This window comes from Cimex lectularius, unplaced genomic scaffold, assembly GCF_000648675.2.
Source record: "Cimex lectularius strain Harlan isolate CLEC.00 unplaced genomic scaffold, Clec_2.1 scaffold7, whole genome shotgun sequence".
In the NCBI taxonomy this organism is placed as follows: domain Eukaryota; kingdom Metazoa; phylum Arthropoda; class Insecta; order Hemiptera; family Cimicidae; genus Cimex; species Cimex lectularius.
The window spans coordinates 3,760,341-3,904,519 of record NW_019392731.1 but is presented as its reverse complement, the minus strand read 5'-3'; the positions used below and the strand labels follow the sequence as shown (position 1 = coordinate 3,904,519).

General features: G+C 33.3%; 1 protein-coding gene across 4 annotated transcripts; it reads right to left on the bottom strand.

Moving 5' to 3' along the window:
- Positions 1-22,690: 22,690 nt before the first annotated feature.
- LOC106668645 (lachesin-like) lies at positions 22,691-97,937 on the bottom strand. Of its 4 annotated transcripts, XM_024226797.1 has the most exons (9): positions 97,767-97,937; positions 65,612-65,718; positions 60,805-61,012; positions 51,456-51,617; positions 51,265-51,393; positions 40,227-40,511; positions 34,883-34,945; positions 28,827-28,940; positions 22,691-23,354 (listed from the first exon to the last, which is right to left on the bottom strand). In XM_024226797.1, the coding sequence occupies exons 1-9, from the start codon at positions 97,840-97,842 to the stop codon at positions 23,269-23,271; spliced, it is 1,230 nt and encodes a 409-aa protein (XP_024082565.1). In that variant the 5' UTR covers positions 97,843-97,937; the 3' UTR covers positions 22,691-23,268. The 4 variants fall into 4 exon arrangements, with proteins under 4 accessions (XP_024082565.1, XP_014253070.1, XP_014253069.1 ...); XM_014397583.2 differs by lacking the exon at positions 28,827-28,940 and having other exon boundaries at positions 22,693-23,354; positions 97,767-97,935; XM_024226798.1 differs by lacking the exon at positions 28,827-28,940 and having other exon boundaries at positions 23,269-23,354; positions 34,810-34,945; positions 97,767-97,936.
- Between the last annotated feature and the right edge of the window lie 46,242 nt (positions 97,938-144,179).

Below are 144,179 nucleotides of genomic sequence, written 5' to 3'. Positions count from 1 at the left end.
ACCGGGTCGAGTAAAGGTAGGATTGAGACGGCTGCCTGGAACGGCCCCTCTTAATACTGTATTACATTATGAAAACATAACCTTTCTAGTCTTCCCCACCTGTCTGTTTTCTTAGCGCTTCCCATTTAATTAATGCACTTGGAAAACTCAAACCATCCACCAAATGTCGCTTTCCATGGAAGCACATTAATTATTTACGATCGAGATCCGTTCTGACCCCTTATTAAGAAAAAAATGGGATGGAGAAGTTTTCAAGGCTGATATTTTTGAATGAAGAAGTGAATAAAATGATTTTCGGGTATATGACTAATAACAATTTCAAAGGTGCAGAATAAGAAGAGAAAAATGTAAGTTTCTTGAACTTCACAGTATTTGTACGGTAAATAATTCAATAATAGTTTTCCAAGTTTCCCTGCTCTACGACTACATAAGGAATTTAAGATATGTTAATAATTGCATAACGTAAGATTTATAAAAAAGAGAACTGTGAAGAGTGTTCCAAAATTGTATAAAATATTCTCGTCGATGTTATATAATTATTGAAATTAAAGACTAAATGTAAGTATAATAATTGTAATATATTATTATAACAATAATATAATGTTATATAATAAGTAATCTTAATTGTTTATATATGTTTCATTATAACTATAATTTATAGGAGTGTCGGTGGCCTTAACGGTTTAGACGTTGACAAGGCGCTTATCACTGTAAGGTAAAGGTAACGTCATAATTGAAATAATCTCGTAAATAAAATAAAATAAATAGCGGAAAAACTACTAAAAAGAAAAGCTTTACAGATAAACTGTTATATACAGAAAAAATGTTGAGGCATAGACTGTGATCATTAGCGAACACAATCCTTTAGAATGATAATGTTAAAAAGTTCTGTTAATGGTTGTTTATTTTTATTTTCTGCATAGAAATCCATCGTTTGCAACCATTAACGGCGCTGGAGGTTTTCTAAACCCGCAACACTTTACTGCTTACGCCGGGGTGGTATAACCACGCCTTTTTGACGATGAAAGATATTTAATGAACTTAATTTAATAATAAATAAATTATAATGTAATACTATATGAACTTCAACGCCAATATTTGTTTTTCTCATTTAATATCGGACAATTCAAAGCTTAGTGGCTAAACAGTTGCAGTAAATGACCTGTTAACCCCAAATTATAAATTTACATTATAAACTTAACTTTGGGTATATATGTACTGCATTGGCCTGATCATTGAAAATCACGTTCTTTTTGTTCAGTACAGAACTGAAGTTACGACTAATCAACCTCTTCGGTGTTTCGGTAATCCGCGGTCAGTCCTCGGTCTTATCTCCCCCCAGAGGCTCGAAGAGCTGTCAATAGCAGATTATAAACTTCGACATACTCTCACTCATTCTTTACATACAATCTTTATTATTTACATATCTTTCACTCAAGTGTGGTCCTTCCTACTAGATTTCTACATGGCGCCAAGGAATAACACTTTTCAATTAAGTGAGACCCACCGACATACTAACAAATGGGCTTCTTTCGGCACACTGAGGGTTATATGACCTCTGCTGTTGCGAACTCTCGTTAAAAAAATTATAATCTATATATTTTAAGTACTGTAAAGGCGGTGAGGAATTATCGAAAAACTCATAATAGTAATTTTGTCTGTTCCACAAATTGTTTTACAAATATACATTTCTTTATCCTTTTAAACCATAAAGTTTACAATGATCAAAAGCTATTGAATCATTGTGGAATTTTTCCGGTTTTACTCCGTGGGGATGAACGGGAAATTTGGTCTTTACCAATAATTTTCGTCTACCTATTTTTCCTGGGCTACTCTGTCAGACGGGTTTCGGCATCTTCAGTGTATCTCTTTTATTCGATCAGGAAATGTGTAGTGCGCACGTCGCTGTTATCATTGCTGGTCGTCTAGTAATTAAATGCTCTTTGGTATTGTGATCGGAATCATGTCTAATTTATTCAACAAAAATCTAATTTATTTATTTTTCATTCTAACTGATAGTAAATTAGTTGTTCATAGGCCAATGGACCTGAAGTTTACGCGAGACTAAGTTCACTTTAAAGTTATATATCCAGAGCGTTCTGTTAGTCCATGTTATATGAGAAAATCGTTGTGAAATTTTTCTTTAGCTGCTGTAACTACTCTCAATTGAAATGATAAGTAAATGTATTGATGAAATATTGAAAAAGTTAGTTATTCAGATATCGTGAGATGCGGTCGGGAGTGATGTAGGTTTCAGAAAAACATTTTCTTTATCGTGCCAACGTTTCGATCTTTTATTGAGATCATCTTCAGGGCTCAAAGTGTTTGTCTTCTTTGTAATTGTGCCATCCTTGTGTGTCGTGTTGAGAGTGCCCTCTCAACACGATATTGAAAAAGATTGAAATTACGTTTTTGCGAAAAACATTGTTACGATTTTTTTCTTAACTAACACAACAACAGTTGATTCAAATATGAAAAATCGTTTACAACGTTGAATTTAGCGTAAAAACAGCACTTCACTTTATATCTATTGATAAGTATCTCGCCATTTAAAATACAATAGTTCAGTTCGCATGCGAAACCTGCTATTCTGGTGAATAAGATAAAAAATTTTTGGTTGATGGGATACTAGACAAAAGGTTAATTTTTTTTCTAGTGGGTTTTTCAAAAACGACTCCCCCCCAAAAAAAGGGGCAGAAGTCAAAATCACCCTGTATAAACAATACATACATTATTTAATCTAATTGAGGATCGATTGCCAATGGTCTGTTAGCAAAGTTAATAATAATAATAATAGGTCATGGAACTTGGATCTGGCTGACAGAGGTCGATTAAACAATCAAAAGAAAAAAAACACAGAATAAAGTAAGATAATAAATATTGCCTCGGCAATAAATTGGAAAAAAAGAGAAATAACTAAAATGAGAAAGAACGAAAAGAAAAACAGGTTATTCAATGCAAATCAAAAATTAAACTTCTTAATTAACTCATATCTGTAATTCCATGCATGCCTAGCGTAACGAATTAAGGGCCGCGAATTTGAACCACTCAAAATCGTAACAGGTTAACATTTGGGAGAGTGAAACATAATTGAATCTCACCCAGGGAGAGAATTATGAACTCACAAAGAAGAGATTCCTAATTCTGCTTTAATCCAAACAGCCGAGTTTAGGTGCAAAACCTCACATTTTAGCTTAAATAGCCGTCGCAACTCATTGAGACAAAGGCCGTCAAAACTGTCTTCATGTAGGTCGGACAATACAGGAGAAATTTGAACTTCTTGGTAAAGGGAGAGATGCCTAGATGCTTGGATATGTGACCGGCATTTGTCGTGATGTTGTTTTTTCGTTAGATTAATAATGACATAATTATGCCAGTCACAGAAGTTGACCTAGGGTATGGAGAAGTCCAAGGAAAGGCAAGTTGTACTTTTCAAACAAATTCACTATTTTTCGTGGTCCGCTTGACATATAACATATAACATATAACATATAACATTCAAAATTCAAAATTCAACATTCAACATACAACATTCAACATTTAACATTCAACATTTAACATTTAACATTCAACATTCAACATTCAACATACAACATACAACGTACAACATACAACATACAGCATATAACATACAACATACAACATATAACATATATAATATATAACATAACATATAACATAACATATAACATAANATATTACATATAATATATAATATATAGTTGCAAGTTTTTAACAAACCTGACCACTGATTATTTGAACAACTTTATAGGGGGGAAATCGAAAAATTCGGTACCATTCTACTAAGTTACCGTGATTTATTTTAAGGTGTGAAACAAATGAGTTCCTTTTGCAAGATAGTCATCAGTTTTTACAGTCTTATGCGATTTTGGTTCCTTGAAAAAATTCTTATTGTGTAAGTGAGAAATTAGTTTTTATGTTCGTCTAATAATTATGGATACCAGCCTGTTAGAATTCTTGTTTTACATGTTAAAAAGGCTTAAGGGAATTCATGACATAATCACTCACCTCGAATCACTTATGGGTATTTTTCAGAGAAAGTTTTCTTTCGAATTTCTATTTACCCAATGGTAAAAGGTTTTCTTAATAAGAATTATCTTCTTTTCACAGGCGACTGTTAATGTTTTTATTATCTAACATTGTGGTATTGTTAGAAACTCAACCTGGAAATTTTTTGTATTGTTTAACCATTCAAAATTATAATTTACTAATTTTGATTTAATTGGCTCGTGTTCAATTTGTACCTTCAAGTATTACTGTTTTGACACTTAGTTACTTTACTTGGTATTTCTAAACGAAATGTTTATTTTATGCCAATTGATTAATATCATCGAAAATAAAAATAAAAAGTGGCGATTGTAAAATAGATACCTGTATCTCAAATATAAATTTAAAAAATTACTCGAACCTGTTTTTAAATACTCTAGCTTTTAAATTTTATAAATTAACAACGATATGTTCGTGAGAACGACATACACATTACACAGGTGTCCCGTGAACAAACGTCAACAACAGATTTTGTAGCGAAGAGTCTAATTCAGTTGATTTTCCATTATATTTATTATTTTTTATTAGAAATTTTAAAAACTAAATGGAAAATACGATTTTTAGCAAATAAACAATAATTTTACGTTGGTAATCACAATCTTTTGAGGTATTAAATAGATTTGTTTATAGTTCATTGTTAGGAGAAACATTTCTGAAAAAACCATAATTGTCAGTACTTACAGAACTAAAATTTTACTTACAAAGACGAACTTAAAAACTTACGAGAGTTTTACAAATTCGTAAAAGGTTATCTTGTACGGTATTTTTTTATTTGCTAACATACCTAAGAACACTATTTTACAGAAAGAGTGAAATTTTGGAATTTGATGAAATATAATTTTGAGTGATGGAAGTAATCTAAAAAGTAAAATATCTCGAATACCATAGATAATCAGTCTATGGAAGATAGGGGCTTTTTAGTGGCATTTAACAATTAGGACAATCCTTAAAAACATTGACCAAATACTATACTTCTTCTACTCCTAGAGGGAGATTAAATATTCTCAAAAAATTAGAATCTCTTTGATGAGATTGGTCTGCTGTTTAAATAGATAGAAAAACCTATCGATTCTAGCTCACTTAACACTACTAGCACGGTGTGTATAATTTTTCTTGAATAAACATAATACAGTTTTTAATCTTTATGTAAGGTATTGGTTGAAATGATAAAGTTAGTGACACGAGCGGGATTCGAACCCACAACCCAGCCGAAGGTCGTGAGTTCGAATCCCGCTCGTGGCACTAACTTTTTCATTTCAACCAATACCTCACATAAACATTAATTAATTGAAAGAAGTTATTTGGCCAATCGGACTACGAAATATAATTAATTTAATAAATTTAACTTTTATTTAAAATAAAAACAACGCATTCTTATTAAATATTTAAAACGAGTTGAAAATTTGTAGTTAATTTGATTAATTAAATTATTATATTTATTTTTGTGAAAATTTTCTTGGCCACCTTATTGTGGCCTTGACTTGAAAAGAATTTTGAATTATTAGATAGCTCACCAAAGAAGCTTATTCGTTTTATAACTTATCTGTCATATTTACCAAAGGAGAAACTCTCTTAATCTCAATTGGTCATCTCTCATTTGGTCACAACACACACACACACACACACACACACATATACNTGTATATATTGCTGGTTTTAACCCCGATCATTACATTTTACTTTTAATATTGCGCGAGTAAGAATGTTGTGTTACTTATTATTTATTAATTATAAACGTTGTTATTCTGATGAAGGCGTCAATAAAGGTTGAAAGCTATGGTTAATGTTACAAAATTTGCTCTTTTTGATGACCGCATCCTTTATCTCGAACTTACTAGTGATAACCCTCTACTTAATAATCATGTTAAAAAAATAACTAATAATTTAATTATTAATCAAATTAACTCTAGATTGTCTGAAGGTCGATTCATCCTTCCTTCGTACAAATTTATAAAATTTGATTCTGACTAGTAAAAAATAACGAAATACTGCACATAGCGAGTAATCATTTTTATTTTTCAATGTTGAAAATAATACAAAATACTTGAACGACGTTTTCGAATGTCTAAGGAAAATAAAAACATATTAAAATAATCTACGAGCTTCTAGGACTTGTGTGGAGCATCAGAATAAAATGAAGGCTTTATTAAATTCCCGTTTCCCTATTCTCTAGGGCCTGAAAAGAGGTTGTATGGAAAGAATAATTGTATATCAAGTTGACTGTCAAGGCCTCTGGGGGTTAACCCTGCATGAAAGATGGGCCGAAGGAAAACATTTCTGTTTCGGGGTGGTTCTGCATCGTGCGGGGCGGGGGATTTGTTTGTCTTGGGAAGGATTGTCCCTCAGGCAAAGGGGAGCGAACGTGCTGTGCTTACACACTGCTTTGTCCTCTTCATCTCGCCGCACGACTCTAATTTGTCCGACTCTTGTCATTTCCAGACAAATTGCACGAGGGGGGAACACCTAAATAGATATATTTATAAGACGGTCCGTTCTGCCGTCCCCTACATTCTGATTCATTTGTTGAGGGCTGAATTGAGACAAAATGAAAACAAAAGTCACGCACTACTAATCGTTGTCTAATATAAAACCGTGAACAACTTATATTTTTCTTCTTTTTTTATTAATAAAAAATTATAAGAATACAAGTTGAAAACTAAGAAATTTATGTTGGGGGTGGCCACAACGGATTATGCGTTGATATGACAGTCATCAGTGGAAAGTAAAGGTCCAAGGGTTCGAACCTCTCCAACATTCTTCCAAATCGGCTTTTTTCAAAACCACCGGCGCCCCGAAGGTTGAAGTGACCTTTACTATTGCGGACCTTTGAAAAGTAATGTAATTTTCTACTGAGGTTAGTCGATTGCACGGAACTAGGATAGTATAATAAGCCAGAAAAGCTGTAGAGCCTGGGATTACAAACCCCGCTTCCATTATTAGAACAAAAAAATTTAGTTAATAAATAATAAATAATATTTGGTCTCATTCCCAACGAGCACATTTTAAAACAGTGTATTCGGGCCTACAAAATTATCAGCAATGGCGAATAAAAATTTGGAAACAGATATGAAAACAAAGATAATTTGTTTATTAATCCTGACGTAAGGTATTGGTTGAGATAAAAAGTAAGTGTCACGAGCGGGATTCGAACCCACGACCTTCTGCTAAATACGCCGCTGCTCTACCACTCGAGCGTGACTTCGATCCACTCGGAGACCAACTTCCCATCTCAGCCCACCATTTTTTTTTTAATTTTCTCTCGTTTTTGCGACTTTTCAATAATTTGTTTATGTTTTGTTGGTTTGATTAACAATCTCCACTAGGTACGCTATGACTTAGATTGATCATAGGGTAGGTACACAAGTGAATTATTTTACGAGTGGTGCATCTATTCAGTTATAGCATTTGTTGATTAATCGCGCTCACTCCCTAGTTGGCCACGGGGCAACTATCGTGGGGATTTGAAGCTTCCGTTTAACTTTCTGTAAGTTGATTTCCGTCGTCTATTATGAATGCGACATTTAGATTGTTATGTATGGTGTGGTTGGAGCACAGAGCGGTGATTTATATATATTTCCCAATCGGGGATCGTAATGTCATTAGAAGGACATTGAGGTTTTTTAACTTGCGCATCTGGCCCATAGACTTATTATATGTTTATATTCTCAAGATAGTAGCGACACACCTCCGCTTTCAATTGATCTTGTCAGATTTGGTATAGAACCCACGTCAAGTATAAACAAGTATAAAGCGGCTTCTCCCGCTTGAAGTCCGAAAGCGTGGGTCAACATCTAATCATCCGACCGTGAGCCGCATACCTATTGAAAAAACGTTCACTTGGTGCTGACATGCATCAGCAGATTAACCATGATATACTGTCTAGATAGAGAAGGTAACTCTAGCTCCCTGAGTGTAGGGGCCCGATTATCGTCGGAACTGAATTTGGTGAAAGAAGCCAATGAAGGCACCATCGAACACCAGGTTCTTCTGCAAGTACCTGCTACGGGCCTCACCACGACCAACTACGATTCCATTCCCACCTTACGCGCTACTGGGCTTGGAAGTTGGAATACTCTTGCTATACTCATATAGTTCACTTGGTTAAGCGTGCCTACCTCCCCCTCTGTGTAGAAAGAATCTGGTCCTCTGTGTAACTGATCAGGCACCCGCGGTCCGCGTCTACTCACAAGCCAACAAACCCTTTAAGCATTCGAAAGCGTAGACTTCGCATCCTGCCATTCGTTACGCTTCTTTCGTGCGATCTTCCATAAGCCCGCGGCGGGTGCTTATGGAGATTATGCGCCCAGGGAAATACAAATACAGCTTGTGCTTTAGAGAGTGCGCCACGCTCTCTAGTCTACACAATTATTTTGTGCCTGGAAACCACCTTCCTTTCAAGGGTAGGGAGTGGACTAGGAAATATGCCAGAAGACATGTCCGCGAATGCGACATCTTTTCAGATTGCACCTGTTGCTTCTTACATGGTGTACAACCCTGTGATCCCGTGGTCCTCAAATTATTGAGGTACTGTCCCTCTATGAGAAAAATGGCGTTGACAATGAATACATAGTTTCGTGATTATACGGTCTCGATTATGGAGAAATTGGAAGGTTTGGTATAACTTTATGGTTCAACGTTCAACGACGTTGTCCAGTTGGTTTCCATTCTGTTGGTTTTGGTGAGGTGATAATAGAGTGGCAGGAGAGGAATTCGACGTAAGATGACCGTTCTTAGATTTTGATAGGTTCAGTTTTATTCGTGATTTTTGAATTGTTCTAAGGAATAAACTGTCTTGTATGGTCGGAGTGGTATACGTTTGGTAATTGAAACGGATTTAGAGCATTAAGACAATAAATTTTCTACCCAAGGAACGCTCGAGTGTTGTATAAAGGACAGTGCTAGAATCCGAAGATATTTCAAAGTATCTGCTGGCCAAATATTTGGCCTTCGACCACTTTGTATAGAATTTATATTCTAAAGTACGTGTTGGCCAAATAGACTAAAGGATGAGGACGTTTCTGCAGAGTAGTGTGAACTCGATTATCTCCCATTCATCATTTGGTGACTAATCGCGAGATCTACATTGATTACGGGGAGGATTTTAATCTCGCTTTATGAATTTGTTACACCAAACCCACCAATATGGAATATTTGATTATACGTTGGCTCAATGAAAATAATTGAATAAGAAAAAAATATTTCTGTACAAAGGACACAACGATACCGCCGATTAAGAGCTTTGCTTGTAGCGGAGTTTATGGATACAGAGCAAATTACAATAATCCATTGTTATCCGCGGAAGCTGGGTACTCGTTTGGCCCGTATCGTACGAACTGTAGATAAAAAACAACATTTTTAATAATTATTTTTGTATTATTTTGTTTGTAGATACATTATTTCATTAAGCAACAATCTGCGCGAAGTTCATTAAGTTACATTATTAACACAGCACATAGAAAGAAAAAAATCAGTAAAGAAGCCCTTCAAAAATAGTTATTCCTATATCATTAATTCATTTTAATCAGAGGTCAGTGCTACTGTTTTTGTTACGTTTGAGAGGATTATTGAAAATTCTGCAGAGAAGTTGTTGTACAGTGAGCTTGGCGGTTAGTGTAGAATTTTTCATGAGAACTTTGATTAGAACAGTTATGCTATTAGGGATGTTGTAATTTGAAACATAAAATGGAGCGTTAATTATGGAACTGAGGATTCGAGATTGTAGGGTCTCGATTCTGCGGAGATTGGAAGGCTTGATTGAACCCCAAATTTCAAGTTTTTTCGAACTGTTGTTTACTAGTATTAATCAATCGGTATCGTTGGTTTTGTGAATAGAGTATGGAAATTCGATTTCAGTAACGTGTATGGAACACCCCAGTTAGCAGATCACATTTTCGCTTTGGAAGGGTTTGAAGTTGAGTGAGGTTATGTTAAAGTAGAGGGAGTGTAGTGCGACGGAAGGGAGAGTTATGTTTCGAACTTTTGTTGTTTTAAATTTAATTAGACATTTTTGAACAATTGTACTATTGAATATAGCTGCGCCTGGTATCTTTGGTTTGATTTTAAGCTGGAGGATAGAATACGAATGGATGAGGGATGGAAAGTAATATTAGCTGTATATACAGAGGATAATAGTGAAGCAAGTGTGATGACCTTATTGGTTTTAGTAATAATGTAATGTGTCTGGTGTTTAGTGACCGTTAGCCAATGATTATTTGGAGATCGTGAGATGATTTTCTTTATCTTGCCAACGTTTCGATCTTTATTGAGATCGTCTTCAGGGCCTGGGATTTATAAACATTGTTTAAATTATACAAATACATGTATACATTTTTTCCACATCCTACATATATTTGTAAAATTTAAACAATGTTTATAAATCCCAGGCCCTGAAGATGATCTCAATAAAGATCGAAAGATAAAGAAAATGTTTTTCTAAAGCCTACGTCACACCAGACCGCATCTCACGATCTCCAAATAATAATAATACTAATAATAATTATTATTATATATTATTTTTTTATACATATTATAAAACCTTTTACAAATTGCTCTGTACTGTTTGTTTTTTAAGTTATTCAAGTGAAAATTTAGGAAACTTCCCAAACCAGTTGCACTCGGTGGACAAGGCTATTGTTAACAAGCTTCCAACTTAACAGTTTACGGTCCAGTAATTGACTTTGAACTCAGAAATAATTGTTATTAGCCTTTCTAATAAGAAACAAGCTTCACTTAATTAGCGTCCTCCTGGACGGTCCTTAGTTTCATTTCCTTCACGCCCGGTTTTGCCCAGTTTTATATAGATTTTTCCCCCTTTTTTGTTGTCTCAGGCAAAAGTAGTTGACGAAGTCCCCTTCCCACAACTCCGCCGGTGCTTTAACGACAATCTCTCTTATTATTATTTCCTTTGCCGCTCACAGGCCGAGGTTAACTTTCTTTTGAGTTAAGTTTAGACTTTCACGACGACTATAATAAGATGTAGGCAAGGACGTTAAAAGTATAACGGGAAGGATTAGCCTTGTTTCTAAACATTTAGAAATAACCTTTATTTCTTTTTTTTTCTTCCATTATGAAAAACCTTTTCAAACAAAAATTTTAAAACAGGTAAAACTGTGTTGTTTTTTTTCATTAGCAATACCTTTACTCCATTATTCAGTCAAATTAGGAAAACATCAGATAAATATTGAGGAAAACCTCCACATCATTGAAATGTAAACATTTACTCATATCACCGGAAGAACGAGAACTCATTTAAATAAGTTAAAATTAACAAAATATTTAAACAACTATCCAAAATTGTAAAAAATTTAGCATGTTTTGAGAGAACTGGCAACGACAACAAATACAAAACAGGACGACTTGCTCTTTAAAAAATGCCAAATAATGTAACTGTCATTTTATCCTTTAAAATGAGTTGAAAATGAATTATCATTGTTTTTTTAATTCTTTGAAGGATATCCCGTTCTTTTGCTAAAATAGCATGGAATATATTTTTTTGGCTAGTTTTAGTTTCAGTGCCAATAAATTACATTGGCCATCCTCAGGCGCCTCTCTCTCCCCCCCCCTCTCTCTCTCTCTCTCTCTCTCTCTCTCCCTCTATCTATCTATCTAACTGCATCTCTCTCTCTTTCTATCTCTATCCCTTTCTGTTTTATTTTATTTTTCGCACTTTAATCCTACAATTTCTATTCCTGTATTTCCAGCCACATTATGATCAGACCAGTTAAGATGTTTACAGACTGAATTTTGACCCACTTATCTTTAACCTCTCTGTACCCCAGATCTTCATAAATTGTAGATAAGATTGCAGACATACACATACAAAGGAAAAAAGGTAAAACACGATACGTACAACGGGGTATTTGGGAATAAATGCTCCCATTCGGGTTAATAAATTACGTGAGAAACAACAAATCAATCACACTAACCTAGAGTGCAATCAAATCACAATAATAGAAGATACTTTTTTCACACCTACCCAGATTATATGATTTCATCAGGGTAATTAGGAATATTATCTGCATTCACGCTAATAAATTACGTGTAGAAATGTGTAGAGATAAGTGACCGTTAATCGATAGTTATTCAGATATCGTGAGATGCGGTCGGGTGTGATGTAGGTTTCAGAAAAACATTTTCTTTATCATGCCTGGGCACTCTCAACACGACACGCAAGGATGGCACAATTACACAGAAGACAAACACTTTGAGCCTTGAAGATGATCTCAATAAAAGATCGAAACGTTGGCACGATAAAGAATATGTTTTTCTGAATAGTTATAATTCCTGCTATCTTTATGCTTTGATAATCCATCATCGTTACAATTATATTTATGATGCCTAACACGCTCTGGAGTTTACTGGTCGGATTTAGTTCATTTTATACAGTACACAATGTCAGTGGTTTTTTAGCAGAGGTTCTGTACGTTTCAATTTGTGAAGAAGTTTTTCTTACATTGTTATTCAATTTATATACTGCTTTTATATTGTTAATTTTCGTATCCTACAATCGTTTTAATTTATTTGATGTTTCTGCACGATATGTTGATACATTTTTTACAGGTGGGTATTGTTTTGCATTTTCATTCATTCCGCTATACATGAACCTTTCATTAATGACTTTGCATATACATTATCCATCAACATAGATTGCACCTTCATGTTGTTGTTTTTTATCGAAGATTTAATGCCCTGTCTATCAGGTTGTACGGATATTGATTTTCATCTGTAATGGATGAACGGATGAAAAATGTTACACCCTTTCATAAATGGTTGGTTTCATATACAACATTTCTTTCATTTCCCCATCTCAACTAAATCGACAAACGAAAGCTTTCCATCCACTTCGATCGCCTTAGTGAATTGTAATGATGGATGGTATGAATAAAAAGCTACCTTCAATGTCCATTAGCTCACCCGCAATTTTCGCAGTTCGCAGTTTTCTGCTTCGAGTGGATGCGAGGGCTTAACCTAGTATCTTCCAGCAAATCAAACCTTTTCCTCCCAGGATGAAATTCCTCGTTAATAATTAAACCGAAATTTTAAACATAAATCAAGTAATGTAAACATATTTCAGTTAATTATACTTTTTATGTAAATTCTTGGTTGAGATGAAAAAGTTAGTGTCACGAGCGGGATTCGAACCAACAACCTTCTTTTAAGAACTTACATAAAATGAATAATTAATTAAAATAAGTAATTTAGTCAATTAAACCACTAATGGATTAACCACACAAATGGATTAATATTTAATATAAACCTATTTCATCCATCATTTTCTTGGTCTAGTTGCGTGTTACTTGATACATTTTTTAAATTAGTTTCTTAAGGAGCTGAAGAACGTTTTCGTCTCAGTAACTTCGTTCGCATTAATTTAAACAAAACTTTAATTCTACGTAATAGAGTAAAAGTTAAATTATATACATTAACGTTTTATCTAAATTTGTGGTCAAATAAGGATTATCAAGAAAATCCTTTTCAGAAAGACTTGCACGAAGTCTGACGTTTTCGTCCATACGGCATTTCTTGTTATTTATTTAAAATGTATTTTAAACATTAATCAAAAATGGATTTTCCATGCTTTTCAATAATTCTGCTAATTTGAATCAAATCGTTTGGTTCAGTCGCAAATTAATGAGCCAATTTTTATAAAATTTCCCTACATAGCCAAAAAACCTTCGCCTAAAAACATTACTCGTTAAAAACTTAATCAATATTAAATTTATAATTAAGTCACGAGGTGTTCAGAGTTCTTAAATGATATCGCAAATGTTATCTCTTTTTTTGGTACAATCGTGACTTACTGAATTGGTTTTGTTGAGATTTCTCTTCAATGAAAAAAATCGTCTACATGAGAAGATGCCTTGTTATTAATTTAAACATAATTTCGTTTAAAATTCATAGTCTCATTAATGCTTCTTAATAATAGAATTTATTGTCTAGTGGCGAGTGATTAAGAAAACTATATTGCTTAAGAGCTCTACAAACAAGTCAGACTTTTTACCTCTGAAGCAGATCCATCCCGAAAATTTAGTCTCGACGTCCACTTATTTCACTAGGTTTTCTACTGATTCTGTTAGAGGTTTNAATAAAAGATCGAAACGTTGGCACGATAAAGAAAATGTTTTTCTGAAACCTACATCACACCCGACCGCATCTCACGATATCTGAATAACTAATAAATTACATTCACTCACCTCAAAGTATTCACACTACTAAGAGCTCTCGATATTACTCGATAATCGAGCTTCTATTCATGCTAATAAATTAAATCACACACAACAATTTATTCATACTACTCCAGAGAATATTAGGTATTCCTCAGAACAATTGGAGATAGGAAAGATAGGAATGATAATAAATTACGTGTATTTATTATTTCCAACAGAGGGGTTTACCCTAAATTACCCAGAGAAATATCAATACATTAGGGTTTGTGTGAATGATACGTTGTGTTTAAACAAAAAAAATTATATTTAAAACTGAAATATGTATATTTCATTAAAATTGATGTCTAGTATGTGATCTAAATCTTTGTGAAGCGAAGGAGAGTTAAATTATACAGATGTGTAACCCTGGTGGAAACAATCATTACTAAAGTTAACAAGTCTTACCTTCCTGACGAATATACGGGTTCTGGTTAGATGTAAACATTTATAAATTCCGGAAGTGATATGCTTTAAATATTAAAAATATAAAAAAATATAAATCAAATTAAAAAAGTGTACAACATTGAAACGTCCCTGTATAAGAAATCGACAACTATTTACGAAATTTCGATTATATAACATTTGTTGAATATGTTTTAGACTCAAAGTGATTGCTTTCAATTATATGTATGATGTCTACATGGTCTAAATTGAAGGCTGAACATCTGGGAAATTGTAGCTGTTTCTGCTCGGAGAGATAATTTCATGCGAGCTCTGTCAAAGTTAGACTCATGTAACTTTGTTGGTCTGGGTGCTCATTGCATAACATTACAGATGAATGAGCCTCGCTGAGCACTATTTAAATTATAAGAAAAAATTCTGGATGGATAATTTTGTCTAGCAATTTTATTTATGTTCCTCTCTGTTTTTCTTGCTTAACCCGTTACGTTTCGTGTTCCGGGCGCTGGAAAATAATTATAAATTTCTATTTTATTTAAAAACAATCTGTAAGGAACTCATTGTTTTCATTAAGAGACGAATGAGATTTTCTAATAACAATGTATATACACATGATAAGCTAGTTGTCAAACAAACTTCACTTTGTAAATTTAAGTGAAATAAACATATTTATTGTCAAAAATCAATGTTTTTATCTTAGGAGTTGTAATTTTATTTATTTTACTATTCAATTTTTTTTTGTAAAAAATGATCAATTTATTTAATTAAATTTATGTTAATTCGTTTGGCTTGTGATCAGTGATCTTTATTGATTAATATTAAATAATAAATGAAATAATTTTTCGCTAAAATATCGGTTTTGTGAATTCGTCAAAAAAAGAATATATAAAAATATTTAGGTGAAAAATATCAAGAAAAGCCTTTGAAAGGTTAACTCAAATATTAATAAGAACAAATCTTAATATTTTAATTTACTTATAATGTAGTTATTTATATTTATTTGATATAATATAATACTTAATAATATAACGTTTAGCAGACAAACCTTGCAATGGATGTATTTTTGTATACTGAACAAATTGCCTAGAGTTTTGATTATTAGTTATTACAAAACCGACATTTTTAACTTTCTTAATATGAAATATTATAATTGTTAATTTAATTAATTAATTTTTTTATGTAGCAGCGACGTATTTAGCCGAACGGGGTTCGAATCCCGCTGGTGGCACTAAATTTTTTTATTTCAACCAAAATCCTTACATAAAAAGATTAATTAATTGAAATAAGAAATTTGGTGAATATACCACTAAATATAATAGATAATTGTTAATGATACAGTAATACTTATTGCTATTTTAAAAAAATCCTAACAACCTGGGAATATGTTCTTTTATTCAAAGTAATGGCGAAACGCAATTAAATTAGTCGCGTCCAAATGAAAGTAACCTTCGGTTGAATTACCAACATATAACGAAATAAAAAAACACATAAATTGATTCTTAGTATAAATTCTTGCATTAGTTTTATCTTCTTAACTTTGGTCAAAGAACAGATTGGCTGTAATATTGACAATGGGAGATATAACTTATGTTTGTTGTCTGAACCAAAAATTTGTTTACGGCATGACTCGTGAAAAACAGATATACAGGGTGTTATTATTTCAATGGTACACCCACTTATCTCACTTATCTCAATATCGAAAGGTTACAGAAAAAAGTTTAAAAAAACTCCACAATAATTTCTCCCAAGGGTACTTGTTGTTTTTGTAATGCCACAATAGATAATTGAGTATCAATTAAAAAAATATCTAAGTTTAAAAAACTAGATTTCTGAATCTACAAAACTGATAAGTACAATAATATTAGGATGCGTAATTGCGTAAATTCAATTCAATTTCAAAGGCTGGTAGGGGTTTCATATTTTGAATCATGTCCAAACAAATAAATATTTTATGAGATTAATACTTTTGTTGGGAGGAGTATTAATCCCTAAAAGCCATTATACATGCAATCGTTTACTATTCATTACTAACCTACAAAAGTACTAAAAGTTCATTTTTTTCATTATTTCGTTTATTTTGAGCTTTTAAGACGTCTGAAATAATTTCGTTCCGAATATTTTGGCACGTATTTGGCAGCATTACCGTAAAAACGCTTCTATATTCTATCCCAGAGCGGATAAATGCGTTCACTTTGGTGGCGCTCTTAAGGATGTTTGACTATTTCCGCAGTTAATCGCGATGTGCTTAATAACTCAAAATTTAATTGATGAATATACGACAATCTCCCATACAAATTTTAATTATTGTTTATGTAACGGGGTAACAAGCAAATGTATAACACAAAGGCCCGATTTAGACTTGAAAAACAAACAGTTAGGTAATATAAACACAGAAAAATAACCTTATCACGGTATTTTCCAGAAAAACTCTGTGTACGTGAGATGTAGGTGAAAGAAGAGGAAACGAAGGAAAATCCGCGGAGCGGTCAGCGTCCGTTAAAATAAAATCATTCTACTCATGATTTTCATGACTTGATAATTCTAATAAAATTTGTTGTTGTTTGCTGTTGTTTAGTAGATTGTCTTATTTATTTTCATCTTTTTATCCTTACACCACGTTATATCTCATTCCAAGCAAAAATGTGGATTTTAATAAAAATATTTCGTCTGGCCGTAATGTGTGTACGGATCATAGTATTTATATTATGAAAATGTAGTAAGATCGGCGATGAGCGAGCCACAGCTTGATCGGACTAACCCCAACGATTTTAAAAGCTGATGTTCATCAACTCTGTGTGTATGCGTTAAAAAAGTAAAATATGATAGATGTACAGATTACATATACTTTCGGATAGTCGGACAGCTACAAAAGAACTAAACGCGTACACTTTCTCCAAATATGTCTGAAAGTGTCTAAATTGCCAAAAGGCTCAAGAAAATCCCAACAAGATAAATAAAGTTGGTCCCGGGATATGAAGGTACACTACAAAATGAACAGGATGACCAACTTGCCAAAAAAGAGGAAGCCATCCCACCCATAGAACCTTAAAGACTGATAAGTGTACCGTAAGTTGGAACTGGTAAAATGGCCTGAGAAAGAAAAACTCAACACTAGACAAAAGCAGATTTATAAATATATCAAAACGGAAGGCGAAGGAAATCTACGCTCTCAGCAGGCAGGATTTGAAGACAATTATTGGCGTCTATACAGGCCACTGCCTTCTTAACTACCACCTAAAGATGATGAGCAAAGCAGAGAGACGAACATGCCGACTCATTCCAAAGAAACAAGAGAAATCGGCCCACATCCGTTGTGACTGTGAATCATTTGCCCGGTTTTGGTATAGTACTTCGGAAATTCCAACACCAAAATCGGTGGGCAAAGCAGCACCTAGAAAAATACTTAGGTTTATAGGAAAAAATACACTTTACAAGGTATAGTCATAATTTATTCCAATTAGTTATTCTTTTATTCCAAGGTCTTGGTTGAAATGAAAAATTTAGAGTCACGAGCTGGATTCGAATTTACGACCTTCGGCTGAATACGCCGCTGCTCTAACCACTTGGGCTATCGTGACCTTGATCTATTCGGACAGAACTCCTCATCCCAACTTACAACCTTTTGAACAACCTCTTTCTGCCATATTTTCAAATGTCGTGTATTCAGGATTTGATTCTCACCGTTTTATGGCCACGGGGAAGTGTTAGCGAAATAATTACGTTTTTTAAATATTAAATTATATATCCATATATGTTAGCGGTCATAATTGACCATATTAATTATACCAATCAAGGACTTGCTTGAGACGAACACGAGCCTAAGGTTGTAGTACGAATCCCGCTCGTGACACAAAATTTTTTATATCAACCAAGATCTTATATTAAAAGAATAATTAATAGGGTCAATTGTGACCGCCAATATATATGGATTAAGTTATAATTTATAGTAGTTCCACATTAGGACATTTTAAGTCGCAATGGTGGAAATAATGTTGACATCCTTTATCTACCCTTCAAGCCTAAAATAAATTGTTGAAAAAAAAATCTCATTTGAAATAAAAACTCAACTAACCTGACAATAATAAAATGTTTAGAAAACATATTTTAAATTCTAGTGGAAAACTATACTTACCATTTAAACTTTTCTCTTTAACCCTTCGCTTTGGAGAAATGTTGGTGTCGCATTGAAATAGAGACTCCTTTGTAAACAGTTTGCTATATAAAGACCTTAGTTATGTACGCAAATATTGAAAATTAAATTAATTAAAATAAAATCCGAAATATATAAATTTTTTAGGGTTATGCTTAAAAAAGCTCTGTTTAAAAATATTTGCACATAAAATATACTATAAAAAATTATTATTATTTCCAATTATTTTGTGTCTATAAGAATTACATCAGTACTGGATCTATATTGTTTTTAATTTTTCGTATAAATTCATTTACGTTTAGTGGTCTAATGACCATTTAATTATTTCAAATAATTATTCCTTTTATGTAGGGTACGAGCGGGATCACGATAGTTAAAGTGGTTAGAGCAACGGCGTATTGAGCCGATGGTCGTTGGTTCCTATCTCGCTCGTGGCACTAACTTTTTCATCTCAACCAAGGCTACATAAAAATAATAATTAATTTAAATTTTGTATAAAATTCATTGGTTGCTATGACTAACAGATGCCTCTTTGGCACGAAATACCTAAAAAAAACTTTGAAACAGGACAAAGCCTCTTGGTTTCTCAAATGGTTCAAAATCCCAATAGTGTTGGTACGACTTTCCCAGCGGAAGCAAATCGGGAATTTTCAGATAGCTTTCTCATTCTGACAGACTTATAAAAGGATTCTCAAAACTCTCATTATTTTTTATTTTAAAAACACCTTCCTCTACTCTAGGAATCGTATAATCATCTGTTGGGGGTTAAAGGTCACAGCAACATGTTTATCAATCAGGTTGATATACTATGCATGCAGAGCAATATCGGGAAGGCTCTGACATTACCCCAAATAATAGATCATTAATGCGCAAGAAATGTACAAAGAGTATGACCCTCTGATTCAAAATAATGGCGGTCTTTTTTCCTAGAAAAAGACTTCGGATAATATTAGTCAAAATAAATTTTATTTAATAATAATAATTTTTCAAAAAATTCTTTTTATTTGCGGTTATAAAAACCAATTAAATTTGTGATGTCTTCTATAATGAATTTCAAAAGGGTAATACCAGTTGTTATTATTTCAATTAAAAGCAAGCTTTTGTGTAAACAGAAGAAGTGGGCGATTTAATGACAAGCACATTTACCGAGGTTTAATTGGACCCTTCTTCTCTAAGGGTCAGTTTATGAATTCTAATGGAGGCTATGCAAATGAACAAACATTATTATAATTCTTTGCCTAAAAGAAGGTGGCTTAAAAGGGAGGAAAGGCACACTGGCTCGGGTCATAGAGGGCCGTTTTGGCTGATACAAAAGAAGGCTTTTATAAACTCATGACTTCTTTTTTACCAAAATTCGTTAATGCAATAATAACAAAAGACGAATCTCTGGATAATTATCTTTTTCCAGAACAAGCATGTTTTAGAAACCTATAATTTATTCGTTCAAAAATTTGTACGTAATACCAACTTAAAAAAAGGAGAAAAATTAAAAAACATACTTTAAACTGAGAAAGATATTTAACACTAAAAAACTATTAATCACAAAAGTTAATAGTTTACGTACATAGTTTACACAAGTTCTAGATCGATAATACCTATTTACAAATTCCCTATCTCCCAAGTACAGAAAAATCAATATAAAATTTAAAGAAAATAATATTACTAATGTTTTAAACATAAAAATGTGTAATATTTGTTTTTTCATGCTTCCCAATAACTTTTATATCAGTATGCATTTGTTGAATCTTTCATCAAAATTAATTCAGCATTTCCCCCCTGTATTTTATTTTATTTTTATTTTTTGAGGAAAAAATCCAACAAGGCTCAATAATCATACAAAAATTGTGAGTAATTTCAAACGAATGGAAAAACAATGTAGTGGTACTAACTCTAACTCATCAACTATTTTAATCATAGCACTCTCTGAGAGCAGGTCACGGGTCGACTGTTTTTTAAATATTAAGGATGATTGAGGAGAGAACAAAAACTATGTTATATTATTTTGATTGATAAAATTGATAAAATGCTGTATGTAACAAACATAAATAAATTACTATAAATTTAATACCACGGTCTAAGTCTTACAAGGGTTATTTTAACGATATCCTCCACTTTAAACTTAAAAAAGATCGTAAACGCAGGAAGAACCCGTAAAATCTTCCTAATCTAGAAACTACGTCGATCCACTTTTATTATATAATTAAAAACTTAGTTCGTCAATCTTATTGACGTTGGCAGGGTTAACGTTATGAGTTTTAATCGACGTTTTACATAGGCATAGTTGTCGGTTAGTTTCTTGTGATGTCAAATTGTAATTTTAAAATTTCGAATTTTTCTTGTAGAAAGGTATTTCTAGTAAACTTTCGATTAATTGAGATTATTAACAGTAAAAAACACATTACAAACAGATAAACATACCATGGAACGATCAATTTTAATATTAATTTCAAAGGAATAACAAAACCAAACTCGGTTTAATGGTTTTGCCAAGCAGTCGTGGTTTTATGCTTTTCCAAAGTAAGTAGTAGTTAGTAAGTACTTTTAAAGTAGAAAACAAGTTAAAGTTTTATATTCATTTTTATGAAATATCAAATATTTCATGACATTTTGAAAAGGAATATACAATAGTACACGTGTGATTTCAACAAAACTGAACCCTGGGTGTCAAGAAAATGAGTCAAATAATTTGGAAATATTAGATTTGGTATTTTTTATATATTAGGATTTATTTTTGACATCTTGGAAACCAACGAAAAAAATAATCATACTTAGCTCATTGCTGAACAGTCATTACAGGCAAAAGTAATTTTTTTAATGGTGTTAAACATGGTGTGCTTCAGAATTAAATCTCGTCTTAGCACACATGAAATATATGCAGTAGATATATGTGCGTTGTTTTGTTTCTCATCTAAGTACTTCTAAAAGGTTTTAGAGAAAAGTAAATCAAAAACAAGGGTGATGGGGTTTCGTTTCGGGTTTAACTCTCGTGAAGTTGTAGCTAATGCGTGTTTAAGCCCTTGTTCGTACACTACCAAGATGGTCAGGAAAGATGAACCTGGTGAAATTTTCAAAGCTCTCAGACCTAAACAGAAGAGTGTGTGTGTGTGTGTGTGTGGGTTGAAAGCTCTTTTCCGATTTAATTTGTATCTAGATACACGTGTCATCGTGCACTGAAAGATGGTTTATCCCTCAAAAATATTCTGAAAGAGGAAAGTAACGACGAAAAAGAGAAAGCAGGACCAATTATGCTTTGATAATACTTAATACAATATTTGCTTAATAAATTGCCAGCGTTTGCGAGTATCAATATAAAATGCGGTTTCTCCTCCTCTTTTTGTTTTCCCTTCATCCCTTACTTCTCGAGGGTAATCCTCCCACTTCCATCTACAGCTTGCTTCCTCACCCTCCTCGCCAAACAAATTATTTACCCACTCCCGGTGAAAGATTGAATTTTGTTTATTCAAGAACTCACCAAGGGAGTGTAACATCAGTTTTCAGTCGCCCCGGCCCTCATTGAACGTTTGGCTTGATTTCTACAATTTTATCGTCGGAAGAAAATTATCTGAAGTTTGCCGTTATAAAAACAAAATGTTTATAACTTACAGCTACATCTTACATTCGATGCCCTTGGTTTGTACGAATAGCCATATTTTGTTTAAAACTTTACAAGAAATTTACATTTGTTCCAAAATTCATTAAACAATTGAAAAAATGTAATAATTTTTATTTAATTTGCCTTTATGGTTTGGAAAAATTATCAATCTTTGAACAAGGTAAATTTTGGTTTACTACCATGGCCAGGATTTATTTCAGGTCCAAATTTTACATGAAACAAAAACAACAAATTTTATGAAAATAACTTTAATTTTTAAACATTCATACAACAGAACAGTTAATAAACCTATTCAAAAATTAAGCATCTTCCTACAAATTTAACATCTCTATAACAATATCGAAAAAAGAAAACAAGAAACAACGATTACATTTGGCACATTGAGTATATTTACAATGATTGAAATTGAATTTAATCTTGGAAAAACTTAAATTTTTTGTTAACAGCCACGTTTTCACTAAAAGCAATTATTAGAAAAAATATATAAAATAATTATCGAGTGAACCTGATTTGTAGAAAACTTTTCATTTTTAATTTAACATGAAATGATATGTCATCATCTACTTATAAAACGCCTACAATGACTGATCGACAAAGATATGCTGTATTCCGTGTTCATGAACTTATTTGTAATTTATTTAATTTTTTCGATACAATTTCTAATTTCAAGTAATGTAAAAAATATCAAAAAACCGCCAACATATTTTATTATTGTCAGTTTGTAAAAGTTGTATCTTACTTTTCAGTCATTCAAATGGAAAACAATCGTATCTCACAAGCTGACAATAATTGACAGAAAAAAAAAATACAACGGGAAAAACAAACTTTGACTGCTAACAGTAGAAGAGAACGCTGTCCAAGATTAAAATAGCAGTCAATAGAAACTGGTGGCTTGTCCAGCTGGGGTCAATTCTTCTGCCTAAAACAAAAAATCTCTGTATGTTAATATGACTACAAGATAAAGAACAAAGTCACAAAAAGAGGTGATCTAGTGCAGCATTCACATGATGCAGTGACAGAACACTTGTTAAGGAATTGTCTTACAAATTGAGATAGACAGGTTGGTAATATTTGGGTTGGTAATATTCTAAATTTTACAAGGTATTGGTCGTGTAATATTTAAATCTCATTTTAAGTGGCTAATTGTTTGTTATGCAGTGTTGGTTTTTGTAAAAGACGAGAAATTTATAATTTTCTCTTTAATTTCATTGGGAAATAGAATATCGTTCACAAGGTAATTTTTCGCTCAAATGTGGTGCTGTTAGACCTTTAATAAATAGCCGACCTAGTAATCCATTCTCACCTAAAATACCTTACTTTTTTCAAATGTTTGATATTTCTTTCCATTCAAAACAAATTGATACCAAAAATCTCAAATATTCATCGATTCATTCTGGATGTATTGCAGTTGTTCTTCAAAACTCGGTAATTTGAATTTATCATGTAACTTTTTAAAAAATTGAATAATTGTAAAATTTTATTGAATAAAACAAGAAAGTTTAATTATTTTTTTAGAACCTAACTTTAAACAAGAGCAATCGCTCACACGATAAACTGAAGTTTTCAACTTATGAAGGAAAATATAAATAAACATAAATAACTCCGAAACGATAAATTTAAAATGATATCAGAAACTCAAAATTTCTTAATTAATTAAATCTTTTTACTTTATTCCATTACATTTGTAATTTTTTTATTTCTAACCTTCAGGCGATAATTTTAAATTTATAATAAAGCTTCAATATGTGTAGAACAAAATGAATTTTTGAATGGTTGGTACATTTTTTTTAGAAGAGAAACCTTAGAAAATGTGGGAAAAAAAGAGCATTACATTTGAAATGCATTAATCACCAAATCGTCTTAACGCCCCAAGTTATTAAAATACTAACAGCAGATGTTGGGTGAAAAATTATCTTTAGAAAATATTTAGTTTTTCAATAAAAATTGCTAAAGTAAAGCGAAAAGGTCATGTCTTTTATGAAAACTCACGTGGTGTAAGAATTTTTTTTTAATTTAAAACTGAAATGTGTTTATAAGAAAAGAATGGTAATAACTAATTTTTTGTAATTTTGTTTTTTAATGTTTAATCAAAATAATCAGTGGTCGATAAAAAATATATATAAAACAATTTAAATATTACACTTATTATATAGCGTTAAAAATGGAGTTACATTCGACTTCACGTTTACGTTTTGCATTAGATGTTCAATTTCTATTATATTGAGTACTACCAATTTAAAAATATGATATATTTCGCTGATAAACCTTATATTTGATGCAAGCTTATTGAGCAGTTTACCCTAAAAGAGTTTTTAATTTAGTGCTTTTTTGCTACATGATTGTCCTGATTCAAGACACTAATATATAAATTTTATTTGTTTAATTTTAAAACATAATTTGAAATTAAATATATTATGTCAATACTAAATATATTATTACATCCTTTGAAAACAGTTATTATTCTGGTTGTAAAATGTCCGTAGGTTTTTTAATTTAATGATCATTTTCGGTACTTCCAAACACATTTAATCAACAATATATGAACTATTTCATTCCATTATCTGAAGCCATTTGTAGTGTCATTTCGTCCTCGAAGAATTTCTCTAGTTTTGAACTTCCTGTATGAGTTTACCGCAATTATCAAGAGACCAAACGTTTTTATCATTATTAATGTTTGGCAGAGCCCGGAATAAGAAAATATATAAAGGAGCAATAAAGTGGCTGTTGTAGTACTTCCCAGCCAAGTTTAAGCATTCTCTGATGTTTTTGCAATGACACAAGGAATATTCCTGGTGGAAAACACTCCGCTTTGTGATTAGTAAATGTCGTCATTTGACTTAATGTTTACATTTTAATTCATTTTTTATGATCTTTTATACGTCTTATACACAGTGTGTCTCATGAACGGGCGTCAATATTTCAACTAGTTATCCTACATGTCAAATTGGACTAAAAATCCCTATTGTCCAAAGTTTGATTTTAAATTGCATTCAAGATATACCAATCTGCAACTCAGTCCAACCTTTCACAATTTTATTCTATCCAAGTCCAACTTATTTCATAAACCATTTACATTTTAGTGGTCAATTGACAATGTTACTTCTTTCAATTAATTATTCTTTCTGTTTAATGTCTTGGTTGAGATAAATGTATTTATCTTATATTTATTTTCATATTCACTATATTTCATAATATGTTTACCCTATTGTAAATTTGATTACACTAATGGAAAGAACATAGAAATCCCTATGATATTTATTTGTTTTCTATTGTGGCCATAAGAAAAAAAAATCATTTAGAATATAAATTCTTACGAGTTTCCGGAGTTCTTATATACAGTTGGAATTTTTTCGACATGCAGTAATTAAATTATTATACTTGGGGTAATCGTAAGGTCTCATCGATGATATTTAGGGTTCAACCAAGCTTTCGGCGATTTATATCGCATCCTCATGGCATATTGATTAAACAAGTACAAACATTAACAAGTAAATAAATAAGTAAATAACAAAAAGTAAATAAATAACATTCTTTGGCATTACATAAATTGAGAAGTTTCCATGTTTTTGTAGCCTTACTTTATCCATTGATTAACTTGAAGTTTATGCGTTATTTTAAACTAACATTTAAAACTGAAGAAAATCAAATCAGGTAACATTAGTTATGAGTTATAAAAACAGTTTATTTTGCCGGTTTGCCGGATAACGTTTGCGCCCTTACCCTCCTGCCTCGTTTTTTCCTTTTTCCATTTTTTGGTACACATTAAGAATGCTCGAGTGTACCGAGATGGAGCGCAATCTATCCGCTTGCAAGATGCAAGTATGGGGCGTAATTTGTATAAAAAGCTTTTCCAAGAGTAGCCGCCTTAGCAAGTCATTTCTCTCCCGAGGATCTCAGGGGAGTCAAACTTTAAGAAAAAAAGAAAAAACTTTCATGTGTTTCCAGTGCATCTGTCGCCAAATCTGAAATTTTCTTTCCATTCTTACAATCTTCTTTTTATTGGGTCATTCTCGTGGCTATTTTCTGTTTTATTTGTCCAACATTACTCACGCACATACACGCACATGATACCATATAAAGTGCTCTAAAAAGAATAAGGATATTTCTAACTTATTCTTATTATAATAATTTTAATTAAATTAATCAATATATATTCTTGTTAGCGGGATAAAACAAAAAAATATAAAAACCAAAAACACAAATATTAATCCTGATTTTTAATAACGGATTTAGTTAAGAATAGTAAATATGAAGAATACTCTTGTACGTTGTGAACTAACTCGTTTTGTCGTCTTTTCTCCATTTTAATGCTGTTGTATTCTCTTGAACTATGGAAAGACATCATCTCCAACCAGTAGTATGCAACATTATTTTGCGAATGAATCATCGAGGTCACCGGCAAGTGGTTATCACACAGGCGGTTGGCGTTTCTCATAGGAGTGGTCTCCAGGGATTTAGCCCCATTCCGAGGCCGAAGTGCCAATAAATAAGCCTGGTAGTGGATCTCAGGGCAATACGACGCTAAGGAAGGAAATATTGTCATCCTGCAAGACGGAACTCTTTCCATAGTGCCCTGCAGATCCTAAATGAAGACGTTTTGGCAAGGGGATTATCAATTATGAATCGTTTGTGGGAAGTTGGCCTGACATTTCATTTACCTTTGAGAGGACTTCCAGCAACAGCCCGCCAACGGGAATTCAGGAGAATATGGTGCAGTGAGCGCCTAGAAGAAGATACTAATGGGAATGCTATTATGTTTACCGATGAGTTGCGTTTCTGTTTAATGATCCGAAGAATCTCCGGATAACAGGGGATGCGTACAATACCCCAGTTCGTTCTACCTTCAGTGCGGTTTGGAGAAGGCGGTGTAATGGCCTAGGCTGGGATTTACACTGCAGGACCAACGGGAATCCATATTGTTGAAGGCAACCTCACCGCAGTCCGTAATGTCCAAGAAGTTGTCGTGGAATACATCCCTCAAACCAGTGATATCATTGGCTGGGATTTTCGATTTCTGGATGACAGTGCCAGATATAATAGAGACATAGAAATTTCCCATCTGCCCCTTCCTCTCCCATTGTCTCAAGACCTCAATCCCATTGAGCACAGCAGCATTGTGGGATACGTTGCACAGAAAACTTTACGATCACCATCCGCAGCCAGATGACCTGCAACACCGAGCGTAGCAACATCTATGGAGTGAAATTCCTCATGAAATTAGTGACAACCTTATTAACAGTATGCCTAACAGGTGCACAGAGGTTTTAGCTAACAGAGGACATTATACACGGTATTAATTGTTTAAAATAATGTAGCATCCAATACATAAAATTATGGTATTAAACTTTTAGTGTTATTTTTCAAAATCCCTTAATTGTATTTTTTATCTAAAGTCGTGGTTGAGATGAAAAATTTAGTGTCACAAAGCAGGATTCAAACCCACGACGTTCGGCTCAATACGCAACTGCTCTAACCAACTGAGCTGCGTGACAAGTGATTAGAGCAGCGGCTTAATTAGTCGAAGGTCCTGGGTTCGAATCTTTCTTGTGAACAATGTTTTGATCTCTACCAAGACTATAGATAAAAAACCCTCGTCCGGGATGCCCAACGGAGAGGTTTTTAAACTTACATTATTTAATCACATTTACGTAGGAATAACATATAATAAAATACTTTGGATATTATGGAGTAAAGTTTTGAAAGGTTGAAATCATCTGAAAAGTGAATTATCCCGAATCCAATAAAAATCAGTCCTTTCGAAATTAAGAACTTTTTAATCTAACTTTACATTATACATAGGTTATCCTGAAGTATTGACGTTCACGGGACACTATGCAAAATATTGCATTATACGTTGTAAGTTTATATTTTTTACAATCACGTGAGTAAAAAATTGCCTACTTTAATAAATATTTTGTTTTATTAAGTAATTATTGCCGAATAAAGCATTGAACTTTTCGGTTCGCTTTAATGGTTTTTTTAATTTGTTTATTACTTTCTTCTGGACGGATAAATAAAGGTAGTAATTTGAACAAAGTAAAAAGATAATTTACCTCTTAGTAGAGTAATCTACTCGAGTAAGCTTTCCAACGAGATAATAATTCTTTTTTAATTTTCTAAGTATAACTCAAAACAATTGTTAACAGATACAGAAAAGAACTTTCGTGCAAAACAAGTGCAATTAAAATGTTGTGAAGAAATTCATGTTATTACAAAAACACATTCCTGGATGCAAAATACTCAGTGAAAATTTCGAAACAAGTGCTTAAAGAAAGTGCTTTTAAAATTATGGTGTCGGTAGGCAATAGGAGTGCGAAACATTGAGTGCGCAGCAATTTTCGAGGAAGTGAGAAATTTGAATAGTGCGATCGGTTCGGAACCGCGGATGTACCTGAGGAGTATTTTACGACGTAGTTACTTATAGAGGAGGTGGTTGTAGTGGAAGGGGTTGTTCTTCTGGGGGTAACTGTCGTTGTCCTTCTTACCGGCTGGATTGTCTTCCGAGCTGCAACACACCCAACTCAACTTACCCAATTTGGAATGTCAACCATAAGCACTGTTGGTACACTTGAAAAACACATAAGCTTATTTCATTTTGAAAATAGTGCGCCATCTGCTGTTTCAGAGAAGGGGTGTTTAATTATTGCTATTACACACGTGTTATAAATTAAACAGAGCGCGGTTACGAAGTTAACCGGTGTTTATGTGGGGGTTCAACTTTCTGGAAACGGGAGATGTGGTCGGAAAACTTAAACTAGCTATATTGTTCCATTTCACCTGCCTTTACTCTTTCATTATGGTGATGGGTTTTACGTTTCTGTCAGCAATGAAAGCTTTATTCACTCAAAGACAAAATACCAGACACTCTTATTTTATTGTAAACCAAATTATTTGAGATTCGTTAAGTTTAATAAAAAATAATAAATTGGATGGTTGGAAAGAAAAATTATGATAACATCGGAAAATCATTTAATGAGAGAATAAATGTTAACTAACAATTTATTACCTAGTTTTTTCTTAATAAGGTGGACATTAACTCTCCTGAGCATCGAGTAATTAAACTAACAAATTTCGGCTTGTGAAACAGAATTTCATTCTGCAACAAGAGCGATTTGAAGCTGTTCTAAGCTTGTTGTAGGCGGCGAACGATGTCTATACTGCCTCCTTGCCCTCCTTGTTCTGTAGGATTCATGTCAGAAGAACGTGCTGGCCTGACAATCCCAAGATCCTCCAAGTAATTTGTGACAACTCGAGCGACATCCAATAGAGATTTATCAAGCATCAGCACGAAGTTGTCCCAAATGCGACTTTAACTTAGTGCAGAGAAAGATTAGTTTTTTACGATAATTAGTTCAGTACCGGCATGGACGTTGATTCCACCACATACAATTATTGACTGTCTTTGAAAAGGCTGTGACTCACGCATGGCACATGAAGCAAAGCGTGTCTTCTCCACACAAGGTCCCAATCATCTCATTGCCATAAACGAAACCATCGCTCATCTGTGAAGAGAGCCATCGTTCAAATGCCCAAGCGAGAAACAGATTTGCCAATAGTCGCCTTATTACAAGACGCCTCTCTAGTGGTAGAGAACCTGATGCGGGCGAATCCTTCTGGTGACTCTTTTAGATCTCACCCTTACATATGGACTCTTTGGAGTTCTACTTAACAAGAAAGCCGATAAATGACGATTCTGTAGTGCAATGGGCACACCCAGGACTTCGGTTATGCAACGGGCGCTACATCGGCCAAAGCATCGACCCGGGCGAGATTTTCTCTACTAAAAACCAAGCTTCGGAACTTTTTAAGGTCATCATCAGGGCAAAACAAATTTAAATATGTCTACAGATTGCCGTTTTTTTTTTACAGGCGAGATAAAATTTCCTTGAAGACCCACCCAGTCCCAACATTGCCAAGGACTGTAACCTTTCTATCTTAAGGTCATCATCAGGGGCTTTATTAATTTCACATTTTGAAAACATATTTGTACAGTTGATTTAACAATCAATATAACTATGTAGACCTTACAAAACAACCTTAAAAATCTTTACAGATTGACATGCTTAAGTTTTTACAGACGAGCTCAAATTTCCTTGAAGGCCGACCCAGCCGCAACATTGCCAAAAAGAGAAACCTTTCTATTTTAAGGACATCATAATTTCATATTTCGAAAACTTATTTGTACAATTGATTTGACAATCAATATAACTATTTAGACCTTACAACTTTAAAAATCTCTATAGATTGACATATTTAAGTTTTTACAGACGATACGAAATTTCCTTGAAGACTGACTCAGTCCCAACATTTCCGAAAACTGTAATAGTTTTGCAACCTTATCCCGGGGGTCTTTAAAGACCTCTTTTTAAAATTAATTCGACCGTCAAAAATTGAACTTAAGCCCATAGTATCTGTTTGAATGTTGCAATTATTACTTTTCATTTCAGTATGTAGAACTTCTTTTATTCTTCTTCTGAGTAATTAAGACTCTTTTTCAATTATTTCAAAATTCGAAAAGTCAAATTTGTTCCTACTTGATATTTTAGCCCGGAACCAGTTCGAGATTTGTTCCAGTCCTTGGTAATGTTGGGACTGAGTCGGTCTTCAAGGAACTTCGAGATCTCCTGTAGAACTTAAATATGTCAATCTGTAGACATGATGATGACTTTAACGTAGGTCCAAAGCTTGGCAGTAACTACTAAATTTTTTTTCTTCGTGGAGGCCATACCTTGATCCAGAGTGTTCGTAAAATATTATTAACACTTGATAAATGTAAACAATGAATTATGAATGTTGTGTTTACGTTTTAAGTAAATTATTAATTCCATTATATTTAATGGTCTATTGACCAAATTACTTCTTTCAATTAATTAATCTTTTATATAAGGTTTTGGTCGAAATGAAAAAGTTAGTGACACGAGCGGGATTCGAACCCACGGCCTTCGGCTAGCCGTAGTGACACTAACGTTTTCATTTCGACCAAAACCTTACATAAAAGGATTAATTAATTGAAATGAATTATTAATCCTTATACCTAGTTTTATGGAAAATAAATAATTACGAGTGACCAGTTTTTTTAATCTTTGAGAGTATGTTGATACATTCTAAGTAACGACAATATTCATGATGGCTTGAGGGAGGTAGAAATTTTTATTAAAATATTTTACATGAGACATTCATTTTAATGTTTTATGCTTTTGTCAGTAGTAGAAGTACAGCTTTATCTAATTAGGTAAGATTTTATTACTTCTAACAGGTTAAACATTAAAACCAATACTTTAAACACGAAAAATAATTTAATTATTATATTTTTACTAAACTCAATGATGTTGTCAATTTACTCACTAAAAACATTTCACTTTGCTTTGGGACAAATTAAAATCCGAATTAGGAAAAGATTTACGGTAGGAAATCACTCGCACACATTTAAATAGTTTATCACTGTAAGACAGCCACATTGGGCTTCTCCCATTTGTTATCACAGGGATCACCCTCTTTTTAACAGCAGCCAAGTAAAATAGGTCAGATTCTTTTCGTTTCCAAACCCGTAAGAATATAAAATATACTGCGATAATACTTTACTATTAAATATCAATATATTGTTAAGATTTAGGAACAACACGTTTAATTCTGAAGTTTCGACGAAGTACACTACTTTTTTATGTCTTTCTGTTCTGCTTGATCCTAATCCTGAAGATCAATGAAATATTTATAGTCCTATTCATGCCGTGCTGGATTTACGATAGTTTGCGTTTGGCATTCTTCGATTTTGGGGAGAAATATAAAATTTAATGCTCGCAGTTTTAACCCTCACGATGGTTCGAGGATGCGAAAAGTTCTAATAAATATTAAAGTGACATCACATCGCGATTGCATGTAAACTAATATGGCAATTCAGATAAAGCTAAATTAATGACTTGAATACTGTATTATTTGAACACAAAGCTTTCAATTTTCAACATAGGAGTCTACTGACGGTTCTGAATAAATGAGTAAATTATTAACCAAAACATGAGAACTCAGTTAATTTTTTAAACATGGCAAATATAGGAAATTTTTGATGTTATTATTAGTTAAACTAATTGGTATAAAAACTGTTCTCAAGTAGGTAAATTAATCGTTATAGCGACACTTATATTTAGCGCAAGAATGGGCCCCCCTTTCCAATTAAACTGCCGACCAGTACAAGAGGTATGAGGCATTTACGTGCTCCATGAGCTATTCAAACGTTCCTTAGGATACTTGCCACTTTTTATTCTTTTTTAAGCATATAACTGGGAAGGGTAGGTTAAGGGAAAAGCTTTACTAAAGTATAGTTAAATACTTTACCCTTTACTCTTTACTTTGAGAAACCACCCAGCGGAAAAAATCTTGCAGCTTTGGAAATATACCTACCTATACGTTTATCTACATTGCCGATTATTTTTCTGTAGAAAAGTGTTGAAAAAACATTGAATTGATTACTACACTGATGAATTGTCACTGAATATAATAACTTTTTTTAATTTCTTTATTTCTCTATTTTTGCTTTCCTTAATTACTCCTCAAAGTTAAAGTTTAAAGGTTTTATATTTACTGTTTTCATTCAAAATTCTTAAGTTGCATTCATTTCCTTGTAAGCTTTATAAATTCCAAAAATATTTTAAGTATAATTTTTTTGAACTTTTCAAAATATCTGAAATGTGATTTACAATTTTCTTGGATTAAAAACACCAAGTTTTTTTTTGTCTGAAAACTGGTGCAAAGTTTAAAATATTTTCTGCTTCTATTTAACGAAGATGTTCATTCTATAAACATCAAAATTAGACGTATAAAAATCTTTACTTTTTTAAAAATTATTTCCCCAAATTGTTGTACATAAGTTGGTTGAAGTGGATTTGTGTATATTTGAGGTTAAATTGACAGACTAATGCTCAAAAATTTCGACAAGTCTCACCTACAAGAAATTATGAATTTTACCAATTTCTTCTGTTCTTTCTGAGAAACCGACGGACGTTTTTGGATAGGATACACACATCTTTATCTTGACCATTTTCGTGTCGACGAATTCGCGTTAGGGAGAAGGTTTCGGCTCATGAGGGGTTCAGGAGAGGAATAGTTAGTCCTATCAATAAGATAGGATCATTTCGAGTTAGGTAGGGTAAAAAAAGGTTAGGTCTTATTATACGCGGGTTAGTGTTAAGGATAGGGTGAGGTTAGGGTTAGGGAAGGTTAGTTTAGGTTAGGTAAGATTTAATTTTACGGTTAGGTTTCTAGGGTTAGAGTTCTTGCTGAGTATACAAACAGTTTGGTTAGATTAAGTAAGGAGAGTTAGGATAAGAGATTGATTAGGAAAGAATAGTTATAGTTTATTTTGAGATTAATGTTAGTACAGATTACGGTTATGGGTAGGTTATGTTAATATAAGGATTAGTTTAGGTCATATAGGTTAGGTAGGTTTATAGAGATAAGATTGAGATTAGATTAAGGTAAATTTGGGTAGGGTTAGTATTTTAGAACGTGTTAGATTTGGTTAGGTTTGTCCAAAATACGGATTAGAGTGTGTACAAATACTTTGATTAAAACTAAAATTTCTATATTGTGTACATCATTGTATAAATTCATACTCATTTGTTATATGTATTTGTAACATTTAAACAATGTTTATATATCCCTGAGGATGATCTCAATAAAGATCGTTATTTTTTGATAGACCATTGCTTATTATTTGTAGTGTACATAAATAAAAAATGCTAAAAAACGTTTGTACCTAGTGTTAAAACAATTTGTGGTTTTTAATGTGACGTTGACGTATATCGGCTTTACTTAGTATTTGTCGGATTGAATCACTGATACTAATTCGTTTGCTCTGTGCCAATATTAGTATTGAATAAACATAATGATTTCAATTAACCTGTTGAGCACTCGGTCTGTTAAATCAGTTTATTCCAGAACGCTATTAATACCAAGTACCTTTTTTATCTGTGTTCATTTTAATTTAGATCGTGATTTAATTATTATTTTACAGTGGCAGCATTAATTCTCTCTTCGAATTCAAAATTCATTAAAATTACGGAGTAAATAAAAAACAAAGCGTCAGACTTGCAGCAAAGGGAAAATTTTAATTGCACAATCATTCTATGAAATTTTCACAGCCTCTTCGACATAGGTGAACGGTAAATTAGCCCTATTTCGATCGTTTAGCCGACCGATCTGGGTGCGAGGAAAACCCTTTAAAAGGTATTACTTCTCGGCAGTAGTTGTAGGTGCCGCCAGGAAGTATCTCCCTTTTTTCCCCTTGACAGGGAAGGTGCGTTTTACTACCTCCGGGGGCACTTACCCTCCGGCTAAGTAGTTCTACCCCCACCTGCTTCATTGATTTTGTCCAGATATACCTTTCCAGTTTAAAAAAAAGCCTTGATTTTCAACGATGTGGTCTTCATTTGCAATATATTTGGAAGAACTTACTGTCCTTGCCGGCCCTGTTTCCGATCTCTGTGGTCCTAGGCTGTTGAGAAGGTAACGGTATTTCTGAAACATAATTGAAACGTAAATAGCTTATAATCTTTATTATTTATAGTTCTTATTTGTTTTACAATCAATATAAATCTTCAATTGAAAGGGTTTAAAACAGACCAATATGACGACTCTATGGTGTAAGCGGCTGGTGGAGCTGTAAAACTGTAAAACTAGCAAAACATAAAGAGTGCTTGAATATAAAATAAGGCACACTAGCATATAAAAAAATCAATCAACCTTATGATTCGGATTCGATAGATGGATGGAAGAATAGATATGATTTTGGGCAGGACACACAATAATTTTTTGCATGACCATTATTGCATTACTAGGAAGGTTAAGAAGGGTAAGATGTGTTAAATTAAGGAAGGTTAGGTTAATTTTGGTAGGGTTATGGCTATGATTAGGTTAGGTTTTCTTTTTTCTGCCCAACTTTCATCTGTGATCTGCTAATTGGTGATTCGGATACGATAAACAGATTTAAACATGCATATATTTTCGGGCAAGATACAATTTTTTCGTGACCATTATTGATAGTGTGTAACCGGGAAGGTTACGGACATGTTAGGTTATGTTAGGAAGAGTTAGGATCAGAATGAGGGTTAACATAGGTTAAGATTATTCCAGGTATGTGTAGGGTTAGGGTCGAGTTAGGTTAGGTTAGGGTTATTGTTAAGATAGGGTCGGTTCCTAATCCTCCTGGTAACAGCAGAAGTCGCATTAGCTCATCAACGTTAAGGTAAAAGTAAATAATCGAATTTAGACATTGATCACCTAACCAGACCATACAAACGCGTCAAGCCACAGCACTCGTTGACAGTACAGTAAACATAAATTATTTGGAGCTTAAAAAAATAGTTACATTAATGACCCAATAAATAGTATGGGGCTTCTCGAACCTAGACTATTTTTTTTTAACCTTCGATTAATAATGTATTGGTGTTGTACTTTGCTTCCGTGCCTTCCGATTATGCGGTTTCCACAACTCTACTTAGCCTACCTTTGTTTCTCACTCTCGTCTATTTTCAAATATTATTCTAGGGTTGTGGCTTTTGTTAGAAGAATAACCTACTCGAACGTCTACAATCTCTTAAAGTACGATTTACAAATTTTTGTCAATTTCTTGTTTCTCCACTTCCGTACCTTAGTTGATCAGCTAATCCCGAATGTTTTAGACACATGAGAACTATTTTTCCGTTTCGGTCTTATCTCGAGTTTTCCGAAAAGGGTTAATCGGAGAGTTTATGCTTACCTTCTCTGATTTGAGTGGTAAGCTAATCAACTATTTCTTTATGGGTGAATATAAAGACCTACGTTTTTTCAGCTATTCCACCGTTTATCATTTTTGCTGGAAATTCTTACCACCGACTACTCACGTTTGGAGCCTTTCAAGTTTATTAAATAATGTTTATAGACATTACCATTGCAAAAGGTAATGTTATTTAAATGTATTTTTAACCAAAGCGCTTTTTTAACAGCGCTTAAAATTTCTTATGGATTAGATAATCGAGTCGACCATTTTTACTTTGTTTTCAACTAACCCCAGAGCTTATTACCCTTGCGCCATCTTCTGTAAAAACTTTTCGTTTCTTCATAAATTAATCTTTATGTAAGGAATTGGTTGAGATAAAAAGTCAGTGTCACAAGCGGGATTCGAACCCACGACATTCGGCTAAATACGCCGCTGGTCTACCACTTGAGTTATCGTGACTTCGATCCACTCGGATACAAACTTCCCATCTCAACCTACCTTTCGAATTTTCCCTTCTTTTTGCCATTTTTCAAATGTCGTGTATTCTATTCGATTTTTGGCTACAACAAAACCAAATCTCAGTTATAATAAAAAAAATCTATACTCAAATTTAGTAATACGTGTGTTAAAAAATTTCAAATCCTAAATATACGAATAAAATTCAGTAGTTTTCGAGGTCCGTTTGACCAATTAATACCTTTCAATTAATTAAGATTTTAGTTAAGATAAAAAAGTCAGTGTCACGAGCGGAGAATCAAATAGATTACACGATACTTAAAAAATGGCAAAAAGGAGGGAAAATTCAAAAGGTGGGGTTGAGATGGGAAGTTGGTGTCCGAGTGAATCGAGGTCACGATGCTCAAGTGGTAGAGCAGCGGCGTATTTAGCCGAAGGTCGTGGGTTCGAATCTCGCTAGTGACACTGACTTTTATCTCAACCAATTCCTTACATAAAGATTAATTAATTGAAAAAAGTTATTTCATCAATCGGACCACGAACTCTAATGCGTTTCTTTATAAAGTTTCCCCTAGGTATTCAGAGCCAACTTGATTTCAGAATATTTCTAAAAAAAAAATTATTATTTGTATTCTAGGTTGTTGAACAATGCAGCATGGAAATTTATTTGTTAACAGAACGATTTCGACATGATGACATGAATCTTCTACGGGGGTAATTACATTTCTATCCTTTAAAACATCTTTTTGTTTACATTAGTTTTTGGTGTTAAAATATAAGTATATTATATCTTATCAATTATTACTCCCGTATGTTTTGCTTATATTTTTTTACATTTTCTTTTTAATAAATGTCTATCATGTTACTATATACAATTGTTTTTATCATTTTGCAAATTTACATTATAATTATGGATAGTCATGTATACTTTTTCTAATAAATTTAATCTTAACTTTTTTCCTGTATTTTTTAATTATATTTCAATGGTTTTCCTTACTTAATAATCTACCACATTTGAGCTAAAATTTCCCAAAGATCTGTTGCAGTGTGTGATACCGAATAAGGGATTGTCACCAATTCTCTATTGGGTGATTTCTCCAATCTACTTTTTATCAGGTTTGGAATTATAGGTTTTCTTTTATCGTCACATTTGCTGCACACATCTTATAAGTTGCACGTAAGATGAATAATATAGTCAAGGATGATACGCTATGAATTATATTACAATTTCAAATTTTCCCTTTCGTTTTTAAGACACCGTCTTTAATTTCTTAGACATTGCCACCATTTTTCAGCAAAGGAATTTTTTTTTGTAATCATCCTGACGTTTAAATTATATTCATCAAAACAGGTCTGTTATGAGTCAATCATTATGTGCAAAGAAAGGAGTTCAAAAGCAAGAAGCAAGACCCAGTAAGCTAGAACAGTTTATTTCATAGTTTTTTATGTTGTTCTTTTCCATACCCTACAAACAGTTCAGAACATATAATTCGGTTTAATGGTATGCCTACTAAATTATTACTAGTAACATAACTTAATGAAATAATTTAATTTATGAAAACTAATCTTTTATTAACACAACAAATTGAATACAAATAAATATAGCTATATTCTTTTTTCGTCTATTGTTTATAGAAATTATAAAGAAAATTTAATTTAAGAGTCTACAAACGGAGCTACTTATAAGAAAAGGAAATGGTTTATGACTGGAATCAGGGGCGGATCAACACACGAAGCTACTATTTAAAAAAAAAATGAAATTCCAGTGATAATTCCAGTGATGATCCAAGCAATGAAGCTGCCATTTTACTGTCTTATAGACACTACAGAAGAGAAATAATGCCAAGAAAATTTTGCGTTCATGTTTTTCCTCTCTTGTCATTGTCAGAATATTTCGAGTAGCTATCTAAGAAGCGGAAAGTAGTATAAAACAGAATTTTTTCACCTGTTTATGGTCGATTTTGAAAAACCTCTCCAAACTGGGCAATATTAGTTACTAGTGACTTGGGAATGAGTTGCCTTGAACTGAATTAACGCGTTAATAATTCTTCAGTAATCAGTAGTGACGTCCTTTGTGGTGTCCCAGTTACATCGGTAACTCGAGTCACTAATTAGTTTCCTTTGAGCAGCTCCCAGTGTAGACAGCATTATATTCGCATTTTTTTGCCAAGCATCAGTTAATACATATAGTTAATATAACAACACACATATACAACAATTATATACCAACTTATTTACCAAAACAATAAATGTAAATAAAAATTAAAATAGAAAGTTTAAACTTTTTTAATCGTTTTTTCAATAGATCCGATTACACCCAAAATCCTGACAGCATGTCGGAATTGAAAGATCCCACGGAGCTGAAATTGTAAGAGATGTACACCGTGAAATAGAAAAGACAACTTGATATGTTATCATGGGTTGTTACTTTCAGTTTCCAGACTCTTCGGATTGAAAGTAAGGAAATCTGTCAAGCCATTCATCCCAGTGGTTTTTTATGCCCTTTTTGAACTTTTTATTGTCACCGACCTGTGATATGTGTTTATACTTTTGAATTTCTTTTGTTATTGATTCATCAGCTTTGGATAATACTAATTATGATAATAGAACAAATTGATATAATAAAAATAAAGCATTATTAATTCGATTATATTTGTGTTCCGATGGACCAAATACCTTTTATCAACTAATTAATCTTTACGTAAGATGTTGGTTGAAATGAAAAATTTAGTGTCACGAGCGGGATTTGAACTCACGACCCTCGGCTCAATGTGCCGCTGCTCTAGCCACTTAATCACAATAGCTCAAGTCTAACTTTTTCCTTTTCAACTAATACCTTACATAAAGTTTAATTAAATGAAAGAAGTATTATTAGCATTCATCTTACTACATTTAAGATTAACTAAATTTTTATTTTAGAAAAATTGTGCTTACAAAAATAAATAATTTACTATATGTCGCTAGAAGTATCTTTCGGGACGTTATGAGTTTCATAACTTTGTACAGCAACTTCCTAATTGTTTTTGTTTTTTCCTTCCGTCCGGACAAGAAGAGATTGTTATTTTTCGATCTCTCATGGCTGTTGGTCTTAGCTGCTATGTGAGCTATTTACCCGTTTCTTTACCTACCATTTTCTCTATCTTAAAAATTCTTCTTTCTCTCCAAACCACTCTTCTCGCCAGTTTGATTTGGGTCCGAAGTCCTGCATAGTCTCGATGCCTGCTTTCCCGGAGCAAGAAAGGAAAGTTACCTTATTCTTTCTTGTTTACGTTTCCTTATAATTTTTTTTTTTACGATTACACTATTTCATTTTTCTTTCATTATTCAATATTTTTTGTATATATTTATCATGTTAACTCTTTCACCCAGCCGAACACCATATTTGAGATATTAGCGCAAATAGTAATATATCGTTATTTGATTTAGTAATTATTTGATTTAACAACAGCGTAAATGAGCCGTATACTCTTCGATGAAATATTGACGATGGATTGACCGGAATTTATCCTCCTTGGTCGAAATACCGTTGATATAAATCCGTTGTAGTTTAAATTCCATTAAAATAACGATAATGCCAGTCCTTACCGTAAAGTCTAATAGACCCTTCCGTCTCTCCTAGCGAGTTTTTCGATATGCACCTGTAGCTGCCGAAGTCTCGGCTCGTGAGGTTTCTCACTGTCAGTTTCATGTATGTCCTATAAGAGTTTTCCTGTATGTTTGATATGTACTTTTTGGTCGGGAGCAGCATGACGCCCTCATAGACCCAGTAGCTGATCGCCTTCGGGTAGGCCTCCGTGTTGCACTCAATGGTCACGTCCGTCCCCGCTGGAGCTCCTACGAGCTGATTCGGCACCCAGATCATCGGCGAAACTGAAAACGATAATCGCTTTTGTTCAATGGTAATAATGTAAATCTAACAATATTATGACAACGGGCATGTTTGCAAACACAAGGCTAGTTTCAGGAATGGCTACAAACTAGACAATTGGCATTCATGATTATTCGATGGTTATTGCCATAGAAACCAAAAATTAAACCTTTATTAAACTAATATTTCTGTTAGCTAATCGTAAGCCACAATTTTATATAAAATTTGTCCTAAGGACAGGTAGCAAACTTTGATGGTCCAAAAATAAATAGAAATTTTTTCCCAACTAAAATCGATGACAAACGTTATTCAAAATATGTATAGTTGGTCTAAATTGATTATTTTTAACAAATCTGTCAATTGAAACTAAGATTATAACAAGAACTTAATCATCAACGCAAGTTCGCTTTTCAATGTTTTATTTATATCTCAAACCGGAACAATTAGATAAAATAAGGGGAGGCTTGCTGCCTGTTGTCTTTCCGGTCAATAGTACATTATTTAAAAAAAGGCACTTTGAAAATTACGATGTTAAAACAAAGGATTCGACATAAGTCTTGTAACAAAACATAATAACAGTAGAATAAAAATAATGTTTAATTATGTTTTTATTAAATTTTATGGGTAGAAAATTGATTATTTTTTCTTGTACTATATTTTGGTTTTACTATCCTTCTATCAAAAACATGATTGGTTTTTAGCACATCTTAAGCGTTACATTACTAATACAAAAAGTAGTACAGCTTTTTGTACTATGAAAGAAAATAAAACGTCTTATTATAAAAAGAATTCGTTATTTTTACATTACAGCCGACTTTCCATAAAAAAAATAATTTTGCTAAACGTCGAAAGTTTGAAAATTAAAAAAAAAACACAAATAGAAATAAAGGCCAATAAATATTGAGGTGAAAAATAAATCCCAAAAGTTTTCCAATAACTCAATTTTATCTTTCTTCTGTTTTGCCTCAAAGTATATTTAGTCATTATTGTTTACCAACTCTAAAATATAATTAGTTAAGGTGTTATTGAGGATCAAGGAGAAGGAAATGATTTCACACTGAACAAAGTCTGCAGATGAAAAACCGTCAAAGAATTTTACTAACAACTCATCCAGCAAACATTTACCTAACTTTTAGTAGGCAGGAACTGAGGAAATATTTGGTCTATACTGGCTAAAACCAATTTAATTACTATAGAAAACAGGAAAACCAGATTGAAACTTGCCGCCTCTGTCATGACGATGCAGAAACTGGAGAAATTGCAGCACGTCCTTTGTGATTGAAACAGTACAGCTTCTTCTTAAAAGCGAATTTGACGCTTAAAGAATTGGCGAATAGAAACCCCGGAAAGTGCTAAACTACGTTAAGGGTTGGGCACTTTTCGAGCCTGGAAAAAAGAAGAGTCAATTCCTCGATAGTTCTTTTAGGTAGCAGTGGGAGAAAGGGATCCTTTAGTCAACATTGACCCCGCGGAAGGGAGGTGTTTTTCTTCGTCAGTTAAGTTCGATATTTCGTATTATTACAAGTTGTGGCTAATTTAAAAAGTGAATTTTAAACATTTAATGATTATATATTACCGTAAAGAGGGAACCCTCACTTAAATTGTTAGGAAAAGTTATATGTGTAATTTAATGATACTTTAAAAATAATACTATCCGTAAGTTGATTTCTCGGTTCAATAGTCGAAAGTATGGTAAAAAAGATGCAAAGAGCTCCGATATCCTTCGACCGTTGATTATAAAAAAATTAAAGCTTCTAGATATATCTTATATATATATAAGTTATGGTTTCGATGTAAGAAACTAATTTTTTAAAAATAAGGTTTATTCAATATAAACTACAACTTTACACAAGGGTTCTAATTTAAAGTGTCTGTACTGTTCGGAGTCCCGAGAGGATCTGCGAAAGAAAGGGGTCATACAATACAATCTACATTTTATGCTTATAATCTATTCTCGGAATTTGTATATGGGAAGAATCGTTTGTTGCTGCATTAGTGGTTTCGTGCAGGCGTAACTCCTCCACCCCTAGATGAAACATTCGGAGAATGTTGATTTTCGGAGGCGGCAGCTGCTGCAAGTTGCTGTCGTGCGAAGATATACCGGATGATTCCATACCCAGATAGTAGTAGAATGAGTCCATACATGAGGATCGTCCATATACTTATCGATGTAGTGATGATTGGTTTTGTATTAGCTGGAGTCAAATGTTGACTTTCTAGTCGGTTCAATTTGACATGCTTTACATTNTATATATATATATATATATATATATCACTCTGAAACTCATACCCAGTTGCTTTCGGATGCGTTTAAACGCTTTTGTGTCATATTTGCTTGGTGTCGTTGAGGGTGGATCAATTTATTACAAATTTTGATTGATTGACAACCTAGAAGCTTTAATTTTTTTATAATCAACGGTCGAAGGATATCGGAGCTCTTTGCATCTTTTTTACCATACTTTCGACTATTGAACCGAGAAATCAACTTACGGATAGTATTATTTTTAAAGTATCAATAAATTACACATATAACTTTTCCTAACAATTTAAGTGAGTGATTAACAATATTATTATATAATCATTAAATGTTTAAAATTCACTTTTTAAATTAGCCACAACTTGTAATAATACGAAATATCGAACTTAACTGACGAAGAAAAACACCTCCCTTCCGCGGGGTCAATATATATATATATATATATATATATATATATGTTATATTAGAATAATTTATTGAACCCATGTCCGATCATATATGATTCCCTTCGAAAACGTAAATAAAAGACCAATTTATTAAAAAGATTGATATAGAGGGAAGAAAAGTTGGTTCTTTTCAACAATGTTCATAAATGAAAAACTGAAGAAAACGTAGCGACACACTGTTAAATAATCCAAAAGTCGAATACCATCCCACTGAAATAACAAGCATTTTTCTTTTTCTTTTTTCTTGCATGAAGCATTCTTGTTTCTTGTAATGAACGAAACCAATAATTCCAGTATCGCACATATTCAGAATGATTAACTCAATAGGCGACCAAATGGAATGGGCTAATTGATTCTTAAAAACGTTATATGAGAAGCAGGTTTTGAGCAATAAAATCCTTTGTTTATGTTTTTTTCCAGAACATCGACGCTACTGAATGTTATGATTATTTTCACAGCATATTACTACCGGCTTGGTTCTTCTTTCTGGTATTTTGGCCAATTTTAACAAAAGAAAAAACGCATTTCCACAAGCTTTCTTGGAATTTGTCTTCTTCATCAAGACAATGAATCAATTACTAATTCACAAAGTCTATGTGTAAAAATATGATCGTCTACATTCAATGCTTCAACTTATTGTTTCGTCCATTGTGAAGTCATAAGGAGACTGGAAGAAGATGTAGATCCTGACAAAGAAACTGAATACTTTTTCTTCTAATAATCTGTATTAATTACTTTTGTGTTGAATATGATATAAATATATTTTAAAACATTTTACAATAGTAAATTTGTTCTGCGTCCTACAATAACTTGTAAGTATGTGGCATTAAGAATCCATTGCTGTTCTTCGTATCCTATCGTATCCCTTTAATGGCTGGAACTAACTAAAATGAGAAATCCAGCAAGTATGAAGGGTGAGGCAGAATGCCGTTTACAATAAAACATTCCCCTCCGATTCAACCAATTGCTGCACAGAATCTGAAAGGTCCATGTCGATCGATATCGGAGGTGATGGTTTTTCACCCCCAGGAAAACTAATTTCTAAGTTTCCCATTTACTATTGTACACCATACAATAGCTGCAGTTAAAGTAAATTTGCAACTGTGTTTTAGAGTTGATAATACATCAGATTATGAACTAATTTTGCACAATGATCTTTGTATGTAATTAGGAACGTAGGCTAAATAAACCCTCTTTTCCTTTGTGTGTCAATTTTCTAAGATTCCCCATTTTACCATATTGAGAACGAATTTGTTATACATAGAGATTTATCCTCAGGTGTGAGCATGATACAAAATTTGGACAAATGATAAACTGAAGTTTTTTTAACTAGATACCAAAGTTTTACTAAACTGCTCAAAAATAAATAGGGATATTTGTAATTTATTCTTGTTTTAATAATTTTAATTAAATTAATCCAGATAATCTTGTTGGTTGGATAAAACAAAATAGAAAACACAAATCAAAAACAAGCAAATGTTATTCCTCATTTTTAATAAGGGATTTATTAATTACAATGATTACTAACTAAGAATAGTAACCATGAAGAATATTATTCATTTTATTTAAGGTTTTTAGTTGAGATAAAAAAGTCATTGGCACGAGCGGGATTCGAATCCACGATCTTCGGCTTGATACGCCGCTGCTCTACCACTTGAGCGATCGTTACCTCGATCCACTCGGGCACCAACTTCCCATCTCAACCCCACCTTTTGAATTTTCCCTCCTTTTTGCCATTTTTCAAATGTCGTGTAATCAGATTGGATTCTCGACGACAAATGAAATGGTCACTCATGGAGAGCTTTACTGAAGTATACTTCATTCCAAATCATTAAATTCATTAATTTCGTGGTCCGCTTGACCAATTAATATATCACAATTAATTAAGTTTTTTAGTTGAGATGAAAAAGTCAATGGCACGAGCGGTATTCGAACCAGCCATTTTTCAAAAATGAGGGAAAATTCAAAAGGTGGGGTTCAAAAGGTTCAGAGATGGAAAATGGTGTCCGAGTGGATCGAGGTCACGATAGCTCAAGTGGTAGAGCAGCGGCGTATCAAGTAGAAAATCGTGGGCTCGAATCCCGCTCGTGCCATTGACTTTTGTATCTCAACTAAAAACCTTAATTAATTTTAATATATTAATTGGTCAAGCGGACCACGAAATTAGTTAATTATTCATTTTGTAAACAAAGTTCTTTTCTATCTCTTCACCATTTTAATCCATTTGTATTCTCTTTAACCTTGGAAGGATATCATCTTTACCAGAAGTTCACAACATTTTTGTGAGAAAGAGTCATAGAGGTCACCGTCAAGCGGATATCGCAGATGTAGTCGGCGTTTCTCAGAGCGTGGTCTTCCGGGCTTTAGCCCGGATCCGAGAGACTGTAAGTGCCTATAGGAGGCCTAGTAGTGGATCTCAGCGAATTACGCTAATGGAGGACAGAAATATTGTCATTGCTGCAAAACGGAACCCTTTCCATAGTGCCTGCCAGATCCTAGATAAAGTATTGGACGAGCGTCTAGAAGAAAACACCAATTGGAATGCAGTATATACTGATGAGTTGGGTTTCTGTCTATATGTGACTACACGCGCCGAAGAGTTTACGGAGAACAGGGGATGCGTACAATGCCCTAGTTTGTGCTACACTTTGGAAGAGGCCGTGTAATGGTCTGGGCTGGGATTTACCCTGTTGGACGAACGGCAGTCCATATTGTTGAAGGCAACCTCACTGCTGTTCGTTATACCCAAATTTTTTTCGAGAAATACAGAGATCTCATTGGCAAGGATTTTGGAATTCTGGAAGACAATGTCAGACCTAATCAATGTTAAGAACACCTAGGAATGTCCCATCTGCCTCATCCCCATTGTCTCCAGACATAAATCCCATTGAGCACATGTGGGATGTGTTTCACAAAAAGGCTCTTCGATCATCATCCGCAGCCATTCGATCTGCAACATCTTAGTGCAGCGTTGAAACATCTATGTAGGGAAATTCCTTATGAAATTAGTGACAACCTTATTAACAGTATCCCTAATAGGTGCACAGAGGTTTTAGCTAACAGAAGACATTATACACGGTATTAATTGTTTAAAAATATTATTGCGTCCAATACATAAAATTATGGTATAAAAACTTTTAGTATTTTATTCACACCAATAAATACATTTATCCTATATACATTAATCGCACTCATACTGCTTGATATATGGAGTACTCGATATTCCTCCATCTAACTCTTCCCTATAATAAACTAATCTATATTGGGGTCGACGGGGTATTTTTATAAAATTCCCGCCATCAGCTCAAGTCATACATACAACCTGAGAGGCTAGAAGCTACGTCATGTGAATAAATACATTTACTCATACAAGACACAGAAACAACAAACACATAACTTAATTTCTATATACAATAAAAAATTTCGAATTCCTTTAAAACGCGAAACAGAAGACCCTGAAACTCGCTGCTGTGTCCGCGAACTCTCTTTAAATCTGGCGGCATCCCTACTAGCGCCCTGTAGGGATCCAAGGCACGACATGCTTCGACTATGTGGGACACATTGAGCAACCTTTCTCTGCATAACGCACCCCTGCGGGGGACCTGGCCGACGGTGTTAATTGTTTACAAAAATTATTGTGTACAATAAACACCATTATGGAATTAAAACTTTTATTTTGTTATTTTTCATAATTCCTTATTAAATTTGCTTGCAGTAAAATCAATAATTTCTAATAAATTTTAACGGTATTTATCATAAAAATGCTAGGGAAAGAAAATACTACAAAATTGGCTGTATCCCTACACATTGTTGACCAGTTTATTTTATCGGCAATAATAATAAGACTAAGTTAAATTGAAAGGAGTCATGTTTCATTTTCGACCTTCGTCATTTACAATTTTCCTTTTGTAGCGATTAGTTTGTAAATAAAGTTAATTTACAATGCAACAAGAAACTTTTTATTAATGTATAAAAACGATAATCATAGGCAATAAAGTTCGTCGCTGCAAACATAGAATAAGGAAAGCATGCAATATTTCCGAATATTTCAAATTATTTATTTACTTTATTGCTACCTTTAACCCTCGAAGCAAAGTTAAAAGATAAATGTTCAATTTCGGTTGGATTAGTTTTGGAAATGAATGTACTTATAAAACCACTGAATATTAAAACGGCAATAAGCTATTATCTATTCATCAATGAATGATTGATCATCTAAACAAGCCATTCATCATTTTTGTAGCTGTTAACGAATTCCTCCCTTCGCGGAATTAAGTGTGTCGGCAAATTTCCACCCGTTCAGCGTTTAGCTCTCAATTTACAAAGATTATATAAAGGAAAGAGCATCACAAGTAATTTTTATAGATGGTTTACTGATTAAAAACCTGTAACTTTGGAAAATTGCAAATTTTCTTGGACGCTCAATATCGTGCCTCCTTTGAAAAAAAATGAGTTGATAATAACCTTTTTATCATTACATTTATTAGTTATTGATTATTTGGAGATCGTGAGGAGATCTTCTGGTGTGACGTAGGTTTAGAAAAACATTTGGTTTATCGTCCCAACGTTTCATTTTTTAATTATTCGGAAATCGTGAGATGTGATATGGTGTCTTAATCATCGACTAACGGTCACTAATCACCACATGTTTCGTTCTTTATTGAGATCATCTTCAAGGATCAAAGTGTTTGTTTTCAGTGTTGTGTGAGTGCCAGTGAGATATTTAGTTTTTGTCATATACGATGGATTTTGAACTGGTGTGTAAGAAGTAGGGTTAGAAATCCATTTTTCTGTGAGGAGTCTGCTTTTTTGGGGTGAAAAGAGCCGACAATGGAATAAATTGGGTAATGGTTTGATGTTCGGCCTGATTCACCTTTCAGGATTATTACAGACGGGGATAATTAGGGAAAGAGGGACAAATAGTTGAAGAATTGAATGAAGAAGAAATACTCTTTCCTTAATTATCCACGTCCGTAATAATCCTGAAACGCTAACCAGGCTGAACGACATACCATTTTATCCCATTGTCGGCTCCTTTCACCTCAACGAAGCCGACTCCTCATAGAATAATGGATTTCAATCCCTACATCTTTCCCCACTCCTTCAAAAGCCAACGTATATAAACAATAAACATTATACCCAACTGCACTCTCAACAACACACAGCAATGACGTCACAAGTACATAGAAAAAAAAACACTGAGAGTACAAATACTTTGTTTACATCTAAAATTTCTATCATTGTATAAATTTAGTTTTTCACATCTTACACGTATTTGTATAATTTAAACAATGTTTATAAATCCCGGGCCCTGAAAATGATCGAAACGCACGATAGAGAACATTTTTTTTAAACCTACGTCACGCCAGACCGCATCTCACGATCTCCAAATAATCATTAATTAACGGTCACTAAATACCACATTTATACACACATATTACATTTATTACAGAAAAAGAAAAATTGTTAGGGGATTTTATAAATACGTATGTAATGAGGGTGGCTTAATGAAAATTGATCAGGTTATCTACATATTCTGACATTAGTAGCACTGTCTTCTATTGTTGTTAATTAAATTGACTGGTAGTATTGATATTAATTTATTATTACATTAAAAATTAAAATAAAAGAGTGTAACATAATATTGAACGTTTGCACACAGTCTACGAGATTTTGTTACCGATTCAAATCACGTCTTTCAACGATTTTTCAGAAGGGTACTACTACTCAGGGGGCTTATAACCCATAAAAATATGCGTTTTCTCTGATCGTCTTTTAAAATACCATTTATAATTTTGTAAACTGGTCAGTTATTTTGTCGCTGGTAACTATTTGATTTTTCACATTAAGGTATTTTACAAACAAATTCCAATTAATAAATTCAGATAAAGTTCCGTTCTTGTATGAGAGTGTATGATTTCAAAAACTTCTTAAAGCTATTTATTTGAGAACTGTACACATATAATATTTATTACTCCTAGAATCCACCATTCCAAAAAGACCAACACATTTATTTCATATCTATTCAGATCAGTAGTTTGTACAACTTCCTTGTATCCACCTTTAGCGTAGGAACACTCCTGTATCACCGGTAATAAAAAACACTATTTTTATAATTAAAGACCAATAAGGCTAGTACCATTTTTGGTAAAAAATGTAGAAACTCTTCTAACGCTATATGGCATGGAATACATGGATATCCGCCAACCATTCAAATAAAATGGTAGTACATTCTTCAGCAAATTTTACATATGTAATTTTAAATTTGACTTTGTATAGGCCAATAAGTCTACTACCCATTTTTGGGTAAAATTTTAGAAAGGGTCCTATTGAAAATAATTTTTTCAATTCTAAATTCTCAAAATATAATCACCGACCATTAATTTGGTTTTAACAATTGTCATTCAACTGTTCAATAGTGCATGGAGTGGTAAATATTCCTCCCTTGAGATGGGATAGTACTGTTCTGAGTCCTTTCTTGACGTAAGCTCAAGGGTATCCTTCCACCTTCTATCCCACACGGTACAGTTGCCTTACTGACCTATTTTTCCAAGTCATTGAAGGCCATTCCTTCTCTGCATCCTTATCCATGCTGGTAGGGGAGCGTTTTGATCCCTACAATAAATCAAGTGTTCACAGCTGTCATTCCAGTACACCCCCAAACCATCACATTTACATTTGCACACCATTCAGCAATTCTCTCTAGCAACTCCGATCTTTTAATTTCTAATCGAAACCTATTAGAGTCTTAGTGAAAAAAGAATAGGATAAAATTTAACGCACACAAATCCATCCACATTGTCTTTACTCTCAAATTAGACCTTCCTTCCTGTTTTCTTAAATAATATTCCCCTCCCAACAACGGACAAGGTGTGTTACCTCGGTCTGTTTATCGTCGGACGCCTGACGTGGTATCTTCACACAGACTGAAACGTCAGGTTATGACACGATGTAGAGCTCGTGCATACCAAAGTTAGGCCGTTCGGTATGGACTTGAAATGTGGGATTCAGCCACATTCCAACAACCGGCGCTTTCAAACTGCCAAATCCTTAATCCCACGAAAAATACTAGATACTCCATTCTGATCGAACCTAACTTAAATATTTCTTTCCTTCAAGATGAAAACCGTTCCCATTACCGCAAATTTTAACTCTCCCAACAACCGAAGATCAGCACATTCAAAACCTCGCATCGCAGAAACCTTCTCACTGACTGAAGAGACACCGGCCGCCAGAGCTCGTAAGAAGTGATGGTGACGATAGTGAAAGTGATAATGACCCAAGTATCAAGTAAGCATATAATATTTTAGTATCATTGGAATAATATTAATGCGTATTTTCTTCATTGTTGTTTTTAATTGTGTATATATTAGTTTGCTCATTATTACATGGTACTTACTTGAAAGTAGATGTAATATATGAAAAATTAAAAAAAAAGCAAATAAAAGTACATTAAAAGGTCAAAAATAACGCATTTTTTGTCTTGTATACTAAAAAAGAACTCGCAATTTAGGAATCTTAAGTTTTATATTTGTCCTTATAAATAAAAAACTGGTACTTCAAATCTATATATTATAGACAGACAATAAATCTTAAATGCCATTAGAATTAAACTTGTTTGAGTTTCAAGTTCAAAAGGTCTCATTGGTAATGAGAAAGCGAATGACCCCGTTGTAAATGCTCTGCAATCCGGTTTTATTGACCCTCAAATTATACCCCATTCCTGGGGGAGGGATAAATAATACCTTCGAGATTGTTATTTCCGAACGTTAACCGAACAATCGAGACGCGATATTAAAGCAATAAGACGTTTTATCTTATTGACAAATCCCACATTCAACTTTGTGCTTAAATGATGACTCTGGATGCTTAAAATATAAAATAAAGAGCATTTTCTGGTCATATGAGAAACGAAATTTTTAAAAATTTCTAATTTCATGTAAACTTTCGGTTTTATACGTTGTCCACAAAAGTCAAACGATTTGAACCTTCAATCCTTCTGTTTGTTATACTAAGTAGTAAGAAATGTATTCATTTTGACATTTGACTTACATTCTACGTCTAGGATTATCCTCTTGCTGACGGAAGGCGGAACGCTGTTCGACGCTATGCAAAGGTATGCGCCCATTTCGTTTCGTGTGATTCTTGTCAAATTGAGCTGTTCTCCTTCTTGGATATTGACTGGAAAACATTCAAAAAAGTTTAATTACTCTCCTGTTTTTCGAAATGAAAATATTACTTACTTTTCGTTTTCTTATCTATGTTGATAGGTTGTCCGTCCTCTCGTCTCCAAGAGAGTTTGGGCAGAGGAAGACCCTCGGCTTTACAAGTGAGGGAAACGTTTTGGTTTTCCCTGACAGCCACTGACGATGGCGTGCTCTGGTCGTCCAGGATATTAGGAGGAACTACAAAGAAGAGTGGCAATATGAAACTTAGCATTTAAAATTAATTACAGATTGCTCTTTGCTTGTGTGTATTCAGTCACAAAGAGATTTGATTGATTAATGTTTTATTTGTAGACACAACATATCATCAACCACTCTTACATCCAACGACTTGGTTTTGATTGAGAGAGAGAGGGGGGAGGGAGAGGGGAGAGAGAGAGAGAGAGAGAGAGAGAGAGAGAGAGAGAGAGAGAGAGAGAGAGAGAGAGATAAAGAAGATGAGAGAGATCAAGCTGTAAGGCAAAATAAGTAGATTAGAAAAAGCTATAGGTAAATAGTGAGAAAGTAGAATGGAAAACAAGAGAAAACTAAGAAAGCCGAGTAGTTAAAAGATAATGATCGTTACAAAGCGAGACAGGTAGGTAGATAGATAGATAGAGAGAGAGAGAGAGAGAGAGAGAAAGTGTTTGTGTGTGTGTTTGAGAGAGAGAGAGAGAGAGAGAGAGAGAGAGAGAGAGAGAGAGAACAGAATGCACATGAAAAAAAGTACAATGAGAAAAAAAAGTGAATCGAGTGAAAAAGTTTGGAGAAATAAAGCAAAGAAATGCGAGTAAGAGTGAAAGAGGGGGAGAGAGAAAGATAAAGAGGAAGCAAAATATGACATGTAAATAAAAAAAATTCTCGTTGAAAAATAGTTGGGCGTCATCAATTATCATTGTCATTTCCTTTATAATGGTAAGTGACATAATAACGTTTTGACATTTTATGGAAAATTCAAATTTTCTAATAGCATGGGTTAGAAATTCAAAGCTGGGATCTGTCATTTTTAATAATTCTCTTGAGTAATCCTTCCAGGAGAAAAGCTAATTTCAAGGACGTAATAATTAATCTCCGTGATATACGGAAGCCATTTGTGGGTTTTGTGTTAAGCGGGGATTACAGTAAAGTATCTTCCGCTGTTTACTCTGTTCCGGTTAATAAGGAATTCCAGTAGGTTCTCACACCTATTTGCCCTTCATTGATTGGAGTTAGCAGCCTTATCCGTGTCTATAGGTAAATATCAATGTAGACGATTTCTCCTGGTCTCGTTGAGTTGGTGACACTTCCTTAAAGTCAGAAACCTAATACTATATTCAAATCAGGTTTCAACCGAGTGCAGCACCCCGCAGGTGGAGCGACCCTGCGGCCCCGCTGGCTTGTTTGCATAAATCAATGAATAATTCAGAATGAATTTTAAAAATAAGAGAAAAAGTGGAGTGTATAAGTAAAACTTGCTACCGTCTGGAAATAGTATGCATCCCTTCTGAAATTCCATTGTCCCCATAAAGAAAAAGAGATAATTTAATGAATTTTAATGGAAGATTTTTTTTTTAAATTTTGTTTGTTAATAAACAATTTTTACCTTTTATTAATTTACTATTTAAGGGTATAACCCCAGTTACAAGTAGACATCTTATAGAAAATTTTGAAATAAATATTATAAAATTTTAATATACAATTAAAACTAAATTAATAAAATAAAACAAAGTATGCAAAGACTTACTTTTTATTTGAAAACCACTAATTGCATGTAGTAAAACAGGCATTATCTTTAAGTTGATTGAGAGATACGTGATAATGATCAACAGTTGAAGGTTAAGTACTGATACAGTATGCTGGAGTATCTAATGTAATTGGTAAAATGTGAATTTTTATAGAACGTAATTAAAATGCTGTCAGGTGTTTCAAAGAGATATGCAAAATTTAATATAAGAAAGGACATGAGACCTTCAATATGAATGTATATCGGTTTATACAATTCGAAGTATCAAAAATTAATCTTCGGATGTCTACCTCTGATCACATTACTGCAATTTTTGCAAGAGTTCCAGTACGCGTCCGACCAATAGCCAAATGGAGCAAACTTTGGAGGATAAAGATAAATAAAAACAAATGTGCTTTATTTCTACAGCCCGAAGAAAAACCCTAAAACCGACTACGATACTACGTTGTGTTAAACAGACTCTCCAGACTAATCTCTAAACTACTTGGCTGCCAAAATATACAAATATTCACCAAATTCTGTCCTTCCGATTCAAAGTGCACGGATTCATAAACAGCGCTCCCTACTGTCTCCAATACCACAATGAGCTCAAAATACCCTTTGTAAATAAATTAAACCCAACATAATTTTCTAGATTCCACGATAAACTCTCCATTCACCCCAACCCATTAGACCAATATCATCTAACCCTATAATCCCGTCCGACGACTATAGTAGAGACGACCCCAGGACCGCGTCCGGAAATAGCCCTTGAGTAAAGTTGGAAGAGCAACAATCTTAGATAATTCCTCTCCAGACATTTGCAGGGTCAGTGTTATTTGTAAATATGTATCATAACATTGAGTCATACAAATGGCGATAAAACCGTTAACAAAAAGGGGGTACAAAGTTTTAAGTCAAGCCAGAATAGGTCATAAAGGGTATTTTTCTGGAAATAGTAAGAAAGACGATCTTCTACAGCTTGTTCTTCTTTACCTTAATTTTATGTAAATTTCTTTTACAGCTATCCATTTTAGGCCATTTTTCCGACAGCCTTCTCATAGCTACCATGATTAAAGTAAAACTCTTTTGTTATTGTAATAATAAAACAAACTTAAAATTAACCAGCAGCAATGTGATGAATTTATGTTTATAGATATAATTATTAGTTGGATTACTCTTGCGGATTGTGTGCATATATAGATTTTTGTATGAAACTGGAAAGATAAAAAGTAAATAGAATATATTTTTTTAAGTTAAGAAAGGCCTTATTTTTTTGAAAACAAGATTCATAGTTGGACAAAAAAATTTATAGTGTGTTAAAATTTTTATTATAGACTCATAGATAAACAATGACAAACTAATATATAAAAATCAATATAAAATATCATTTATAAAAGTTTAAACAAGAAAGGGCCAATTAGTAAACTTGAAGGAACGTCGTTGAAGTCTATCTTTGAAGTCCCTAAAATGTTAATTTTACAGTAAATTTGATTAACCAGGTACATTGAAAACCGTATTAGATTCATTTATTTTTTTTTACTCTAAGGTTAAGCAAAGAAAATACAAAAGCAGTTTCTAACGTTCTTTCATTATGTTTAAGTGAGATTTCCTTGGCTTTGTAAATGCTGACAGATATGGCGCTTTTAGAAACAGAAACATTGAACACCTGATCTTAATTTCATTAAGGTCAATTTTCAGCAATGTAAAACTTACATTAAATTGTTAAAGATTTTTCGATTACAAATGGTTTAAAAACTTAGACATTATGTCAGTGAAACTTTTCTTTAAAAAATTATTAAAATAATATAAAGTAAATAAAAAGACATTTTGGTACAAAATTATATATAAGAAAAAACAAGATGTTTCTATAAATTATGCTAAAATGTTCAAAATATCCACCTTTATATATAACACAAGTCTGACAACGAATCCTGACAGATTATAAGTCTGTCTAGAGTTCATTATGCTTCTCTCACAAGGGCACATGATTCTTCAAACTTATCTATGAGATCATTCACAATTGTGACAGGCACCGAATAGACATCATTTTTAAGAATTCCCTATATGTAGATGTATTTTTATTAAAACTTATAGACAGATAAAGCTACTCACTGTTACTCAGTCTGTATTTCCTACGTTTCCAACAAAGAAATGGATCTAGTAGGACTTTTAATACTCTTTCCATTCATATAATCACATTTATCGTAAGACTAACATTTTTCAAGTGAAGGAAAAAAAGTTTGAAGTAACACGAAGAGTGAAATATCTGTAATACAATTGAGAAACAGATTGTGGACAATACGGACTTTTTCCGGGACACCCTGTATAATACATATTTGTTGATGAGCAGCAAAACAATTTATATTATAGTCCTGACATAAGTTTAAATTGGTTGTTGTTGATCTAGCTAAATGAAAACTATGCTGTTGTGGTTTAATTTAAACTTTGAAACAATAGGTTGAAGTTTGTTGATAAGTATTTCTATAACTGTTTGTTTATTAAATAGTAATACACTCGCATATAAATTTATTCAACGTTTTTTTCCACAAATTGAATTTCTTTAAAATATTCGTATTTTGTAAAATAATCATTTAAAAACAAGAGAGAACATTGAATGCAAGTGGTTCCACTCTATGATGTCAATTCCGGAAGCCACTCGATTCAGACACGAGGGGTACTCCAGTTTCAGAGCTATTCATGGGATGGCCATGATGGCCTTCTCTTCGCGTATGAAAGCCGAGAGAAATAGGGACAGAAAGATAGATTTTCAACGGTTAATTAAATACTACGACTACATTTTTCATTTACTCTTTTCAACGATTTATTTCAAGGATATTTCTAAATTTCAGTTTATTTTTTTAAGTTCGAAACGTTATTACGTTTTTATTGATAGTACCTTGTTGGGCTCAAATTAGTTTAATACGAAAAGCGGGTACCTGCTCCCGTAATTAAAGCCGGAGTGAACCGTTGCGTTTAATTCTCTCCTAAGACTATAGTTATTAAATATGGTTCCAAAGAGAAAAAAAACTAAATTAATTTAAAACATCAGCCTTTGAATGGACTATACATTTGTTTAAAAAACATAACGTCCTAATTGACCCATTATAGCGTAAATGTTCAAATATGATCTTTCTAATTTGCAATAAATAAATTGAAATTTTGTAACTCTGCAAGTTGCAAGTTTTATATTAATTTAGTTGTATATATTTTTTATTTAATTTTAGGATATATATCTATATAAACCTTCATGCCTTGAGTATGAAAAAAATTGACGGAGAGCTTATTTTGACGAGTCACATTGTGCTTCCATTAAATTGTGCTTTTCCAAAATCCTTCGCTCCTACCAAACGGAACGATTCTTCGGAGTTTGCCAAGAATCGGATTATATCGCTTGAGTTATTATAAAAGAACTAGCATTTTAGTTCCACTCTGATTATTTTGTTGTAATACTAAATATAGAACCAAAGGTACATTTTTTACTAAGTACTTAGAATTTTGATGTGTTAGAACCTGGTGGTCAACTTTTTTCATATGTAATGCCCTGATTTTTTTCAGAGATTTTGAAAGGCCTTTCTGTACCAAAAAATTGTTATCTGAAACTCCAAATCAATTAGATGAAAATAAAATATAAATCATCTTCAACCATCGATTTATTCTACAAATATTGAAGTTTTCTTTTACAATTCAATAAACTTGTTTTATCGCTTAACTCATGGAAAAAATTGAAATTAACTAACAAAAATGAAAATTTATTTTTTTGTTGATTTTTTAAACCTAACTTTAAACCACAAAAATTAATCAAAATCATCATTAAAAATTATCGAGTTATGAAAACGAATTTCAACATTCCTTCCAACAGAAGAAATCGTAGATTTTTGAATTTGTGATATATTTTTTTCATTGAGAGCACTTTGTAAAAAAAGGCATTAGGTTTTTAAAAAATCGTTGTCCACCAGGCCAACTATCGTGGCACCTTATTAAAAATCTAATAAAAACAGGGGATTCGACGTGAGAAATTTCTGTTGGAACAATTCTTACAATTAATGTTGCAATAAAACTGGCAGCGGAAAAATAAAAGGCCATGTCTTTCATAAATACCTCATACAGTATATTATAATGTCCTCTGGGATCAATAGTCCCAGAGGGCAGACTTTCTCGGGTTAGGTTTTATTTAATCTGATATCAGTTACGTCGAGATAATAAAAATGATCCAATAACGAAAAGAAGAAGAAATATGGAAATATCACACTTGATGGAACTTACGTTTTGAGTTTTATATTAAGTAGAAATGTGTTTTCTCAAAAATAGAGCACGGCACAAAATCGGTGATGATAATAAGTGTTCAACTGAGGATAGACTTAATCCTCTTCCGACGAACCTGTGAAAATATTTCGTATGTGGCAGGAAGAGATTGAGGAGACAGTTTACGTCGGGCGAGAATTTATTGAGGCGGGATTTGAAGAATTCCGCTACAGGTGAGCAAGTGGATTTTTCACGAAGAGTGGCTATTTTGCTGAATCGATTTTAATCTTTTTGTCTGAATCGGCCCTGATCTCGGTTTGTGAATTACCTAACTGCCAAAAACGCGGATCCATTAGAAATGGATTAATAATAAGTCCTCCGCCCAAAGAGATTGTAGCCCAGAACAAAAGCCTGTGATAAAATTTATCAAAGGATCATCGCAGAAAGTAACAGATCTACTATCTACTCTAAACAGTAGAACTAGATCTAGCGTAATAGTTGGACTGCTAATTGGACACTCCAGACTCCCGAAGCATATGTATAGACTTGGAGTGGCAGAAACAACAAATTCATAATTATGCGAGAAATAAGCCGGCTGATTTTAATAACTTGAGCGAACAATAGGTGGAGTATAACAGTAGCAAGTGTATCAGGAAATCGTTCCATTTATATTTCAATAGATTGTCAGGCCGGAGGTATTCATATTGCAACAGGCCACGGCCCGCTTAAAGAAGTCGAATTATTGATCATCATTTTCACTCATTAATTCAACGAGCCATTAAAACACTAATGATCTTTTCTTTGGGTCATCTTTTTTTAACGGAAAAAAGTCAACTAGAGACTACAATGGAGTACCTTACGAAGTCATTATATATTTGAACCAAAAGAAAAGACAGGGCAATAAAAGAATCGTGTTATTAATAATGATTATCAGATTAAAACAACTACAGAAAAGAAAAAAAAAGGCCGTTTTATAATTAATCAGATTTGTTGTTTCAAAGCATTCATGAAAATAAAATTACTAATTAATCATGTTTACATAAAATAATACAAAAGGATAAGATAAGACAGTTTCCCTTCAAATCGTTAACCAAATAAAAATACCAATTCTCAAACAAAATAAATAATTTTGTTGATGTGTCCAACTAGGACGAAATGTTTTAAGATTTTTTCTCCAGGTTTGGAGATGATGGATTAACACGCTGGGTTGTTTCCGTCTATTTTGATCTGTTTTTTCTCGCTGTTTTAGTTTACTCGGACGAAAAAATTTTGTTTATATGATAGATAAATTAACTGACGATACTTTCTATCTATATATTGATATTTTTCTTTATAATATATACCGTGTATAAATAGAAAGATCATTTCTGTTCATTAGAAATCAAAGAGGTTGGTTCATTACCTGTGCAAGAACTCGCCTGTTATTATTGTTTAATATAAGAAAAAATATTTTACAATTGGTTAAACCTTGTTTGACACGGAGAAAGAAAATAAATGAGAGAAAATTACTTAATTTTTTATGTAAGGTTTTGGTTGATATGAAAAACCCCCACGACCTTCGGCTAAATACGCCGCTGCACTAACCTCTCGGACACCAAAATGGTAAAAAGAGGTAAAATTCGAAAAGTTGTAGGTTGAGTTGGGGAGTTGGTGTCCGAGTGGATCGAAGTCACGATAGCCCTCGTGGTAGAGCAGCGGCGTATTTAGCCGAAGGTCGTTTGTTCGAATTCCGCTCGTGGCACTAGCTTTTTCATTTCCACCAAAACCATACAAAAAAAAAGATTAATTACTTGAAAGAATTAATTTGGTAATTTCCCACTAAATATAATGAATTTAAAAGAGAAAAAATTGAAAGGAGAATACGTAGTATAAAAACCATCAATAAAATAGTATAAAATAATGAAATCAAACGTGGTGTGACAGTGTTAGGAAATAGAAAGATGTAATAAAATATATTTACATACTTAACCGTCAATAAGTTACCTTGAGTCATAAACATTTATGGCGAAACAAATCCATATAATATGAAATGCCTAAATTTTTATGGAAAAATTGGAAACAACCGCATCTCTTACGAAGACACAAATGTTAAATATTATTTCAAAAAACTATTGAAACTAAAAATAGTAAAACTTTATATCATATACAATTCGAACTTCCTGTTAAGTCTTTCCAATCTTCAGGTCTATAAATATTTTTTTTAGAGTCGAAATGTCAAAACAACGTTTAACTGACAACAAAAGCAAGAATAGTCAGGCTGAAGTATTCAAAAACGACCGAACTTCAACATTTTTAATCTTTAATTAAAGTAATTAATCTTTCATATCAATAATTTTTCATCTTTGGGCAAGCATAAACTAGTATTAAAAATAATTCCAGTCATATATTAAAGCATAACATCCAATTATCTTCTGAGTGTCGAAGTTGAATCAGCTCAGTTTGCAATACGTCTCCATAGTATCTGGACTACGACGGGGTTCGAACCCAGAACCGCTAATGTGATAAATACATGCCGGATGCCCGAAGGTTAGGCATACTTTTGGAAAGTCAGATAGCTATAAAGGCACAAAATGTTTATGCTTTTAGATTGGAACTATCCTGGACATGACTAATTTGTTTAATTATTCTCGAAAAATAATACGGTTATTTGGAGGAAGTTATGGAATATGAAGGTGTAGAAGAAACCTAACAGGCTGACCAATGAGTCAATGAAGTTCAGCCCGGTCCCCCATAGTTAGGGAGCACTACTAGGCATTGGATAATGTGATAAAGTTGGAGTTTCAGAAATAGCTTGAGAAGGAAAAACTCAAGCACGGAACAAAATTACGAGGTATGAGGTAAGCTAAGATATCATAACTCTAAAAGAAGAAAAAAAACGCTATTTCGTATTTCTCTCTCCTCACACTCTCTCTTTCTTTCTCTCTCTCTCTCTCTCTCTCTCTCTCTCTCTCTCTCTCTCATCAGTCAAGATTTGAAAACAATTATAAGCTTTTAACTAACACCTACATAAGATGAATAAAGCAGAGATATAAACATGCCGATTTAAGCCCGACACTCCAACTACTCGACCACGCCGTAATGTAATACATAACTATTATGGAAAAAAAGTAACTATATTATATATCCGAGACCACAGACTGAATTTTATGTGCTCTTTATTATTATGCTATAAATATAATCAGAAAATATTATAATAATTAATTACTGTCTTTTTCACGTTGTTGTTTGGTTAGTCTGCCCTTGTAACCAATGTATTGTTTTTTAAGTCCAGAAAACTAATTATGAAGATAAAATGAAGACAAAATACCGTCAAATCACACTTTTTCTGTTACAAACAGTCTTTACTATTGTTTTGTAATAATAATTTGGTGTTGTTTGGTGTACATTGAATGTCCAAAAATGCTAATTATACCATTTAACTACTTGTAATGTAGTACTTACCTACTACTTGTAAGTACCCGACTTGACTGATCATCGGGTTCGTATTAACTTGGCACATGTAGTAGCCCCGATCTTCCTGCTGAACCTGGTTAACGTTGAGCAGCCATGTTTTGTGGTTGTCGTGGGAAACGCTGAACCTTGGCATCCTCGCAATGACGTGCCTATGGATAGTCAGTATCATCTGACGGTCAATGTGGATCCAGGCCACCTGAAAACATAAAAAATATCAAAAATTGTGAAATTTCTTCTTTGGCTGTTCGTGGCGATGAACAGTCAGTTTACTAATTTCCGATCATTCATCAAAGTTTGTATGGGAAAAGTTAAAAGGAAGGAGAAGAAAAGAAAATCAAACGCCGAATCTCAATACACTTAAAAAATATATAATGAAAGTGTAAGAAATGCAAATGTTTTATATCCATTTATCCAAAAAATAAATAAAATGTGTGAATTAAACGTGTTAAACTACACTGATTTTTGAAGTCTATATTAGAGAAACGCAAGTTTAAAATTAACTGCTAGGGCCAGTATTATTTTTATCTATGTAACCTCTCAGTAGTTTATTTACACCTTAATCAATGATGATCACATCAGAATATTTGTTTTTTATGGTTCGTATAAATGTTGTTGAAACATTAATAATAGCGATATTCAATATTTTACATTCAACATTTACGTGATATGATCATTTATGCTTAACAATGAAAAAAAAAATAGACTTTAGTGGAGAAATTGTAAAAAACGAAATATTCTCCAACTTCTTCAACTACGAACCAATTGACTCAACAAATTAACATTTGAATTAGAAATAAATAAATAAAATTTGAAATAAATGAACGCTCGTACTTTTATCTCACCATCCTGGAGAGTTAGATCAAATACATTTGTCTCTTCAGAAATTGGACAAAAAATAAAAGTTTACGTGTCTTGCGGATTTTGACTAAAAAAATAATGAAGAAAATAGAGGGGGAACAGAAGGTAAGCTCACCCTGTATACGTTATTATTATGAAAAAAGTAAGAACTAAGTTGACGCTTTAATCTTTCCTCCTCCTAAAAAAAAATCAACTTTATCAAAGGCCATCTAAAACATATCTCTCATTTCAGATTTTCAGAAATTTCTGCCATTATCATTTATAAGCAATAAATATTATATCTTGTAATTAAAGATGTAGGTTGGTAAATATAGGTTAAGACAGGCAATTAGGAAGAGACGGTGGTGTGAAGTTTCCATAGGGCAATTAGCGCCTCGGGAATTAACTCTCCATAATTATTTCAGCCGGTAGCAATTTAGCCGGGGGAAAAACTTGCCCACTTATTAATCTTTTCTACAAGTAACATTTTTAAAAATAATGTCTGTTACACCTGCAAAGTTGGCGTATAATGCAAATTTTTTTCAAACATAAATAGACATGATTTATGACATAATTTATAATACTTAAATACTTCAATAATTCATACGGACTAGCCAAGTAAAGTAAACAAAGCTATATATATATACATATATATAATTGTAACCCTCTTTCTTTTTGATCAGGTATAAAAACCGCCTGCCGTCGGATGTCAATTTTTAAAGTACATCGTTTTGTTTATTAAAAATTAATTGTAATTCCACAGAATTTCACGAATTACATTCTATTAAAGCGGCTTGCGGTGGCCGCGTTGTTAGCGTAAAACAATAAAAAATAGTACATGTTATATATTATACTTTGGCGATGATAAAAAAGTAAAGTACAAAAATTAACAAAAAAATATAAATAACACAATCAAGACGAACAAGAAAAAACTCATATAAATTTTTAACTACAACTATAAAATAAAAACAACAACAACGAAAATGTTATTGGAATTAAAGCAGAACTTTAAACTGCCTTTCCCTTTAAAACACCGCTGTGTTTTTCACCTTTTTTCAATTTCATTACATGTTTCTATGTTTCTTTCTGGTAATTCCTGCGGGCTATTTATGGGCCGTAAATTTCGATTAAATAGGTTTTTTAACAATAACGCCAAAGAATAAAACCTCACAGGATAAAATCACGCCAAGAGAAAAACCACGGCTGTTTGTCCACCGATTAGTGCATAGATAATAACAAAAATTTTTTAGTAATATGAAAATATGAGCAGCGCGCTCTATCGACTTGGAACCATATAACACCACTTTGGCGAGTAGTCTGAAACCCGCCTATAGGCTAGGCTAGGATTGAATGTTAGTGAATGAGATAGTTTCAGAGCCTTTTCACCACGTGTGGGAGGGCTAAAATTGTAGAAATAACGTCCCAGAACACAACCAGAAAGATCGCCAGACTTCCTACAAAAAAGCTAATTAAAAAAAAAATTAAATTAAATTAAAAGATAAATAAATGTATAAAACGTGAGGTGGAAGAAATGTGAGGTGCCGGCAATAGCCCAGGCAGCTAGCCGGCCGAAAAAAAAAAAAAAAACACTTTGGCAACCGGAAATGACTTCATTAAATTCAGGGATATATTTCAAAAGCGTAATGAATTCAATTTTCTTCAAAAATGTATTGCCCTATGAAAATATTTCTTATGAACCAGCGGATGAAACAAAAAATCCGAAGAATTCCTATAGTGCTATTTACAAATCATATATCTAGGTAAGTTCTACTGCTATGGATTTCGTTTAAACATCAGTACCTCAAAAATATGAAGGAAAAAACCTGGGGATCTTGACAAAAAAGAATAATTTTGATACCCAGTAAAACTGGAATAGAAAAAACTTATTTAGTCAAATAAATACTTTAAAATAAATGGGGATTACAATTTAACTTTTTATGTAGAGTATTTAGTGGCCGTTAATTAATGATTATTTAGAGATTGCAAGACCACAACGTTTCTCATGATTTCTAAATAATCATTTTTTTATACTCGGTTTTGGTCATAATAAAAGTGGCTGTTTCGTAAGGAAGGTGACACCCGTTATATATGTATGTATATATTTACCTGGGATTTACAAACAATTTCGCATCTTACATGTATTTTTACAATCTAAACAACGTTCGTAAATCCCAGGCTCTGAAGATGACCTAAATAAAGATCGAAAAGTTGGCACATTAAAGAAAATGGTTTGGTAAACCCACATCACACAACTCCGCATCTCACTATCTCGAAATAATTATATATATAATCATAATTCATCGTACAATGAATTTATACGATCAGTTTTGATAGATAACTCTACTTTTAGTTAAATAATTTTTGAAAAATGATAAATGATATTAAATCTGAAAATAAGATATTCCAAAAGGAAAAAGCATTACCTCAGAAAAAAATTTAAAAAGCCATCGCACAACAAATCTTTTTGTTTAGAAAACTGAGATAAATCGAAATAAATGCATTTATTTCTTTTTCAACTAGCTATATTGGGATTTACCTACAGTTAATAATTAATTTAAAAAGGGTCGGAAGGAGGTCAACATCCATCTCTCTGAGTTTACAACAAATATATTTTAAACAATCCATTATATTTAGTGGTCTGACTGTCCATATTACTTCTTTCAATCAATTAATCTTTTTATGTAAAATTTTGCTTGAAATGAAAAAGTTAGCGTCACGATCAACACCCCAAGCCGATGTTCGTGGGTTCAAATCCCGCTCGTGACGCTACCTTTTTCATTTCCACCAAAACCTTACGTAAACAAGATGTTTAAAAAATTATGTTAATGTTCAATTAATGCATGCTTAACTATGATGTCATTGGAAAATAATAATGATGTTCGTTTAATGTCATATAAAGTGTATATTTTAATGTATAACGTTTAACGTATTTTTTTAATTTTATCATATATATTTATAATTAATAGAAAATGTTTGACGAGTCAATGTTTTTTATCACACTAGCGTTACTCGAGTAACAGGCACATGATTAAGATTAACAATTTATTACAATTTGCTATATTTTATTTTGGATCAAACATTTATCCTCCGGTACGGTTTTTGATACCAGGGCGGTTTTACTCTCATCATTTAACTATTGGTTTCACACATTTTCAAGGATTAAATGTATATACAATATTTGTAGGAGCCTTTTATTCAATGATATTTTTGTATCCACTATCGTATATTAAATTGAAAGAAATGATTTATTTTTGTGTTATGCTATTCCATTCGCTTAGGGACGTAGGTACTATTTTGTCTTGTGGCTGTTACTCAGGCAACATTATTGCTATAATAATGATGACTGATTAATACAAATAATATGCATTAATTGTAAATTTATATTGTAAAAGTTATGTTAGAAAAATCTTCAGTTACGTGTAGTTGGCATTAAATATAAACAATTTTTTCTGTAAAATGAAATAATAGTTAAGTAATCATTATTTTAACGATAATTATAAATTTATTGTAAACTCAAGCTTGATATTCGAGGAGCTGACTTCTTCAAACTTATTTAATAAACTAAAATCACAATTGCATTTCCATTATGCTCTCCTTCTTAAAGCCGAAAACATGAAGAAGCAATTGTAAAACCGAAAAAATTTGCCAAGGAATACACAGATGAATTTCCCGCATTCCACATTCCAGGCGATATGAAACAGCCTCCAATATGTTTCTAGCTGCGCGTTTATGTAAAATTCATGAGATCAATCATCGGCGACCGGGCAACACTGCCACATTTGTATGATTAAATTGTCACGTATTCATGTGGGAGGATCAACAAGTGTTTGTCGACTTGTTGCCTTCGAATAAGAAACGCCAACGGTCTCATATATCTGAATACATAAGGAAAATTTCCATTTGGAGCCTCGGGAATTTTAAGCAACTCCAAGGTAGGAAGGTGTAAATCACAGCTTACCTTGTAGTTGCCCAAGTTGTCGACGACGCAAGGGAGAGACGCGTCTCTTCCGAGGGCCACCGTCACGTTAGGTATCGGCTCTGCGAATTTTGGTCCTTCCGTCAACGCTACAACAAAACCAAATATCGGTTATAACAAAAAAAACAATCTATACTCAAATTTAGTAATACGCAATACTGTATGTGTTAAAAAATTTAAAATCCTAAATATACGAATAGAATTCACTAGTTTTCGTGGTCCGCTTGACCAATTAATACCTTTCAATTAATTAAGGTTTTTATTTGAGATCAAAAAGTCAGTGTTACGAGCGGAGAATCAAATAGATTACACGACATTTCAAAAATGGCAAAAAGGACGGAAAATTCAAAAGGTGGGGTTGAGATGGGAAGTTAGTATCCGAGTGGATCGATGTAACGATAGCTCAAGTGGTAGAGCTGCGGTGTATTTAGCCGAAGGTCGTGGGTTCGAATCCCGCTCGTGGCACTGACTTTTCTGTCTCAACTAAAAACCTTAATTAATTGAAAGATACGAATAGAATGTTAAATCATCGCAGTGCTTAGTCCAGTATTGCAACAACACATACTATCAAAATTACAGTAAATATTAAAGAAAAATCGGAGAAAATAAAACGAAAAGATATTTTTGAAATTCAAAGCGAAACCAATGCTTATTCTATGAAACAGGTTGAGCAGGCCTTTCTTTATGAACAAATTACGATAAGGAAAAATTGCATAACCTAATGTTAAGTAAATATTTATCATATAATATCATCAAATATAGTTAAAGAAGGTATAAAATTTAGTAAAGGAACAAAGGGAAGAAAAGTGTTTCTTCCAAAACCAATTACGTTAAATTTTAATCCGTCATATGAAGTATCAAAACATTTTAGAAATACGCAATTTGATGATCTGAGCTCGGCGAAATATTTGTCTGTAATTTTGCAAATAAGTAAGTTTTTCGTCCATTTTTCGTATTATATGAAAAAGTATTTTAAAATGTGTGGTGTTTAGTGACCGTTAGTGAATAATTATTAGGAGATCGTGAGATGCGGTCTGGTATGACGTAGGTTTTAGAAAAACATTTGCTTTATCGTACCAACGTCTCGATCTTTATTGAGATCATCTTCACAGCTCAAAGTGTTTGTTTTCTGTGTAGATGTGGCATTCCTGTAGGTCGTGTTGAGAGTGCCCTTTCGAAGTGAGAGGTTTGTTATGTTTATAAATCCTAGGCTCTGAAGATGATCTCAATAAAGATCGAAACGTTGGCACGATAAAGAAAATGTTTTTCTAAAAGCTACGTCACACCAGACTTCATCTCACGATCTCCAAATAATTGTATTTTAATATAATATATCAACCTTCAATTTCTCCTTTTTCGACAGCTGAGATGTCTTGTCGAACTGTATAACTGTAGCCCCGCAGACCGTCACAAGGAATCCGATTTGAAAAACCGACAAAATATAAAAGCAACTATTTTCTTACAAAATTAATATGTAAGCAACAACTTCTAAAAAAAGTATCTTGATCTCTTTGAGAAATATTTTCTAACTGAACAAAAATTGCGCTTACAAGGAGTTGACATATAGTCTTAAATAAGCACATATTTATACATGTGTTTCAAAGAAAGAAGAGGGATTTTCAATTGTATACATTACATTTTTTTAAATTGTAAATAAATTTGTTGTTACGGTAAATACTATTTTCTTTGCAAATAAAGTTTGTTAATAATTATTTAATTGAAGGCAATTAATCAGGGTCTACTCTGATATATCTAAGGTATTATTTCAGTGAAGGTGATCTTCATATATCTCTGGGATCTAATGTAAATATAATATTCATAAATATCACAATTAAAATAATTGTTACAGCTATATAATTATTTGATACCATTATTTCTTAAATATTGAGTAATATCATAAAACGAAGAATGAATGCTGTATTGTTTAATGAAGACATTGTAAATGAAGTAATGAAGTTGGGATAACTAGAATTCCGTTGATATTAATTCCACTTTCGTCATTCTTCTTCCTTTTAACATGCAAAAAAACAATCTTTCAAGTTCGCTAATTTGTTATAATGAATTAATCGGCTGTATATCGATCAGAAGGTGGTTTAGTTATTTAACTTGGATGAAAGCGTAGGTTCCAAAGTTTTGCGAGAGGGGCAGGGTCATTAGTGGGCAACTTTTACCTAACTCTAAAAGCGTTAAATACCAATTTGCCACATTCTAGTAACATGTGCACAACATTGATCATTCGTTTTAATAGATTTAAAAATCGCGTTTCCTGATAACATAAGAAACGAAATGAGCATTTCTTTGTTGAGAGAAATCGTTGTATGGTGAAGTTAAATGGCTGTCTCATAAAAGTTTCTTTTATTATTAACATGTCAACAAATCTTTAAACTAAAAAAATTAAAACATTTGTGTGTATAGGTGTGTATGTGTGAGAAAGAGAGAGAGAGAGAGAGAGAGAGAGAGAGAGAGAGAGATATAGAGAGGGAGAGTGAGTGATAGAGGGACATAGATAGAGATAATGAATGAATGTCTCAGAATTTGGTCAAATACTGACGACTTTTACCTTCAACAATAAGGCAGAGACAAAATATAATAAAAGAGAGAGAGAGTAAGAGTGAGAGGAGGGAGAGAGTGTATCGAAACAAATTAGAAAAATGGAAAAGTTAAAAAGAGTAAATAGAGAAATCAAGCAATGAGGCAAAATAAGTAGATTAATAAAAAATATAGGTAAAGAGTGAGAAACCAGAGTGGAAAAGTAAAGAGAAAGAAAGCGGAGTAGAAAAGTAGTTAAGAGATAAAGTTAGTTACAATGAGAGACAGATAGACCAATAGTTATATAGATAGATAGTTAGATAGATAGATAGAGAGAGAGAGAGAACAACAAAAAACCATTTTACACTAATAGACCACAATTGGTATGTGGTACATCTATTTTTTTTCAAAAATTATTTTCTACAGAATTCACTTCATGGAGCATTAAACGAAATTTTAGTTTCCAATTCTTCTACCTTTAAAAAACGAAGTGCAATGTGAAACGGAATCTTAATAAAGCCCCACGATTAAAGTCTTTAAACAGAAAAAAATGCGTTCTAACGTTAATATTATATGAACATAAAAGGAATTCCATTAATAAAAATGTTTCACAACAGGGAAACCCGTCCTTTTACCGTTTTTCTCGCTGCTCTGTTTGCTCATACGTTATAAAGAAACTAAAGTATTTTACCCTCAATGGAGTTATGGTGAAAAACCAAGAATTTTTTAAATGACGGGTTAAAATGAAAGAAACGTTAAAATAATGACATCGTTGTTTGTGTTGTCGTTTTCAAACTTTTAACCAACAAAAATAATTATAAAATACGTACTGCCTGTACTTATGTGTATGGATGCTAGCAGAAATAGGCTTCGTAAACATTTTATTTATTTATATATATCATATTTCATCTATATGTAGTGAAATCCGCAGGGGAAACAACGAACATCACTGGAAAACTTACAAGTAAACAAAAACTAGAAAAATATGATAAACAGTTAGGGATGATTAGGTGAGAGTGATTTGAGAAAGTGGGAGGAAATAGAACAGCATTGACAGGAAACTAAACGAAAAATAAATAAAAACTATATATCCTTAGTTGATAATATTTTTACGAGGGTATTTAAACTACGAGGTTATAAGAACAACTCGTGGTGCTGGTGTTCTTGAAAAACAGCCTATTTGTAAGGCAAGGATTTGAATAATTTTGGGTATTGCCAGATTACTTTTATTTACAAAATAGGTAGCTGCTTGACTAAATTTTCGAAGGACGAGAGAGAGAGAGAGAGAGAGAGAGAGAGAGAGAGAGACCCGTATACATGTACTTTAGAAAGTGGCAATTTCACATTCTCATTAAAACTTTTGAGCCTCCTTATTTGTCCTGATTTTTGAAATGGAACAACTGTAGTTTTAACTGTCCTTACCTGGAGCCTATTCACCGCACAATATTCACACAGAAGCTGTTGTTTAAACTGTGTGTCATGCCAGAAATAAGAAATGATAGCAACATTATCTGCATAAAGTAACATTAATAAGTTTATCAATGCTAATTCCCACAGTTCATTTGCTTTGAAGAAGTGATCATCATAGAAAAGAGATAGAAAAGAAGAATTGACTCCTTGACGAACGCCTGCACAAATGTTAATTGCCCCAGAGGTTCCTTCATTACCATCAATTTTCATCTTAGCTTTAGAGTAAAGCTGTGACAAATTTCTTATAAATTTTAGACTGATTCCAATATCAAACGGCTTCTCAAACAACTTTGAATATGAGAGTATCAAACGCTTTACTGAAGTCCGCAAAAATGAAAAATAGTGCTTTTATGTAAGTGTAATTGAATATTAGTAATAAAACTCAACATAAATATTGCATCATTGCGTTCTCTTTATTTGCGGAAAACCATTTGTTCTTCGGGGAGCATGTTATTGTCTTCAACCCAGTTTATGAGGTTATTATTATATTCAGGTATCGACTAAATTTGATTATACTCTTATTGATTGCGATATTATTGGTTTTACATTATATATTATTGATATTATTATTTGCGCCACCCTCCCAGAGTACAACCCTGTTTATCAGCCGTATGGATAAAATACTGTTGGTTAAATAATTTACCTACATTATTTAAAAAGGCAATTCCTCAATAGTTATACGCATCCTTCAGGTTACCTCTTTTAAATTGTAGTTTTAATTTTACTAAACCCCAGTCTTTGGGTATTTCTTCAGAAAAAAAGATTCTATTAAAGTCGTTTTGCAAATATTGGATCCAAGTTGGTACAAGTTATTTATAACGTTCATTTGGGATCATATCATTTTTAGCGGAGAAAATAACTAATTGGATTTCAACAAATCATTACAATCATATCTATAGAATCATCCAACCCCCAGATAAAAACTCAGATGGCTATGGGTGGAATTGCAAATGGACCTGTAATAACACTCCCTTTCATTAATACTAATAGATACCCGTCCCATTTTTTTCGTTCCCAATGATTTTATTAAACTCGAAAACCAGGCCCCATTAGTTGTTTTTCTTCATTGTAATGTTTTTCCTGTATGCAACAAGATTTTAATAAAAATTTTGTAATGTAAATACTGTATGGTGTTTAGTGACCGTTATGATTATTTGGAGATATTGAAATGCAGTCTGGTGTGACGTAAGTTTTAGAAAAACCTTTTGGGGCACTTTCAACACGGCACCCAATAATGACACATCTACACAGAAAACTAGCAGTTTGAGCCTGAAGATGATCTCAATAAAGATCGAAACGTTGGCACGATAAAGAAGACGTTTTTCTGAATCCTACGTCACATCAGACCGCATCTCAAGACCTCCAAATAATGTAAATATTGTTGTAAGTTTTCCTTCAAAACCACAGAGGTGTCTTTTTGTTTTTCTACAATCTTTGTTTTACCAGTGTTTTGTATTAGTAGCTAGTATATTACAGATATCTTTTTTATTACAATTGTTTCATAACAAGTTTCATGGATAACAAAATGAAATGTTTTTATTACAACATCATTGCTATTATAGTAAATGGAAAATGATCTGCGGATAATTTCAATAAATTCCCTTAGTTTAACCTCATTTGTACGAGAAAATATTATTTCTCTTAGTGTTGTATTTGATTTTTTTATTTAAAAAATTATTAATGGAAATAGATGTTAACAGATGGTTTGACAGAAGAGACATAAAACGTACTTCTACGTAGTCTTAGAGAGATATACTAACTATTGATAATGTCGTAAGGAAGCCTGACAGACCAAATCAACAAAGTTAACCAAAGAAAATTGACCATAACGACCAAACTACTTATAAATCAGACTAGCCATAGATTGACTAATTAATCAAGAAAAATCCACAGAGAATAGCAAAATACCGCAACGTTTTTGACTTCCCGACGTCGCGAGAATAAAGAGCCTCTACAATTAAGCCTAAACCTTAGTTTATCACGGTAAAGGATTAAGGTGGCTGATATTTTTAGAAAATAAAAGTTTGGAATAAGTTGTTATAAGAGTATAAATAAACAGACGAGGAAATGATGGTACTGCGGTTTGGTAAGGATTGCAAAGTCGGCCGCTATCGCGGAAAAGAATCAACTAAAGTGCCATAAATCATGTTGGAGAGCTCCCTTGTGGTCCGGCAAAACATACCTACTATCTCCCGGTCACAAATTCTACATAATTTAGTTCGCCAAGGTGATGTTCAATATGATAGGATTGTTGCTCTAGGATTAATATGCATGAATATTGAACAGAACAGTAACTGTATGCATAAAGCAGCCGGGACCGTTCCGGATCAATCATACGTATCCGTACTGCCCCGAGCAAACATTTAATTATGGGAGCTTTATGACTTAGTTGCAGATTTCAATTACGACTAAGACGTGGAGGGTTCTCCTGGGAATCTTTATAATAAACAGCGTCTATTTTTCTCAAATGCTGGGTGATTTACTTAAATTGAAACTGCAAATTTAATACATTATATTTCCTTTTTCTGTTAATAATCATTACACATTTTAAAAACTTTATCACATTTTTAAATATTTTGAATCATTTATTGTCCAATTATTTCTACAGAGTAAATATGGAACTAAACTCTGCTATATTTAGATTGAATATAAAATTAAAAGTAAGTAAAAGTAAAATAATTCCGGTGACAGAGGGCTTAACATCCAAATACCCATTTAAGTGCCATGATCGAGGGATTATTTAATTTTCAATTAAAAGCCGCCGGCTCTGCTGGGTTTCGAACCCAGAACCGATACCATGAGAAATACGAGAGAAATACGAGCCAGACGCCCATCCTAATCGACCAGCGCAGTCTGCATTTCAGAAAAATTCAAAATTATCCGGCAACCAGCAAAAACATTTTTTTTTTACAAACCCACCATCGAAAATGTCAAAACCTCAAGACAACTTCTGAATCACCAAAATACCGAGAATAGACAAGCTGAAAAGGAACCAAAAGGATAGAAATGAATAGTAATAAATATATTTTAAACGTTTTGTAGAGCGTGCTTTTTGTCAATATTTCGTCTTCTTTGGGCAATCTCAAACTAGTAGAAAAGTAATTCTAGTCATATTAAAAGCTGCTTCACTGCTGCCTTAGCGAATGACCTACAACTCCTCCAACTGACCAGCCCAGACCCAGCACTGCTGTCAACAACCGGGACGGCTCCTCCAGGACTCCTAACTCATTTCCTGCACTGTCAGTAAAACATGACGATGAAATGACCGAGCGAAGTTATCAAAGAAAAGCTATCAACCACTAGAAAATGTTATATACCCAGCGACCTAACCACCATTTCCTTTCTTTTTGTTGATCTTGAGCAGAAAAACAACAATCAAGATAAATACAAAATTCAACTTTTGCACCACATGAGGTAGTACCCTAACACCTCAAGATTGTGCAGTATAAAATTTGCCAGCAATATGTCACTAGATCATATTGCATACATTTACCACAGTGCGACAAATGTTCGGTTTTGTGGGAATCACCCCCACGACTTACCAATGAAATCACCAAGTGATATCTGGTAGACAAGGTACTGCAGCACCAGAGATGCCCTAGGTACTACGAACTCGTAAGAAAAACACCAGCAATCTGCTCAAATTCTTTCTAACCAGCCAGCATCTTAGCCGCTCGATCGCACTTTAGTTATGCGCAGGTAGTGAGCGGCATATCAAAGCCTCCTCCAAATGCCTCCCACCCTCCACCATTTTTATCACCAGATATCACTGTAGTCATTGGAAACTTTCTTAGTGACGTAAAAATACCTCTTTCAAAACAACTTTAAGAAACCTTCTAACCACCATCATTACTAAACTTCTACCCAAAATCGCTCTTTAATCCGGCCAAATTTAATTCACTCTTAAACTTCTCTGGAACGCCAATGGCCTGAATTTACATAGACTAGCACAAGACACTACTCCACTACAGAAGAATAGACATCGCTCAAACAACAAAAATTCACTTCGCTTCTAGATCGTTCTTCAAATTGCAGGCAACACTGTTTACAGAACTGACCACCCTGACGATACTGAACGTGGAGGAGCTGTAATTCTAATAAAGATCACTCTTATCCACAATTCCATCCCGATCTCACTGACCAACTCCTTCATACAGCTCACTATCATCTTTGCATCCATCCATTCAACTCTTCAAACACTTCAACTTCAACAGCAGCAGTAAATCTTTTACTCAGCTCAAAATAGTGTTTTAGCTTTACCTACATCAGTGTGTCACTAATGAGTGACTTCTCTGCTCAGCACAATAAAAGTCAATTATTCTGTATTAACGTTATATTTCCTTGTTGTTCTCTAATAAAACTCTACAATTTTACATTTCAAATAGAACGAAAAGTCCAAAAAAGCCACAAGAAAAGCGGTGAAGGCATCTTAAAATAAAATTCTGGTCATACAAAAATTGAAATGGAAACACAGTAGAACGTTTTCTAGTAAGGAAATACCGTTAATACATCCAAAATCATCGATTCGTCAAATAAACATCAGATGCAAATGTGTAGTATTTGTGAACAAAACACTGTTTGTACATCCCCCTGAAGATGATCTTAATAAAAATCGAAACATGGCACAATAAAGAAAATGTTTTTCTAAACCGACATCAAACAAGAACGCATCTCACAATTTCTAAATAATCATCCTAAAAAAATCCATTATATTTAGTGGTCTATTGGTCTATTGACTACTTCTTTCAATTAATTATTCTTTTTATGTAAGGTATTGGTTGAAATGAGGAAGTTAGTGTTAGGAACTCACAACCTACAACCTTTTGAATTTTTCCACCTTTTTGCCATTTTTCAAATGTCATGTAATCAGGATTCGATTCTCGTTGAGATGGGGAGTTGCTGTCCGAGTTGATCGAAGCCACGATAGCTCAAGTGGTAGAGCAGCGGCGTATTTTGCCGAAGGTCGTGGATTCGAATCCCGCTCGTGGCACTAACGTTTTAAACAAAACCTTACGTACAATGATTAATTAATTCTAAAAAACGTTGGACATCAGTGTGACAGCGAAAAGAATTTTTAGTGATGTTTTATGCTAGAATCATAAACTGTGGTTATTCTTCATCAATTGTTAGGCAAATACAAGAAACAAAATTATGTCGGTTTAAGAATGCTGAGACCTTTAGCTTCCCCAACAAACCTTAATTACCATTAAAAACGGGTTGTGTTCCAAGAGGATCGTTCGGTTTCAGCTCGCAAATGTCATTAAGGTTACAAGGACAATATCGAAGTGGCATTTATGATGCTATAAATGTAGGTGGGGGCTGTAAAAGGGCCAAAAGGGGGGGCCAAAGGACATAGGTACTGGATCGGAAAATGCGGTCTCGGCTGTTATTTGGCTTTGTTGTAAGATGATATCACCCCATTGGACCCACCGTACACAATCGCGACCCCGGAAAATCACAATTCTTGTCAACAAAATTACACTCGAACAACGGGGTTTTGCTTCCGCCTTTAAAAGGGTTTACTTGAAAAAGCCAGGTGCCCTTGTTCTAGAGAGCATTTCTGATAGGTAGATATCTGTTTTTCTTTTTAGTGAATGGCGTACTTTAACGGATAAATTAAGTTTTTTGTATTATGCTGATACTGATAAACAAAAGCATTTGATATGTATGTGATACGCATTTGATTAATCCAAAACCAATTGATAGTGACTATTAATTTCAATTGTGCATATATTTTAAAAGTTAAAAGAAAGACTTGGCTTTAACTGAAAACTGAATTATTTTCAGATATTAGTATCCAGTGGGAGTTTGTACAAAATACATGGTATTTTATTGTTACGCTCCATAATTTGATGTAAAATTAGGTATTGCTCCAAGAATGATTTTTTCATTTCTGGTGTTTTTAAAATAATTTATTCTAAATAAGTTGGCGTGTTACGCAGATCTGGTGATCAACATTCAAATGTAATGCCCTTTTTTCAAACATTTTAGATAGAAATAAAAAAATAATAATTATATAAAAATAAAAATAGAAAAAATTAATTCGTTTTATCCCACTTAATACACGGAAAATCTCCTGAAAATCATAAAAGGCATTAACAGCGAGGAATTTTGTTACGTTAAGGTTAAGTTTTTTTAGGTAACAGTTTGACATCATCTGGTAGATTATTAAAAAAATTGTCCATCCCAATATTTACAAGAATCCATTTTATTTCGTTGTCTGGTTGTCTAATTGACCAAATAAATTCTTTCAATTAATTAATCTTTTTACGGTATTGGTTGAAATTAAAAAGTTTGTGTAACGCATGGGATTCAAACCCACAACCTTTGACTCAATACGCCGCTGCCCTTCACTTCATGAGGTTAGAGCAGTGGCGTATTAAGCCGAAGGTCGTGGGTTCGAATCCCGCCAGTGACAATAACTTTTTTATCTCAACCAATACCTTACTTAAAGATTAATTAATTGTAAAAAATTACGTTTGAAAGATACTTAGTATTACAATAAAAAAGGCCACGTCTTCTGTAAAACCTCACACGGTATAATGTTAATAAATAATTATTTAGAAGTCCTAATAATATATTTATATTGTCAACATGCTCATTTTTTACGTTTCAAATTACACTATTTCCTGTTTGTACATGAACTCATCGAAACCCTCTATAAAAAATTACATCAATCATTGAACACACACAGTTATCATTCGTCACACCAACTCTACCTGAATGTCTTCCGAGACGATTGAAGCGAAAATGACCCGAGACCTTTGCATTGAGTGAAGATTGAAAAGATTTCAGTGTAAAGTCTCTTGTAAATACAAGTGACTCAAATGACAAATTCAACATACATGAACATATTTACTTAACACAATATTTGTAGTTGTAAATATCAAAACATATCATAAAAAATAATATAATATTGACAACATACGTATGCCCATAAATTTCTTGAAAATAATAGTTTTTCTAACTTTTGATTGAGCCAATATTTTCATTACTTTTAACCCAAAACATACCTTCGTTTAAATTATTATTTGTTATTTTTAAGGAGGGTTTTCTTTATTGTTTGAATCATGTAAAAAATATAAATCGTATTAAATACATCGAACGTACTACGTATTTAAATAAATATGCGGGAAAACAGTTTGAGATAATTGTAGTTATCTCTAGTTCCGCCCTCTGTTGCTTGTTATTGGCCAAACTCGTACCAATACGCCATCTGTTGTTGGGATAATATTAGGAAAGTTATGAAGAATCGATATTGACCGGCTAGGAGGAATTTTCCAACTGGGCGAAATCTTAAACTTGCATAACGCATAATAATTAGAGACTTACGATCCATAATGACAGCAACTTCTCAATGTAACGCTTACTAATTCATAACATTATTATATATCATAACGTAATATATAAAATGTAAAATATGATTCAAAATTATCAATTTTCAAATTAAGTTTTTAAGTGTCAATTATCTAGTGAAGTAAAAAAGTCATCCTCAACATCCTCTAAAAATGGGGCTATGATCAAATACCTTCAAAATTTCTTCTTGGCAACGCGATATGACTAATTACAAAATTTATAACGCCGTTCTCTGTACTACTTACTTCTTAACCCTATCACAATTATCTTCTCTTCTCGTAATTGGACCTGAGTTTAACAAACCAACTGATCACGTTTCCCCGTACCGTCGAATACTCTTCAAATCCATGAGAAGCTACTATTAAATAACTTTTCCTACCTGCAAAAACCTATCCACTTCAATATTATTTCTAAATACCCATTTGGTTTCTGTATGAACCACTCCAAAATTGTTTTGTAAAGGCTATAACAACATTCCTACGATGTTATCACTTTTGACTTGAAATCTCTCTAGACATCTTCCAATAATTTGATCATGTCTGGCGCCAGATTATACTGCTGAAATAAAAATATTTTCTTGTACATAATATCTCACCTTAAAATCCTACGTATCTGATCGTTTCTCCCATATTACCAACCGAACAACTCCTATAAACCATCTTCTTCATGTTACTCCAGGGAAAAAAAGTAGGTCCGTTATTTTTCACCATATAAACAGCAGTCGTTCCAAAACATTCTAACAGACTCATCCTTAGCTCTGCTGACAATCAATCCTTTGTACAGCTCCAAGCTGTTTAATAACTCCAAAACAACCTTCTTATTATATTCACTAATTTCGTGGTCCGCTTGACCAACTAATGTATTACAATTAATTAAGGTTTTTAGTTGAGATAAAAAAGTCAGTGGCACGAGCGGGATTCGAACCCACGATCTTCGGCTAGATATGCCGCTGCTCTACCATTTGAGCTATCGTGACCTCGATCCACTCGGACACCAACTTCATATCTCAACCCCCTCTCAAAAGGTGGGGTTCGAATCTCGCTCGTGCCATTGACTTTTTTATCTCAACTAAAAACCTTAATCTTCTTATTATATTAACTTTAGATTGCTTTATCACTTATTAATCTTCCATATGATCACCGATTCGTTGTTAAAGCAACCATTTTCTCTATTGAGACTTCCGAATTCCTTTTGTCACATGGCCTAATTAAATCCCAATAGCTTAAATTCCACACCAAACTTTTCTTTCTTACAACTATCTCACCGACGCTCTTTTCACCCTTAGTCTCCCTACCTTCCGCTTTTTACTCTGAGGCGTCTCTAGCAGCATGACCAACAGCGCACATTAAGCTATCGGTCGGGTAAATATCAATAAATAACTGAAATTTTCGCATAAAACGTCAGCAATATTTTTACGTAATATATCTGTTTATTTCATAAATTGATCCAATTGTATCAATCAGAAGTGATTATCAACCAGACAATGATGATTAATAGAAACTTCATAAAACGTTACAAATGATAAATTCATTACAAGCATTAATTTCTCATCAAATGATCTTTAATTGCTTTAATTACTACAAATCTTATAAAAACGATTTATCAAATGCCATTTTGTTTGCATGTAGTAATGTTGTAATAATATTCATTTATAGTCTTATTTTTCTTTTCTTTCGGTTTTTAATATCATTTATTAGGTAGGTTATTAAATAAGCCCTCAACAAGTGGGATAGCCCAAAATGGTGTATTGCAAATATTATTACTCTATTTTAATAATTATTAACTTTTTCTGGTTATTTCTGTTGTGGATATGTATACATAAAAAGATAAGAAGGTTAAGAATGGGGTAGTTTAGAAAAACACCTTTTTTAATTTTTTGCCGAAGTTTCGACCTTTATTCATATTATTTTCAGGGCATAAAATGTGCTGCTATTCTTGTGGTGTCATATTGGTGTTTGTGTGAAAGTGTCGTACAACATTTTCACACAAAACCCGTATGACACCACAAGAATCGCACAACACATTATGCCCTGAAGATAGCACGAATAAAGGTCGAAACGTCGGCAAAAAATAAAAAAAGTGTTTATCTGTACTACCTCACTCTTGACCACTCTTCACGATCTCAACAAATTATGAAACAACGAACAAATCACGAAGAAACACACAAGTGATTATAGCAAGTCAATGAATAGCATATACGCAAAGTCACCCATGTCTTAACAAAATAGAGGCGATGTAATGTCACTCGAGAGCGATGAAAACCGCAAGAGATTTTGTACCTTCTCATATGTGACTTTTGAGAGATATGACGATGTAAAACCAATAAGGTTACCTGACAAGATGAGAGGAAAACTGAACATTGACAAACTCTTCCAATTGGTCATAGGTAACTTTGATTTGATATCTTTGTAAGAAAACCACCTCTAATGAGGCACACAGATGGATGAAAGAGGGAGTAGGTGGGAGTAGCCAAACCCCTGGACTAATCCCAACAATCTTATAAGGTTAGGTTTATGTAATTCAACGCTGTGAACAGGTTACACCTTTAAATCTTTCAAAAATACTCAATCTCGCATTTGAATGTCCTTAAATACCAGGTTTTTAAAAACAATAGTCACTTTACGTTTTAGCTTCAGGCTACTTTTTTCTAATTTTTCCCTATTTTTACACACAGCTTCGATACTCTGAGTAGAGCCAAGAAACAAGAGTTGATTAAGCTATAATGTTCTCGGAAACGTGCTTAGATTTGTGGTTAGAAATGTTAATTCATTAGGAAGAGTTTGTTTACTGCCCGAAGCGGCGGCGCAGTTGCGGGCTCGAGACGGCCCTTCGCTAAACGCGAAGTCCATTAAGCCTGCAAATTTCTCCCCAGGGTACGATAAGGAGGATGATTTAGGCCAAAAAAAGAAAAGAGAAGAAAAAATTTAGGGGAACCAATCACTCTTATTTCGATATGGAGGAAATTAAAAGAATTTTAAATGGCCCCGAGAAAAACTGTTATTAGGTAGGAAATTAACGTTTTTTGTGCAATTGGCTAAACTGTCTCGAAGGGTATGAAAATATTTTTTATTTGAAAACTGACTTTAAAACGAGTAATATATGATTTTCTACCTTATATATCACAATTATTTTATTTATACTTCTAAAAACTCAATGTCCGCACTACAATTTTACAACTGTTATATCCTTTTCCGAACGCATTTAAACAGTAAAAAAGTAATAATTGAAAAATACTAAAATAATAAGTAAAAATTATTACCATTACAGCCACTTTATTGTCATGTATAAATTATCACTATTATAATCAAACCTTAAGCTTTGGTAAATTTGAAAACCTCTATATAAAATCGTTGTGCTTATCGTCCAAATATCCTTTGGCCAGCGTGGGATATAGGTATATTGTAGAAACATCATTTAAATATATTACCTTACGAGGGAAATCAACGATTTGCAAAATTAAAATTTATTTCCCTTTTAGCATAAATATAAACCACATATTGCAAAGCATGTAAAACGTTGAGCAGTGAAACAAAAATGCAAATTTTCATTCGACACGGAACTCTCATAACGTGGAATCACCCTATAGGTGGGTTTAATATATTATTTCAAATATGACGATATATACAAACAATTAATGTCCGTTGTCGTATCATAAATTAACAACATATTTAAGTAATTCTGTTACACAAAAGAGCTTAATTTCTAACTATACGTTGCGTGGCGCGGAAGAGAAGCTAACCAATTTAAAATACATATTTTATTTTAGTTTCAATTGAAATTACATGGACTCACTGGGATTCGAACCTTTAAGCGTGGCAAATACAATACGAATGCCCTAACTATTAATTAACAATGTATTGATATAAAACTAATTATAATTTTTTCATAATTAAGCCTTGAAAATTGGTAGGACTTATGTCTGATATAATAAATCATTCAATAATTTTATATTAAAATACAATTAGGACTAAGGCAAATTAGAAGCAGAATAGATACTTCGTCGAGCTGTTGAGGAACATTCATCAATTTATATTTCGGTATCGAACTGACGGGTTTCATCTCATTCACTATTCACATATGATACATTTTTTTAGCTCCAATTTTTTAGCGTTCTATTTTGTATATCTTAAATTTTAATTCATTTTTATGATGATACAGCCAAGTTTAATTCACGTAATTTAGGCTTTGGGTGTTAATGTAATCGGCTCTTTCGTTTCTCTGTGGTATTGCCAGTATCTCTCTACTTCCCCAGGATATCTTTAATTAAGGATAAAAATATAAGTATATTTTAGGTACGAACGTTACACTTGTAATAAAAATAAATACCTTTAAAATCAATTCTGGTGAGCATTTACACTTCCTCAGTGTACTTTACATTCTAGGGAGTAATTTAGGAAAAAATGTCCTTTATTGACGCTCACACATCAGAATTCATTATCAGTGCCCCAGAGTACTCGATGTTCTTGGGGGTAATGGGGGAAGAATTCCTTCCATTCACGCTAAGAAATCACATTCACATACACAATGCTCCAATACTCTGAGTACTTAATTTTCGTTGAGGAAATTGGCAAGATTCATTCACGCTAGTAAGTTACGTTCACAAAACAGGCTTCAATCACACTACTCCAAAGTACTCGATATTCGTCGAGGTGATTGGGGAAGAGGCTCCTTGTTAGGGGTAATAAGGGAAGAATTCCTTCCGTTCACGCTAATAAATCAGTTTCACATACACAATGCTCCAATAGTCTGAGTATTCAATATTCTTTGAGGAAATGGGGCAAGATTCCTTCAAGCTAGTAAATTTCATGCACAGAACGAGCTTCACTCTTACTACTTCAGCGTACTCGATATTCTTCAGGGTGATTGGGGAAAAAACTACTTTTTAATATATTACATTCACATATTTTATATGCATAATTATTTTTTTAAATGTTATATATATATATATATAATTTATTCACATTGCCGGGAGTACTCGACATGACTTGGAATAATTGGAGATAGTCTCCTTTTTGCCATTTTTCAGGCAAGAGGGAAAATTCATAAGGTGGGTTTTTTTTGATAACAGGGACTGGAGGAGTTCCCTCCTGAGCACTGCAGCTGAGCTGTACAGCTTATTGTACTTTATCCCTGGCTCCATATTTTGGGGGAGGACTCGCAACACAAATGTGAACTTGAGCCCCCGTTTACTGGTGTTCTTCCACCGAAGAAACTCATTTTTGAAGGGGGTTAAGACCAAATTCAGGATCGCAGAGATCCGATCCCGCCCCTTCCATTGATGAGTGCCGTGTCAATTTCTTTCAATTGCGGCCACCGGTCCCCTTAAGGCATCAGAAAAGTCCAGAGGCGACGGTGGGGATCGAACCCACGACCGCGGGATCTACTAGCCGAAAGTCTGACGCCTTAACCACTCGGCTACCGCGGCCCCCCTAAAGGTGGGGTGGAGATGGGGAGTTGGTGTTCGAGTGGATCGAAGTCGCGATAACGCAAGTGGTAGAGCAGCGGCGTATTTAGCCGAAGGTCGTAGGTTCGAATCCCGCTCGTGACACTGACTTTTATCTCAACTAAAAACCTTAATTAATTGAAAGATACGAATAGAATGTTAAATCATCGCAGTGCTTAGTCCAGTATTGTCAATACCTTACTCAACCATTACCTCAACCAATAATTAATACTTGTAGATTAACTAAGTGAAAGGTAATAAATTACATTCGCATGCATTGCGCTCCATAACTCTGCCCCAGAATGCACGGCATTTGAGTAGTGTTGTAGTGTGATCTTTCCATTTTAATAATTTAGATTCACTCATTACATACGTATAATTACATTTCTTTTAATTCTTATAGACAAACAAAATACATCTCTAACTACTAAATACATTTCATAATCATAAGGTACAAAAAATTCTGAATGTTTAAAATGTGTTGTTACAATTAGATAACTGTTATTAGTGTTTGTAATTTTTTATAAAGTTGATAATTACAAACAATTAAATCAGTTTTGTGTTCTACTGTTGAAACATTTTTTTCTGATGTAATGATAAATATAGATTACGAATGTAACGGCGATGGATGCAGTATGTAATTCGAATTACTTTTTGGAAGAAAAGGGGAAGGTTTTTATTAGAAAGTACCTGATTGCTACATGATCGCGTCGATAAATTTCAATAGCGTTTCCTCAAGTCATATCCACTGACAGTTTGCATAACGAATCATGATTATGACGCATATCTATATGTGTCGATGACATGTGGATTGAAAGATCGGTCGGGCCAGTTCGACACCATTTGATAGGCCGCGTCAAACAAATATCTCATGAATTCCTGGACTTTTTGAAGGATGGGACGATCGGTAAATAAAAGTTGGCCAGCCCGGTGGGACGGACAAATGTACAAATTGATGAATGATGATTGAGAGGGAAAGAGAGACAAATTGAGGGTGGCAGATCCGAACCAATGCTACTATCAATTAGACGACACCCGGCTGATCTACGAGCGACACTCGTCTCCGGATATCCTCATTCTTCCGCACTTTTTTCCCGTCACACTGACAGTTCCCGAATCAATCCGATCCCAATAAAATCACTCCCACCATCAAACTCATGGGTGCCACCATTCTCATTATTTCACGAGGATCCTATCACTCTGCAGTCAATCCATTGATTTTTCGATTATGAATCAGCATTAGCAGATCAAGCGCCCAAATTTTAAGTCATGTCAAATAACCCGACAGTAATTTATAGAAAAAAATTGAGCTGCATTAAAAACCAGCTTCTCATTGGAATGTCAAATTGACGGAGGATCAGCGGATTCACTCTTACCATAATTCATGTCGAAAGAACTCCTTCAACCTGATGATGAGCGTTTAATGCTTGAAATCCGGATCGTTCAAACAATAAACTGTGAGTAAGAACTGTCTTTTAAAGATATTAAACAATAAACTCACCCCACCTTTATTATTTCTATTAACGATTATTTGGAGAACGTGAGATGCGGTCTTGTATGATGTAGGTTGATGTAGATGTAATATTCGGGGTGTAATATACTGTGCCCTTTAAGAACTATTGTATCCACCGTTCTCTGCCTAAAGCACATCGGTGAGTCCTAGTTCATCAAGAAACTTGATTAACTGGTCCGGTTTAAGTGGTTGAAGCTCTTCTATGGTCATATTATACATCCCAAAACACTTCCTCCTGCGGGCAAGTGTAGCTCCGCAGTTTGTTAGTAGATGTGTTGGTGTCTCCTCTGCGTCTTTGCAGAATCTGCATGTGCCGTTTGAATTATTCCAATCTTCTTTAAGTGTCCATTTAGCTTGCAGTGAACTGTTAAGAATCCTATTAGGATTCGCAGTTTGTTCCTCCTTCCCTTGACACGTTCTTCTTTAATGTATGGTTTTAATTTCTTTTATTCCGAATTTTGATAAGATTCTTGGATTACCTGTGTCCAATGAGTGAATTCCATTGTTCCTTCATTTTCTTTTTGTCCTTCTGTCTAAGATAATCATTAATAGTGCGGGTTCCTATGTCATAGAAGGGTTCAGGTCCTGTCAGCGGTGTAGCAGCTCCTTGCCTTGGAAGGGTGTCCGCTTTCTCGTTGCCTTCTACTCCCATGTGTCCTGGGACCCAGCAGAGGCTGACTTTGTTCTGCGTACCTAATATGTTTAATTTGGTTTTGCAGTTCAGCACCATCCTTGAACTAATGATATTTTATGGCTGCTTGGCTACCTGACATGATAGCTATGTTTTTGTTTTTGTACCCTTTATTCAGGTTGAGTTGGGTACATCTCTCGATTGCGTTAATCTCAGCTTGAAAGATATTGTATATTTTCCCATGGGTTCTGAGTATTTGGTTCCAGGACCGAATACACCTGCCCCTGTACCTCCTTGTGTTCTAGATCCATCTGTGTACCAAAGAATGGTGCCATTCTTAAAGGAGGTGTTTCCCTCTCGATGATGTAGGTTTCGAAAAATATTATCTTTATCCTGCCACTGTTTCGATCTTTATCTCACTAAATACTACACATTTCCATTAACATCAATCGATAGTTAATTATTATTATTATTTTTATTGCGGACTTTTACCCCAAAGGGTTATACGACCTAAACTGTTATGTAGCTGGGCCGCTACAGATTCCAACGGGACCCGTCGACAGCTCGGTCATTTCAGCTCCAACCGCATGTAAAATATAATCTAGATAGATATTAACTAAATTCGGAAAAACAGTCGCACAAACGAATATATTCATGCTTATAAATACATTCATTAATTGCACTCATTCTACCTAGACGGTGCATATTTACAATATTTCTGTATCGACCTACACACGGTATTGATAATCTAATGTAAATTAGGGTCGAAGGGGTATTTCGGCTACCAGCTGAAACTGAAGGCTGAAGTAGAGATGTAATATTTCGCCATAACCCCTACCCGCTCGCAATAGTAAACAAACACCAAAATCACAAACATTGTCACAAAACACATAAAAATATAACTATAAACAATAAAAAAAACGTATGACCTCCAAAAAACGGGACATGGGACCTAGAAATACGCTACCGTGCCCGAGAACCATTCTTAAATTCGGCGGCATGCTTACATTCTCTCTTTAAGGAGCCAAGGCTTGTCATGCCTGCTATTTCTATTATATGGGATACAACGAGCAACCGCGTATGACCTATTGTCAGTCTGGTAAGGAAGATTCCATGTTTCCAGGTCAGTCACTATGGGGGGGGGGGCGAGCAACATACCCTACATAGCCCTGCCTACTTGAGATAGCTCTACACCAAATACTGCGGCGGTAACACTATTCCGTTATGCGGAGGTGCGTCAGCTCTCATCTTGAGAATCAAAACGTCCGATAAGGCCGAATAGGCCAGGTGCGAACGCTAAAGATCATTTAGTCTTGTGACGACGAGGACGCGGGAACCTCAAGCCCTTCCTACTCATGCTGCTATCTTTCTTTAACAAAAGTTCTTTACTGCTCGCTTAGCGTCAAATTGCCTGTTCACGATGATCCGGTCAGACGTATGGGTCGTCCCGGCTTTCATCGCCACGTCAGCACGTTCATTACTCTCCTGGCTGACGTGTCTGAGAATCCAGACGACAACCAACGTTTTTCCGAAGAGCTGCTGCTCGGCGTATTTTTCTAGCAAGAGAGGTCCTGAAGAGAAAAACAACCTATCTCTTAAAGCCCAATCAAATACTCCCACTAATAAGCTAAACAACAATCCTCCGCAAAACCCAAAAACCTTTTTATTCGATTAATTAAGCACTAAAACGAAGTATTCAGTAAATTTATGGTCTCTTAGTTTGGTAATTAACACAGGATGTTAAGAAAACAAATTTTCCAAAATTGTTGTAAAAGAAGCTTTTGATGAAGTTGGTTTTTTCAGTTCAGATTTCCACACCATGGAGCTAGTCATTTCGTTAGGAGGACTATGTTTTATAATCTGCAAATCGTGTGAAAAAAGCATCAATTTTCCGCCACGATTGCCGGGATCATTGTGACGTTTTAACGACGTCCTTATAAGCAGTCGCTAATGTTTTGCTTCACGACCCCCTCAAAAGTGCTCTCGGCGGTCACGTGATTTTCATGCAATGACATTAACCACGGAACAAGAGTCGAGGGAACGAAATTCTCTAACGTGTTAAAGTCGACTTTTTATTGGAATTTATAAACAAAAAGAAAAAAATGAATTGGCGTTGTTATCAATTGTAGCGGAATCTGAAAGCAGGCCGAGATACAACCCTGCTCTAAATATTACTATGTTATTTATGAGGGAAGTTCGTATTAATTCGTAAACTGTTCTACATTCATTAGTTTTTGGTGGCATAGAATATATGGATGAGCACTGGTAAAATTCAATAAATAATACAAAACTAGGTCAAAACTGATGATTTATCTAGAATTTATCAGAAACTATAATCAAACTTTGAATCTTTTATTACATACGGTGCGAAATTTTTTAAGTTTCTTTTAAGAGAATATTTGGTACTGAAGATATTGTATTTAGAATTGTAATATAACTAATACACATTATTCAGAAATCGTGAGATGCGGTCTGGTGTGATGTAGGTTTTGAAACCTACATCACACCAGACCGCATCTCACGATTTCTGAATAATTATCGATTAACGGTACTAATCACCACAGACTAATACACATTGTTGATTAATCACAAAAATTGTAATTTTACAATTAATGTCAAGTAATTATAAGTAAATAATCGCAAATTTTTTGTTAGTATTTCAAATTATCTAAAAAATATAATTGTGAACGTCCAATGATTTTTTATGCACAATTAGGATTTGAAACAATTTTGAAAATAATAAATTAATCCATTTAATTTTTAGTGGTCAATTGACCAAGTTCTTCTTTCAAATAATTACTCTTTCTTTGTAAGGTCTTGGTTGAGATAAAAAAGTCAGTGTCACGAGCCGGATTCGAACCCACTACCTTCGGCTAAGTACGCCGCTGCTCTACCACTTGAGCTATCGTGACTTCGATCCTCTCAGACACTAACACCCCATCTCAACTTACATAAATAATGAATCAATATTAATTCAAATATCAAAACAAATGAATTCCTCGACCTTTTATTAAGTACAATTCAAGATTCAATCGTTTAATTTAAGGACAGAGCTGCACATTTCGTCTTTGTTCTTTTTACTCTTTATTATTGATCGACTGATGCTGGACACTTAAATTAGCAAAAACAAAAAATAGAATTGCGAAAGGTCAGTGAATATCTAAGGCGGGATTTGAAAGTAGCGTATCTCTTAAGCTTTAATAATAATTTAAATATTGATAAAAAATTTAATATCTCGACTGTTTCTTTCGAACAGAACAACTCGAGATGCAATAAATTTATTTATGGAGTGATACAGGACTCCACTCTTAGCCCTTGTTTTTTCACTCTTCATTCCCTTCTAGATATCATTAGCGACAAAAAGGATATAGATTTGTCGAAAGGTCAGTGAATTTGTAAGAGGACAATTCAAGGATTTGAATGTACCACTAATAATTTTATAATATTTGAAAATTGAAAAATTAATTTTCAGATCTTTTCTTTTGTTTAGATCAAGCCACGATTCAATAAATTTACTTCTGCGGCAAGTCAGAGTCGTTTCGGCTTGTTATTAATGACCACCCTATTGTTGGACTTTCACATTACAAAAAGAAAATAATAAATTTGTCGAAATTCAGTGCACTCCTATGACAAATCCAAAATTTGAAAAATGTGTATCAATAATACATTAAATTAAATTAAATGTAGAAAAAATTAATTCTTTGCCCTTTATATACATCAAGTCAAAATTTAATCAATTTATTTATGGGGTTAGACAGGGCTGCATCCTTAGCCCTTTGTTCTTTTCGTTTGTTTTTTATGACCACTCTGTTGCTAAATCATATTTTTTTTCGTAGACCATGTGTTCTAGATCATCTACACACATGCTCTACTTAAAGACATCAAACGGCTTTTTATTTTTGTATCCGTTAAAACCACATTTTTCGAATCTAAGCGTGACAAACTTGTTGGTTGATTAAAGACCTACAAAAATTAGGACAACTAAAGTAATAAATGCTAACTTGTCCTAATTCAAAGAGCTTAATTCACTAGCTCATGCTTTTAATATTGACTTTATGTTTTCCAACAACTTTTGAATGCTACATTTATTCGAGGCATTATGAAATTAGTACCGAATAGCCTAGACTCAAGTGGCCTGTTTTCACGATGCAATTTACTTTCTTCATCTTTCACTTTAAACAAAAAACAAACGAACGATACCTCACTTTTCCCTCTTTTAAATGCAACGTATTTTTTTATCAAAAATATTAAATTCGTTGAAAAGTATTCAAATTTCGTAAAACATTTATGCACGAAGTAATACGTTGAAAGAAAGAATATATGCTTAACATTAAGTAAAAATCGTTACTCGAGTAAGACTTACTATGCTATTATGATTTTGTTAATTGGAATTTGTTTGGTAAGTAGTTAGAAAATCTGAAACATCCATTAAGCGTTTAGAATATTTTTGTTTGCCTTCTAGGGTGATTAGGAAAAGAGCAAAACTTGAGATAACACTTGTGTGCTTTGAACTTACTATTGCATCTATGAAGTTGTAGTTGAAATTGTCAGCTAAAAATCTGGTAGGTAAGTTTAATTGTAATCATCAACTTGACGGTTAAACATATTAAACAAAATTATGTTGGTGGTCTAAAAATAATTGTTCGAAGTCTTTCAATTGTAGTAGAGACATTTCACTTTTAATGTTATTTCAACCTTTCACATCATTCATTTCATTTCACAAGTACTTAAATTATATTTGTTGGTTACTCTATTCATCTATTTCTATAATTGTCGTTGTATTTAATCTTTCTCCCTCTCTCTCTTTCTCTCTCTCTCTCTCTCTCTCTCACTCTCTCTTTCCCTCTCCCTCTCTCTAGATATATATAATAGATTAGAGATAACCTGCTTTAGTTCTACTGTTAAAAAATGCAGGAATAAGTATTGCAAAATTACGAGGTTTGACAATTGCTTCTCATTCCTACTGCCCCTATCTGGCACAAATTTCACCTACATTTATGGTTTTCAATCCCATCAGCCTAGTAATGAGTATGAAAATAAAGATATGAAATAAAATGCGTTGAGTTTTAAAATAAAAGAAGACGATCCATGGATTATCGGCCTCCAAATGTTGGGTAGAGAAAGAAACATTTCCATTCTAGTCAAGGTTTCGGTGAACATTTTACCTTCATGAGAACTCTAACAAAAAAAATTACATAAGAATTATTATTTTGACATATAACAATTCTGAATGATAAAATTTTAAAAAAGTTAAATTTTCTAGACTTTCTATTGCTGTTTTAAAGAAGAAAATTAAGATTTAATAATTAATTTTTTATTGAAACATGTAAACAAATACTGATTTAAGTCCTTTTTAAGTTCGATTTAAAACCAATCGCTAAAAGTTCCGGCCATTCAAACCTCGATAAAACGACTTTATATTCGATATATTTATCCTTTGATGGTAGCTCGAGCTTAAATTCAATATTTTCCTAAAGTTTCTGACTAATTGATTTTATAAATTATTTTTTATTGTTCATGATTCATTTTTACAATTTACAGTTATTCAGATATCGTGAGATGCGGTCGGGTGTGATGTAGGTTTCAGAAAAACATTTTCTTTATCGTGCCAACGTTTCGATCTTTTATTGAGATCATCTTCAGGGTTGGCACGATAACGAAAATGTTTTTGTGAAACCTACATCCCACCCGACCGCATCTCACGATATCTGAATAACTATCGATTAACGGCCACTAATCTCTACACATTTTACAATTTAAAGTTATGCTGCATCATTCCTTGTCTAAACTTTAAATAGTTACATCTATTTCATGTAATATTGAATCAACTGGCAACTGTAAATTTAAGCAAATTGTTTAGAGAGATGAACATGTGGATCGTTTAACAGTGATGAATACTTTTAGGGTATTTTTAGAGAGGAAGTGATGTCAGTTTTGTTAGGAAATGAAATGTCAGATCCAATTCTGTAACAACGTGTAAACAAACAGATCGCAAGGATTTGACAAGTTTCAAAAGATCTCATTCGTAACATTAATTAACTTTTTCCCCCTCCAATAACAGAAAACGAGCCGAAGCCAGCTTCGGCGGTTGAAAGGAACTCGGAGGAGTCAATCGATTTACGCCAACTTCCAATTACTACGTGCTTAATCATTGGATCACGGAGACTTAGCCGGGACTTAGAGCCGGCCAAACACTTCTGAGAGCTTCTTAGTCGTAACGATGTACTTTGATTGAATGGAATCAATCTCGAACGGCGACCTCCCAAATAACAACCAGACCCGATGTGGCACAGTTGCTAACTCAGATAAACTAAAATCCACCCCCCCCCTTTCACAGGTCATCAAACATTACAACTGTACCCGAATCGAACTGGGGACAGCATACCCTGCCCATCAATCACTCAACTCCCGCTTCATTGACAAAGATCTGATTGATTTGGCCGTTTTACTACTTCCAAATGTTTTTTATTCTTAAATTAAAATGAAAAGTGGTTTTTACATTTTTTCTCTCTTTATAACTAACACAATCAAATCATTTATATAATTTTATTTTAATAATTGATTTACTGGATGGGCATTTAACGATATCCTCGTTTTAATGAATTTCAGATTCCGCAAAATGGATACTTGTTCATATTTGGGATTAAACCACCGCCTCGAACCTTTTTTTCACATAAACATTTAATTAAAACTTACTCAATTGATAATTTGTGTTCATTCAACCATTGTTAACGCAATAATAACGATGATAAATGTAATAAAATCTGACATGACACGTTTTCTCACACAAACAAACAATATATTTCATAATTTTTAAAACAAACTTCTGAAAGTTTGCCGAAAAATATTTTTTATGAAAAATTTGTTACTCTTAAATTAAAAAAAAAAAAAAAAATATTCCTCATCTTTAAAAATGGTTTTAATTGTTTAAAAGTTGTATACATATTAATGCCTTATAGATGTCTTTACAAAATACTGTAAATTAAAATTAAAACATTAGTATACACACATGTAATTTTTCTTGGATCAAAAATAGAAACTTTTTTATTCATTGGATGTCTTGATTATCGAAGGTATTTGGAATAAAAGAACAATTGAACAATTGATTCTGCGAATAATACTCTCATTTACCATTTATTTCTTGACGACAATATTCGCGTAACTGAGGAAGAAATCATCGATGAAGATAAATTAGGAGCCATTGTAATGAAAAAAGTGAGTGAATAACTAAACTTACTATTAAACTCAATATCAAATGAAGTACCGCCATCGAAAATAGATTCGAAAAAACCTGTAAATGTATCTATGCTTTGCGAAAGTAAAACATATTCGAAAACGAAATAATGCCTCACGTAAAAATCCATTCATTCAAAAAAATCAACAAAAACCTACACTAATTGTGAAAAGACGACCAAAATCGAATTCCTTAGCTCAAGGAAACTTAGGAAAAGATAAGGCCAATTTCCTATGATCAAGAAAAAAAACAGATGAATATTTTATTCAACAGTAGGGCCAAGGGAAATGTCGCCAGTGCGGTGCAAACGCAAATTGAAATTTTAAACTCTGTTACATTTTGTTCGTTTTCCGATGTTTTATAAAATAAGTCTGTGGGGCTTTTTAATAATTCGAATATATTCCTTTTCTCTTCTGAAGCAATATTTACTTAGTTTGTTTACACACCATGAAAAAGGGTTAGTTCAGGTGTGTTATTGGTCTGTCTTCTATGAGATCTAGTGTTTTAAATTTTTTTTGTTCATTTAAAACGAAAGATAAAATAGTGATACTTGTCAATTTAAACAATTTTTGATACCGCATCAGCCGAAATGCATTCTAAAGATGCTAGGGTATTTTGTGAAGTTTAGGTGATGACGCTTTACCAGAAAGCACCCATTTGCTAAGCTGAAACGATGGTGATAACAAAATTCAAGTATTTTTTTACAATTAATCCACATAAATAGGAGACATCGCCGAGACACTCAACATGTTTCAAATAAACGTTTCAATCCATTTGAGAGATGTTTGCCGGAGTTATAGGTGCTTCCTAATTTTGCCTCAAATGAATTTATTGGACAGCATCTACATCTGTAATTCTTTCCAAAAACGCAATGTAAAGAAATTATTTTTAAAATGATAAAATGGGAATAAAAGTGGATCCTTTATAGCAAATTCCTGGACAAAACAGCGACCCACTGTTCAACCCAAAAGCCGGAATATGAAAACAGAATTTTTTTACAGATAAGAAAACTCAGTTCTAAGATTTCTTTTTAATTTATTTATTACATGACCAATTAAATTCGTTTTAACTATATTACCACATTATATATTAAAATTAGGACATATTGTAGTTATACTTGATATTTTTCAGGGCTACCAGCAATTTCAATTGCTTAAATAAAAATATAATGAATCACGAATGTGTTATATATACAAATTTTTATCGGAGTAAAGAAATGCGTTAAAATGCACTAATGTACAAGAAAACATGCATCTGACTAAGCATTTTAACATTTATCTCTTGTCGATGATCCAAGATTAAATTTATACTCTGAATTGTGAAGCGTTAATTTTTATTTATTATTTGAAGAGATATTTTAAAAATTTCATGCTTAAATAACTAATAATACAAAATGGTAAATGAAAAAGTTTCCTAAAATTATCTGTGTGTTTTTGTGTTTGGTTCTTATAGAAAATCTCTGAAAATATTCCAACTATGAATAGAAAGTGGAAAATAAGAAAATATTTGTTTTAACAAAATATGTAATTGGTGATATTGGATATTCCAATTTTTTTGAAAACACGGAAGAGAAGGAAAATGCAAAAAGAGCAAAAAGAAGATTACGACCAGCACAACCCTGACATGCAATGCAATAAAGCATATTGACTCAATCAAAATAATAGTCCAAGATGATTTGTTTCAGATAATTAGTAATATAATTTGACAATAATTTTTCTGGTTTTATACTAACATCTTTTCAAAGATATTATCAAATATATCTACGCATTTTCATATAGCACTTCGTTCTTATGTTGGTAACGTCATTAATTACGGTAGCAAAAAATTGCCCGTGTTCCGTATGGATGTGAATCCTGCTGGAACCGAATTAGCGTCATTTAGCTGGTGGTTTATAATGTCGGTATAATCTGTAATCCGTCTCGACATGTAGGTCGAACCAAATTGCTAACCGACCGTTATTAACAACCCTTATGACGAAATACATAGACAACGACAAATTCTACATGGTTGGCGTTTAAATATTAGCCGGGTTTTTAATACCGAATTTATATTGCGGATTGTCAAGAAATCGTTGTATAGTAAATTCGTATTGAAAGGTATTACCATAACTTTGTTATATGCATATATTTTTAATTCTGAAATTGCTGTTTCTATAATCATATTTCAGATAAATTATAATAAAAAATTACATAAAAATTCGTATCAACGTAAGTAATTATGTTAATGACAGTTCCAACGTTTCATACATATGTTTGAAAGAACTTACTTTTTTAATACTTTTGTTAGGAAAAATAATTTCATTTTTATTTTCTGTCTTATGTGCCCTTACAGATAACCTTTATTGTGTTTTTTATAAGCCTATATCAAAAAATGTAAGTCGCTTATTTTTTGCAGCGTTTTGGCATCTTTTGTGTGGTTTAGTCATGTAGAGAATCTGAGAAAAAATCGGAAAAATCTTCGCATGATTGTTTCACAAAATACGCGGAAAAACCAAAAAATGACGAATTGTTTTTACTAAAATATATCGTACACACTATGAAATTGGGGACTGACGGAACGCAATAAAATATGTAGTAATTATGTATTTTTGTGAAAATTACTATCAAATAATCAAGGCATTTTTTTTTACATTATATTTAATTACATTAAATTTTGATCTCCATTCCTAGAGATCATAGAAAAGATCTGGAACATGTGTCTAATATTTTTTGATCTAATATCTCTTTTTTTAATATTCAGAGTGGTTATCATTAGTCTATATCCTCCACCGATTAGTCAATTGTCTTGTTCTGATCCCTTTCTTATGGTAATATTTGCTTTCATTGTTATGTTTTTAACAAAGAGCAGAAAATTTTTTTTTTTTTGACAGTTAAGTTTTAACATTCTTTGTTTGTCAGTCATGCAAAGAATTTTCAAAAATATCTGCAAAATGATCGGTGTGATTTATAGCTAAATAAATTAATCAACATACCAAATTGTAAACTTTTAAAGATATTTAATTAATGTATTGTAATTCATTTCAATAATTATGCAACTGAAAATAATAAAGTGTATTAAATTAGTGTTCATTTTTAATTTTAAAATGTAATGTATATTTAGTTTTATTTAATTGACAAAAACGTTTAAAAATTGTATGATTTGTCTGTATTGATTATTTAAAGAGTTAATATTAGACATGAATTACTTGTAATCAGTAATGTTAACGATATTTTTATTAGTACGTTTTTTATCATAATAGTGGACAGAATTAATTTTTCGTTCATTGTCATATTTTAGTAAAAACAATATTTTTTATACCCCCCTACAGACAAATTTTTAAATAAGCCATTTCTATACGCATTAATATTGTTGATGATTATATTACAATCACCATACAAAAAAATCACCCTGCTAAAAGTTCAACTGGAGTCAAGATAAAACTCAAAATTTTCATTGTACATAATAATTCTCAAAAAAATTTCTGACGCACTATCTTAATCAATTTAAAAAGAACGTTAAAATGTATGTACGAATTGGCATACTTTGAATCTAAGACAAATCTAAATATACTGATTATATCTGGTATTTTCCAGCGTCTCACCGCCTACAACACTACCCAAACTGTTGCTTTGTCCAATTTTAAGTAGGTGTCTAGTGAGTTATATGCACCAATTTAAAACACCTTGACCTTTTTTATGTTGGAAATTCCGGCATTTTTCTTCTCATGTATCTCAATCCACAATGTACTGATTATAGATCCTGTACTAAAAGAGCACTCTTCGTTTTCAAGACTTGCAAGTGCATGTGGTCTTGATTTCGGGACGTGAACAAACTGTAGAAAAGTAATTGTTTGGCAACATCAATGGTGGTGCCAAAATTTCACTTTGATACATGGGTATGCTACTAGCCATTGTATTAAATAATTGTGGACCAAAAGTCCGTGTAGACATTTGTTTGAATATGTTTAATTTATTTATTTACAGGACCCGATGCTCTACAGTGATCTCACAATTTCTTAAATTTTCCGTTAGTTGTGAATGTGATGCCAGTATGTAAACACAGTTTTGATTTCCGACTCTTCATAATTTAAAGGTTTATTTTGAAGCAAACTAATTGCTCTCATACAGAAGAGCTAAACAATATTGATGTCGCGGACGAAGCTACATTACAATACAAGTTTTATTCTATTATCAATTAAAAAGTCATATATTCTGCCATGATTCGAACCCAGAGCGGTAGTAAATACGAGTCGGAAGCCCCAACCACATGTTAGAGGTCCCGCTTTCTTTATGATAGTTATATAAACAAGAAGTTTTAATATATTCAAAATCTGTTTTTAATTATTTAACGTGAATGAGTACGAATTGACAATAAAAAATCATGCCTTTTCACTGCAGAATAATATGTGTACATTTTCTGTTTTAAAATAATAAAAATGATTATTTGGAGATCGTGAGATACGGTCTTGTGTGACATAGGTTCACAAAAAACTTTCCTTATCGTGCCCACTTTTCCATCTTTATCGAGATCATCTTCAGGGCATGGGATTTATAAACATTGTTTAAATTACATAAATACATGTAGGATGTTAAAAAAATGAATTTATACAACGCTAGACATTTTTGACTCAATCAAAGTATTTGTACTACAGAAAACAAACACTTTGAGTGAGTACAAATACTTTGAGTCTAAAATTCTAGCATTGTATAAATTCATTTTTTCACTTATTTCATATATTTGTAAAATTTTAATCCCAGGCCTTGAAGATTATCTCAATAAAGATCGACACGTTGGCACGATAAAGATGATGTGTTTCTAAACCTACGTCACACCAGACCGCATCTCACGATCTCAAAATAATCATTAACTATCGGTCACTAAACACCATACAAATAATAAAAATATTGTATTATTTAAAATGTTACTAGTTGAAAATTAAAATACATCTTTAAATTCTACTTTTTCTATGCGTTTTGCAATCAATAAAATATTTGGCAACAATATGGGGTGAAACGCTTAATATTTTTGGAAATATTTTAAAATATCGATCCTTGCTGTGTTTTATAATGTACAATTATTTTAATAATTACATCAGTAATTTTTTTAAATTTTTTTCCGAACGTTAAAAAATCATAATCTTTTTATAGACTAACAACACCTATTGACTTTATTAGAAAAATGTTTTAAAAATTGTATTGTGATCAAAGCCTTCGAAAATTATTTTCATGTTAAAAATACAAAAATAATTGCAAGAAAAATATTTATTTTCATATTATGTTATATAAATATTTTTGAACTCTCAATAGGTGTATTTTTGACTTGATGATTTGGGACTAAATGGCATAAACCAAATAAATAGGAACAAGAAGAAATTTACTGTTTTCTTAACTGTTACACAATTATTTGTGAATGGACAACGTGGTTCCATACCCTTTGTTCATAGCATTTTATGCTTACAAAAACACAACCATTAATTGAAGGAAAAAACATTTTCTGAGCCACAATCAAAAAATTTTTTTCAAGGCTTATCCGTCTTAATAAATTTCTAATAAACTTCTGATTTTATAATGTAATATTTGCACGTATGCTTGCTAAAATAGAACTTTGAAAAAAATGTGATAATAATAATTAAAGAATCAAATACTACGAGTATATTTTATGCTAATATTTTTATAATTTAGTCTGAGAGCAGAGTTTTGATTTAAACCATATTTTGGAGTAATATCTTGTACTGGCTTATGTTGGCTTATCCTCTATTTTGTATACCTGAAAGAAAAAGTTCGCTGACGTTATAAGTTCTTGCGTGTAATTTTCAGAATGAAATAACAGTTATTAAATTATCTTTAGTTAAAGTATAAATTTCCCCTATGAATACTAAAACGAAAAGCTTTGGTTTTAATTGTATTTTCATTTACCCTGGTTTTTCTAAAACTTTAAATACACAAATTAAAATATGCTAAGGATTTCTTTTTAAATTGTTACCGTTGGACATGATGGCAGAGAAGAGGAAAAGGGTGAAGACCAGAATTCGGTAGGAAGAGCCCTTGGTCTTGGACATTTGGCGGTGACATACAGGGAAAATTACGATCAAGCTAAACCGAAGAGATAGCGGTAGTGACTGGTCGGGCACTCGTTGGCTACTGGGTCCCTTCGGCGTCCCCACCAACGCCGCCCCCATACGGCTCACCCCCGCTGCCGACGGATCCAGCATGGAAAATTATGAATATTTCCACAATAGCACGGTTTCAATGCTGGTAAACACGCTTCTCTGTTTTTAGCTTCTGTCATAAAAACGTACAAACAATAGATGATATGGTATCAATTTTATGGTCTTACTGTCTTGTATAGAGCAGTTATGTAATTGCAATTATTATTATGACAAAAATGTATAAATTGCTTTTAATTCACTAATTGCTTTGAAAAGGAAACTTTCTCTCTTTGATTAATGAACTATCGTGAGACAAACCCTGGGCCCGGGAAAAAATGAAAAAGAACGAAAGGATTATTCTCACACGATTGAGGATAGGCCACACTCGACATACCTACGGTCATGTCCTCATTGGAAAGGGTTCCAAAAAATGCCCTCTTTGCTGTGCAGTTGTAACAGCGAAACTTTTTTTTAACATTTGCTTCTTTTGCAATTTACTCAGAACCAATCCCTTTGTTTCCCTTTCTGATAAAATTTTTAAGTCCGTTTCCGTTAGAAAATCCATAACAGCATTGCACCATTCCAAATCATTTAATGTCAGTAGGGATTTGTAATGAAACGGGTTGATCAGCTTTCCAATTCTGTGCAGCCTGTCAAACATCTTTGTTTCTTCATTATTATACTTTTCGCATTTCATTATTAGATGTTCCAGGTCTTCCCTCTCTTCGCATCCTAAACATAGGACACTATTTTCTTCAAATATGTTCCACTTATTCCGTGGATAGACCTGATTCTGTTTATTCTAGTGCACTCTTTCTTAGACATTGGAAAGTTAAGGAACCTCGGCCTCCTGCTGACTGTCGGGTTTTTAACCGGTAAAATTTACCAGTGGAGAAGGAGTCTAGTTGCTTGTTCCACGTGCCATATACTTCCATTTCCAAACTGTCTTTGACCTCCTCGACTGGGATAGGAGATTCTAAATTTTGCCCTTTTTCACGGTTTGCCTTGCCAAGCAAGCTCATTTCCATGGCCCCGTATCCAATAGAAAGTGCATTCGACTTGCCATTCTATCGGCCTATGGCTGGGTTCCGTAATTCTGGACACCATATAGGAGCAACCTCAGTAAGCTGAAATGTTTAATGCTCTCTATTGAACTCCTTGAATCCGTCCGTGAAATACGTTCCTGAAGAATGCGAACGATTAGCGCCGCACAGAGTTTGGTGCGACTACCTGAAGATGTGTCAAGAATTCTGAGCCATCAATGCGACTATAAAGATTATCTCATTGCATATTTAAAATCAGTAAATGCATAAGGGCGTATATAAACAATCACACGTTATATTCCCCACTCTTATTATGTATGAATTTATTTATTAGCGCGAATGATGAAGTATGCGTGGGTGAAGCTGTGAAGGAATATTGAGTACCCACAGCCAACCGAATTAGATTTAGTTAATTTAANATATATATGAGATATGACGGAAGGGCTGGTTGGCATCCGTTGAACCCGTCCAGTGTGAAAGTATTTATTACCGTGGGTGGTTGTGAGTGAATGGGTCTGCTGAAAAATATCGAATACTCCGCGGACTTGTCAAAAACTTAGGTTAGTTAGGTTAAGGAATAAGTGGTGTGTGATAGGGTGGCGAAACGCTGTACAATAAAAATGCACGGTGTCTTGCCAATTTTACTTGTAATTTCAGAATGAATGTATTTATTGGCGTGAATGACGAGTGGTTGGCGAGGTGACCCTAACCTAGCCGACTCCCACATAGTTATATCGGTGGGTACTCTGGATCATTTGTACTCTAAGACCTGCCAAATATAGGTTAGGTTAAAATATTAAAGTAGCATGAGTGTTTATGTTTGTATGTGTTCTTGGAATATTGCGTGTGGAATATAGGTAAATAAACAATAATAACGAAAAGTAATAAACATATGGATCGCCTAGCAACCAAAGGTATACGACAGAAAATTGATGAAAAATGCAGAAAACAATACATAGAAGGCCAAGAAAAATTAAACTATAGATTAAAAATATTGAAATTTAAAAGAAAGGTTCAGCCTAAGAAAAAGATACATACAAAAACAGCATTTGACTAATGGAGGGAGGCTACGGTCGTGAGATAACGAATATGAATAAAAATTTGTTTGTTCAAATTGGGTCAACAATATAAGTCTAAATGTCTAAGCCATCTTGCCAATGAATCGATTTTATAACTTTTTTATTTATACTTGTTCACTACTTGATATTATTAATTCCTTCTGATTATGTTCACATTTCATATCATGTCTGACACTGCCTCCACGGTATCTACAATCGCGCGTGGTCCCAAGCGTAGCGATAATGCAAACGGGCGTTGTTTTATCAGCATTATTTTCTAAAAACAATAATTCCATATCGTACATATTTATTTTCAAATTCCTGCAACTCCGCATTCTGATTTCCCTCTATAAATTTATTTAGAATGATATTGAGTACTACTTCTGACAATGATGTTATCATTTGTTTAATTTCATTCTGGTATTCTCCTTCGTGAATTGACTGTACAACCTTTTATATCTAAAGTTCTTTAAATGCAAAGTTTTTATCATCATGCATATACATTTTTGTTATACCTGCTGACAGAGTTACCGTGATATTTCTATATTGATATTTGGTTATGCTTTTACAGGCATTTTTGACTGACCCCCAACTCAAATAACTCTTTATAATGGGACTGCTATTGATACACGACGGGAAAACCATACGTCAATTCCTTTGTGTGTTTTAGTCATTTAGAGAATCTGACCAAAAATCGGAAAAATTTTAGCATGACTGCGCCACAAAATACGCGGAAACGCCGAAAAATTATTACTAATCTATCGTATACACTCTGAAATTGGACTAACGGAACGCAATAAAATATGTAGTAATTATGTGTTTTATGTTAAAGTATTTGTAAATTTTTGTGCAAGTTACTATCAAATAATCAAGGCGTTTTTTCTTCTTTCAATTTTTTTTTTAACTATCTGAAAATTACCTGCTTTCAATCAATAATCTCAACAATAACCACAGTAGAAAAGTTTGGAAATTAATTTAAATCTTGGTCTTGATTCGTAGAGATCATAGAAAAGAAAGCTGGAACATGTGTATAATATTTTTTGACCTAATATAATTTTAAACGTTTTCTTCAGAGCTGAAATCATAAGTCTATAGCCTCCACCTATTAGCCAAATTGTTTTGTATTGCTACTTTTCTTACGATAATATTTGCTTTCATTGTTATATTTTTTAACAAATTGCAAAAATTGTTGTTTTTTTATTATTGTTAATTTTTTATATATTTTGTTTGCCCTAGCCATATAAAGAATCTTCACAAATACATGAAAAAATTATCAGCTTGGTATACAGCTGAAAACAATATGTATCAAAATACCAAATTGTTAACTTTTAAAAATGTTTAAATAATGTATTTTAATTCATTTCAATAATTATGCAACTAGAAAAAATGAAGTGAATTAAATAAATGTTTATTTTTAATTTTAAAATGTACACCATGAATATTTAGTTTTATTTAATTGACAAAGCCCTTATAAATTGTATGATTTGTCTGTAATGATTATTTAAAGAGTTAAGGGTTTGTTTATTAACTCAATTTTTAACATAGTAGTGGAAAAAATTAATTTTTGATAGTCATATTTTAATAAAAACAGTTTTATATACCTTCGATGCAGACATGTTTCTAAATAAGCCATTTCTATACACCAGCCATTGTTGTTTAATCACCATACAAAAAAATCACCAAATATCTACTTCTACACCGTGATATTTCAGTATAGATATTCTTTGGTCATGCTTTTACAGGCATTTTTGACTCTCCCAAACTTAAATAACTCTTTACGATGGGTATGGTATGGAATGGTAATAAGGATCCTAGGAAGCGGGTTTGTGCTCCCCCTTTATAATGGGACTCGTGTTGATACATGACGGGAAAACCATACGTAAAATCCTTATCTACTAATTTAATAGGTTTTACCTGTATTACTAGATTCCCTTATTCATCCTTATCCTTTTTAAGGTGAACTCTCAATTTTAGAGTGGGTATCTGAAATTAAAATCGATTTATAATGTTGCTGGATTTAAAAAAATACAAAACCAATGTATTCATGAAAATAAATCGATTCTATAAGCCTGCTATTTACACTTGATCACTATATTATATGATAATTAATTTTTCTGTTAATTTTCATATTTCATATCATTGTCTGACGCTGCCTCCACGATATCATACATACATTTTAAATATCTGTAAAATTGAATTTTACATTATATAGACAAACTGATTGTAAAAAAGGGAACTGCCGTCAATAATGGCAATGAGTCGGTTAGTTTTCGAATTGCACATCTTTCGCTTAAGGGCAAATTGTGGATCTTCTCGTTGCTGTCAACGAGTAGACGATTTTGACCTACAGTGCTGATAGTTCTGACTCTTCAGATTGATGAATTTTCAGGTTCAAAGTTGGAGGTCAGAAATGTTATAGCAAATCGAAATATTGTAAATAATGAATTATCACACGTGAAAAAATAAGATGCACGTAACAACATTCGTAGTTGTTATGTTGTGTTTTTCTCTTTGTGCAAATAGCAATGTAGTACTAATTTTAAATTATTTTTATTATTAATGTTAGAAGTAACGACCATTTTTTCACTCACGAACTCTCTGGATCAAGGTCTTGAAAAATAAAGCTATTTAATTCAGTTGTTAGTGCCAAGCTTTCACATTAATTTCACATTATGAAAAACAATTGTTAAATCAACTGTTCAAGAAATATGTTTTTCATAACGGATATTTCTGCTTGCTCGTTAAAAGAATCTTCTGTCATTATTCTGACACATAGTTTTTACTAACAATATTTGTTTATGCTACGTTTTAAATAGGGAATATAAATTAGACGTAAACACATTTAATCCTTAATCCAAAACAAGGATAAAGGATTTTTCAATGTTTAGCTTTTACGAAATTTAACTTTGATTAATATGTGTGGTGTCTAGTGACCGTTAATCGATAATTATTCAGAAATCTGACCGCATCTCACGATTTCTGAATAATTATTTGATTAATATCTAAAAATCAAGTTACATTACAAGTGTGTAGAATTTTTTGCCTGTCAGTGTACATTGCAAAGTTAAAAAATTAACTAGTGTAGGACGTAAAGTACGTTAATAGTAATACAATTAAATTAAGGAAGTCTTATTTATAAAATTTTTCGATAACGTATTGTCGAAATAAACGATGAGCTCATTGAAAATTTGCTTCGTACGCATAATGAATGAGCGTTTTCTGTTTAAATGAGTAGTCTCAGCAAAAACCGATCCGCGGAATGAGTATCGCCCGCGAAACCGTAACTTCGTAAATGTCAATTGTCTTGAGTTACGCCGAAATAATGTGCACCAAAAGAGACGACCAACATTGCCAAAGTTTGGTGATGAAGTATTAATATGTTTTATCATAGAATCGAGAAAAAAAAACGCATTATATATCTGTCCATGTCATTTTTGATGTGTTATTTTCAAGTTTACATGCTTGAAAATGCATGCTATTCGGGATACCACCAAAAACTTTTTTAGCCACCTCCCAAGCAAAAAAATATAATTCTTATTAAACCATTCTTATCAATATACATTAATTAATAATAAAAAGAAGTTATAATAGTTATTGATATCATTAAGGAGTAGTAAGCACAGGCAAGGGTGGATTCAGGTTGTTCATGATGGAGCGGGGGTAAAAATTTCGATTTTTTTAAGGAACAAAAGACCTAAAAATGTGCCAATCGAGAAAAATCTTTACTCATCGTTTTTCGGCCCAACGCAATAATTTCTCCTTTCTCAAAGAGAAAAACTGAAAAAATAATTTGATTTAAAAGTTTCAACATTTTAATTTTAAAATGGAACATATTTTTTATATATAACTCAAATGTTTTTCCGTCATAGCCTACAGTGTAAATGTTTTTAGTCGCCAACATTAACGAATACAAAAAATTAGTCACCAACATAGAGGTTATCACATCGAAAGATCGAATAAGAAGATTAGACGCAGAAATCAGAAAAGCACAAGAAGCACATGTTTAATCACGAAAAAATCACGGTCTGCAATATAAATTTTTAGCAGAAATCATAAACGAACAAAAAACTCTCACGACAGTAAGGATTGAGAGGTAAAAGGCGAAAGATTTATTCGTTATGAAGGGAGACCAGAATATTGAGAGGTAGATTTCTCACTTTTGCGGAATCAATCCAGCGGTGCTAAAAATTTGTTACTTTAAAAATTATAGAATAATTTGAAAACCAACGGTATATATATTTATGTTATACAAAACGTAACATCATAAACATATTGCAATAGGATAAAAAAATTATCAATTGTTTTTGTTTCTTAACAGCTATCGTTAAATTAATATAGAGTCGGGTCGTTTTTTCCAAGACCACTGAAAATAATAAAAATATAATAATGGTTTACTAGTGAACTACCTAATTTGAAATTTTATTTAAGTTATTTAATTAATGTGTGGTGGGAACTCTTAACATGACACACAAGAATGCCACATTTACGTAGAAAACAAAAACTTTGAGCCCTGAAGATGATCTCAATAAAGATCAAAATGTTGGCAAGATAAAGAAAATGTTTTTCTAAAACCTACGTCACACCAGACCTCATCTCACGATTTTCAAACAGTCATATTTAATTAATTATTTTCTTGCGTTGCTTCACTATTACTTTTTCGTAACAATAGGGGATTTACGGAAAAATACGTTTGATGGCAACGCCATATATATTAATAATATACACAATTTTAAGGAATTTTGTTTTTTACCGTGATTTCCCTGTTAATTTAACAGAATTCTTGGCATATTTGTAACAAAAAGTTAAGAAATGCCTACGGTTTCATTTTATTTAAAAAAAGAAATTAATTTGATCTTTTAAAAGAAAGAAATTAGGTTTAAAAGTACCTTTTTGAGAAAAAATCCTGATTTAAAAATGGGATTTTTTCAAATTATGTCAACATTTATAATACTACTTCTATACGGGCAAAACCGAGCTTAAAGTTACAGGAAGAATCAAGTTCAAATTCGGTTCCGAAAATGTGAACATCCATTAATGAGGGCCGTAGCTAGAAGGGAGTGAAATTATACAAATCGAGCTGGTAGTTGTGCGAGAGAAAACGCAAAAATGGCCAACATTTTGATTGAATTTTTTACTTTCATCGCCTATAACTCTGCAACCCCATTCGATTTGGCTGAAAAACAATCTCAACCGACTTTACAGAATTCTTTACCACCCGGCCAAATTTCATTGCAATGCGATCAAAAATACGACCACTAGATTGCACTAGATTTTTTAAGAAATCTACCTAAAATTAAACAACAACTTACAGGTTTCTTGATATTAAATGAAGTGTTCGAAGTATCGAACCGGGAGAAAACAAAGCAAAAGCGTGACCGTTAAAAGGAAACTGATTTAATTTAAGGAATGTTTACCAGAGGTAACAGATTAAGGTTTTATAATTCTGAAATATAAGCCTCTTCTCTGAATTAAGTCTAAACTAAGATATAATACATATAACACATAACGTCTTCATCTTGGTTCCGGGGGGAGAGGTAATTCCCTTTTACACCCCCCTTGGATCCGGCACTGAGCACAGGAGCATTTTTCATTATACCCAAATCGTCAAAAATAAATTTTTGGTTAAACTACATGTTCAAATGCACAAATTAATATTTGTACTGAAAGAACAAAAACTTAAATATGCAGAAAACAACATTTTATGGACCATGATCTCAGACGTCATTCGTCTTCTCAACTCCAGGCAAATTTGTCCATTAAACAGTGAGAAACGGCAGCGTCTGTTTATGGAAATTCAGCTGTGATTACCCCAATGGAAACGTTTTGAATGGGAAGATTGCACACCTTGGCCAGGAAGGTTTCTCGGCGTTTCCGACCCCTTTGTGTACTTTTCTACCCAAAGAGGGCCGGATCTGCCCCTCGGGCCTTTGGAATCATTGTCTGCCCTCAACCTGTTTATCTCCCTAAATAACAGTTTACAAATCCCAGAAGCTGGAGAAATGATTCATGTTTTCCCGCGTATGTCAACACATTATTTTAACAGTTTTAATAGCTGTAAATACGCATAAGTAAAATTAAAGTTGTTAAAACATTTTAGAGCGTAAAACAAAACAAAATTAACAGAAAAACTGTATTAAAAAAATAATAAAAAAGAGGAATTACTATTAAGTAGTCACTCCTATACAGGGTGACTGGATAAATGTCGAAAATTATCGAAAAACTGGAAACAAGCTGGAAGATAATCAGTGAATTGATGTAGATGGTTAATCCAAAATTTTAAAAAAATCCAAATTTGAACATTTTTGTTTTTCTGAGTTTTCCATGCAAATTTTTTTCCTCAATTCTGCAATGTAAATAGATTCCCTTACAGAAAATTGAACGTTCTTTCAGGTGTCACAAACCAGATTTTTCTACAGTCAGTAATTTTATGAGAAATTTAGTGGACCTATGTTGAAAATTGAAAAAACAAACAAAACCTGAAATTACTTCTTCACCGTTGAGATTTGGACAAGGGTTTTTAGGAAGTTTTTTTGTTCCATATGATGAGTAGAAATACCTCATGAAATTTTCAACACTTATAGCCAGTCGCCCTGTACATTAACATTATTCACTTTCATTCTTACTTAGAAGTTTATATGGCCAATGATGCTTCAGGCGTCGGGCAGGACTACCTGCGGGGGGGTACGGGATGAAAGGTTTATGACATCAAGGTTTGGGTTTATGATATGCAGGTGTATCAGTTCTCCTTCAAGAACATATTGGGTATTAAGATTGTTGTGAATGGTAGGATTGGATTATTAAAAAAGGAAGATTAACGATGGTTTTGAAGGATTTCATAGGTTGGAGCTTGGAACGTTTTGTTGAACCTCAAAGTTTGACCTCATATGTCAAAATGGTTTCCAAAATAGTAAGATGGGTAACAAATAATACCAAAAATTAAATGATTTGTTTTATTTTCTCTATCTATATGGTGATTCTATATTTTCTGACGATAATTAAGAAACTACATTTTTAATATTATTAAATTATAAATGTCGATATTTACGTATTTCAAAAGATATTTTAAACTACTTTCTTAACACTCACTGTGATCTTTGATTAATCAGAAATTTTCGCAAGTAATGTAATCAGTTTTCTTCTACATGTTTAATAATGTCATTAAGATTTTATAAAATGTTTAACATTTTGCTCCCAAAAATGTTTATTATCCAGTTTGTAGAAACTCCCTAGCTTGACACTATCACAGTAAGTTGAAGCAATTTGAGAGATAGCATTTTCAGCATGTGATTACCATTTAAACGCCAAGACAACGACCCACTTTCATCTGTTCAATCCATTAGGTGATTAGTGTGGTAGAGGTTGTAAAAATAGATTTCACCAATTGCGTTTAAAGACAAATGTAATTGAATTGAACGTTTGCAAGTTATTATTTCAAAAATCGTGATTTGGTGAGCCATGAATCTTTTATTATCTGGGTTTTTCGAAATAGAAACGTTTAATCTCACATATTAATTTTCAGTTACGGTTGAATTATACGATAAAATTTATAAAATGCGTTTCTGAATTATATGACATTCTTTAAAACAGATGAAAAAAGAGTAGACTTCTCAAAAATCGGAACAATTTTAAGCGTCAAAAAATCGATAAATTTAAATTCAAACAAAAATTTATATTTAGAGGTTTCACTAAGTCCTGAGATGAAATTTCGTATTAAAAAAAGTATGACCTAGTTTACGTGACGTATATTTGATTTTTAGAATATTTTTATTGATAAATTTGGATAGCTTTTGCAGTATTTTTATTGCATATATCTACAAAAAAATGCTGTAAAATATAAATTCACATAGTTAATTTGAGCAAGGAGAAAAACGAAATAAAAATATTAGTAAACGGAACGTTTCAGCGTTCAAAATTTATTTTTGACAAAACATGGGCTTCTTGATAAGAAGTGGCAGATACTTTCCGATATTTCGGAGTGTAGAATCACCACAAAAAGTATGGTCCAAATCTGTAACCCGCCAGCCTGGTCGTCTCCTTGTCAGAGGGTAAAATTTCATTCTGTAAAATAAATTAGATCTGTGGTAACCTTTCAAACGTTTTCCAATATTGGTTTAGATTGTGTACCTGTGCGAAGAAATTACCTAATATAAAGTTAGATGTTCACAAAAATATGTAAAATTTGAAAATTTGTGTGAATGTAACGTAAATCAAAGTGTAGAAAAATTATTTTCAATTGAGTTCAATAAGTCACAACTCAATTATAAAAATTTCTGAAATGGCTTCAATTCTGCTTAAAAACTGAATCTCTATATATCCCTATTACAGATTTCTTTCATTTTTTACCAAAATTTGTATTTTGAAGATTCTATCTGAACTCGTTTGGCTGTTAAGAAGTCTTGAAGGGGTGAGTTTAAGAGGGTTCATTGGAGTGGGTGTCAGTTAACAAGAGCTCTGTGGAACACACCGCCCTGGCAATTGTGTATTTTAAGAGTCAGTTTCTCTAATTTATTCGACAGTCCCTCTTACCACCCCGGCGCTGGGGAAAGGGAGTAGTAATAGAGCCAGCTCATTAATTCAGACTCGAACAAGCAGACACGCACACATATAAAGAGCGGTACATATACAACGCACACGCTCACGCACACACTGTCCTTCCGCATCTCATACAATCCCCAGGAGGTCTCTTAGCATTTTAGATGACTTACAATTCCTGCGTTCTATTTCTCAGAGCCGAAGCTCGAACTTTGTGATTCCTAAATCCGCGAAGTGTGAAAACCACCGAACCTTCCCTGAGATTTATCTGTCGACTATACAACTCGGGCGACTACCGGTTATGCTATAATTTATTATTATTTTGTTACGGAGTTCTGAAACAGCCATTTACCTAATCTTTAATTTCTTGAAGTAACATTGTTATAAAATAACAATAAATCACCTTAATTAATAACTTAATTTTAAGACATTTCGTATTTTAAGACAGTGAACATATTATGCAGAAACTGAGAAGACGTGAGCTCGATTTTCAAATAACTATCTTACACTAAATAGTCACACATGTAAGAAAAAAAGATATATTTGAGTTTACACATTAACGGGTGAAACCACTTTTAAAAATATAAAAACATTTTTTTAATCCTGTGCACATTATCCAAATGTTTATATTTTAACTACAATTTTTTTAATTTTAATATACAATTAGCAATGAAAATATAGCTCGTTTTACGCCACACGACTGCCAATCAGTGCTGACTCGGACACCAACCAAATTCGAAAGGTTGTAAGAGTTGGTGTCCGAGTGGATCGAAGTCACGAAAGCTCAAGTGGTTAGATAAGCGGCGTATTGAGCCAAATATCGTGGGTACGAATCCCGCTCGTGACACTAGCTTGTTCATTTCAACCATAAACCTTACATAAAAAGATTAATTAATTGAAAAATTAATAAATAACATTCATTTTATAAATAATTCATTCAACCCAAAGTAAGCGATATTCCTAGGGGGTATAAACCGCCCTCACAATTCACGTTAATTAACTCTCGCACCAAACATCACACTCATACCAAAAACCACACCCTGTGGAATGTCGTGTATTCTGGGGGAGTCAATGTGACCAGATTTCTATCGAGTGTTGTGTTTGGGTTAATTTATTGTACTGAATGTCATTTATTAGCGTGAAAAGAAGTGGTTGCTCATAATCCCGCCCCGAGGAATATTGAGTACTCGGGGGTGCATGTATGACGTCTGGAGAGTAAAAGTAATTTATTAGCGTAAAAGAATTGGGTTGCTTATAATCCCGCCCCGAGGAATATCGAGTACTCTGAGGTGAATGTATGATGTCTGGAGAGTTAAAGTAATTTATTAGCCTGAAAGGAAGAGGTTGCTTAAAACCCCGCCCCAAGGAATATCGATCAAGTACTCTGGGGGAGTGAATGTGACCAGTCATCTATGTTTGTGGTGATATGTATATATGTATATATATATATATATTTTTTTTTTTTTAAATTTCGACTTTCATCCTTTTAAAAGGCNATGTTGGGGGGCCTTCCGGATTTGCACAAGGCAAATCCAGTTGGGGGCTTGAGGAAAGTGTTGGGGTAGGTGGGGTTATTTGGTTAAGGGGGAGTGTGGTTGGGCTGGTTGGACCCGGGCTAGGCGGAGTAGGCACTTTTACTCCTTGATTTTCTTTTTCCAATTTCATTTTTCATTTGTGTGTGTGTGTGGTCTGTAGTATGTGTTTGTACAGTGTGAGTGCAATTCTCAACCTTTGGGGACGATCACCCGGCCCACCCAGGTGCTTCTCCGATCTTCCCCCATCCCGCGTGGCCTCAGGAGGGCCCGCCGCGATGCCCAGCACGGTAACCATCCAGTCGCCAGCTGGCAGTACTAGGCACCGCAACATTATACACGAGGTGATAGGACAGCCTCCCCGGTGGCTATTCCGGGGTTCGGGTCCCTGTACTACCTCGCGGCCCGGGAGTGCCGTAACCCAGTTTTCCTCCGGTACCCTCACAGGAGGAGGGTTCACGGACACCCGACGAGACCGGGGGATCCCCCTCTCCAGTTGAGAATTGTGTGTTGTATGTGTGGTGTTTTGTGCACGGTGATATGCGTTTGTTATCTTCGGGTTCCGAGGCCCTTGGTCGCGTGCATCGACCTGTGTATTGGTGGTGGCGTGCTGACGGGGAGCCTGGACATTCCATCAATCATCAGTGGTGTAACAAGCTCCCCGCCTCGCCACCACATAGTGTGAGGTGTGGCGGAGTTGTGTCCGTACTGGGGTGCCATATCCAGTACGTGAGGATTTGAGTTCTCCCCAAGAACCTTCCTAGGGGCGGTAGCCCTAGGGTGTGTATAGTGTTTGTGTGCTTATGTCAGTATGTGTGTTTGTGTGTTTTGTATGTGGACGCAGTTTACCCTCGTGCCCGGGAGGTACTGTGTGTGTTGTGTACAATGTACATACCTTTAACTAAATTAACATTAAACACATAAACTGATATAACTTTATCTATAATCAATTTTAAACTTAATAAGAGCCACGTTTTTCTTCGCTCCTTTTTCTCAACAAAGTGAGCCGGCCAGCCCTATCTCCTCTTACACTAGGTCTATCTTTTCTATTCGTCTCCATGGTGGGGAGAGAAATAGCGGGCTTTATGAAATTAACGTTATAATATATATATATATATATATATATATATATATATATATATATATATTGTATGATTTGTTTCTATTCCGTATTTGACATCCTGAGTTACAAACGAGAGACTAGCATTCTAGTATATCAACGTAGTATATATTTCAAATCAGAGAGTTAGTAACCAGATCGAGAGAATGGCTGTAGTTTAAAACAAAAATGCGCGAAAGAAGAGAAAAAGAAAGAAAACACGCAGAGGGCCGGCGATGACCTCAGCTGTTTGCCGGCCCATAAATTCCCCACTTTATTATTATTATAAAGGAAACATTTGTTTTTAAAAATTTAGTACATTTAAAAAATAGACGAGCTCAAACACTGAATATTATTATTTTTTTAATTCGGGAAAACTGTAGCATTTCTTTAATTGTTACAGACCAAAACAAATGAATAATCGTTTTTATTAAACGGTGTGTTTCTCATCACGGGAAGACATCTCACTTTGTTAATATACTTAAAAAGTTATGTAATAATAGATAGTAAAAAAATGTGAGAACGCCGAAAACTTCCCTCCTAGCTGAGATTAGAACAGATGTAAAAAGTTGCGCGGGTAAAACTAATTAAAAAGAGCTAAATGGTTCATGGGAAGCGGGAGATGATACGAAATGAAATGAGAAAGAGCCGGGCCGACGTGAGTGGGTTAGTCGCTCATAACGGCATAACGGTTCGTCTCAACTTGATAAAAGTTTTTATTAAATCTACACTTCCCTTACCCGCAAATGTTCTTCCCCACTGTTTATCTAAATAAATTAGTGTGTTTAGAGTCTCGCGAGTTTATACGCTTGGTCTTCGTCTTGGTTAAAGATTTTTTCCTTCCTTTTATTTATTTAATCGAAAAAAATAGTATTCGGGTCCGGTGAAGAGCTGAGATATATATTTTTCTTTGGCTTTTATTAAAATAGTTCATCCGTTTATTGACACTTCATCCAACAATTGTAGAATCTTTACAACGCGGCAATTTAATTAAACTTATAATTAGGTTATTACAACCACATACACAGCCGCAATGAAGCGGAAAGATAAAATAGTCCATTAAATTTCCGCCCGGCGACCTGCAAGCGCATACATCTTTATTTTCGATTTCTGCATGTTTTTAAGTTAATTTAATCAGCATTAAGTTTCTGATCGTGAAAAAATGTGGTGGGTCAAATAATGTAAAGATTTTTGAGATTACTTCACTTTCAATGGTTAAAAAAGTACCAAGGGAGGACGGGATCTTTAATTATCCTAGGTCACGGATGCCCAGGTGAATCTTTCTTTGAAAGAACTCGTAAATTTAATCCTTCGCTCCGGATTAGACTCGTATCTGCAGGTTGAATTGGATTTTGATGATTACCATCGACGTTTGGAACTCTTTGTTAAGGGAAGCGGAATGATTAAAACTCAAGAATTCTCTGGTACATAACAAATTCTCTGAGGAATTAACATCTTACTTGAAAGGTCAAGCTGGTTGCTTTGATCTTGATCCGTTGTGAATATAATACAGTCGCCATTATTTAAAAAGTATTTCTGAAAGTAGTGCTACTTAAATACGTAATACTTAGGTAACGAAGGAAAAAAAACCAAAGCATTAACACACACAAGATAATGTATAAAAAATCTATACAGACACATATTAGACAATTTTTGTTTCATCCTTTGGGATCTCGTGAAGATATATTCCTATCTTATGCTGCAACCGAAAAAAATCATCTTTTTTAACCATAACCCCGAAAATGCACTACCTTAAAGTTAGTTGCGCACTTACCAAGACATGTTTTGATGTCTTCGCTGTTTCATCTCATAATCGGCAAGTTTCTGTTATGTTATTCCAATTTTTTGAAGTAATAATTAAATTAGCAGTAAGTAATAAAGAGGCCTATTATTTTCCTTAATTTATCTCTGCTGAGAGAAACGTTGAGGCGCCGATAAAAATTCGTTGATTTTTTTTCACTACGTGAATTCATACATTTTGTTATAATTTCTTGTTCCATCCATTTGTTCAGTTCTGTTTTTGGCATGCTTTTTTTGGTTTGGGCCAATTTAACGTTCTGGTCTGAAAAGTGCGAGTAGTGCTACTGGTGTTGTTAATTTGTCAGCCTCTTAGTTACCTTCAATCCTCTCGTGATCAGTCAACCTGATTGTGTTTTCCTACAATTTTACATATATTAAGCATTCAAAGACCAGCTTTGGGTTGAAGGTAAGAAATTCTAAGCCTTCAGTGCTTCCTGGCTGTTTTAGAATATGTATATCTGTGCACCTTTTGATAATTTGAAATTTATTCATTCTTCACAGAGTCCTATTGTATGGATCTCATATTACAAAATTGTTGAGGGGCCTAAGTTTTTTGCTAGGTCAAAATTTGGGTACTTAACTTCTCCTTCTTATCCATGTTCCATTTTTGATCCAAAATAATACATGGTATAATTTATATACCATAATTACATAAAATGTAACCTTCTCAAGTTGTTACGTTCATTTGGAAGGGTGCTGTTTTGGTTTTTTGCTATTTATTTCGCTATAAGTACATTGTTAGTCTTTTGATCAGTTTCCTCTTCTTGCTGGTTTGGTCTGAATGATAATGCACTCCGCTTTGTTTGACACTATTAAACGACCCGACTAACTCAGCTAGGCTAATGCGGGACAGAAATATGTACGTTGTTATATGTATGAAAGTTCGTCCGTCACGAAAAGCCCAGTATCATGTTTAGTCGTAAACATGACGGCTTCGACCCCAAAAAGGGGCTTACGATGACGAATCCCTCCGGCTTTAACCTTAAAAGTTACGAAGAGGGAAAAATTTTTTGCGTTATATTTTCGTTTAGTAAATAAACAGAGAAACGTGGTTTCTGAATTGTTAAATGGCAATTTCAGACATATTATTATAAAAATTTTATAACTCTTATTTCATTGCTGTATGAAATCCTAACAACTACACGTTGTTGTTGTTTATAGGTCAGTTACATAAATTTTACAATGTGGATTGTAGTAAATGTCAACAACGGATTGTTGTAAATTTGGGATGTTATCAGTAAATGTGTAGTTGTTTCAATTTGAGGTTCGCGTAGGTTACTCCTGAAAGGTTAACAATCTGGCTAAAGCAATTTACTCCATTCTCTTTTTCCTTTTCAATGGCAACCATCAGAAAAAATTTCTATTTTAATGAAGCGTATCATTATCTAAATTGACTACAATTAAATTAACCATGGCAATATCATTTAATTGGTATTATCCTGATGTAAATCTACACATTGCTATTTCTTTGGACGCTATATTTGCTTTTATCTAGCAACGGTAGAAATTTGATCTTTATTTTTTCCTGAAAGGAGTGCTTCAGGACTTTAAGATAACATGCAGATAGGTTTTTTTTATTATAAGGAGGATTCAAGGCTCGCACAGTAGATAGAAATTCGAACACCAAACGTTATCTTGGCTTTTTGTTTTTTGACCATAAATGATAGAGATTTATGATGATTTAGGTTTGTGGGGTTTGTTTCGAATGTTTTATTCATTCTTTTTGAACGCAACGCTGGAATAATGGTAAAGCCACCTTTGTCCACATTTTTTCCCGATGTTAACATTAAAACCGTATCCGTAATTTATTTCGAAGTGGTAGTTCATAATTTTTTTTTCATGCCAGTACTTCTCTAATTATGGTCAAGTACTTTAATTAGATACACTTTTTAGTTGGAAATCTTTTGGTTCAACCAAGAAGGTTGAAATCGGACGAGACTACAAGGAGTAAAACGATTTTCAATTAAAAAGTGCTTCTCAAGCCCTTGACCGTAATTAGAATAGTACTAGCATGAAAAAAATTGAAAAACTACCACTTCAAAACAAATTACGACTAAGGTTTTAATGCTAACACCGAGAAATAAAGTGGAAAAAAGCGGCTCTACACTTATTCCAGCGTTGCCTTGAAAAAGAATGAAAATACCATTCGAGTCGTTAGCAAATTAATAGGGATTTATTTATAACAACAATGAATTTTGTGTATATTGTAATACAAAATTTCTTTCCTTTTAGTCATATTTTTTCCAAATATTTGTTATTTATCACTATGAAATGGCAAGTAAACATCTGATAATTCGAATGATAATTTTTTTCATGGTTTTACTTCAAAAAAATATGTTCACTGCCCGACGTTCAGAAAGTAAGTATCCTCGTAAAAGGAAATTAACCAACATAGCCGTGCAAGGATACGGGGCATAGGTCGGATGCTGGATAAAGTTTTCCGCAGACTAAAAGATTAAAGAGGTTGACCCGGGGGTGGAGCCAATAAACCCAAGGTACCGAGTAATATGTTTACCTGTGGAAACCCCACAAAGAACCCTTGTTCAGCCTTCTCTAAAATATGAATGTCTTCCTTCTAAGACTGAGGAGCCCTCCCACAGTCACCTGGTTTCAAAAACCTAACATAAAAGATAATCCACTTGGAGGTTTACGAGACTAAATCTAAAATGACTACAAGAACAAATTTTTGCTATGTAACAAATTAAAATGAAGCCTGAAGTGATTATTATTACTTTTCCTAATTTATGAAGGTATGATGAGAAACAACAAATCATTGCATCGACACGTTGTGGATAAAAGATTGCACTTTTTGTATTATTTATAACTTCTCTGTGAAGAATTCTTTAAGAAATGAATTGCCTATTACTTTTTTCTTTAATAAAATATTAAATACAGATTTTAATATCGCCTAGCCTTCTTAGTTAAGTTGTCTCTTACGACTTTCTGGGGGTTCTACGCGCCAGCCTGCTTATCTACAAGGGAGATTAACTGCTTTATTTATGAGGATGTCAGTCATGTTCCTTCAGTCTAGTGTTTTACGTGTCGTACTAATCGTTGATAAACAAACGTCAGCCTCTCCTGGGTTCCACGACTTGCGGGTGTAGAGGTCAACTAGAGAGCGGACTCACTTGCGCGGAAAGGGGCAGCCACACCGCTGAAAGTTCCTGAGCACATCTGGGGTATAGGGATTTACACTATCAATGAGAACCTTGTACAACATGAAGAAACGTGGAATTCACTCCTTGAACATAAACAATGCAAGAAGTTTCTAGCAAATTTTGGAAGGAAAAAACAAAATAGGGGTATTCAAGAATTACACGGAGAAAAATTCTGCAATAATACGAAACATTCAACCCATCCAGCCATTCCAATCAAAAGTACTCTACTACTACAAAAGTACTACATTTTCGACCTAATATCTACCATTGGCTCTGGCCTATTAGATCGACCAATGTTAACTAGCCGATTCTTACAAGTCTACGTCATCATTTTTTTCGATCTGACAGGACCTGACAAACTTAACAGGGTTAACACAAAGATCGTGAATACCCCTGATATATCAAAGGGAGCAGGAAAAAAAACTTCTAATTGGATACTGCAGACTGAATGAGAAGTTGAAGGAAATTGGTATAACACAACTCGGCACTCGCAGAATCTGTAAAGGAGATTCCAACACACTTTATAACAACTGTCGCACTGCTGCCCGCAGGAGGCAGTGTTTTGGAAAGTATATGTCAAGTACCATGATGAAATTGGACTCCCCGGTGTGCTGTAAGTGTAGAACTGATGATACACTAGCTATTAAAGGGTGCAGTACATTACACACAATTACAACTGCAAATATGCCAGATGCGTTTCAGCATATAAGCATTTTCTGTTTGTCTATGTAATTTCTGTGAAGTTAAGTTTTGTGTTTTAACTTTATTGACTAATATTTTTTTAGTATACTTTGTAAAGTAAATTTCAATATTCATCCCTTTCGGGTGGTTCGCTTTTTAAGCGGAAGAAAGCCGTTATAAAGCATATATAATCAAAAGTGTTCAAAAAAAGCTTTCAATACCTATTTTCAGTTTGAAACCGAAGCATAATTGATCAAACAATGAAAAACCTCTTTTGATTTTGCCCAAATAAGAAATAAATTTAACAAAGGCATTTGAAAAAATGTGCCACAAAGCGCTTGGACTGCATTTCTCTTTGTGCGTTAAAAAAAGAAAAAAATCAACGTCACTTAGTAATTATGGCAAATCCCAAACCAATTCCCTCTCATAGCTCGACCAATATCAAAGCGCGGCTCGTTTGCTGGGTTAAAATCTCCAGACTCAGAGTTTGATCAAACGAATTCTTGTTTTTCTTTTTTACCCGATCGGATTAAACTGTCAGGATACTGAGAAAATTGCTGAAACTGTGATTCGTTTAAATTTAGAAAGAATCATTTTTGCGCAAATTTACAGTTTCAACAATCACTGATTTTTGTTTTTTTAAGGAAAACCCTCTTTTTAAGCGTAGGTCGTAATTCACTGAATATGTGGATTATTTATATTTAGCTATTATCACAACGGAACTGGTTTTTGGTCAATTTATTGCCAATTAACGGTTTATTAACCACACTCAAACAGTTTAAACTGCAAAAGGTCAATCAATATTTTACAACTAAGGGCGGAAGTTTATCAGTTCATCGGGTTAACTTAATACAGTGTCTTCATTTCATTAAAAGCAAAAAAAAAAAAATTATAAATCAATCAAAATTCGCTTAAAGCACTGAAATGCCGCCGAAAAGTGATCATTTGATGCTTGTCGGCCTATAAATAAATAACACATTCTTGTAATTAAAAGAACTGTAATTTTTTGTCCTGAGCCCTTCTTCTGCATAGGGATTCACACTATCAATGAGTATCTTAGACAAAAAAACAAAAACTGAAAATGAGGAATAGTGAAATTCACTTATTAGACATAAAAATCAAAATAACACTTGAACTCTAACATTCTTTATCAACTTCCCGAAAAACTATAGTATTTACACTCCTATACAATGCGGTCCTCAGAACCACCTACTTTCCTCTGCCTTGGAAGTTCTCTAAACATAAAAATCTACTCACCTCGTCACTTCATATCGTCCTATCAGCCTTCTCCGTATACTCGGCAAAGTGCTTGAAAAACTTCTTTTTCATCGCCAAAACATCATCATCGAACCCTTAAATATTATCTCTAATCACCAATTCGGATTCCGCCGCTACTCGAATATTCAGTAAGCCCACAGTTTGTCGACACCATCGCCACCTCTCTCGAGCTTACACAATACTACCTTGGTATTTTCCTTGCCATATCCCAGGCCTTTGAACGTGTTTGGAACGAGGGCTTGTTATGGAAGCGAAAAGGCATCTTTCCATTTTCACCAAATCCTTCCTAACAAATCGACACTGCCAAGTAACCCAAAGTACCTCTACTTCTTCTATTTTTCCAATTTTATTCGGCATCCCCCAGGGAAGCACACTTACTCCCTTACATGACTCCTTCTTTCCAGCGATTTCAAATTACATTCCGACACTTTAACTCAACGCCGATACTCATAAACAACGATCCTGTTACTTCCAACCGCAACCTCCAATCCCATCTACATATGTTTGAATCCAGGCTTGGACATTAGAGAATCAAGGTAAACAATCAAAAATCTAAATACATAGTTTTCACATTTGATCATAAAACTCTCCCAACTGTCTATTTATGCAGCACCCCGATTCTTCCAGCCAATAGTATACGTATATCTTGGACTTTATTTGGACAAAAAACTCACGTGGAATCCGCCACCAGACTAAAACGAATTGATTGTAGCCTTAGAAGTTAAAATGCTGAAGAGACTACTTGAAAAAACATCTAAACTGATATTACTTAGCAAAAAAACTATTATACACTACCCTAATCGCCCAAATTTGGATCTACGGACTTGAAAAATACGGCCAAGCTTTCCTATCTTAATCATTTACAATTAATTAAAGTTTTTAGTTGAGTTTTAGTTCACTAAATAGTGAATTTAATTATTTGGAATGAACACTTCGCTAAGGCTCTCCGTGGCCATTTCATTTGGCCATTCATTGAGAATCCAATCCGATTACACGACATTTGAAAACGGGCAAAAAAGGAGGGAAAATTCAAAAGGTGCGGTTGAGATGGGAAGTTGGTGTCCGAGTGGATCGAGGTCACGATAGCTCAAGTAGTAGAGCAGCGGCGTATCAAGCCGAAGATCGTGGGTTCGAAACCCGCTCGTGCCATTGACTTTTTATCTCAACTAAAAACTTTAATTAATTGTAATGTGTTAATTGGTCAAGCGGATCACGAAATTAGTGAATTTAATCTTAATAAAATTCAATCCCTTCAATTCAAAATCCTTCGCACTATGGTTCACGCTCCATTCTACATAACCAAGCATAACATCCACTCCGATTTCAAAATACCCTACGTCCAAAACCTAGCCCAGTAATAAATTGCACTCCAAACAATCCCCTCATGACAATCCGATAATTCGCTGCTTGTCCAGTTCAACTCTTCTTTCCAACCCTCTTAGAAGACTGAAGCTCAAGCGGCCACGCGACCATTTGATTTTTTAAGTTCAGAAAATCTAGATTGCTATTGACTTCACGTTATAATGGCAAGTTCGGCCACTTTCACTGTACTGTGGCCGTTCATATCGATCATGCCACACATATAAATATGCATACAATATTGTCTATGTGCATGTGTAAATGTATATAATTGTAAATACTTTTTGCTGTAAATAATTTTTACTATAATAGCTATAATAACTGTAAATAATTTTTGCTTGCTGCATAAATAGACATTTTGAATTTGTGAACAAAAATTATTTCCAATAGCGCAAACAAATGGTAATAAATTTAAATTAATATTATCTATTTTGGCGGAAAGAGAATCTGTCCCTGTTGCTTCTAACTTTTTATATAATGCTCTTGCTCATCATAACACTACCTTTGACATCATTTCCGAATCGTTGATGTGGAACGGAATGTCGGATAAACAATATATACAATAAAAATCCGAGCTTGTTTTTCCCCACAAGAAGAATACACTCCACTCAGAAATTACATAGATTCACAAATTATACTCTTAAAATTATTCAGATCTTTGGACGATCTTTAATCCAATTAGAAGTACTCATCCTAAATATTTGTTATTAATAGGAAACACAGATTGTATATCAACCTATGTAGAATTGTACTCAAAAATCAAATAAGTGGAAATCAGATTAAACGAGCGAGAAAACGGGACTCATAATATTCCAAATTTAACCTATTTATTCGGAAGTTCTTAGAAACAATAAAAAAATTTGACTTGCATAATGATCAATTAAATGGCAATTTCAATCGTACCTATTATAGATCTTATAAACCACCTTACATAATCGATAATTATACTCATTATCCACAACAAAATAGGAGAAATTTTAATTATTATAACGCAAGAAGCCAAAACAGACATATTCAATCAATTATATTTATATTTATAACCGTGACCGCTTTTATTACCGTAACGACTACAGTCGACCATTTGATCAAAATTATAACAAACCAAATTATTACAGATACAATAGACATAGATATTCATACCCCAAGACTCGTCCACAATACAAGGGTCACAATGATAATAACCAGCGAAATCAAAATACTGGTAATCGCACAGAACAAAACAAAAATTTTAGTAATCCAGCTAGGCATTATCAATATAAAAAAACGCATATTATCAAAATACTCCTTAAAAATCTTCTTAATCAAAAACTTTGAACAAATATTACAACTTTAGAAACTATTCACTCAAATAAATAACCCACAACAACAACAACCACAACTACAGCAACATGTAACACTCCCTTATTCAAATTCGAAAACTTCAAAAAACTAGAGCCTTAGACAGCAATGCAAAATGGATTACATCAATCAACTAGTAATAGTAATAATAATTAAAAAATAAAATAAAATAAATAATATAAAAAAAATTTAAGCTAGAAAATTTTTGAAAATGAATATAGAATAAGATTCCATAACCGATACTGTAGTGGAGACATTATGTTACAAATCCTGAAAATCATAACAGTTTCGAGACCTTATTTACTATTTCGTATTCCACATCTGTGTAAAGAGATCGGATAAGGCATCTTTATATTTTATAATATTTTGTTTTAAATTGTAAAACTTTAATCAATTGTTAGTGTATGAAATATTCTCCAATTCCCCCAATTAATACCATAGCTTAACAAAATATAGTATTATCTTGTTTGTGTTCAATTAAAAAAATATGACAATTAAATGCTGTCACGCAAGAGGCTGTATATTTGTTACGATCTTTGCGTGAATCCCCTTCACACGAAGCAACTCGTTTCACTCACGAGTGTAAAATGAAAATGAAATTAATATCTGTGACATAAACTCAAAAAATCAATAGGAAAAGGACAAAAGTCAAAACCTGATCCAAATAAATTATAACAAAAACCTGCAAAAAAATAAATGTATTCAGATTTAAAAAAAATAAAAATAAAAATAGATGATCTATGACATATGCAACTAACTCCTTGCCATTTACAAAAAAAAAGAGCAGGTGCTTTCAAACAACTTATGAGTGAGTCCTTCCTCGTCCTTTGGTGTCTCAAAGGTCGCACTGCCGAGCCTGCGGTTGGGGATTAGCTTATCCTTTGAGATAAGCTCGTTTTTGAAAATATTGTTATAGTATATAATTGTAAAATAAATAAAAAATTAAAAAATGGTAGTTTTAAATTTGAGAAACTAATTTCTATTTAAATCTCAATGAATAGTCCAAAATATTATTTATTTTGATATATGTACAAAATATATTTATCGATGATTTGTTTAACAAATTCAATTAAAAAAAAAAAGATAATGTTAAACCAAAATTGTATAAATGATGAACAAATTATGTTTGATATTTTTTGCGGCTGAGGAAAAATCCTCGAAACTGTTACAAATGAAGACGGATTGTTAACGTAATTAAATTAAAAAGTAAGCAGGGTGAGAGGTTTAATTTCGGATCCGTTTAAAACTGTCCAAAGTCAGTGAATCTCCTAAGGGGCTAATGCTCGAGGGAATGAAATTTACACCCTCACAATCCGCTTTGAACGGCTATAAAAGCCGAAGTATTTTTTAAATTAAACCGAGGAAAGTGATGCAGGGAGGCCGGAAACATTAGGATAACTGTAACCACTTAAACGCAAATTAACGGATCCCTAACTTCTGACCGAAGGCAAATGAGGCCAATATAATTCCAGTTAAACATTCTTCTTCCTAATCCGAATTAATTCGAATGCCGTTAGGGGCCCGAATTAAATATTTGGAAATATTATATTGTCTCGTACCCTTATTAAGCCGAGTGTTTGCTCCCGTGTATTTGCAGAAGGGCTGAACAACGCTCTGTGCGGCGGTATGTCTGTACATACTCGCCAGAGAGATCCTAATGTATATATGCTCTGCTTCCATTTTAAATGTACCGAGGCTCAACCCCCCCTCCCTATGTATCTCCCACGCAATCTTGTATTGAATCTTTAAGTTTGATACTTTCTTTGGCTGAATTGCCAAATTAAAATTCTATGTTATTCGTAATTGAAAATTAAGTTTTCATGTATATAACTCGTATATGTAATTTTTTTATTATTTGCTTAAAAACACACTGTTTCAGTAGGGGTGCAAGATGCAAAATAATTTAAAGTTTTGCACCGTCTGTTTCTGATAAAACTTTTATCTTTTCATTATGGAAATCCATACAAATAATGCATATATACTGTATTATATATTGTATTTTTCTGACTAATTCTTCTCATTAGCAATGTGTTCTCCAGTGTTACAAATTTTTTCGTTTTCCACTGCAAATTTTGATTGATTTTAATCCCCTATATTTCTTGGTTCGATTGACGAGAAGAATGCAGAGATTGAGGCTGCTTTTGAGTTTTTAAAAGATACAAAATAATACCATATTAAGCAGAGCGCAATTCTGCAAAAGAAATTCAAATAGAACTTAAGATAAGATAAATTGACGAACGCGTCCTGATTTTTTTGTTAGATTTCTTGGTTAATTAAGGATTATCCCACATCCAGCCAAAACAATGAAGTTAAAAAAATGAAAGAATTGATACTAAACAATACGCGATCCTATGGTTGACTAACCTTATGATTTCGATTTAAATAGTGGTCCATAATTAAGAAAGAATCTGAAGTAAAAATAGTAAAAACAGAATAAAAACTGAAAAATGAAATCGAGTTAATTTTTTTTTTTATAAAATCAAGATAATTTGTGACAAACTACAGCCTAATCAAAGATTACAACTTTCGTTTCAACCAGGGCTTGGAATACAATTCAGATTTTTTACGTTTAAATAAAGAAATTTTATATATAAATTTGAAACCAAACAAATTCAGCGAATTGTTTTTGGAAAGCTCCTGCCAATGATATATTTCTAGAAGACTAACGGCAGCTGATAAAAAGTGTAGTACAACAGAGATCATGGGGGCAACTCAACTTTATAGATGGACTTCACCTGATCATGTCATGCTTTTGATGGGGAATCGTTAACTTTAACTTTAGATTCTCTTCCTCCAATTCGACTAATTGCACCGAGCAAGTAGTGGGAACAAAAAAACTGTTTCTTGTTTTCATTGTAATCATCCTAGATAGTCGTTTAATCAAACAAAAATTAATTACGAGAAAAGAGATGAAAATAAAATTATTTCAATTAATTATTCTTTCTATGAAAAGTAAAGTCGAGTCAGTGTCGCGAGCGGGATTCGAACCCACGACCTTCTGCTAATTACGCAGCTACTCTGCCACTTGAGTAGCCGAAGGTCGTGGGTTCGAATCCCGCTCATGACACTGACCTTTTTATTTCAACCAAGATTTTGCATAAAAAGAATAATTAATTGAAAGAAGTAACTTGGTCGATTTATCCCAATACGTAAATTGAATAAAATTATTATTGAACAATATTTTCATTGTTAAAATAGACTTTTTAAATCAAGTCGTTTTACCACAAAACCTCGAATACAATAATTATATGATATACAAGATGCTTCTGACAGAAATCTGTTAACTAAAATTTGTATTGCAAAATTTAATCGTACTGATGATTTTCTTTTATATTGATAAAAATGAAATATGTTTATAAATATGCCATTTGTTTAATTCAAAAATATAACAACGATTGAAAATTAGTTTTTCTTATGGGCAAATAATCGGTTCTGGAATGATATAATTTCTAAAGCCACAAACCAAATTAACCAACCATTTCTAAAGTTACTAAGAAACTTTGGATTATGTTTCAGCATAAACAGAACACCAAATAAAAATCGAAACTTTTCACACATTCCTTTCGCGCCTTCATAACTTGAAAAAAATTTAACAGCGGTCCGTTATTTAATTTTAATTTTTTTTTCGTAAATGTTAGAAAATTGTTTTGATGATGCGTTTCTATTCTGTTCTCACACCCCCGCGGAAAAACCTTCTTTTGACAGGGCATGTTTTTAATATGCAAAACGCCTAACAAAAGCGGTTAGACCGGGATTATATCGGGTAAGGGTTTAAGATCGATAATCCATAAAGCGAGCCAAGAACAAGGGGGCCCATGACTATATTGAAAGGGAAGATCTCTTTGGCGGAGGAAGCTCAAAGGAAATTGTGTGTCCCAGAGCTTCATGCTTCAAAAGGTTCCACCCGCCCCTTTTAGTTACCATATCTATATCATATTTCCAATACCGCCCTTCCACAATAAAAGCCGTTCCCGCTCCATTTGTAGACGGCCTCGACCGAAGATACACTATCTACACGTCAAAAAGACGTCTTTCCGGTCAGCAACAACCACTTGATTTGAGATACGTATCGGGCAACGGGCGCACAGAAATATTCCGCTTCCGAAAATACGACACACCAACTCTCTTTCTAACAGCTTTTCAATCTCCAGACTAAGTTTCAATTATTATTTCTTAAGGAAAAAAATAATAAACAAAATTAAAAGTTAACAGGCTGAAAATTTGTTTAATACACTTCATGCAAATTCTAGTTATTTTAATAGTGCAAATCATTCCAACCTTTTTACTCAATGGCAATAAATTAAAATACTTAATTATGATATTGGTAAAATTTACAGAAAAACTTTCTCAAATTGATGATGCTCTAATATTATTCGAGGTCAATTTATACTCACTCCACTGAGTCTAAGACAATTTCGTGCCTTTAAGTAAGATTATTCGAAAGAGTAATGTGTGCTAATTAGGTTACTGTGTGTTAAAAAGGGTAGAATGGAATGTCCAGGTTCTTGCAAAGTCATGAAGAGTAATGAAGTTCTCTGCCATAAAACTAATTCGTAAACCAAACAAACCTTTTAACATCCTACCGTCCCATCAGTTAATTATCTGTTCCCGGCAAAATCCATGAAAACCTATTCTAAAATGCCTCCATTCTTTTCTAGACACTATTCACAACCATAAATTTTGGTTTTGGGCTTGATAATTTATTGTACAGCAACGACATCTTATTGTAGACGCCATTGGCTGGAACATCAGTGGTGCGGAGTAAGACGTTGAAATTGTAAGTTTAGAATATTAGTATCTCTGAGGTTCTGCAGGAAAGAAAATTGAGAAATAAAAGAAAACAAAGTTAACCAATAGTATTTGTTATATATCATGGTACTAAGATGTAAAATTGTATGGTCATGTTGGGTTCTAACTTTGAGCTCTACAAAAACCAAGGAAGCGTACCTTAGGTCCGAAACAGATGTTTGCGACTGTTTGGAGTTACTGTCTTGCAAAGTGTAGATATCCTGGAGCTCATCTTTAAACGGCTAATGAAATTGTGGAACCTTTTCTTCCGAGGTTAAAAAAAGAGGATTCTGCTTCATATCAAGCAAGCAAGCCTTAATACAATCCTCAGAAACAATAAGCGATCTTCCTCGTACATCCACGGTGTAGGTTTGTTCTGACCTGATCAGAATATTCAAGAGAATATTCCTTGTAGAGTAAAATCACAGGCAGTGAAACAGCATTTACTAGACTGAAACGATAGTCTGATTGCAATCTAGGTCATTTCCTCACTGAAGGTGACAGTGTCGAATTGTGGGTGATCCAATGCCGATTCAACGTGTGTTCACTGACTAACAGACCAACACTAACCATAAACTACATAATCATTAGTATAATTAATACCAACCTTTAATATTATAATTTTATACTAAACATCAATCACTCAGCAGTTATAATGATGCTAAGTGAAAGGATAATAAAAAAATGCAAGTTAAAATTAGTAAATTCAACTACTGACTAGAGTAGTTTTGCCTTAGACGTGGAAGCAAAAACGGTCCTTAATGTTCCTCTAAAAACGGAAGAACAATTAGATAATGAAGCAGAGGTGTTCACCTCAATAATTCAGACTTCAGCATGGTGTAATACTAGACAGATTCTCCATAAAACAATTGGCTTCAACTACCCCAAGGAAATTAAAGAACTAATAAATCAAAAAAAGAAAGGCTAGGAAAAGATGGCAACAATTAAGAGACCCTGCAGACAAAAACATTCTTAACAATATGGCTCAAAAACTTAAACGAAAGCTAAAAAAACTACATGACGACTCAATCAGAAACTATCTAGAAGATCCAACACCAGGCGAAGCCACTGACTACTCGCTGTGGAAGGCCATAAAAAAAATTAAAAGACCAATCGCCCAAATTCCTCCATTAAAAAAAGTGGATGGTACTTGGGCGAGAGACAGCAGAGAAAAAGCCAAATTGTTTGCTAGTTACCTTGCTGAAATCTTCAAACCAAATGAAATCATCAATCAACCACGCTACAAGAAGAAAATATAAAGCTAATTTAACCTATAGAAGTAGCACAAGAAATTAAAAATTTACTCGCTAAAAAGACTCCAGGATATGATCTTATCACTGGAGAAATACTAAAACAATTGCCAAAAAAGGGTATAGTTAAACTAACATACCTATTTAATGCTGCAATTAGACTGAAATATGTTCCCAGCATCTGGACATTGGCAGAAGTCATTATGATAAAAACATCAGGAAAACCGGCGAACGAGGTCAAATCTCCAATACCAATATCTCTACTACCAAGTGTCTAAACTCTTCGAAAAGTTATTATTAAAACGAATAAAACACATCTAAATAAAAAGAAAATGATTCCTGACCACCAATTTGGATTCCGAACAAGACATTCAACAATAGACCAAATTCACCGAGTAATAGACGTAATAGAAAAATCTCTTGAAGAAAAACAAATTTGTTCTGCTATCTTCCTTGATGTCTCACAAGCTTTTGACAAGGTCTGGCACGAAGGACTCATCAATAAACTAAAAGGTATGCTACCAAAGCAGTATGTCGATATCATCAGTTCCTACCTAACAGACTGTTTAGACAGAGAGTCAGGAGTGCCACAAGGTAGCATATTAGGCCCACTGCTTTACTTGTTATACACCAGTGATTTTCCGAAAATAGATGGAGTAAAATTGCAACGTCACAGCGGTGACATCACTAAGACCGACTATCACCCATTCTACCAAAATCCTCCAAAATGCATGTAATAAGATAAACGAATGGACAAAAAAGTGGAAAATCAAGGTAAATCAGCATAAATCAGTTCATCTAATCTTTACAACAGAAAGGTGGACCATGTTCCGACGCTCACAATCGATGGAACTACTATACCATACAGCAATACAGCTAAATATCTGGGAATGACCTTAGATGCCAAGCTGAGATGGAAGGAACACGTGAAGAAAAAAAGGACAGAAATAGGTTTAAGGTATAGACAACTATACTGGTTGATAGGACGTGGCTCCAATCTTGCTATACAAAATAAAATATTATTATATAAACAGGTCATAATGCCTACGTGGACATATGGTATCCAACTATGGGGTTGTACCAAACACAGCAATATCAAAATCATACAAACACTCCAAAATAAAATCTTACGTAACATGGTCAATGCACCTTGGTACATAAGTAATAAGGACTTACATAGGGATCTTAAGATCCCTGAAGTCACGGCGGAAATACAAAGATTTGCCGCCAAACACCAGGCTCTCCTCAGCCGAGAATGCGGAAGCGACCAAACTCTTACATAACCGAAACATGGTCAGAAGATTAAAAAGAACAAAGCCATATGAACTTGTGTTGTTAAAAATTAATAGTGAATAGTGAAATGTAAATCTTATTGTACCAGTGGGGTTATAAGAATATAAACATTTATTTATTCTATAATATTATTGTAAAATTAATGGTTGGTCTAATAAGATCAGTTTTAATAAACAAATTTAATTAATTTAAAAAATACTAAACATCAGGAGAAAGCAATTTGGTCTTAATCTTGATATTGATAATATTATTTACGAATGATGATAATATGAAAGTTATTACGTAAGTTTAAAAGAAAAAACCAATATAATTATATCAATAGTAATCTTACACTTTAACAGTAAAATTCTTAAAACAGTTCTTTATTGAACATGGCGTGAAGCTGAAATGCGCATCAGTGAAAATGTTAATCAGCGAAAATAGACGCACCTAAAAAGCGACCAGTTTCGATCAATATACATTCATCCACTGGCAGACCGACTACTAACTTCAGTTAAAACTTTACTAATTTAAAGGCATTAAAATACGAAATTATTCAAAAACCCAATAATAAAAACGTACATTTTTGTTTTACAAATCGATAGCTATTACAGATGAAATTCAGCAGGCGAGGGATGAAAGTGAAAAATTAAAGTAAACCCCTCGGAGTTTTTTTACCGAGGCAAGGGGGAAAAAAGAAAAACCTAGAGGAATGGAGAATGTTAGAGCTTGGGGAATAAAAGGATGTTTTGTGCTAGATGAAAATGTCCAGGGAAAGCCGGATCATTAATAAAAACGTAGGTAGAATATATGTCATTGTGTTTATGGCAGAGTTCCACGAGTCTTAGCCTCATGTCATGCACAACCAACATAGACCGAGTGTATGTATACTCCTTCTCCCAGCACGTAATGGTTTAAATAACGAAAGCCTTTTTCTTATATTTCAACGCGCCTTTTCTTTCATTCCTTATCGAAAATCGATAGTTTGCGTATTTTATAACCAGCGATGTTTAATTTACAACATAAATATTCTCTGCTAACATCCCATCCATTCTCACTAATACCAGTCCATAAAGAAATCATCTTTAGATATCTTAAATAATCTACAAATAGAAAAATATTTAAAAAAATCTTATTTATATTTAAACAACAAATGAAAATTTAATTGATCAAGTTTCCCATTTTGGCCAGGAAGATCTTTCTTTTAAATTGCACCTCATAAATCGGTTTTAATAGCTTCCGGGCCTACAATCGCTTTACTGCCCTATTTATTGATTTAAACTTTTTTCCGAATTGGCTTTACTTAAAAACCTTCCCATTTTAACAACTCCGGTCGTAAAATATTGATCGTTTTTTTTAATGTTCCAAACTGTTAAGGTGGTTGTGATTTAAATCGTGGATTCTAAATGACCCATAGTGATTGAAGGTCATTTTTTTTAAATCTTGGATTACGTGTGACAGTTAAGTATTTAAGTAATAATATTTAACTTTAACATTTATGTAGTGATAAAATATATTTAGATTGTCCCTTCAATGAATTTATCAGTCTACTTTAAACTATGTATGAACTACTTTTTACTTTGTGATGGAAAAAATTTGTGAACTTCACAACGTAAATTTCACTTTTATATTGCCAATACTTAAATAAAACTAAAAACATACATTTCATAATAAAGGAACTTAATTACATAAAATAACTATTTTGATTTACTAATTTAAAGTCTGCAATGATTTTCTTACTACGGAAAAAAAGAAATGGGGTGCAGGTTGAATTTGAGTATATAACTGGAAAAGATTGGCATGCTCTAGGAAACTATTATGAAAAAGTTTTTAAGAAAGCAGCGAAATTGTCCGATGAGGTAGATGTATGTAATTATATTATATAGAATATCAAAAAATAGTTGTAACTTAGTTTTCTTTTATGTAGTTTATTTTATGTTTACTTTTTGTAATGTAATATTATTCACACATTGATCGACTGATCTTTTCTTAAGGGATACTTTTTTTCTTGGAATGCAGCAAGTTGTTATGTTTCTCTTTTTTTAGTTATTTACTATAGTACCCATTGTTAACAAATTAAACAACAAATATGAATTTTTTTTAAACGTTTACTGATGTACGTAAGTTTATTTGTATACTTATTATTCGGAGATCGTGAGATGCGGTCTGGTATGAAGTAGGTTACAAAAAATATTGTCTTTATCGTGCCAACGTTTCGATCTTTATTAAGTCTCTCAGTAAACATTCTCGATAATACATTCACTAGTGGACACAAAACGAGATATGTTTACAGTAATAGAGAAAATAAAACTATCCTATTTCCTACCAGAACAGTAAACCCAATGTTGCCATGACAAAGAATAATTCTCATATCCGGAGAATTCTTACGTGCTCTCTATGTAGAACGAAAGAATTATTAAATAAAGCTCTCTTCAATTAAATGGTACACATCGAGCAACATTTTCCTATATGCCGGACACAAAATCGTAAGAGTCCATGGTGATCTCGCATGGCCTATTCTTAATCACTCTCTAATGCGAGGCAGATCCTCCGAGGGCCACCTATCGACAGTGCTATTAACACGTGAGGACTTCTTTGGCACTTACGCTGTTAATTTTTTTAATCGGGTTTTTATTGCATTTTTAGCCAAAAATGGTAGGACGAGAGGATCGAAGAACGACCAATAATCATAATTAATTTCATTAAGTAAAAATATAAAAACATTATATGCAAATTTTACAAGGTACCGTCAACTTTATTTGTAAAATGTGTATGTATGTTATGGTTTCTATATTTTTGATTTGTAAGTTTAACTTTTCTCGAATTGAGTATATTTTAACTGGTTAAAAAGGGATTAAAATTTTAATTTGGTAAAATATGAATATTTAATTTGTGTTGATTCTTTAAAAATCTAACTTTAAGGATGTCAATCAGTCAGTCTCTAGACAAATTGAAATTTTCGAGTTCTGAAGAAAAACTTCATTCATGAACGAATCGGTGAAGTTTTAAAAAAATTCAAAATGTACGAAAAAATCGGGCACTACCTTTTTAAAAAAGGTGATTTCCAGGTCGGCTTAACCTTATTATTAACTTATTAAAGTTCGAATAACACCAACAGATCACATGTAACGTTGTTCTGCTTGAAAAATTACTATTGAAACCATCCTTAGTTTTAACATGAAACAAGCAGCGAAAATATAAACGGCCATGTCTTTTATAAAAACTCACACTGTATTATTAATAATCATACATTAATTTAAAGATTTTAAATTTGGTTTGTATTGCTAGACTAACTATATACAAATAATTTAAACCATTAATGACTTGAGTTTAAAAACCGTAAAAACGAACGACAAAGCTGAAATTGGAACTGCTTTTTGCTAAGGGAGGAGAAGAGCCATATTTTATTTTGTCACTTTTATTCAATTCCCTATCGCTCTTCGCCTTTTTTTGCCTTGTCAGTGCACGGGTTGTCCCAGGGAAGTGTACGCCTCTCCGAAGAAGGTAAATGCGAAAGACAGATGGCCGTGTAAGTCATAAAAATGGAAATATAAACAGGAGAGCGGTCCGCCCGGTATTCATACACTAGCCGACAAGGCTATTCATATGTATGAACTCACACCCGGTCCGACACTTATCCAACTATGTTGATACTTTTCACTCGTGTAATATAAATTCATCTAAACCACTCATCTAAGACGGACGTCGGGAGTTACAGGTTATTCTGATAAACTCCCTGGGGGCGAAGAGATGATTTTTTGCTAAAAATTCCGTTAGAGGGGGGCTTCACCGCTTAATCACTACCAGGGAAAAATTTGAACGGTTTTGATCAAGTTGAGACCAAAGTCTGGCAACACCCTGTCAATTTACCTAAACTTATAATTACCACAACTGAGTTTCCCAAGTGGAGCAACCTTGTTAACTTCATAATTATTTATAAACACGGATACACACTAGGATTAAGTTAACATCCTAACTGGAAATATTATAATTATATCACTAAAGGTACTATAACGCATATTAATCATAAAACGTATAAATGTTTACATTCATAAAGAAATTACAAAAGTATAAAAGGTGTAAGAAAATAAACAAACTGAATAAGCATATGTGGAGAATGAACCCAGAGGTAAGCCTCCTAAAACAAGATATATAATTATTAAAGAAAAAATATATTTTTTTCTTCATTCTTTCTTAGTGGCTATATAAATACAAAAAAGAAGAAAAATTTAACTGTTAAAACAATAGAAGTATAAAATAGACTTCTGACAATGGTGTATAAGGTCTACAGCAGTGAACAACGCATTAGCCGCATGGGGAGAAATATGACCGGAGAGTATCACTGCGTCCTTAGGAACCGGTAGACCATTTATTCACATTTCGGCAGATACTTGAAAAAGCATATGAATATAACATAGACCTGTATCATTTCTTTGTTCAGAGTTGTTAACCATGTCAACGAAGGGGTCATTGCACCATCTGAATAGGACCGCTTTTGGTTTTCTATTTTTAGGGTTATAGTTAATTTCAATTAAGTAATCTTTATGTAAGGTATTGGTTGAAATGGAAAATTTAGGTCATGAGCGGCATTCGAACCCACTACCTTCAACTAAATATGCCGCTGCTCTACCACTTCAGATATCGTGACTTCGATCCACTCGGACACCAACTTCCTTCCCATCTCAACCTACCTTCCGAATTTTCCCTCCTTTTTGCCATTTTTCAAATGTGATGTAATCAGGATTCGATTCTGGGCGAGGAATGAAATGGCCACGAAGAGCTTTAGTGAAGCTCGTCGTTTTACAAATTAAATCCATTATATTTCGTGGTCCGATTGACCAAATAACTTCTTTCAATTAATTAATCTTTATGTAAGGTATTGGTTGAAATGAAGTCACGATAGCTCAAGTGGTTCAGCAGCGTCGTATTCAGCCGAAGGTCGTGGATTCGAATCCCGCTCGTGACTTTAACTTTTGCATTTCAACCAATAACTTACATAAAGATTAATGTGTGGTGATTAGTGATCGTTAATCGATATTTATTTAGAAATCGTGAGATGCGGTCTGGTGTGATGTAGGTTTCAGAAAAACATTTTCTTTATCGTGCCAACGTTTCGATTTTTATTGAGATCATCTTCAGAGCTCAAAGTGTTTGTCTTCTGTGTAATTGTGTTATTCTTGCGTGTCGGGAACTCTCGGGCACTCTCGACACTACACGCAAGAATGACACAATTACACAGAAGAAAACACTTTGAGCCCTGAAGATGATCTTAATAAAAATCGAAACGTTGGCACGATAAAGAAAATGTTTTTCTGAAACCTAAACCTACATCACACCAGACCGCATCTCACGATTTCTAAATAAATAAGAATTAATTAATGAAAAAGAAGTTATTTGATCAATCGGACAACGAAATACAATGGGGTTGTAGCTAATGTTTAACTAGATTTAACCCACGCCCGACGGCTGTTCAAATATAACTTGAAAAACGGCCATTTTTAATTTAACTGGGTTCACTACTGAACTGAGTTTAAACCAAGTTGGTGTGTCAGGCGCTAAGAATCCCCGAAAAATGACAGACAAAAATGACGCTGAAATGCGGGGTAAAATTTCTAAGTCGCTTATCAGAAAGTTTCACCGTGTCAAATGATTTAAGGTAGGAAGACCAGGTGATAACAGTAATGTTTAATGTAATTCTAAAAACGGCAATAAGAATGTACATAATATATTGCACTGTGCCAGCTGAAGAAAGAACCCTGGAGGAATTTAAAAGAGAAACAAATGCCATAGGCCTGAAGTTCAGCAAAGATAAATCCGTCTATAGATGGGCATCCAGGAATCACCTAATAAAGCATAAAGTAAGATGGTTAACAAGCACGTGTTTTCTACTGCAGATAATTTTAAATATCAGGGTGCGATCCTGATGACTAGAAACGAAGTAGAACCAGAAATAAAAGCGTGATTACAGATGTCTCTTTGGCAAAGGATCATTCAGGAACATGTTACGCCAAGATCACTATTTCAAAGACTACCATAAGACCAGCATATACTTTTTATATTTATTTATTATTATTATTTATTACGTACCTTTAGTTTTGTGAAAACAATTTTTATCAAGAAATAAAAAAAAATATCACATTATTAGTTGTTGTCTAATTGTGTGACATAAAGTAAAAGAACTGTTATTCTGCATATTAGTTAAAATTAATCAATTCATATTATATTTAAAAATTAAAAATGTATTGAAAACGCTAAAGTTTTCTTTAGTCAATTCATTTCGAACAAACAATATCTTACTAATTTGATTCAACATAATGTGACGTTTGATGAAAATCTATCTGGTCAGCTTCTGCCGGAGAAAGTCAGAGGGCAAACGATTTTCGGCTTAAACGTCAGTTGATGTCAGTCAGTTAACATTAACGTCGCCGTGTCACTGTATTCGACTCGAAATTTAAATTAATGGACAGGTTCAACATAATAAATGGGATACTGGTAAAAAAAGGGATCTTCTATTATTTTTCGTCAAATTTACAATCCTATTGATCTCCTGAATATTACTTAGTGTGTGATTTCGCATGACCAGAAATTATAGAGGGACAAGAAGCGATTTTAATAGAATAACCATGTACCATTTTCTAGAACTATTCGCATTACGAAAACTGTAATTATTGCAATGAAAAAGAAATCTTGAAGAAAGTTTTCACTTTTTAGCAGAATGCCCAGTTTTGGCGGAATTCCTAGTACAGCTATAGGCTTGCACACATTGACAAGAGATGATCTCTTTAATAAATAACCCCGAGTGCTTTTATTTAATAATGTTTTTATAGTCCGACTCCGGCAGACAGTTGATAACCATTTCCGCTATGTGCTTTTAAAAAATGTGCAATTTTTTATCTTTTGTTTATCTAATAAAATACTTTTTTTAATTCATTCATTCAATGAAAAAAGAGCTTATGAATAAAATGTTATCTCATTTTGTTTAGTTTTTCCAAAAACCAGGCTTAACAATTTACTTAGACGTTCTATGTACAGAGAGTCCGTGGACGACAACACTTCAGGAGGTGGTCCCCAATGTCAAATTGAAGTAAATGGTCCCTATTGTTCGAAATCTGATTCTCATCTGTACTCCAGATATTTCACTTTACAGTTACTTCACCCTTTCACAAATTTATTCCATAAAGTCAATGGAACATCATAAAATATAAATTCTACTGAACAGTTGAATACACCTATGAAAAGAGAAAACTTAAAACACTACCAGATTTTTTATTGTAACCATAAGCGAACGAAATGTAAAATCTTTTAGAAAATAGACTTTTACAACTTGCCAAAGTTCTTCAAATTTCTTGCCTAAACTTTAAATACGATTTTCTTGGTTCGATAAACACAGATCTTAACTTCTCATATGTCAGTTATCAACTATTTCAAATTAACCCATAATATTATAAAAAGATTAATTTTTGATCAATGACGATGATGATTCAAGTAGCCATTAGAATTAATTTTTCTATTAATAAATATTGAATGTAATATAATGTAAGCAAAAAGGACGTTTTGGTACAAAATTGAATAAAAGAAAAAAAAGATTTTAAAGTTAAATTTAAGTTTTTGATTACTTTTACTTTCAGCATGTTTTAAAAAGTTTTCAAATCTTATTGCCTATTTTTTTAACATTGTTAACAAGAAAAATCAATTTTTTGGCCAAGACACCTATTATATTACTACTACATTTACTAGGGTGGTAACTGACCGATGAGAATTTAAGTATTTGTGTTTTCATCCTATTAAAAGAACAACTTTTCTGTAGTACCATATTTGTAGTTATTTCCAAAATCCAAAAACCTTACTTAAAATGCGGCCAAGAACTTTCGCAACAAATACAAGTGTTTCTTCTAAATGTTGTACTATTTTTGTTTTTGTGAATGTTTTTATTGCTCGTCCCATTAGTGTCCAAATATACAGTAGGACTAGATGTTATGAGATTCAAGAGACATTAGAAAATAAAGATGTGAAAGGTTGAAGTAACGTGAAAGTTGAAATCTTAAATAAAATTCAAAAACTTCGAACAATTATTTTTACACCACGCAACATAATTTGTTAAATATGTTGTGTTCGGGTTTGTTACAATTTGTAAGAGAAAGAGGAGGTCACAGGTGTGACTAAGTTATCATGTATCCTTCTTAATTCTATAGCCGAGGTAATATTTTGGTTATGTATTTCGGTTGTGTATGTAATTATTAAAATTATTCAGAGTTACCATTTCTGTTTTTCTTATAATGCCACTTTACTACAACTTTTACTACAAAACTTACTACTACTACAAAAAAAGGTAATTGTTTGATTAAATGTTTTTTCGCAGCAGGAGAGGTCATATCAACCTTAAGGGTTCCGGTGTTTTTGAAAAACAAGCTCATTTGTAAGTATGTCGGGTTCGAATGCAGGGTCGCAGGATTCGGACCCAGGACATTTACCCTACAGTGATGAGCACCGGGTCAACGACATTGCGACCACCGACACCCCCGTTAATTACTTGTTGTTAATTTCTTTGAAAATACAGGCTCTGATGATGACCTTGAAGCCCGGGGTTGACAAAGTTAATTTAATCATCAAGTGCCCAATTTAATTAGATTTACCTCCCATATTTTTACATGATGATTTCAACTTTAACTACATAGATGCAATAGTTAGCTCAAAGAACATAGGTTTTATTTCAAACTACTTTTTTCCTAAGCGCCCTAGAACGCAAACGATAAAATCCTAAGCGCATAATGGGTGTTTAGGATTTTCTAACTACCTACCTAACATGTTGCAATTAACAAAAACATATTAGCATTGCAAAGCTTACTGCGAGTAATGATTTATACTTAATGTTAACCATACATTCTTTCAAAATATTCATTCATGCATATATATTTTTTTTTTTAATTTGAACATTTTATCAGCGAATTTAATTTTTCTGATAAAATCTTTTAAAAAAAGTTACAGTTTGGTTTAAAACAGTGTTATATTTAAAAAGAGTGAAATATTCTTCTTTTTAATATTCAAGTTTNGTTGAGAATCGGACCATGGACAATATGAACTTTTTTGTTCATTTTAGGGTGAAGAATCTACTGGAGAAGTTTGTAGCACGAGTAGCAATTCACCCTGTATATATATATACAATATATATAAGAGTGTTTCGACGATAACGGTATTGGAGTTTTGTAAGTACTTTACAAAAATAATATCCATTTTCCGTTCATGCATGTTTATCATGCAATTGATCTATAATGTATATAATTTGTCCGGTACTAGCCTCTCACCTTATTTCATAAACTATTCCACTTTTATTTACTAAACAATAATTTATTCTCTGTTTGCTTTGTTAACCCGGGCAATCAAGATTCGGAACTTGATTAATTCAAGTATTTAAACAAGGTGTAAAAATTCTCGAGGGTACTTCGGCATCAGCCAAGTAAGTGCGACGGATTCAACAGTTGAAATTAAACGTCAACAATCCGCCTTTTGTCACTCATTCTTCCTTACCCAATTCTAAATTAAGTTCCGCGGCTAAAAAATCTTTAATTCTATTTTCTGAATTAACTTACGATTTATTTCAAATATATTATTCTATTTAAATATCATATAGGCGGTTTCATATCAAAAACTGCATGCAAAATTTGAACAAAAATTGGTTAATGATAATTTTTGCGCATTGTAATCTACTTTTATTTTTTTATATAAGTAAAGTTGAACCCATTGTGACACAGACGAGGAATACAATCACTTTGCAATAGGTGTGTGGTGTTTAGTGACCCTTAGTTAATGATTATTTAGAAATCGTGAAATGCGGTTTGGTGTGACGTTGGTTTTAGAAAAACATTTTCTTTATCGTGCCAACGTTTCGATCTTTATCGAGATCATCTTCAGGGCTCAAAGTGGCACACCACTGGCACTGTCAACACGACACACAAGAATGACAACCGAGAAAACAAACACTTTGAGTCCTGAAGATGACCTCAATCAAGATCGAAACGTTGGCACGATAAAGAAATTGTTTGTCTAAAACCTATATCACACCAAACCGCATCTCACGACCTCCAAATAACCATTATGACTATTTGAGACTGTAAAAGTTCTACAGCAATACCATTATATATGTGAACTATACTTCACAACCGAAAATTTTTATGAGTACAGAAAACCCATTATTCACCAACATTATCAATAATATTGTCAATAGTTTAAACAGTATTGTTATGATCATAAATTTAACTAAGCAAGGGTTTTTTGGCTCAAAGTTATTTCATAAAATTACTTAATTAAACAGAAATTTATGTTATGATCATTCTTGTCATTTTCTCTTTCGTAGTTCTGTACGGTATGGTATGGAAAATAATTAACAAAATCAGACGCCCATTCTTAAAAATGGGGATTGACTATATGATCTAAGAAACGTTCTATACCACATTCTCTAACGACCATAAAGGAAAGGAAGAACATGACAGGAGAGCATCAGATACAATGATATGAGAGTCTCAACAGGACACAGAAGAATGGCACATCTACGCGGAAAATAAACACTTTGAGTACTGAAAATGATTTCAATAAAGATCGAAACGTTGGCACGATAAAGAAATTGTTTTTCTAAAACATACGTCCCACCAGACCACATTCCAAATAACCATTTTGCAATACTTTTGTTGTTCGCAATTAAAATGTAAACCGAGATTCGAACTACGAATCAATTTTACATGTACTTTAATTCAATATTAATTAATTTTAAATGTCCGAAAACTTGTTAAATTGTATACAATAAAATTTTCCGATTTTTAAAACCTAAATATCCGATTAACACATTAATGTTTTATGGTTGTTTAAGACGTATTTTTTTCTTTCCAAAAGGTGGATTGGTGATGAGGCCAGGAAGACAGAAACAACATTTATTTTCTTGTCGAGCTTTCGGCAGAATATCTAGCTTTCATCAGGACTTCGAAAAAATCGTTAATCTATATGAACAGGTACATGTGTGGATAACGGATAGCCGGTAGAACCATCTCCAATCTACCTTTTGAAAAGAAAAAATATATTTAAACGGAGAAGGCTGATCAATCACCAAAGAAAATATTGTTTAAGACGGTTTGGTTTTTATTACATACAATTTAACATATTTGCCATTTTTAAAGCTTCAAAAAGTTTGATTGACATGGCCGATGTGCGTAGTTCTGATAATGTTATATTAAAATATTGATGCTTTAAATCCATTAGATTTTTTTCACGAGCGGGATTCGAACCGAACTTTTTTATCTCAACTAATACCTTACATAAAGATTAATTAATTGAAAAAAGTTAATGGGTCAATCGGACCGCGAACTGAAATGGATTTACAAATAAAGTTGACGGTACATTGTTTGAATTTGCATATAATGTTTTTATATTTGTACATAATGAAATTAATTATAATTATTATTGGTCGTTCTTCGATCCTCTCGTTATGCTTTTGTCGTATAGATAAAAGGAACTGGAGCGGCTTGGCAAAACGGCTAAGGCCGGGACGTCCTACCTCACGGCTTTACCATTTTTGGCTAAAAATTCAATAAAAACCCTGTTAAAAAAATTAACAGCGTCAGTCGCAAAGAAGTTCTCACTTTTTAATAGCACTGTCGATAGGTGTCCCTCGGAGGATCTGACTCGTAGAAGACTGTTTAATCTCACCTGGTTAAGAACAGGCCATGAGAGATTCCCAGGACCCTTTCGATTATGTGTCCGGAATATAAGGAAATATTCCTCGATGTGTCCCATTTAATTGAAGGGTGCTTTATTTAATAATTCTTTCGTTCTACATAGAGAGCGCGTAAGAATTTCCGGATGTGAGAATTATGCTTTGTCATGGCAATAGAATAGTTTTATTGTCTTAAGTTTTGTGTCCACTAGTGAATGTATTTATTATCGTGAATGTGTAGCGTGAGAGGGCCGACGGGGAATATTTAGTATTTCATCGACCATCAATTAGATATGTGTGGAAGGATATGGAAGAATATTGAGTACTCCACTAACTTAACTGAGTGAATCGAAAAAAATAAGAAAGAATAAAATTAAGAGTAATTTAAGAGTTGTCTTAAGAGTGTGAAAGGGTGTGGATTTAATAACAGATTGCGTTGGAGGCTGAAATGACATAGCTGACGACAACCCCTGGAGAACAACTTCGGAGGATAGACGATGCTTTAAATCCATTAGATTTCGTGGTCCGACTAACTAAATAACTTCTTTTAAATAATTAAACTTTATGTAAGGTATTGGTTGATATAAAAAAGTCAGTGTCACGAGCGGGATTCGAACCGTATTTAGGCGAACGTCGTGGGTTAGAATTCCGCTCGGGACACTGAATTTTTTATCTCAATCAATACCTTACATAAAGATTAATTAATTGATGCTTTAGTTGATGGCTATAATTTTATTTGAAATATATTTATTTTCCTAGCAATATTAAGCACCGTAATTATCTCATTTAGAAGGAAATATTTTCCCCCAAAAGAGAATAATATTTTTGTTAGATTTTTGAAAAAACGGCTTAAACGTTTGCCATAAAATGTAGGCCAAGATTAGGCTTTAAGTTGGGCCAATATATTTTTACATTATCTCTTCTTGAATTAATAACCTTTCTGGTTCGGAGTTATAGTAGGGGTGTTAGTTTTTATCTGAGAGCTAAAGTGCCACATTATCCGAAGTGGTTGGTGGTTTTACTGCTACAGGCGCTGCGGGTTGAAAAGCCGTCGCAGGCAGCACATGGAAATACACGATTCATCAAAACATTCTTCCATTCTTTTGTTTGCTTTAAGCTGTAAAATAAAATTTCCCAACAAATCAATTCTAAGGCTAACAATAAGCAAAAAAACCCCAAGGTACTATGAAAATTATACATTCAAATATTTAGAAAATATTATCTTATTTTGCCCTTAAAGATATTGTGAGACGTTTTTTAGCTAGATGTAGATTAATCGTTTATGGTTTTTTTGCACTTAAGCATCTTTTCCTGGAAAAAAAATTTAACATTTAATAATAAAACTTTCATACAGTAATGATCAATAATGGAATATCGTTTTTTTCCCTTCAATTGATATTTGTTATTTTCGTTTAGTACGAATTGTATCTCTATCTAAGTGAACCCGTTTTAATTTAATGTTACAATTGGAAATACCAAACAAAAACCCGTTTTTGCTCAATGATGTTATATTTGAGAGAAGAGAAAAATGCTAGTCAAGCGTGAAGATAAATCGGTATATGGTGAACGTGCTGTTAGTTAATCGGTGTGCCAGAGGTCGTTGGCCAAGTTTCCGCCAAAAGATCTACGAAGATCAACGTGAAAGTTTTAATCGAAAATAATTTAAATACCATCCAAGAGATAACCGAGTTCACGCTGAATCACGGGAAATGTAGTTTTCCACTTACTTATACTTACTTTTAGGCCAAATCAATTCCCAGCTGACACATCTGGTTAAAACGAAATAATTTAATATTCGTAAAGGTGAAGAAACATACAAAAATATGGAAAGTATCCATAATAGAATTTACTACGGTAAAATATACAACAGCCTTTTATGTTTAATTTTTTCATATATTAAAATGATGTCAGTGATGAGATCAATTAGACATAAAACATTTTCTTCGCCTAGATTTCAATAATATCTATTTAATATAAACAATTAAGCTTTTATTATTAAATTATAACTCTCAATTAATTAAGGTTTTTGTTGAGATAAAAAGTCAGTGTCACGAGCGGGATTCGAACCCACGATCTTCAGCTAAACACGCCGCTGCTCTACTGCTTGAGCTAAGGTGACTTCGATCCACTAGGCCACTAACTTCCCATCTCAACCCCGCCTTTTGAATTTTCCCTCCTTTTTGCCATTTTTCAAATGTCGTGTATCTATACTAAAAACATTACTTAATTGAAAGATAATAATTGGTCAAGTTATTGTCCCACGGTCAAGGTATTAAGTCCCACGAAAACTAGGGAATTAAATTATAAGTTTAATACATATCTATATCTATTTCCATTTTTAAAAACGTGCAATTAAAAATAAATTCAAAAACTAAAATGGAAACTGTACAGGGTGTCCCATAAAAGATCATCATCTGCCATAGTACAGATGTGTACCCCTCCTTAACTTCCTTAATTTTGGTCGGATTTTGATAAATCTTTTTTTAAATTTTCGTTATGACTTTTTAGATGTTTCGTTGGTTGAAAAATCAGATTGGTTCATTGTTTTTTACATAAAATATGCCCAATTTAAAGTTTATAAGTTAGACACCTATTTTTTATTTCGAATTCCAAAACTAGATTTCTTTTTAATTTGGTTTGGTTCCTATATATTAATTTTTTAAAAAATTACCAAAAGAGTTTTAGTAAGAAATTAACACATGCTTGTTGGCCAGTGCCAATAAATACCACTACAGGAAAGTTGAGTTAGCTATTTAGTGAAGAATGAAAATTTTTTGCAAAAATATTTTTTAAAAAATATATGGATAAAAGAAATTTCGTAAAAAACAGACTGCCAGTGTTAAAATTAATGCTCGAATTATTTTTCTTCATTGTCAACACCTTTTTCGTATTGTGTTTACATTTCAATCGACGTTACTGTCTTCATTTTATCTATGGAAATATAGTGATAATTATCTCCGTAAGATCATCGCTGTCAATTAAAGGAATTTTGTAAACTACAGGAAAACGGTACGTAGAATATATTTTATGTCAACAAACAATTATTTCAGAAAATTGTGTACCATCTAAAAATTAGACTTCGTAATGAAAATTTCGTTTTTTTACTCGAAATCTGACAAAAATTAAAGAAGTTAAGGGCTTCGATATCTTCCGTAGGACACCCTGTACTGAACTTAATTAAACATGATCAGTATACACTATAACAGAAATTTGGCAATTATTTTAACATCAATGTGTGGTATTTAGTGACTGTTAGTCATTGTTTATTCGGAGATCATAAGATGTGGTGTGGTGTGACGTAGGTTTTGGGAAAACATTTTCTTTATCGTGCCAACGTTTCGAACTTTATTGAGATCATCTCCAGGGCCTGGGATTTATAAACATCGACAAATACATGTAGATGTGACAAAATGAATATATACAATACTAGAAATTTTAGATATAAAAAAAATTAATTTATTCAATGCTAAAAAAAATTAGATTAAGAAAAATGAATTTATACGATGTTATAAAATTTTAGATTAAAAAATGAATTTATACAATTTTTTTTAATATAAAATGTTTTAGCATAGTATAAATTCATTTTTTTAATCTAAAATTTCTAGTATTGTATAAATTCATTTTGTCACATCCTACATGTTTTTGTAATATTTAAACAATGTTTAAAAATACCAGGCCCTGAAGATGATCTCAATAAAGATCGAAACCTTGGCACGGCAAAGAAAATATTTTTCTAAAACCTATGTCACACCAGACCGCATCTCACTATCTCCGAATAATTTAATATCAACGGTTATTGAAAATTATTCTTATTGTTTAATCCATTAATTTATATTTTAATTTTCAGTGTTCTGATCACAAGTTAGGTCTATTACGCTAATAAAAATGCTACGACACTGTCCGACCCAATAAGCGACCCAATGCCCATTCAGCACTATTTCTTCACTTTAGTATCCTAAACTTTTGTCAGTTCGAAATTCATAAAAACTTGAACAATCCTATAATGATGTAGGTAATACAGAAACATTGACCTAGTCGTGTAGTGATGCAAAATTCAATAATATTCCTCCACATGCTTTCTCGCTTGGTTTCGAAAAAAAACCGTTCAGAAAATAAAATTTTCCGTCTCTCGTTCTTACCGGCGCCCCTCTTTTCCATTCAAATATGGATTGTGGAATTGAGGAGGTGAGCGTGCTTAAGGGTTGAATAATATCTTGTAATGGGCGTGACGGTTTGAATTATTACCTCAAGTGGTACCAACATAAACTCTGAAATTGGAGTTGTATTCAGGGCGCGCCCCTGGGCAAATTGTCGCAAATCTAATCGCTTACCACGTGACAATATTTCTTGTCCGACAC

Excerpts from the sequence above, each read along its gene's own strand:
- LOC106668645 (XM_024226797.1), bottom strand. The coding sequence starts at position 97,842 with ATGTCCAAGACCAAGGGCTCTTCCTACCGAATTCTGGTCTTCACCCTT. Across the intron at positions 51,618-60,804 it reads CGGGTACTTACAAGTAGTAG|TTCCTCCTAATATCCTGGAC; the intron begins GTAAGTACTACA and ends TCTTCTTTGTAG. Across the intron at positions 40,512-51,264 it reads GATAATCCTAGACGTAGAAT|TTTCGCCGATGATCTGGGTG; the intron begins GTAAGTCAAATG and ends TATCGTTTTCAG.